At 40.2% G+C, this 144179-nt stretch overlaps 4 protein-coding genes across 4 annotated transcripts; 2 read left to right on the top strand and 2 right to left on the bottom strand.

The window, feature by feature from the left end:
* Positions 1 to 56817: 56817 nt before the first annotated feature.
* On the bottom strand, positions 56818 to 64161 carry LOC140369291 (5'(3')-deoxyribonucleotidase, mitochondrial-like). The gene is made up of 5 exons (XM_072456582.1): positions 63761 to 64161; positions 60494 to 60594; positions 58610 to 58670; positions 58411 to 58525; positions 56818 to 56989 (listed from the first exon to the last, which is right to left on the bottom strand). Exons 1-5 carry the CDS (start codon positions 64040 to 64042, stop codon positions 56850 to 56852), a joined length of 699 nt encoding a protein of 232 aa, XP_072312683.1. The 5' UTR covers positions 64043 to 64161; the 3' UTR covers positions 56818 to 56849.
* Positions 64162 to 66052: 1891 nt separating this feature from the next.
* On the top strand, positions 66053 to 74447 carry cops3 (COP9 signalosome subunit 3). Its single transcript, XM_072456062.1, has 12 exons — positions 66053 to 66269; positions 67699 to 67828; positions 69276 to 69388; positions 69955 to 70004; positions 71185 to 71277; positions 71488 to 71667; positions 71754 to 71894; positions 72850 to 73023; positions 73105 to 73191; positions 73254 to 73367; positions 73471 to 73551; positions 73685 to 74447. The coding sequence occupies exons 1-12, from the start codon at positions 66215 to 66217 to the stop codon at positions 73736 to 73738; spliced, it is 1272 nt and encodes a 423-aa protein (XP_072312163.1). The 5' UTR covers positions 66053 to 66214; the 3' UTR covers positions 73739 to 74447.
* Positions 74448 to 74928: 481 nt separating this feature from the next.
* Positions 74929 to 110793, top strand: usp22 (ubiquitin specific peptidase 22). The gene is made up of 13 exons (XM_072456335.1): positions 74929 to 75380; positions 87069 to 87201; positions 90067 to 90180; positions 90848 to 90949; positions 91905 to 92071; positions 92688 to 92835; positions 93391 to 93493; positions 95816 to 95974; positions 97478 to 97604; positions 100434 to 100525; positions 100603 to 100665; positions 108902 to 109051; positions 109633 to 110793. The coding sequence occupies exons 1-13, from the start codon at positions 75261 to 75263 to the stop codon at positions 109673 to 109675; spliced, it is 1521 nt and encodes a 506-aa protein (XP_072312436.1). The 5' UTR covers positions 74929 to 75260; the 3' UTR covers positions 109676 to 110793.
* Positions 110794 to 111408: 615 nt separating this feature from the next.
* Positions 111409 to 116564, bottom strand: LOC140369436 (uncharacterized). The gene is made up of 4 exons (XM_072456784.1): positions 116420 to 116564; positions 113869 to 113960; positions 112639 to 113008; positions 111409 to 111673 (listed from the first exon to the last, which is right to left on the bottom strand). The coding sequence occupies exons 1-4, from the start codon at positions 116532 to 116534 to the stop codon at positions 111447 to 111449; spliced, it is 804 nt and encodes a 267-aa protein (XP_072312885.1). The 5' UTR covers positions 116535 to 116564; the 3' UTR covers positions 111409 to 111446.
* Between the last annotated feature and the right edge of the window lie 27615 nt (positions 116565 to 144179).

The raw sequence follows: 144179 nt of genomic DNA, 5'->3' as shown, positions 1-144179 counted from the left end.
CTTGGTCCCTGACCTCTGGACCTGACTACAATTTTAGATTCGGTCCTTTGGCAAAAAGATTTGAGAACCCTTGTGTCAACCTTTGGTTGTTAACAAACTACCCGGTAACTGGAATTAAAAAAGAAAACTTAAATTAATATGAGAAAAGAAATTAGATTTAAATTTTTTTTTTTTTAAGATGTTGTGGCCCATAGGCTTTATTAGAAAGTAGAGGACAGGGTGAAATGGGGAATGAGAAAAAGGGGAGGACATGCAGTAAAATGTCAGTTGGGATTTGAACTCACAACGCTTCGGCCGGCTGCACCAGGCAGCACAGAATCATTCTCATCAGTCATTTTAACACACATAAAAATAATAGGACTTACTTAACTTTGGATTGCCCTAATTCCCTTATTTCCCCTGGTTTTAAAAGGTGCATTTGTCTCATCCATTATCTGCATTGACATGACATTAATTGCTGAGCACTACTTTAAAATCCATTATTGACTGTGCAAGGTGACTACTGCATGTTCATCCAGACTCTCGTCTGGATCTGCCTGTAGTAGTTCCTGCGTCAGAACATACAAAACTAGGCTGAAGAAAAAGTAAGATTCTGGCACTATTACAGAAAGTGGGTTCAGTTGAAGCAATTTCATTGATTTATGGTCTGTATGTGAATGGTTCTTCCCATAATCGATGAACAAAGACTACATGCTGTCATCCAAAGTTGATTTCAAATGGCAGTAAATAACAAGGACGGATATGCTAGTGTAGTTGTAACTAGAAACAAAAATTGAACTCCGTGAGTTCTAATTTTGAGTGAAGATTCCATGATTTTTTTTTTAAGTTGGCTCAGCAGCGCCACCTCAAAAATCAATTAACATGGGGCCAGTGGGAGCCCGACGCCAAAAATGTCGTAGTAAAAATATAAAGCTCGCTCCAAAAAATTGTTCATATAAGGACATGTAAAAAATGATTTCTGATCCCGCCCTAAAATATACGGGAAGTCGGCCATGATGGATCAAACATGGCGCTGACAAAAGTGCACCTTGTCGTACTTTTGGCATCTCCTCCTACAGTTTTCATTGAAAACACTTCAAATTTGGCCACAAGACACAAAACCCCTGATATGTGTGACCTGAATGCCTAAATAGGGTAGATGCTGGAAGGGGGCGTGAAAGAGTGTGGTCCTGCTCCTGAACTTAAGATAACAAACTTATCTTCATTTCTTCAAAGCCAATGACGGCATACCTCTAGCTGCAGGCATGTGACCGTAGCAACCTGACAAATTCTGCCATAGACTTACATGCATTTTGGTTTATAGGCTTTTTAAATGGGATGAAAAAATAGACATTGTCATAAACATTTGAAATTTGTCACATTTATTCTACACATCACACTGAACATAAAAGCCGAAGGGGACATAACTATCTCGAACCGTGTGGTCATGAAAATGTCGAACAATGTAATATGAAGTTGGTGTTGTTTGTGAGGGAGGGGTGATGTAGACGGGGGATTAGAGGTTTGCTCTTCGCCGTGGTTTGTACCCTGCAGTTGCAAGGGGGGCGAGGGCCAATATCACCCTGTGCAGATTTTATTATTATTATTTATTGGTTTATTTTTAGATTAAGTTTCTCATCTTGAGAGTTTTTTTGAATTGCTGTCCTCATTAGGCTAATTTCTCGGAGTCGGATTGTAATAAAACATGCAGAATTTTTAAGCTTAAAATGCAGAAATTGCATCTGTGTGAGTTGAGTTACCTGTGTCTACCTTCCAGACGTGGAGTCTGGCTCTCCGCCTGCCTTTGGCAAGTAAGTAAGAGGGAGAGAGGGAGTGAGGATGAGAAATAAAGACTCAAACATTCAGTTCCTTTTTAAACTATTATTAGTCATGTTGACATTTTTTTTAAATGCATAATTGCCTCAGGCATCTTTTCAGACTAAATCAAAACCGTAGTCAAAATTTTTAATGGACGCAGGTTGGGGCGGGCTGAAAAAGTTGATGTTTGCAGGTTTCATTAAATAAAACAAACATTTCACTTACAAACTGTTGCCCTCTGCAGGGTCATTTGGAAGACAACTACGCAGCAGGAAAGTGGTCAGCGATACAAGAGAAGAAAGGTGGCAAATCCTGCCACAAGGTCGTCCAGTGATGTGTATCTTATTGGGCAGCCCAGCTCCAGCATCAGCGGCTGTAAACTTCCTACTAATCGTCAGGTGTTCCAGTATTTCCTGCATTTGAGAAATGAGAATCCCAACAGTGACAATGGATCTTTAGCCATGATATAGTGGAGTGTATGGCAAGGATTAAAACACTAACTAGACAAAATGCAGTCAACCACATCATGATCCTACATGAGAAGTACAGGAAAGTTGTAAAAAACAAGGGAGAACAAGGAGACAACAAACCCCCTAGGGCAGGGAGTTACTGTAGTCTAATTCAGTAACAAATACATAGATACATTTCCAGCATCACTTTTAGGCTAGATTTTTCTGATTTTAGCTGTATTACGCAGATGGACATATTATTATTATTATTATTATTATTATTATTATTATTATTAGAGTCTCATAGATGGGTCTAGTACAATTATCTATTTTTTCAGGGTTAAAAAGCAGCTAATTAAGTGTCCTTTTAAATCCAAGTCTGTCTACTTCAGTCTTATCTGGTTTCATTGATAAATGCAGAAATTATTTTTGGCTCTTGTTGCATGTTGCCCTATGGATTAATCTGATCATGGTTTTCCTTTTCACCAAATTCAATTACATTTTTCAATTAAATGTATTTTCATAACGCCCGAAATCACAACAGTGGTTGCCGGGCGACAATAGGAACAATTTTTTAAAAGTTCATAGGTACGTGGCAATGTCCCATGTATTTTCCAGCCAGAAGCTTGTGTAAAGCTTGTTCTCTTCACACTTGAAGAGGAAATTGTGTAGTTAATGGAGACAAGTATTGTGGCACTGAGTGTTTTATGGTCCCAGTCCTGCTCTATCCAGAATGAGCCGGTTTTATGGATGTCCGTGTCCTGTTAAAGTAGGAACAATTATACAGGTAATAAATAATTCCCTGAAAGGTTTGCACAAAGACAAAGACGCTCCTGTCATCTGCCGACAACCGGTGAAGACCAGTTTAGCAGAAGTTTATCTTTTCTCTGTAACAATTAATTCATGTAACCTTCAGACATTTTCTACGCTTGAAACCTGTGGTGATCAAATCTATACGGTAAAAAGTGTCTAATTTGCAGCACCTAAAGATACAGCTGTCTGTCGGTCTTTCTATACTTAAAAATCTAAACGTGCAAGTTTCAGAGAAATGAGCTCTGAATTAAAACCAAGTAGATTATCAGTCTTTCCAAAAGTTAGAGCCTGAACAATAACTAAAATATGCTGTGCGTTATGTTACACTGTTTGAAAAGCTGGTGGACCCAAAACTGTATATTCACAGCAAAGTAAAATAGTTCAAGATGGATTTTTGTCTCTTGAAGTGTAATACAGAATTGTTGTTTTTGGTACAACAAAACACTTTAAAAGATAAGAAACCATAAAAGCAACAACATTAGCCTACTAATCAAAAGTAAATATATAGTTGTGTTTAAATTAGTCCATTCTTACAGGGTTAACACTCTTCATCCAGACGTGTTCCTCTATGTTTTTGATGCACATTCATTTGAGCAGTCAGATTATTTCAGCGCTTAAGTTCACACCACCCAAAGGCTGACCAAGAGTTAGCAGCTACTATTTAAATTCTAGTGCGCTTAGGTTCATTAGGTCTTCTTGTTTGAATAAATTTAGGATTCTTGTAGTCAGACCTGTATTTTTGTCTCATACCTTCCAGTGGATTAAGGAATGTAGGGGGCCCAAAGCGAGCATAATATCGTGAATGGCACATGTATTTTGGATTAATTTACTGTAAGCAGGCTTGTCTCAGATTGGTAGAATCAGGTCGGAACAAATTGGTCTGATGGAGGCATCTGCTCATAGAGAAAGATAAGTTAAATACCATACTGAGGAACATTCCAGGCAAAGCAATTACCACTCCATGAACACAAGCAGGTGGCAGACCCCTCACCAGAAAGGTTAGAGTGCACCTTTAACACATCAGGATCAGAATTTACATAAAATACACAGAAACAAATACTGTACCCAGGTCTCAGTTGTCAGCAGCATGAAATAGTATAATTAACAGTGTCAGCTTCAAATCCAAACCCCGCCGTCTATGTTCAACCTAGTCCTATAATTACATGGTCCTCTCACGTAATTCTATATCTTATCCACTGGATTAGTTTTTAGGTGAAACTTAAAAAACAATTCCAACAAATAGACAAACATGATAGACTATTGTCAGGAGGTTCTGTCCGATGGAGAGGGTTTACTCTGAGTAGTTATTGTATCCAAGTACTCAGACTAGATCCGCATATTGAGAATGACCCTTAGATGAGAGTCGAAACGGTCTTGTTTCTCTAAAAACCGTGTTGAGATGACTACAACTAAATATTTTTCTACATTATAATTAAAACCTCTTCATTCGTCAATGGAGACCTTGTGGCTTCATCAAAAACACGAAAGACAAGATAAGACTCTTTACTCTATATGCTGCAGAATTGTTGCTGTTGTGTAGAAGTGGGTTGTAGCAGAGTGTTAACAGGTTACTTCAGGTCAGCGTGCCGTTTGCCCAGTGATGTAAGACTTGAATGTATAAACACAGGCTGAAGTGTGTGTTATGGCCCAAACAGACTGACCTCACAGCTGGACCTCAGCCAAATAGACGACGGTCCACAAATTACCGGATCACACCTGTCAGAAGATGTTGTGTACCAAAGTTGTGCAGGTTATGGTCAGCACACATTATAGGATTTTAAACAATATATAAACATGTATGTATTAGATTAGATTAGATTCAACTTCATTGTCATTGCACAGAGTACAGGTATGTATGAGATATTGATTGTTGAGGGTCAAGACTACAGAGAATAGATGGCTCCCTACAAGCTAAAAATTGTAAGCAAAGATAAACAAAGCTAAAGCACCTAGCATCAACTGTTTCCTTGCTATGAGACGATAAAGTGTTCAAAATGATCAGAGCATTGCAATTCTAGTTTGGATGTAGCTGTAGTTAATCTGCAGCAGCTTCACCAATCCCCCCAGTGTGGATTCATGTAAATACTGACACAGGTGAGGATCAACTTTTTCTCAGTTTTTATTTTTTCACACTTCAAACACTTGATTTGTTTGTTTGGGACAGAGTGTCCACACATGACACAGCATGAATATAAACACACATTAACTGAAGGCTAATTTCCAGACGTTGTCCCATGGTGCGGGGTTACAAAGGGGGAACAGAGATATTTCAAATATACAACATTAGGCTGTCTACATCACTGCATCTTCCTCATCATTGCACAAATCACACATTACATGATTCATATTATTGCACAGCCAATATATGTTCTTGTATTTTGAGTGAAGTCACACATTTTTTATTGAGTGTCTGCGTGATGATGTCACGCAGACACTATATGTTCTTGTATTGTGAGTGATGTCACAATTTTTTTTATTATTATTATATTTTCCATTTAGCCAGTTTCAACTCCTTAACGCTTCAACCGATTTCAACAAGTTATACCTCATTATGATTGCTTTCGCAGTAGTACGTGTGCTATTACTTTTGACATTTGAAAAACTTGTGCTTTTTACAGAATTTGCAAAAGTATTAGTACTTTTAGGTATTTTGGAGTGACAGGGCCACTCCTGAAGACCTTCTACGACTCTGTGGTGGCATCAGCCTCTGTACGGTGTGGCCAGCTGGAGCAGCAGCATCACAGAGAGGGAGAGGAAGAGGCTAGACAAAGTCATCAAGAAGTCCAGCTCAGTCCTGGGCTGTGCTCTGGACTCGGTGCAGGAGGTGGGGGACAGAAGGGTCCTGGCTAGATTCACATCTATGCTGGACCATGAGTGTCGCCCCCTGCAGGACACTCTGTCCGCTCTGGAGAGCAGCTTCAGTGAGAGACTGATCCACCCTCGCTGTGTGAAGGAAAGGTTTCACAGGTATTTCCTTCCTGCTGCTGTCAGACTTTATAACAAACACTGTTAGTCCTGAACACTCGCAATACTGACCTAACCATGTGCAATTCTGTCATATGTGTAATTACTGTTGTGATTCATGTGCAATTACTGTGAAATTCATCTGCAATCCATGTGCCGTCGTGAAACATATTCATGTGCAATTACTGTCGTGATCACATGCAATGGTATTTATGTATTTATTTATTTATTTTTATCTTTATTTTTCCCCTCCATCCCTTGTTGGGTTTTGTCTATGGGAGTTTTTGTTTATAGGAGATTTTCTACTGAAAGTGTTTTTTCAGACTTCCTATAAGTGATCTGTTCTTTTCATCTGTATCTACCTCTGTATCTACCTGCGTTGCACCAATGAAATTTCCCCACGTGGGACAATAAAGGAATATCTTATCTTATCTTATCTTATCTTACTTTTTCCCCATTTAAATGAATTTGGGCATTATGAGTGTCTGTGGAATTCTTTAGGCTTTATTCTTTAGACTTTTGTGATGGAGCCAGTCGAGATAGAGAGAGGGGGAGGTAGAGAGAGAGAGAGAGAGAGAGGGGGGAGGGAGAGAGAGAGAGGGGGGAGAGGGAGAAAGAGGGAGGGAGAGAAAGGGAGGGAGAGAGAGAGATAGAGAGAGAGGGAGGGAGAGAGGGAGATAGAGAGAGAGGGAGGGAGAGAGGGAGGGAGAGGGATAGAGAGAGAGGGAGGGAGAGAGGGAGGGAGAGAGGGAGGGGGAAGGCGAGAGAGAGAGGGAGAGAGAGAGAGAGAGAGAGAGAGGGAGGGAGAGAGCGGGAGAGAGGGGAGGGAGAGAGGGAGGGAGTGAGAGGGAGTGAAAGAGAGGGAGGGAGAGGGAGAGAGAGACGCAGACACTCTAGCAATGGCTTCAGCCATTGCTATAGTGTCTGAGTGTCTTTCGTGTCTGAGTAAATGTTCTAGTAATGTAATTATTGTCGTTTAGCTATTTCCCATGTTTGAATCCTGCGCCTCTGTTTGTCCATCATTTCGTCTGCTCCTAATGCTCTGCATCATTTGCTGTTGCATCATGTTGTGGAAATATCTGCAACAATTACCAAAAAAGGATGAAGCAGAAACAGAGTTAGTTAAGGTGGAGGTTTATTCACGTGCACAGTAAATAACCACTGTCCCTGACAAAGGTATCTGTCCCTAACCCCGACATAACAATAACAGAGTATAGGCGGTGACAACATTTGTCATGTATGCACATAACCACATCAAATCAGCTCCAAAAGAGATAACCCAAAACATCACGGATGTGAGGATTCAAGCCATCTTATTCAGAGGTCAATCGGAAATGTTTTCACACATAATCAAGTCCTGACGCACTAAATGGCCTGATACAGAGGCGCCGGACAGTATAATCAGTAACTCATATTCTTATATTCACATGTATCATCTGCACACAGGAAAACAACATAGATAGGTTTGACATGACATGTCATGACCTATTTTTCCACTACAATCAGTTGTGATGTTTTATACACTGAACAAAAATCTAAACACTCCCATTTTACATAAGCTGATCTCAAAATATATGAGTTTCCACGTAAACACTAATTCCTCTCAAATGTCAAAAGTCTTACTGAGCAAATATTAATATTAATATTAATAATCCATCCTTCCTTACAGGTTTGGCATACCAAGATGCTGATGAGACGGCATGAATGTTACACAGATGTGCCTTAGGCTGACCACAATAAAAGGCCACTCTGAAATGTTCGGGTTTGCGTTATGGGGAGGAGGTCAGAAAACCATCAATATCTGGTATGACCATCAAAATGTTGCTGGATATTGGCAGGAACTGGAACACGCTTCATATTATGTCTATGTGACTGTGCTTGCTCTTTTTGTTGTAAGGTCGACAATAGTACACATACACATGTTATGCTTTACCAGAGTATAATAATCAATTACTGGCTATATGCAGTTTTCCTTAAGTGCTGCAGTGGATACCTGTCAGGGCCCATGGGCAGCCGCCCTACAGCACTTCAGGAGCCATCTACAGAGCATTAGGAACACTTGGTCAAGACCATTTTAGCTGGAGATTTTCCCTATTGTGCAGGTTTTTGGGTTGACACCAGATAAAACAGATGACCTTAAACATTCTGATGGATGAATAACACGGACTAATTAAACTGGACTTGGAAAAAATGTCTACTGAAATGTTTCATAGAAGACTGTTGGTAACATGAAATGAATGAATAAATGTAATTGAGCGATATATATGCTCTATGGTGAACTGGATACTGGTCTGGCTACTATATCAGCGTTTCCAAGCACGTATTGTCAAATGTCAATATAACGTAACGACAGTCAGGCGAAATTATGTCTGTCCAACAGAAATGTGTTAAAACATGTCTTTAAACGCATACATTTAGGTTTAATTATCAGACAAATGTGAAATGTCTGTCAAATGTATCACATTTCAGAAATATCACTTTATATGCTAATTTCTATTTTAATTCAGCAGTTTTGTTTTTTGTAATACTGTAAACAATATACTGGATATTCAAATTTAGCATACCTTTAAACATTTTGATATATACTGACCACCTCTATTTATGGACATCATTATTGTATTACAAACAACCAATTGTTGAGAAATAAAGTTTGAAACCAATTTCCCATCATGGCCTTTGTTTTAATCAATTATTATGTAAGACAGCATGTCTTACATAGTAATTGATTAAGACAAACCTTCATATTCCTTGTCCTTGTATTGTACTTGTGATTTATGAGCATTAGCTCCTGTTTCTAAAGCTCTGGCTTCTCGGAACTTGTTTCCAATAATATCTGAGACCTGTTGAGTCCCAGTTTCTCTCCTGCAGATAGGAGCGCTCACATACGTTCATAGCTTTTACGCCACATCACAGTCTGGGTCAAGCTCCAGCCAAATGTAACCACTAGATACTTCAAACGTAGATAAAATATAACCTGATAATGAACAATTCTCCAAGCAAAGATTGTGAGACCAGGTAAAGGCTATAAAATTCCTGTAAACTCAATAAACACATGTTTATGTGGCATTCCAGGCTACTGGTAAATGGGATTTTTCCCATCTCTAACTTGGTAACACTCCTAATCCGACTTGTGAACTGAGAGCTGGTTGACTTTACTTTACATACAAGATCAATTGTGACATATTACAAAACTGATGATAGCCAAAAAATATTAGTTTTGACTGATTAAACACCACATAAAATTAAAATTAAATGGTTAGTTACAAGTCAAAACATTCTGATATTTAACATGTTGTTGAATTATTAAATTGAAATAGATTGAAAATTTGTGTCTGACTCTAGAGTCTACAACCACGGAAAGGCGGTGTGGAGGTCCCTGTACAGGCCTTATTTGCAAATGACAAACAGAGTCATATAGAGAAACTAGAGAAATCCTGGTTAAAATCTGTGCTTAAACATAAAAAAGCGATAAACATATAAAACATATAAACAAGATGTTACAATCTTAAACTGGTTGGTTTATGTCCAAAGTTTCAAGCTTAAGAGATTTAAGGGTTGGATAACAAAAGGCATATTTTTTTACAAGATTATAAAAAGCTTTGATATGGCTATATCAAAGCTTTGGCTAGGAGAAACAATACTTTTGATAGGTATTAACAAATGAGGAGTCATTATAATCAAGAAATCAAGCAAAGCAATAACAATTATAACCCTCTGACTGAAATATGTATTAGGGCATATGAGTCAGAACTTTCAAGAGGAATAATTTCTTAAGTAAAAAAATAATAATAATCTACTACTAAATATATTAAAATGAAATGGGAAGAAGGGGCTAGTTTTGTTTTCTGTTGGAAGACTGTGACCTGTTTTTTGTTTTGACCATGTCAAAGTTCTCATTATTCACAGGGAGGGGCAGAATGTTGGAGAGGCTGTGGTTGCTAGAAGGCCAAGCAGTGTTTTGGGACTACCCTATGGCACAAAAGTACTGGATGGAAATTGACACAGCAATGCAGAGTGTTTTCAATACCACAAAAAAAAAAAAAATCACCTCTGGACTCAACTTGAAAATATACAAAGTTAACAATGGATAAATGGGACAGTTATTTGAGACTCAATATGCTTTAACCATTCTTTTTTGTTGGATGCCACACCTTTATTTTCTCTCTAATCCAGGTTTTTTGTTTTATGTTCTAAAAGATGTAATAATATAAATTGAATTGTTAAATAATTGTTCAATTGAATGGCATAGGATTTAAAAGTAGTAGAATGAAGTAAAATGAAGTAGGAAATAAAAGACTTCCCCGCTGCCTGGAACGCAGCAAGCGTGTACTTTAAACACTTATTTTCTTCAACTGGTTCAGTAAAGTATAAAGCATATGATTTTTCAGGAATCTGTTTTCTTATAACCGAGACATAAGCCATTATCATGCTTTGCCTTAGGCTTATGTTTTATTGTTATTCCGCATTATCCCAGAGTGACTGTCTTCCAACAATAAACTTTCTTTGTAATGACAATGTTATGTGTTAGGGATAGAAGTTCCTGGAAAATAAATTCTAATAAAACAAGATAAACAGCAGGAGCAAGGTAACTCACATTTTTCACTGGCAGACTTTGGGATCATAATCATTGAACTGATTATTTGTCTCCTTAAATATGATGCTTCTGAGTCCATGTGTTGAGGAAATGAATTATCATTCTCTAACAAGCTAGAAAAGCTCTACACAGTCAGAGCAAAAATTGAGAAATTACTTTTAGTTACTATTGTGCTATATATAAAGCAAAACAATAGCTCAACAGAAAGAAATTAGCATAACATATTTTATGAGTTCTGCCACTTTCTGTCATTCAGTCAAAATGTTGATTGGATTTTTTTTTTACCCAGTGCAGCACTGAGGGACATTATTCCAGGAGAACCCAGCTAGAGGATCAGAGTATACATTTTTTAGGTTGATAGTGAAAACTCGAGTACCTTGAGGAAATTCCCCTTGACACGAGTAGAATAGGGAGCACGGTGGCAAAGGCGGATAGCGCTCTTGCCTCCCAAGAAGCAGATCATGGGTTCGATTCCCGGACCAGACCAACATCACATGATCTCTCTGGGTGGAGTCTGCATGTTCTCCCCGTGTTACCGTGGGTTCTCTCCGGGTTCTCCGGCATCCTCCCACCATCCAAAGACATGGATGTGTTAGGTAAAATTGGTGACTCTAAATTGGCCCTAGTGAATGAATGTGAGAGTGAACTGTCTGCGACAAGTTGGCCACTGTCCAGGGTGTACCCCGCCTAAGGTGGGGTACACGAAGTCACTGGGATAGGCTCCAGTCACCCGCGACCCCGAAAGGGAACAAGCGGTAGAAAATGGATGGATGGACGAGTAGAATACACAAACTCCAATGGTACTCCATAATGGAGTACCAAATTTAATTTTGGTCTTCTTTCGCAGCAGTGACACACTGCTGCGAAAGAAGCAGGCTTTTCTCATATCTGCACAACTCGAATACGAGTTAATAGTCTTGCTCACTTATGTTACAATCTATTTCATCCATTGTACAATCAAATGTATTTTTAATTTGTAGAAATGATTTAATAATTTTTTTATATCATCCATCCATCTTCCTCTTATCCAGGGGCAGAGGCCAGTCAGGAAAACTGGATAAGTAGCCTGGTCCAAATTGAACCCAGGAACTACAATTGAGATGTCTTTATGCCAATAAATCATATGGAGAAGTGTGTGTGTAGTGATATTCCTGCTGCAACAGTGCAGTCTAATCACACTATGGGCAGATTAACAGAGGCAATGAACTGCACCAGGTAAGAGTGTTAGACATGTTTGGACGTGCACTCACAGGCTTTAGATCAGCAGAGATGACAACTATGTCCCTCCGCCATGAACAAGCACATGTAATTTTGTTTGATCCGCTGCATTAAAATGAAAGTAAAAACTGTAAAAAAATGTAATGTGTTCATTTGCGCTGCGGAGACTAAATAAACTTGTGAGCAATGCAGTTCCTCATGTTTGAAAATCAAACGCTCAGCATAAATGAGTTGTTGCTTGATCGTATTTGCCAAAAGTGTGGTTACATGTATGATCGCCATTTTTATTAGCAAGTATAGCTACAAAGTTTTAGTGCTAATGCTAAATTACTAGACGCTAAGTGTCTCTCAGCCTTACTGTAAAGGACACATAGAATGCTTAATTTAGCTTTTTGAGTTTAAAACGTGGGGTGCATGGTGGCAAAGGCGGTTAGCGCTCTTGCCTCCCAAGCAGGAAGGGGGTTCGATTCCCGGACCAGACCGACATCACATGATCTCTCTGGGTGGAGTCTGCATGTCCTCCCCGTGTTACCGTGGGTTCTCTCCGGGTTCTCCGGCTCCTCCCACCGTCCAAAGACATGCATGTGTTTGGCAAAATTGGTGACTCTAAATTGGCCCTAGTGAATGAATGAGAGAGTGAATGGTTGTCTGTAATGTCTATGTCTCTGTGTTGGCCCTGCGACGAGTTGGCCACTGTCCAGGGTATACCCCGCCTAAGGCCCGAAGTCACTGGGATAGGCTCCAGTCACCCGCGACCCCGAAAAGGAACAAGCGGTAGAAAATGGATGGAAAAAAAAAATGGATGGATGGAGTTTAAAACGTGTTCTAACATTGTTCCTTCATCAAAATATTCACCTGGAGTTGCATTTAGCATTTTGCTTCATTCAAGCTAGTTCGAGGAATCCTGGGGGGAAAAGTCCTCTCCCCTTTGACCATCAAAAACACTCAATTCTTAATTTCCCCGATGTGTAATGTTTCCTCTCCCTCCCTCTCTCTATCTCCCTCTCTCCCCCTCTCCCTCTCCCTCTCGAGTTGTGGCAGAAAGAATAAAGTCTAAAGAATAATAATTCTAATGCGGCACGAGAGGAAATGTCCCATCAAAATAAAAGCGGAAGAGGAAGTGAAGGCATTCATTGCGCCTCTGCTGGCCAATTGTGAAAATACACAATAGCTGCAATGCACTTTTTTCATGGCGTCTCGAGGAGAATATAAACCATGAGTTTCAAACAAATCAGACAATGTTGAGTTTTTCACACAATGGGTAGGGGGCGCTATAGAGTAAATTTGTTACATGGGTATTTATTTCCAATCAGACATAAAAACGCATTAGTGAGTGAAATATAAGTTCCGCAGATCAATTCCAATCGGCGTGACTTGTCCTTGAAAACACTGAAAACTAAGCCTTTTTTGAGGGCGTGTTACGCAGAGACCGTAAAGAATATCAACATTCTTTTGGATATTTATTAAATTTCAATGTCTTTAGATGCAAAAGGTGTTGTTTTGAGCTCAATCGGACAAAAAACCTAGGACAAGTACGATTTTGAAAAAAAAAAGTCAAGCGTGGCGGTGCCACTTTGATTCGACATGGCTGACTTCCTGTTTATCATAGAGCGATGCTGCCAGGTGCGTTTTACTCGTCAAAGGTAGCTCTATCACTATCCCAAGTTTCATGTGCCTAGGCCAAAGATTCAGCGTTTCATGTTTTTTCTTTTTTGAACTAGTCGCCACTGTTGCGACGGGCGTTCTAGCAACCTCCATTTTATTGGAGTTCGGGCCGAGCCGATCGCGTCTATGTCCCCATGTGTGACGTTCATCAATGTTCAGGGGGTCAAAAATGCCCGAGTTGTGGCAAAATTTTACCATGAAAAACTATAATAAAATGTCTCGTCGCATTTCATGTTCCATGGAAGGCAATGATGCATACATCCTTAATCTGTTTATTGACCCGCTGTAGACTGGGACAGGTAGTTTGACAGGTTTAGGGCAAAGACGAATTGAGTTTGGTGCACATTCCGAGTTCTCTGCGCATGTAAACGTAGTGACTGACCAGGAAGGTAAGTCATCCAGAACAGAAGCCTCCTCTTGATGTGGATGAGCAGCAGCTCCTCTGCAGACATGGTTGAACACGCTGTTTATATACGGCACATAGTTGATCTATTTTTTTTTTACAGATTCCTGTATGGACAAATTGCATATACTGTACTGTTCTGTACTGCAAAATGCTTACATAATATGGTACAAACGGTTTGGGACCTTAAAATATCAAGTCAATGTATAATTTAAAAAACAGCTTCATTTTTTGATGTAATTGGCTTGTTTGTGCTCAAACGAGTCATTTCTATCAAGCAGACTGACTGTCATGATTACTGTGAGGGGAAATGAATGGCTAAGATAATATGTCAGCAATTTAGTTGAGAGAACGGAAAAGTGCAATCGAAAATCACATACACTGTCATGACAATGTTCGTATACGGCAGGTTTTGACAAAAAATGAAAATAAAATCCTGTGAGGTTGCCATGGTTGTATTATGTAATTCCAAACAGGGCACAAAAGATGATGCCCAAGTCTGGTTATTCCCACACATTGCTGATTGCTGTTGCTCATTATCTTTTGTAACAGGCTTTGTCACGACTGCTTTCCCCCTTTTTCTTTATTCAAAGTGCTGCATCTTCAACGGCGTTAGCTTTGTGTCTGGCTTTTCATGCACATTCAAACTATGACGTCTACTCTAGAGGAAAGATAATCTTCAGTTATCATACAATGTCCATGGCACGTATCTATCTACACACTGCAAGCTCATCCAACGTATATCATAAAACAATTTATCTTTGTATATTTTCTTTGGCCCGAAGGCTTTACCAGACTGGACAGCACAGCGTGAAGTAGGGACGAGAGAAGGAAGGACATGCGGCAAACCGTCAGCGCCAGGATCCAAAAACACTAGGCTGCACACTCGACCACCAGGCAGCACTGTCTGTACAATATTTTCACAGATGCATCATTCTACATTTGAATTTACATTTAAATTGTTTGCATCAGAGGTTTTTTAAAGCACATTAAAAAGATGCATTGCTAAGTATATGGCAAGTCAAAATTTGCCTTAAAGTAGCTGCTGTACCTGATGTTTTTCAATACAGATATTAGTACAGTGAAAATCAGTTAGGCTGCAGCACCTTGAGAAATAGATTAATATTAGAAAACTTATCTAAATAAATGTTTGCATTAAACCAACATTGTCCAGGCTTTATCATCATAATACATATTTGGAACAATTCAATATTTCAATTAAAGAAAAGCAACTCCTTTTAATGAATTACTACATTTGTTCCCATGACATAAGATACAAAATGTGAAATTAAAACCGTGGCATTAATATACTTTATGTAATTAGAACTATAGGGTTCTGGCGTTTTGTCAAATTATTTATATAGTCTTGTTCCTGAATACTTTCTGTACATTTATCAAGATTTTGAAGTGTAGGATTTGGTGCATTTTCTGGCAAAGCAGCTGAATGTCATTATCGAACTCTTGAAGATTAGAGGACGACTAGAGTGATTCAGTGCTTCAGTACCCTAAAATTAAAATTTAAACCAAACTACATACTAGAATAAAGTGCTTTTTGTCACAGTTTCATCCATAAAACACGGAATTTGCCAAAACATTTCTTAGAAAGTCAGTAATTACAGTATGTTTTGCCAACATCCTAGACAGTTAGATTGTCAGTGTTTTGTTTTCACTTTGCAGAGAGTGAATTTCAGACCTTGAAATAACAGAGAAACCTGAACAAAATTCAACATAAGTACACTATGTTAGATAATTTCTTGTTAATTTTTGTACTGCCAAATGGCTGGTTTGTTAATTGTAGCGTGTCACTCATTTTGGTGTTGGCTATGTTCATGTGGCCTCTGGAGAGTGTTAAATTGTTTTGAATGAAGGCGCAGAGCTAAGGCTGCTGTGTCAGAGGTGTGATGGGCTTATTGCACGTCAATGATAAATGAAATACAAGAAGAAATCAAAGAAATCAAAAGAAATCAAATAAGAAGTAAAATCAAATTCTCCTTTTGAAGTGATGACTTGAGACCAGTGTTCAAGGAAAACTTTGAACTATTTAAACTTTGTTGTACAACAGAAACTCCATTTGTCATTTTCTTTTATCTTAAATTAAATAAAAACAGCCGAATTATCTTTTAATGGTTTGCTCTTGATCTTAACGGCTGGAGTGAACAATTGACAACAGAATAAGCCTTTCCCCGTGAGTGATAGCCTTGTATTTTGTGGTGCGCAAAACATTTAAGGCTGAGGAGAAAAACATTGGGTCTGTTAGCTGCTGCATGCTGACCTCACAGTCTCAAAAAATCAATTCAAATGATCAGTCAGCGATAAACTTCAGCAGATAAGATGTTGACTCTGTTGTGCTTGGCCAAAGAGGTAAGTAGTCTCACTGACATCACTCTGGACGCATAGACAGAACACTTCTACTATAATTGAATCTAAATGAGTCAAAATAAGCTGCTTTTGATGTTTGTACATCTGTATGTCTTTATTGATGTCCTTGAAACAAGGTGCAACTAGAAGAAGGCTTTGTCCGTCAGAAAAATGTGAGTGTGAATCTCCATCTTCATAAACTTGAGGGACAGTATGTTCTATGGCAGGAGTGTTCAATCCTTTTTTCACCCAGGGCAGCATTTTTTGAAACCTATGAGGAGTGTAGGGCCACAGACAACATGACAATGAAGTGAATTCTCCCGAACAGCACCCCGACCCTGGAACTCCCTCCCCCAACCTGTCCGCCACTCTCCCTCACTCACAACATTCAAATCCCGCCTAAAAACATACCTCTTCACCCAAGCCTATGACCTCCCCTACCCCTAGCCTCCTCTACCCCACTGTCTACACTTCTACCCCCTGTTACAGCCCCATCTTTTTCTCTCTACTTCTTCTGTCTTGTTCATTTTATCTGTATATTAATGTGTATTGTACGTGCTGTCCCCCCCTGTCTGTAAATACCCCCCCTTTTTTATATATGTTCAGCGTCTTTGGGTCACTGAAAAGCGATACATAAATAAAAGTTATTATTATTATTATTATTAATTGTTCAACATTTTGCATTTGATGTAGCGCTATCACAACTTTAATGGCTTGGAACATTATTTTTATTTTGATTATTACAGCAGAATCTTTCCAGTTTTACAGTAAAAAGTACTAATTTTGGTAATTTGGCCCAATTAAACAGGAAGCCTGAGGTTCAACAAAAAAAATCTGAGGACTGTTAATATTTAGGACACCCCGGCGTTATATAAAATAATTCTACACCCAATTTGATCTATTATAATGTAAATAACCCATAGGAACATAAATCATGCCAATGATGTGTTTCCTCCTTCTGTAGATGTGCTGTAAAATGTCAAATAGAATGACAATTTAATTTTTCTTATTACAAATAGTTCAAGTCGCAGATTCACTCTAAACATTATTATTCATGCATAAGACTTTCAATGTTTTATATCAGTCCCCTCCAAATAAATCTAAGGTGGGAAAAGTGTATACAGAGTAAACATGTAAATGAAAAAAAAAAAACACTGTAAAATGTAAATGAATTGTTTTTTGTCTGCACACTGCACTGAGAATATGTAAAGTGGCTTCTTGACAGTGTAGTGAAGTAGTTGCCTGACCCGCCAGCCCTGCACACATTCTGTTCGAATGCGTCTCGGTCTGGATTCGGACCATTGAGGGGCGTCAAAAAAAACTTTCCAGCATTAATTATTATTATTATAATTTGTGTCACGTCACGTGTCTCACAAATGCGGAAAACTTTGTGTCATGTGTCTCTCAAATGCGGAAGACATCTCTCAAATATTTTCGGAACATTCAGAACAAAATATATAACTTAATTTACCTCAGATTTACAGAGTTTAGTGTGTCGCTTGTTGACTCAGCAGAAGTCGGCAACGTTTCTCAGTCTTTGTTATTTTTATTCTTTCTTCGTAATCCACCATGTTTGTTTAGACACAAACGGACAAGGCGTTTGTTTGATTGGTTAATCCGCCTGTCAATCACTCCCTTTGGAAATCGGCGCGACTGGGTTGGATCCCAGACCCTCAGGTTTTGTAAAGTAGTCTGTCAAAACGTGTTGGGAATGGCTGGTCAGGCAAGTGAAGCAGTGCATGGGAGGTATTTTGAAATGACAAACTAGCAGCTTTGGTCTTGTCAACATGATGGTAGCAGATGTTGTGAAGGTAATAATGTATGTGCTGAATGAGTGTGGACGAGTCACAACAGCGCAAAATGCATACATTCTATACAAAGCTTCATTTTGGGCCCTGTCCTGGTAGCTGGGGGGACCCATGTAATAGACAATGTTACTCTGCATGGTTTCTTAAGCTATTTACACTTGAAACATGAAACACTCAAGCATGTGCAAATAACATAATGGTAAAAGTGAAAAATAATTACACACTTTAGAGATAAATTCTCCCCGTTGGCATTCAAATAACAGTGTGTGGGAGTAAATGGAACCAATTTGCTGGTTTGAGTGCACAGCTACATCAGCGAGAGCTACACGAGCACATCACCAGTAGCTGTGGGCTTTCATTAATGTAGCTTTGTATTAGAGCAGCATGAAAAGGTCCTAGAGTCTAAGGCTTGAAAGCAGGCTGTAAAAATGAAAATAATAGCATTACTCGACGCAAATCTTTTCGCGTGGTGTTGGAAAATGTGTAGGAGGAAAATGAGGGCTATATCAGGCTGTTAGATGCAATGCTCCTGAAATAGAAAACAATAGGAAAATAAATACATTTTTAAAAAATCAGGTAACTGATGTAGCATGTCAAATCAGAGTCTTTTGAATAAAATAAAAAATATGAATAAAATAAATAACATGAAATTATAATGACTTCCTTTTGCTGGAGTGTGTTTGACACAAAACAATACCTTACATGTCTAAAATGCAGTGGTGGGCCGTCAGGACCAGCAAGGCCTTCTCTGCTAGCCTAAACATAATCAGAATATGATTTAAAAATATACATATTTTCCATCAAATATTTATTAAATTATTCCACAGAGTAAGCGTTTTACTCTTCATTTCATGGCTTTCCTCTTGTTGCACTGCTTCTAGCCCAGGTTCAGATTTGGAGGGCTGGTCTTATGTTAGATCTTTTATCCAATCATATTCAGCCGTCATGTGTTGCCAGGATCTAAAATCTGCCGAGGCCTTCAGACCTCAACAGAGCTGGTGCTTGTAGCTAAAAGGAATGGAAATGAAAATGATGTGTCAACCAATCAGCTTCAGAGTTGGCTCTCGTACGTCTGCTGCTGTTGCTCAGGAGCCATCTAGCAGGTGCATCACGTGCACGTCTTTTGATTGGATCACCAATATTGAGAAGCAGGTCTTATGGGCGGGGCTATGGAACCTCAGAAACTCTGAACGAGGAAACTGGATTTGACAGACACATGAATCCTGTACTACTAAGCTGTTTTTTCAACCCACAATGGGCGGAAGGAGGACAATATATCGATTTGGTCGAGGATATAATTATAATGCCTTTCTCAAGACGAACTTTTCAAGAAAAGTTAGACATTGTAAGAAGAGGTCGTCCTACGCCGACGCTGCAAAGCTTGTTACAGGCGGCGCGTTGAAAACGCGTTGACAACAAGCGGGCGCAGCACGGATGGCACAGACAACGTGTGGCACGGACCGGACCACGCGCGGAAAACGCGCAGAGAACGAGCGGACAACGGCAGGTGTGTTGAATACACACATCCTTATTTGTTATTCAACTGTTGCACATCTTTCACATTTTAGGTGTGTTTTGAGATTAGAAAATAATATTACCCACCATTGATAAATCATACAGTTTTGTAACTTTCTGCTAAAATTTCCAATGTTGTGTGATGTCATCTGGATGACCTCTATGAATGTTAATGTTGGTATTGACCTTATTCTGCCCTGACCACTTTTTCCTCTTTTTGCCACAGATCAGCACTTCTGTTGTAATGGCACTTACGGGTAAGAGGGAACTTCTTTAATTCAATTGGAGTACAAGGTAAACGTCTGGGAAACAACAGCTTTAAAGTAGATTGATTTGTGTAAAATATCCAATGTTCATGTGATTAACAAGTCAACAATGCACTGATTCCCTGGGCGGCGTGAAAAAAATCAGGCAGAAAAAAGATGTCTCTTGAGGTCTGCAGCCCTATGTTAACTAATACAAGCGGAAGAAGGATTATGGCACCCAGGTGGGCTTTTGTAATAAGGTTTAGTTTAGTCTTTATTTGAAGGGACTGAGGCATTAACTCGTAAAAAAGATGTTACGCACCAGATTGTAGATTAATAGCTCGATTCCATCTGCAGTCCCTGATTAAATTAACAGGAATAAATAATACACACAGCCAAACATCTCATTCAACAAGCATTTACATGAGTTTAGCTTTGTGCTATTAAACAGTCCACAAAATACATCACAGTACATTGGTAAATTTGTCCTGTAAAAATAAATTATTCATTGGAGTGTACAGTTATATATCTACATATTACACCCACATTTGCGCAACATGTGGTGTTGCATTTCATAGAACGGCATACAAAGTGCTACATTAAACTTATTTTAGGGGGCTGTTTGTGCAAATGTAATTTTGTGTTTTGGTATGACACACTGGCCCCTGATGGAAGCCCCTGTGGCTCTGGAAGTGCTTAAGAAGTGCAGGTGCGGAGTTATTAGAAATTCCGTACACCATTTAAATGGCGGCTAGTTTTTGTATATTATATATTTTGTAAGACATGGCAATGGTGACGTGGTCGTGGTGAATATAATGGAAATCCTGCTAAAGATTTCTTTATTATGGACAGCCTTTGTGATAAAAATTGTAACAAATAAAATACAATTCCAAGAAAATCATTACATACATTGAAATACAACCAAAGCAAACTAAGCTTTGTATAATTGCCTGACATCTGAATACTGAAAGTTGTATTTAAAATCCAACATTTGCCAGATATCTGCTACAACACTATTTTAAACATTGTAAAAAAAAAAATCCTCTTAAAATGCGCCATGTTTTGCTAATGCACTGGAAATGGTCTGGACGGGAGACTTGATGACGACACTCCGAACGTCAGTGTGCGGTGGCTAAAAACATCAAAGTACCAGAGGGAGGACGACAGGGAAATCGCATGCCTGCTGCCATATTGAGACCACGCGACAACACACACTTTTATATGAGCAACAACCGAGCCGTCGATTTGGCCCTGAGCACCGAGAGCCTTCCTCAATCTGTTCAGCCCTACGTCAGCCTGTGAAGTTTCCTGGCACGTGGTTTGGAGTCACGCTTGCTTGTCACAACAGAATTTAAATATAGTGTTTGGTTTGGCATGTATTTTGAATCCAAGCCTATTTTTTTCCCTTGTAACTTGCGTCGATGCTTTTAGGCGTTTACAATTCTAGTGATGCTGTCTTTACTGATGTAGTGATGCAAGAAGTGCATTTTGATGAGTTGAGTAATTAAGATGAAGTCTACCTAGATGAGTGAGTTTTCTCGGGTCTTTGGAGTTGATTATAGATTATAACATGCCCTAAAGCTACTGTAATACAATAATTTGACTCTTGCTTATGCTATAGAGAAGACGTTGACCTTTGTGCCATTTTTTGTTTCATTTGGATAAACCCAGTAGTCACAGACAAAACTGCAAGCCTTTTGTGTAGCAACCATCACCTTTCTCTCCATCTCCATCCGCAGCACCAAAATCATCATCTCCTCATCTCCTCCTCTTCACCTCAACAAGTTGAATATGTTATTTGATAAATGCAAGGGTAATGTAAGAAGAAACAGATAAATACAGTATAAATAGATCTGATTTGGCCCACGCACAAAGAAAAGGCAGCGCTATTCTGAGCTCTCCCCAGGTTGGGCCTGGACAACCCAGTGATATCCTCACAGTTCAGATGAAGATGCTCCACTGGCTTCACACTTCCTTGACTCATCGCCTTCCAAAAGAAAAGAGAACATTTTTTATTATTTTTATTCGTTGTATTTTTGGGCATAGCGGTGTCGCGTTTTTATTTTTGTCTTCACACTTTGTAGCAGTGCAATGGGACCAATCCCCCTGACACTTATCATGCTGTTGGATTTGTAAACTAGGACACCAATATAACACCATGTAGAATGAAAGGTGACATAGATAATCAGTAGGGCTGCAATGATTAATCGCAATAAGCGTGACTGTGAAATAATCATTCACTATTTGAATCATTGTTAATCATTATCGGGAGTATAAGCAGATGCTAACACATACCATTTGCAAGGAAATGCAAGCAGCGCTGTTACTAGAAAATCAATTGAAAAAAATAATGCTTTGACTTAGAGGAACCGACTTTTTATATAGATATTTACAATTAAGAAGTTACTATATTGCAATAAATACAAATACATACTTGCCCTTTCATTGAAAAGAGTTAGTTGGCTGCTCTTTTTGCAGTATGTAGTGAACAAAAAGATCTGTGCAGACTTCCAATATCTGCAGGCCAAGCACAACAGACCAAGATGGAATCAAAAGCTGTGGGCATAATAATGTGAACTTGTAAGTAAGTAGCAAGTTCAGAAGGTCAAGACTGTCATCTTACAATAGATGCTATGTGTTTTGGAATGCGTAACTTGCCTGTTAGCTCATAGCCTTTAGCTGCTGTGGTCACATGTTAACAACACAAAGATAAATTGGCACAATGACATTAGAGCTTCTGTCTGTGTGCAGGACACTTCACCCACATTGCCTACTTCACTCAAAGAATGTTGATGTAATAAATCATAAACGCCCACGGACCTCTGCACTGGAAGCAAAATATTTATTTGAATTCCCTGTTCAATAACTACAAGAGCAAACGCCAAATACAGACAAGAAGACATAAAGAAGAATAAAATGGTTGAATGGCCCAAATGTGTTTTGTTGTCCAAGAATGCTAATGGAAGATGCAGGCTAAATGCTACAGCGATGCTAGCGGTGACTTCTGCATTTAAGACTCACTTGTGACTAAATAGAAACCATTTGCACGTAAAGGTCTAACAAGTTGAAAATGTTGTGTTTCCTTTACATTCCTGATTGAATCAATAGAGACTTTTGCCCACGGCAGACCACGCCCCGGAATATGACACGTTGCCAACTACAAAGCATTTATGTTAAAGGTGTAATGGACGATTTTTTTGGCCCAAATCTGAGTCTCATTTCCTCGTGGCGTGGACTGCCGATTAGTCCTTAGTCCTGCCACGTATCAATCATAGAACGCACCTATCGCTCACCTGCAGCCTCGTCGGCTCATCCCCAGGAGAGCAGCATGTTTCCGCATTCCAGGCTAGTCCAGTATTGCTATGCCTCCGCTACAGGGAGTCTTGTACTTCTGAAGTCGTATAGGCCAATCTAACAAGAGCTGAGCTGCTATTTCCCCATCAACTAACAACTATCTTATTTTGTTCGGACTTCACTGGTATTGTATCCCATCTTCATGACAGCAGCCGAGTCATCAGCCCCCTCAGCCTCTACATCTCCTCTTCCCCAGTGTCTAGACCAGCTCCTGGGTAACATTTTATTTTCTTTATAATCGTTTAATTCCAGACTTATGTTTAATGTCCATGCTTTTTTTTTTAAACAATAACACAGTTCCTCTATTAACGTGTACGTATTTTGACTGTCAAATTCAATGTCCTGCTGTACGTTTATCCCACAGAAGAGACGGCTTTATGAGTCAGTCTCTTTAGACTAGGCTTTCTCACGATTCCTGGATCTATACGCACAAAATGTTTGTTGTCGTCATCCTGGCTCAGAGCTGATGCATTCTGATCCTTCTGCCAGCAGTGACCTGAATTATTGATTCGCTCACATTAGATTGGACCTTCTTCTGCATTAAACATATTTATAACTCATAACTCTTTCACATTAACATTGGGCTCACATTTTATGGTTGTGCTGTTTCTGTTTTTTCTGTTTCTGTTTTACTAATTAATACAAAGGGAATGGAACTCTTACAATATTGCGCCAATGTTTTTGTCTCTATTTTCACTTTTCTATTTGTTTAAACTAATTGTTTCAGAGCATTATGCTGATGTGTATTATGTATTATTCTGTTTACATGCCAACTGAGGTTAAGTGTGAAGAGAAACTGTTTAATGCGTGGAAATCTGCAGTACATGCAATTGCATTTGTCCAGCAAATCATTATTTGATCCAATTTAGATGCACTGCGCACACTATCGATATAGTCTCACCTTCTGTTTACAGATGAGAGATGGCTTTTAGAATGTATTCTTTTCTGGTTATTCTTTTCTGATGCACTCCAAAGTAAAAAAAGAGTATTAGTGCATGATTTTCTGCAAGTTTTTTGAGTAGATATAAATGTATAAAGTCTAAAAGTGTTTTTGCAATTACTGGTCAGCTGTATACCTCCTGCAAACAACCAATCACTGCACAGACTGGGGGTCTCTCCTTGAGAAAACCACTTTATCCAGTATTTATGAGCTCATCAGAACGGCCTCTTGTCCCCAAATAAACTACGTTTCCAGTGTTTTCAGTGGAACGTGGATTTAACCATTTGTGTGAAAGAGAGGCCAATCTGATTGCAAAAACTGTGAAAAAAAGGGCCTTAATCAATGCTATTCCAAGAGTGTGTTCCCAGATACAGTTCAATCTAGTCTATGTTCTTTTGTTGCTATGTTCACTTGGTATTGGTTATGGCGCTCCGTGTATTCTGTCCCTGCCAGCACCTTACACCCTGCAGTTATGCGCTGGATTGTCTGTCTATAAGGCTGAGCATGGTGTTTGTTTATAAGGCTCTAGTTGGTATTTTGCCTTTTTATTCATCAAGTCTGTTGCACCTCAGGTCAAGTTGTCACCGTTTAAGGTCTCAGGACATTTTTGTCCCATCGTGTTAACGCAGAGACAGGAAAAAAGGCCTTCAGCAACTCTGCTCCCTCCCTGTGGAACAAAACACAGATACATATATAATTGCATGCCTTTTAATGAGTTTAAAGCGCTGGTCACTTGATTTATATAATTTTACCTCATAGTGTATGCAAGTGTGTTTTTATGTGTTTGTTAATTTTATTGAATGTTTCATTGTTGTTTTATTTATTTGGGTATCCAGTATTTGTTTGTTTGTTTGTTTGTTTGTTTGTTTGTTTAATCTGTATTGTGTTAGGGTACTCACGAAAAAGAAACATTTTCTCATTGGATTTTCCTTGTATAAATAAATAAAATGAATGAAAAATTGTCTCAGGGGTCTCTATTGCTCTGGTGCTCAGGGCCTGCTCCTGTGCAGTCATGATGAGCCTTTGTGCTGTCCTTCAGTCCAGCTCACTTTAGCGATTGGGAGGATCAGCCAATTCAGTTATGTTTCTGTGGTACATCTCACGTAGGGGCTTGTCCTCCCATGATGGTCCATCCTCCCACACCTCTTCTCACAAGGGCAACAAATTTGAAGAAAGACATGACACTATTGTTCAATTAATTACCTATTTAATGTTAGCTAGCTGAAGTAAAAACATTTGACTGTGTGCTCTACTAAACACTGTTTAAAAGAGTGAACTCAGTGATTTTATTATTGGCTACATTCTGAGATTAAATGCAAACAAAGTCAGAAACAAGGACCTGAGGACCACATGAATTGATCTGGTTTCGTTGGAATGATTCTGACTGATGCTTTTATTTAAAAAAATTATAAAAAGGCAACAAGTCTGTTGCATAGTATTGGAAACACATTTTTAGTTATTAGTTACAGTAGCGCTTGGGGGCGGACTGATCCAATTCTACTGAAAACATGTCTAACGTGATTTGATTTTCATACATGAGCAGGTCCTATTATTTCCAAAATTAGCATTGACACATCCTAATTATCTGCACTGTTTGATATCACAGAATAAATATAGCTTCATATCTACTCATCCCATTATTGGATCAAGTGGGCGTATGCTATCTCAAGCCCCAAGCCAATTCTACTATTTAAAAAAGCTCACAAAGAACAAAGGAGGAAGGTTTTGAGTTCCAATTGTACTGTTTTTCTTCATTTATACAAAATTGAAGTTGAAATATCTTGATATAGAGCGCGACGTGAGCAAGAGCCGAGTTAAAATTTTCCAGGCTGGGACTTGTGTCTGGAAATGGAGCGAGCTATTAAGTGGGTTACATGTGCTGTCACCAGTTATATTTGTATCCCGGTAGATGGATGGCAGAGTAATGCTGTTGTTGGTGGTGGAAATTTACCTGCTCATCCGCTCTGCCTACAGCATGCACACAGCTTAATGCGGTAAAAGCACAAACACAAGAGAGAAAAGTGTGCTTTTCTTACTGTATGAGGAAACAAAACCACAGTATTTTTCCCATCCAAAATAAACCTAAGAGTTAAGCATGTATTTCTTACTTTAAAGCAAATAGAGTACATATGGGAAATACTGTATGTTTTGTATGTATGCTATATATATCTATATATCCTTTTAAAGGTGTGATAACAACCTCTTTTTTATAGTACATTTTACATCTCTGCATGCTGTCAACTTTTAATATCAAAAAAATACTGTCTGCATACTATGGGTTTGGCCTGGTTTGGACTCTGATGGGAACCCACTGGGAATACCAGGTGCCAAAGTGAGATGGCAGTGGTTCTACTGCAGACTGTTGTGTCCTTAGGCAAGACACTTACCTACCTACCTACCGACATGACCAAGTCTGAAGGTGGGTGAATGAGTGAGTAATTGGGTAAATGGGATATCTTCCACTGAGCTTCATTAAGATTGGGTCTTTTTATAGAGCTGTCACATTTAGATGTTGTTGTTTCTCTTTTCTCTTTTGTTTTCATGTCTATATCTATAATTATAACAATTACCTATAGCAAGGCTCCAGCCTGACAAAAGCCAGCAACCACAAGATGGAGAAGATTTTTTAGTACCTCAACAATCATCAGGAAACCTGAAGTAGGTTGAACCTCCCTCCCACAAAGCCGTGTAAAAATGTAGTCTAACAAAAGCAAGCAGCTAATTGAAAATGCCAGATGAAAATATTTCATCATCATTTTTAACCGTGCTTGCAGCAAGATGAAAGAAATTACAAATTGAGATTACTTTGTTCCTATCCCACCTTACCAGCCTCTAGGGGAGCACAATCTCCAGTTACTGACAAGCATCTTCAAGATTCAGACCTAAAAGTGAGTTTTTATCTTTTACACAAGAAAAACTGCTTTTTGCCATTTGTTAGGTCTGGTAATGACAGATGCTCAATTTGGAATGAGATTAATTTACCCATGCTGTGAATGTATGTATGTATGTATATATCATCATATATCATGATCATACCATCATATATAACAGCATTTTGATAGTATGTTTTTTTTTTTTTTTTTATAGACTATTAAGGAAAATATTCAGTCCAGTTCATTCTGTCTTTTGAAACCCCAGCTTTTGACTCTTTTGAAAGAAATATTTACTTTTTCTTGGAAACCTTTGCCCGTTCTCTTCCAAGCATGCATGACAGTTTCCCTTTTACACCGAGCAAAGAGACCAAGTGGACTTTAAAGCAGGGACTGGCCATAACATGCTATTATCTTCGTTTTCATGCCGAGAAAAAATGAAAAAGATCTGTGAATATCAGTTTTCAAGGAAGAGGGGAGGCTAGGCTAATAAGGCTAATAACAAAGCACGGGTAGGCGCTTTTATATTATAACTATGTACCCATACTACCAATTTATGACAGTTAACAATTAAACAAGCACTATTTTCACTAAACTTCGAGATCAAACATGAAAAAACACTTCTGGTAAATACACAGTTTTTGTTGCAACAGCGGAAAATGTCCAATGAAATGCATCAGCAACCAACCTGATAAATTGCTCGATCACCACTGGTAAATATAGTTTTACTATTTAGTGTCAAAACACATTTAGCATGACTTAAACCCCATTGGTTTAACATTATGCTAAGTGAAAATCAGTGTGAGACAATCACGATCTATGTTGAGTGAAAAGGCATTTTCATATATATATTTTCATTGTGGTCACATTGCTAATCTCTCACCAGTTTTGCCACATTTTGCAAACTTTGTGAATAAGATACATCCCTTGTTCAGCTTTGCTTTTGTTTCAAAATCCAATGTTGTAGTGTTTTGTAGGCTACATGGTGTTCTTTTTTCTCATTCATAATGACTAAATAATATGAATTGTCATTTACCTTCCTGCCCTGTACAAACTAATGGTGTTCCCGTGAGCCATCACCTTACACCTAATGCCACCTCACCCACTCTAACACAGACGAGCAATCACAAAGCCACAAAGTGCACAAATGTTATCCACAGTGTCAAAAGAAGGCTGTCAAAGTGATTATGTTAATGATACAGTAACATTTTCCCATCGCTTTCCTTTGTTTATGTCTTATAAATGACTTGGTTGGAAATTAGTTATGAAGTGTATAAACAAATTGTAAGTCAAAGATTATAACAAGGCCTGACCATAAACAGCATTACCAACCTCGGTGTGCAGTCTTGTTTACTGAACTACATGAGCGAGTGAACAAGAAGGGTGGAGAGAGAGAGAGAGGGAGAGGGAGAGAGGGAGAGAGGGAGAGGAGGGGCAGCGCAAAGGCCATTGAGTGTGACGATGAATCATTTGACAGAGATGCAAGCCAAAACAGACTGCATAGACCTGAGTCAGAGAATACAAATAAGTGTGCTGTACAAAGAGAGATAGTTTAAGTTAATAATCCAGTGCGCTTAATATATGGATTATTTCCGGTTGTGCTTACTGACCCAGAAGCGATTTTGTGTGTGTGTGTGTGTGTGTGTGTGTATAATATATATACACACACACACACACACACACAGAATCAGAATAAGGTTTATTGCCATTGTCAATGAACAAAATTCACAAACATTGGAACTTGTCCTGGTGATTCGATGCGACACAAACAATAGAACAATGGATACAAAACAATGAACAATGAATAGCTACCAGATATACAAAATATTATGTAAATATTATCCGTAAAAAGGAACATGAGAAACTAGAGAAATACCAAGGCCTGAAGAAGGCCTGGAGCGGGAAAGTATCGGTGGTGCTCGTAGTGATCGGAGCACTTGGGGCAGTGACCCCCAAACTGGAGGAATAGCTTGAGCAGATCCCAGGAAAAACATCAGACATCTCGGTCCAGAAAAGTGCAGTGCTAGGAACAGGAAAGATACTGCACAGAACCCTCAAGCTCCCAGGCCTCTGGTGTAGGACCCGAGCTTGAAGGGGGATAAATAGAGACCACCCGCTGAAGGTCAGAAAGAGTTTAGAAAAAAAAAAAAAAAGGATACTTTGTCTGCTGTCTGCTGCGTGACGCAGCCTGCGTCTCTTTTCAACGTACGTTGTTGGGCTGTTTGAAAATCGTCCATGAGTCGGGTAGAAAAGCAATGGGAATCTTTAGCCAATCACATTCCAAGAAAAATGGACTACGTCACTATGTAAAAGCCATAATAAAACTTCAGCGTAGTGTTTACTATGCTGGTTACGCTGGAGACATGGCGTATGCGGAAGTGCCACACGCCTTGTTTTACGCGTTTACTTTTTAAAACTGCATCTACAGACGTCTGTGTTCAAAGGTACGTCCAAAATGATTCAGAACGAGCTCCTTGACTGTTTGCTGGCTGTGAATAAAAACAATATTCTTGTTTAAGTGAAAGTGGCCAATTTCTTATCAGTCCAAGCCAATGAAGCATCTGATGTGTCCAGTGTAGCACATGTGCTCCATTACCTTGACTACAAACACACCAAAGAGGAGTGTTTTTTTTTAGTTTATTACCTGGATAAGGCCAGGTAAGTTAATAAAATATTAGGTTAGGTTATTAGAAAGAATGCTAGAAGAATGTCTTTAAGAACAACTTTCCATATAGCAATAATGTCTTTTGTCGAAAAAGGTTCAGTTGTAGTCATCTGGACTCAACCGAAAACACGTCCGGAATGCCCTCTCAGCCTGTGGATACCCCGCTTGGGACCAAAAAGCACGTCTTTTCGTCCCTTTTAATAAGATAAGATATCTTATCTTATTAAAAGGGACGAAAGGGAAACAGAACAGAGAAGGAAGGATGTTTCTATCCCTTATGTCTCGGGACTGAGTTCCCGGTCTAAATTCGCAGATTGACAATGACTCTTGGATGAGAGTCGAAACGTTTAGTTTTTTCTAAAACTGAGTCCAGATGACTACAACTGAAGCTTTTTCTACAATGGAACACTCCTGGACGAATGAGGGATTACACTGACAATAATGTCTGTGATGATTAAATATAAAAATGTTACACATGTAGTTCATTGTAAACTAATGCCACTTAGAAGCTGTTTTATGAAACAGGCACCAACAATTGTATGTGTTTTTTTATATTTTTTTCATGTAGTAATTGCTACTATGCACTATAAGGTACAGCATCACTGAGATTTCTGTATTGCTCTTTACAATCGGATATTTTATAAAGTGTAAAATGTAATTTGATGTCAAATAAATTTTCTCACAAATGGTATCTGCCACTAAGTCAGAGTATTACCATTCCCAAAAGTGGAAATAAAGGACATCTGTTCCAGATGCCTCCTGGGCGCCTCCCTGGGGAGGTGTTTCGGGCTTGGCCCACCGGGAAGAGGCCCTGGAGAAGATCCAGGACACGTTGGAGGGAATATGTCTCTCGGCTGGCCTGGGAACGCCTGGAGAGAAGGAAGTCTGGGAGTCCCTGCTTAGACTGCTGCCCCCGCGACCCGGCCCCGGATGAGCGGAAGAAGGTGGATGGAAATAGTGAAGTGTGTTTACTTAATTAATTCAGTTGTAAATGTGTATTTAAAATATGTATTTATACAATCAATGTAAAATATTCAATTTTGGACTATTGTGTTGATCATTTCATTATTGCTTTTTCATTCATATTTAAAGTACATGTAGAAAAGGAGACCAGGACAAAGAGAGAAGGAGGAAGAAGTTATTGCTAAGAGAGGCTTTTCACCTCAAGTGTCCCATCATCATCATCATCATCATCACATCTTGGGAACTCAACTCAGCCCAATATGCAGTACACACGCAACCGACCTGGGACCCCCATCACAGAATAGAGTTTGAAAAAAAAGTAGGAAAACATTTAAAATCAGGGGTTTTTGAATGGTTTAGTGTGCTATTTGAAATAAATTCACAAAAATATGCTGTGATTTATTTAAAATTTGATTAAATAGTGTCATATTATTGTTGATTCATTTCTCCCTGTGGCCCTCAGAGGCAACTGTTGTTGTGATTTTGGGCCTTAAAAAAATAAATTGATTTGATTTGATATTATAAAAATATGTCTTGTCCACTGACCCACAATAGCTTTTTATGTTCTTCTTGTTTATTTATAAGTAAAGTTTCTACCCCGTACCTGTTCTTTTACTTAAGTAACTTCATCCACCACTGCTAAACCGTTACTTCAAAGTAATATTACCCAAGCTAAAAAAAATTAAGATAATTGGACACAAAGACTTTGAACCACTGTAGACAATTTATGAAAGGTCTGTGGTGAAACAAGGCACCGAGATCATGACGTCAGGAAGAAGGCGCCGCATTCCCCACTGCAAATCTAACGGTCTCAAACAGTCAAAACATTAAAGGTTGAATGGAGGATTTTTGCAACCAATCAGAGTCTCATTTCCTCATGGTTTGGACAGGCGAGTAGTTCTCCCAAATGTCAGTCCCTGCATGCTACTGCACACCTGCACCGGCTGGATTCTTTTTTGTTGGCAAGAAGGATGGCTCTTTACGCCCATGTATTGACTATCAAGGACTCAATAACATCACGGTTAAGAACCGTTACCCGCTTCCTCTTATGTCGTCTGCTTTCGAACTCCTTCAAGGGGCCTCTGTCTTTACCAAGCTCGACCTACGCAATGCGCATCATCTCATCCGCATCCGTGAGGGGGATGAATGGAAGACTGGTTTTAATACAACCTCTGGTCACTATGAGTACCTAGTCTTACAGTTTGGTCTTACTAATGCCCCTGCTGTGTTTCAAGCATTAATTAATGATGTGCTCAGGGACATGCTCAGTTTGTTTTTGTATATTTGGATGATAATTTTTTCAAAGTCTCTGATCATGTTTTCCATGTCCGTAGAGTCCTTCAACAACTGCTTGAGAATCAACTTTATGTCAAGGAGAAGTGTGAATTCCATCAGGACACTGTCACTTTTCTGGGCCATGTCATTTCACCCGGCGCCATCCAGATGGACCAACAAAAAGGTCAGAGCTGTCCTCGAATGGCGAACACACTCTAGTCGCAAGGAGCTTCAAAGCTTCCTTGGCTTTGCAAATTTTTACCGCTGTTTTATTCACAATTGCGGCACTTTGGCAGCCCCCCTCACAGCTCTGACCTCACCGGCTGTCAAGTTCAACTGGTCCTCCTCCGCCGAAGAGGCGTTCTGCTCCCTTAAGCAACGGTTCACCTCAGCTCCCATTCTTATCCAACCTGATCCCGACCGGCAGTTCATTGTGGAAGTTGATGCCTCTGACATTGGCATTGGAGCAGTACTCTCCCAGCACTCCGCCAAGGATAACAAGATCCATCCCTGTGCTTTTTTTTCTCACCGCCTCACCCCCACTGAACATAACTATGATGTTGGCAATAGGGAACTGTTAGCGGTCAAGATGGCCTTGGAGGAGTGGAAACACTGGCTGGAGGGCTCTTCTGTGCCATTCCTGGTCTGGACGACCATAAAAATTTGGAATACATTCGCACCAAGACTCAACCCCTGTCAAGCCCGCTGGGGTCTATTCTTCTCTAGGTTCAATTTCACCTTATCTTTCCGCCCTGGCCACAAGACCTTGAAGCCTGATGCACTGTCCCGAATGTTTAGGCCTCATGAAAGAACCCAAGAGTCTGACACCATCCTTCCCCCAAGTTGTGTTGTAGGGGCAGCACAGTTCAACATAGAGTCCATTGTTCTTGCAGCCCAGTCTAATGAAGCAGGGCCCAATAAATGTCCTAGTAATCGACTTTATGTTCCCAGTACTGTTCGCCCACAGGTACTGCAGTGGGGCCATTCCTCCCAGCTGTCGGGCCATCCGGGATCCAAGCGGACTCGAACCTTCATCAGCCGAAGATTTTGGTGGTCCTCCATGAAAGAAGAGGTCCACAATTTTTTTCAAGCCTGCCCTGTCTGTGCCCGAAATAAGACCTCCACCCGACCACCTGCTGACCTACTGCAACCCCTGCCTGTTCCTAGAAGACCCTGGTCCCATATTTCCCTCGACTTCGTCACGGGGCTACCCCCATCAGCGGGTAACACAACGATCCTTACTGTAGTGGATCGTTTTTCAAAGTCTGTCCATTTTATTCCACTTCCTAAACTCCCTTCTGCCAAGGAGACGGCAATGTTAATGGTTCAACATGTTTTTAAGCTCCATGGACTACCTACTGAAGTGGTTTCAGACAGAGGGCCACAATTTACATCCAGTTTTTGGAAGGCGTTTTGTAAATTGATTGGTGCTTCTGTTTGCCTTACTTCTGGGTTCCATCCACAGTCCAATGGTCAGACTGAGAGGGCCAACCAACAACTGGAGACGGTGCTGCGTTGCGTGGCCTCCCAGAACCCTGCTTCATGGAGCCAGCAGTTGCCGTGGGCTGAGTATGCCATAAACTCGCACATTTCTTCTGCCACTGGTCACTCACCCTTTGAATGTTCCCTGGGCTATCAGCCGCCTCTTTTTCCGGATCAGGAGAGTGAAGTGGGGGTTCCGTCTGCTCAGGCATTCATCCGTCGCTGCCGCCGGACATGGAGGCTTACACGCTCTGCTCTTCTCCGCTCCTCCGCCAAAATGAAGGCCCAGGCTGACAAGCATCGCTCCCAACCACCCCCTTATCGTCAAGGACAGCGCGTATGGCTCTCCACCAAGGGTTCCTCTCAAGACGGAATCCCGTAAACTCACCCCCCGCTTCATTGGACCCTTCCCCATCAACAAGGTCATCAGCCCCACTGCAGTCCGCCTCAGCCTCCCTGGTCCCTTGCGTCGTATCCACCCAACCTTCCATATTTCCAAGGTCAAGCCTTTGTTCTGCAGCCCCCTGCATCCTGCCCCCAAGCCTCCCCCCAGCCCCGCGCCTCATTGAGGGTTCTGAGGTGTATTCTGTACGCCGGCTACTGGATGTCCGCCGCCGGGGTCGAGAACTCCAGTACCTAGTGGACTGGGAGGGCTACGGCCCTGAGGAGAGGTGCTGGGTTCCGTCCTGGTACATCATGGACCCATCATGCCCCTTGTGTTTGTCATGTGCTCCCATGGTTGTTTCTGTGTCTCCGCCCCTCACCTGCTGTCTGTTACTTCCTGGATTTCCCAGTCACCTCCCACCACACCTGTCAGTCTTCTCATTACCTTAATTAGTTTCTCCTGCCACTTGTTTGTTTCCCACCAATCACCTGCTTCTCTGTGTGTATTTAAGTTCTGTCTCCCCTTTGTTCTGTGTCTGTTCGTCACTTGATGTCTGTCCTGCTTGTAACTCCTGCCCTGCTCTGCTCTGCTCCTGCCTTTGTGGAATTTTGGATGTTTTCTGGACTTTTGGACATTTTGAGCCTTTGTGCCAGCCTTTGGATTTTGAACTTTTGTTAATAAATCCAAATTTGCCTTGATTTGGACTGCTATTGGGTTTTTTGCCACCGGGCTCTTAACATGCGTTTTGCCAATCAAACAGGTTTTAATCGTGATGTGGCAAAGACCCCCAAGGGACAAAGTTTATTCTTATTCTTATTCCTAAAGCAGTATTTGGGGAAACACTGCACTACTCAAAATCTAATAAGAGTAACTGCCCAGCCGTAACATTTGATTTAGAATTTAGAATCAACCTTACCCAGCCACATTTTGAAAGTTAATGTGTTTTAAACTTGAAACTAATAGTGTGCAAGTAGAAGAGAGAACACAAAGCTTGTTAGTATTATTATTCTTTATTTATTCATTATTTTAGTAAACAAGCCCTACCTCTTATTAAATGGATTGCAAATGAAAGCACTAGTATTCATCATCCGTTTAAGAGATTATTTTTCAGACCAGTGTTCACGACAGACACTCATCTTCAGTGTGGTGACATGTTGCTGGGTGATATTGCATACGTGTCTTCTTAGCTGATTCACACAGATTTTGGCGAAGTCTTTTCACCGGCAGAGGCAGGATGACAACGCCATCAACAGTGCAACTCTTCAGGACAGTCCTCTCCCTGGTGTGAGAGTAAAAAGGCCCTCTCGTCGAGGTTTATTTACAATAGTCCCGTGGGCACCTTTCCATTTTTTCTTTACCGCCTTAATTCAACACCAATGTTTGTTGTCCTCTGTCCCAGTCCAAATGTGGTTGTAATGGTCAGAACATTGAGTTGTTCTTTGCCATCTCACATTTGGCCCTATGTTCCTTTTTTGTGTACTGAGTGGTTGTTCTGCAGTGGTGGTGATGGAGGGTCGGGATTATTGGCTTTTTAGTTGAAATTGCTAGGTTGGTAATGGGTTGAAAGCATGTGATTAGCTGACCGAGATACAAAAACATGTACTAGAAATCATGAGACAGGAAATACAGCTTCCACGGTTGATATTTATGCGTCGTGATGGGACTACCAGTGTGCAAAACTGAATGGGAACAGAAACAATTTACACAACTACACAAATAATCCTTAATCAAAATTAGTGTGTTTTAAGGTATTATTTGTTATAAAATCCTATCAGTTATGTAACTTATAAGGATTTTGGTCCTTGTTTAACTATGTAACAGTTGTGGAATTACCTGTCTATGGCTGTACCATTCCCTACATAGGGCACTATTTTGGGTTCACGCTATTTTTAGGATTGTCTGACTGTCCAGCAGGTGAAAAACTAGTGCACTCAAAATGTTTTCAAAATGAATGAAAAGTACCATCCATTGCTGGTCACTAGACAAGGTCAATATATGGTCAATATAGAACACAATTGCGAGAGTCGGAAAGACAAGTGCGGAAAGTGTTTTGTTCATATTCTGTTGACTTGAGAATATGAACACTTACACCACAAAGTAGCTAGCATTAGCCACTCACCTTACCTTGAGCTCGCCATCACAGTGAAATAGTTTAATATTCCAGTCTGTTTGTTTCGTGAGAGATCCATGACTTGTATGGTGATTATTAGTCCATCAATTTGTGCATGTCAGACAAATTTTACCAATATTTATTTAGGACTTTGAGTGCACTGTATATTCTGCTAAATAGCGCAGGGCTATGTAGTGAATGAGGGGTTAGGGACATTCAGGACATTCAGTTGCAGCTTGTCATATTTGCTGCCCATATCCAACAAGGAAGAACAGTTATAAACTTCACCAAAATTGTCAAACTGGGGAAAAATGAACTAATGTAATTTAATCATGTTTAGTACATTTTATAGAAATGTGTAGGCATTTGACCTGTTGTACTTTCAGTTAAGATTTCATACCGTTTTACATGTTACTGGTGAGTAGACCAAATAAATGGCATAAATATATATAATAATATATGATGTGAAATAAAAACGTTATTTACTTTAATATGGGGATTTTTTTTTGTATACATATACCGGTAAAACATATTTTGAAATTGGGTTTCGTAAGCTCTATCAGAACATGTAATTTTCTTTGCATTTAATACAACTTTCAATTTTGACTTATCCAGATGGGTTTGCAAATTCCTCACTGGTTTGACAAACATATACTTGTACAAGTGGCCAAAACTTTTCCTTTTTAAGATAGTCGAGAAAATATAGTTCTTCATATCTGTAAATCACGATAGAAGTGTGTCTGTGGAAGATTATATTCAAGTATAACAAATGGTGTATATATACTAAATACTATAACAAATAGTACATTTGTCAATCTTTTCATTAATGTTTTGTGTAACAAGAAAGTAGTTAATCTGTGGTTTGGTCTCATGATGGCTTGAGTAAAATGTGAAATCCTTATCAAGTGGCTTTTGACTGCGCCAATAGTTCTGGTTTTGCCTCGTGGCATGGGGCCTTTCTGCGTGGAGTTTGCATGTTCTCCTTGTGTCTGCTAGGTTTTCCCTACCACTAAAAACATGTAGAAATAGGCTCCTTTCCACTGGGACCAGGAACCTGAAAAAGATATTCAAAATCTCTGTGGAACTTTCTTGATTAAATAAAGGTCAATAAAAATGATCTGCTTCCTCTGTGTGTCTTGAGTTCCTTCAGAGAAAATGTGTGTAAACAAATTAAAAAAGACAGCTCTTTTAATAAATGAGTCACATTATGTATGCGTACAATATCCATACTTGTGAAGAGTTTTCCAGATGGCAGCAACATGCGTGAAATATCAAGTTTGATTGCACTGTTAAGTACACTGGAAATGTTTGTCTTTGTTCTGTGTCCAACAGTGGAACTATAGGTAATCTAAATGTATTGTTGCCATCTTTGTACTCTGACAGGAAGAAAGGAAATTGATTGCTCAAGAAGAGGCAACTTTCCTTTTCCAAATAATAAAGCCATAAACAATCAAACAATCGGCAGAAGGCAAACAAAATTAGCTAGGGTCAAAGTATAAAGAGACGATAGGCTGTGGCAGTGGAGGAAGGGTTAGTCCTGGAAAGCAAACAGCAAAATGTTAGGACATGTTCTGCCGGCTGTTGATGTTTTCCGGTCATGTGTCACTGCACTGTGCTATGGAAAATAACTCTCACACCAGACAGAGGGTAGACATGTAATTACCTATAACAGCATTTTGATAGTGTGTTGCTATTGGTGTTATTTTGACCCTGTCAAAAGACATAACAGAATAATGCTAAAAATAGTTTGGTAGTAATGAAATGATAGACCTTTGTTCTCATAATATTATAATACAGTAATCTGATCCGTTCCAGCTTTAGATATTTATTTGTTGAAGATATACATTTGCCAATTTGTTAGGTCTATACAACTTTTTGTCGTCTTTATGTGACAGGATAGTATAGCGTGAAATAGGGAGAGAGGGAAGGATATTTCAGCAGATTCAAACTCATGACACTGCGGGTTGTTCACATGTATTTATAGTGTAAAATTGAGTTAGGTGTACATTACTGCGCACATTGCGTTCAAAAGTAATGGTTAGAAGAAAAATGAAGAAAGTGTTCCTTCGTTTCGTCAACGTTTGTATTTACAGTGTGTTCATGTGTAGTTACTTGGCCTTTGAATTAACTTTATTTGTTTTCTTATTTTTTTACCTGCCCCCCGATTTCAATTAAATATCATAGGCCTATAATTTTGTAATGTTATCATAAATCCAGGAACACACAGAATGATTTAAATGTTTGCTGTTTTCCAGTACATTAGAATGTTTATAGGCCTACCATCCATTTGTTTTCTAATTAACTTTTGTATATTATGGTGTAAAATAGAGAGAGAAAAGTTATTATCATTGTAACTAGGAAAACATTATGTTATACAATATAGGCCTATTTTAAGTCCCAAAGTCACTGGGACAGGCTCTAGTCACCCACGACACCTAACGGCAAAATGCGGTAGAAAATGAATGAATATAGGCCTATTTGCCCTTTCAGTTGACACAAATGTATGTGGAACCCCTTCAGCCAATAGTATAAATCTGCAGACGTGAAGCCTGCTCTCTGATGACCTGCACCGAGATGTACCGCACTCAGACGCCGCTAGGCAATTTACAATAAGAAATGTAGTGAACCGATATCACATTAAACAACAGTATTGAAACTATTTTATTTTGCTCACACAATAACCATGAAGCAAGATATTCCTAGTAAACTTATTTTTAAAATATTGTTAAAAGTTTTAGGACCTGCAACAAATAGCCATATAAGTTACTTATTCAACTTATTACTTACAGCTCAAATCTCATAGAACAAACAACAATTCAAATCTATCCACTATTATAAAGAAACAGTACATACACTAAATATTGAGACCCAAAATATATTGTTTCATTAATCCTTTATTGAATGATAATTCGATATAGTAAATATCGCGACAGCCCTTCTTTTGCTTTGTGGTTAGTGATTCTCATGGCTCAGCCTTCGCCTAATTGAGTGATTACTTGATAGATACAAGCAAATTTAAGCCCAGCGCTACAAAGTGTCTTTCATTCACATATGCAACTCTTTTACAGTAAATCATTTCAGACATTATACTCTTTACAATAATAATCAATCATTTAGAATTGGGTTGTTGTGGGAAAACTGACACATTATAAACAACAATCTGCTGCTGTTTTTACTTTACTTTAAATAGCTATTGCTATGGGCATTTTGGAGGATCTTCACTTTGCATAAAAGTTCTGCATTTTGTTCCAGGGGCGGAGCCTAGCATTCTAACTTTGTATTATTTTTTTAGCAAATGTTTATTTTTGACAATATATTCTTTCACAATTAGGGTCAGGTTAGGGTTAGGACTAGGTTTCGATAAGAGGACTAAGGAAGACGAACCACAGAAAGAAGGGGAGTCCTTGGATGACTGCGAAACATATTCACTCTAAAAACATTTGTCCAGAGGACAGCATTCAATTTTCTTTTTCTTTACAGTCGGTGTTACCCCTCATTCATCAAGGAGTGTTCCATTGTAGAAACAGATTCAGTTGTAGTCAACTGGACTCTGTTTTTCTTTAGTGGTAAACGCCCGGGGCATTCTGATGCTAATCAGGTACTCAGTGAGGAGGGAGCAAACGTCAGTTTACAATAGGATGTAGATCGCCCATTACAGAGCTGTTAGTAAACAAAGACAGTAGTCTCAAGTGAAACCAAAAACTCCCTTTATCAGGAGGTCCTGCCCGGTGGGCATATCTCAGGTTCCAGACTCGATTCACAGATTGAGAATAACTCTGGGATGAGAGTCGAAACGTTTTGTTTTTCTTAAAACAGAGTCCAGATGACTCCAACTGAATCTTTTTCTTTACAGCACTGTTGGATATACATTTCCCCTGTTGGTTTACTTATTTACTTTTCTAGCCCAAAGGCTTTGTTTGACAGGACAGCTGCAGCGTGAAATGGGTAGAGAGGGTAAGGGCATGCGCCGGCAATCAAACCCATGACACTGGGGTGGTACCAACCTCAATGTGTAATGTAAACCTCTACACTACTGGCCAGTACTCCTGTTATTTCCCTGTAGATGTCTTTGTGCCCTTTAATAGATCTGTTTGTTTCTCTATGTTTCATATTTGTCTTCATCCCCCTGTCCTCAGAACATGCTGTGAAGGAGTAAGGAGACAGGCTGTACCAGAGGGATTTCCTCCGACCCATGTGCACAGGGAAACTTTAAGAACAATCTCATAACGTAAAACTGCTTTCCGCGTGTTTAACGGTCAGATGGGATTTACTCATGCGTCTGTGATTCTAACCAAACTGAAAAAAACAGATGTAGGCCAGGCCCAATAGAAATACACAACTAACGGAATTTCCTTGAAAATACTTTTGGTTTCATTTTTACACAGACTTTTTCGCTCGTAGGTTGGAATTTTGCTTTTTACTCATTTCCTGGATTTATAGTATGCTTACTAGATCATTTGATAATACGTTTTAGTAAGAAATTTGTCACAGGATTTTACAATCTTGATCAATCTTGCATACCCTCCATCCATCCATCCATTTTGTTTTAATACGAGTTCTTAGGTTTAGTCACTTGGAGAAATAATCAGATTCAATATTTGTGTTTATCCATTTCATGGAAATCCAATGCAATCAATAGGGAAAAGTGGCTCTTTCCCACCTTGAGGTTATGACATTATCTCATTATAGAACAGGGGTCTCCAGTTATATTTTCCAGGAGGCCAGTATTTTTCAGAGGGCTAACGGAATACAAAATAATTTAGACAAAAGTGCACATGTCCCGGGACAAGACCAAGGTCCACCTTTCATAACCCGACCCATGGGACAATATGCACATCATACACGACCAAAGATGAAGCTCTGAAACCACGCTGTCCTCTGGTGCCACGGTGCGGAATGTTCCTCGTTGTCAAGCAAACAGTTTAGGGTTCCCTCCACATTTAATAAAGCAACTTTTCACCAGTACATATCTGAAATATTTGTCTTTCCATTCAAAACTTTGTTTAATAGTGATTCAGTTTAAAATTAATATTGCAACTCCCCTCCTGTGTTTGCCCCGGTATGATAAATACCGCCCTCAGAGGCAACTGTTCACCCTCAGAGGCAAATGTTGTTGTGATTTTGGGCGTTACAAAAATAAATTGAATTGAAATTGAATTGATAAATAGTACAGCAATTTATTTTTACGATGTTCTATATCACATAAATGTTTTTTTTCCAAGTACCGTACTTTTCAGACTTTAAGCTGCTACTTTTTCCCCGCGCTTTGAACCCTGCGGTCATTACAATGGTGGGTCTAATTTATAGATTTCACTGGCTAACGGCCACCGCGGGGCAATCTAGCAAGAAACGCAAGAGTTTGAAATACTGTAGAAGAAGACGTCAGTGGACAGTGGTCACTTTATTTTAAGCTTCGAAAAGCTGTTTGTTTTATTACAATCAAACTCATATTCATGGAGAAATTAGTTTAATGAGAAAGTGAATCTAGATGCGGCGAAACGTACATGCACACGTGGAGAGAGGACATACGATATATGCGGTCTGCAGTTTAGAACCTGCCGCATTGAAATGAGACATTCTTGGCCAAACCTGACCATCTTTCTGTGTAAATATCATATCACAAATGTTAGAACGTAACACTCACTCGCTAAGCACAAGTTCAGGAGCAGATCGAATCAGATGTGAAGACACAGACACAGGCAAATCAGCTCACACAGAGTAATCAAGCACAGAGGGGATAGTAGGGACAGCTGTGATGTGTTTTCTGTTTGTTAAACTTCAAAATGCTGTGTGTTTATCCAACTCAGATTCACTGAGAAATTAGTCTTATTTGACCCGCACCGAAGTAGCGGATCACGACGTGAGACCCCAGATCAAAAGACAACCGGCATGTGTAAATATCTCGTTACAGCCCATAAGTACAATTTCTTGTTTCTTTGTAAATTTTGTTGGAGTGGCTTTTATACCGGTGCGCTGTATAGCCCGAAAAGTATGGTATAGTTTTCAAATTTCTCGCAAACCCAACCTCCCACATTGAGTGTATGCACAAAAACAGAAGAACAGGGGGTGAACCGATTGGGGAAAATATTGCAACGCTGTTGTTCTTGTTAGATACTTATTAGATTTGCAATTCATGTTTTAAGAGTGAAATGTTGTTTAATGTTTACATTTTTAAGGAAATAAAGTTAGTCTTTGTGATTTACTTGTGACTCTTAAATTTGCAATTTGGATTTGATTGGGATAAAACTTGCTATTGAAGCATTTATTTTTACTGTAAGTGAGCTTGCCTCGCCACATATACGACCTGTAAAGATGACAGATTTTTGTTTAATGCCATACTGCCAAATATTTCAGGCAAAACCATAACCGGATGGCAGAACCTTTACCAGAAAAAAACCCAAAACAACCATCACACAACGGTGGAATGTTTTGGCCCAGAGTACAATGACAACATGCTGTAAATGGTAAGGTAGCTGGAGGCGTAACTATGGCTCTATGAAGTTCCTGGATCTGACTCATTCTGTGGGTGTCTGGCAATGACCCATCACTTCTGGCTTTGGGTACACAAACAACACGTGCATATGACTATACACACGCTAATGCCATTCATTTTAGCTGGAGGTGCTACCAGGCAACCATTTCAAGTATTTTCAGACCATGACACATATTGTACAATAAGCATATTTTAAGTAATATAAATTAATGATGCACAAGATATCAGTTTTCGTAAATTAATTATTTATTTATAACAACAACAAATGAAAAACGCAATGAAAGAAAACAAGACCAGAGAGAGAACAGACATACATTTAAAAAAAATTATGGCACACAAAGCCCAAAGAAAATGTTCCATTTAGTCCAGAGTTTGCCAAATTTATTCATTTTCAAATTAAGTTGAATATAATCTTTTCCATTTCATGAATATCCAATACAAAGTTAGTCCTTTATTGTTGGTGTCATCCATTTTTTGTGAGTGCCTTTTTCACTGCCGCCAGGAGGATGCTCCAGAGATAGCTGCCGGTTGTGTCCATGGCAAGAGTCCTGAGGACCAAATACAGTCCAGTGGGATGGTGAGGTCATAAATTGTCTGTAAGGCTTTATTGATCTCAGTCTAATAGCAACAGGACAATCCCAAAACACGTGATAATGGTTAGCCTCCTGGCTGCCACAGTTTCTCCAACAATCTGCATTTCCTTGTGAGAGATGAGCACTTTGACAATGTGTTCGGAAAAAACTAAATTCTCTCCAAACATGTGATTTTGTGGTTCTCAACTGAGATGTACATATATTTTCCCATTGTTCATCAGCCAGAACAAACTGAACCCTCTCTTTCCCATCTATCCTTAAAAGCGTAATGGATGATTTTTTGCCGATTTGAGAACTCAGGCGCAAGTGCACATGCGCACTCACCCCTGCGCGGAAGCAGAGAAAAGCCTCGCTGCTAGACGTGCGTTTGTTTATTAGCGTGACAGATCGCATTGTATCTCTCGTCTCTGTAGATTTCCGTCTCTTCTGAGCCAGCTCGAACTGTCTTTCTCTGTCTTAATTTTGTCCTGTACACTGAGGGAACTATATTATGATAGATCCATGCGCTTAGACACAGGGAAACATGCTGCTCTCCTGGGGACGAGCCAGAACGAGGCTGCTGGTGAGCAGTAGGTGCGTTCTATGATTGATATGTGGCAGGACTAATCGGCAGTCCACGCCACGAGGAAATGAGACTCAGATTTGGCGCCAAGAAATCGTCCATTCCACCTTTTAATGTAATTAGTAGAGCGGCTCCCTAAATTGTTAATACATTTTTATAATCGAGTGTCTGCGTGATGTCACGCAGGCACTATATGTTCTTGTATTTTGAGTGATGTCACGCATTTTTTATTATTCTTATATTTTCCATGATTTTCCATTTAGCCAGTTTCAACTCCTTAACGCTTCAACCGATTTCAACAAGTTATACCTCATTACGATCGCTTTCACAGTAGTACGTCTTCTATTACTTTTGACATTTGAAACACTTTCACTTTTTGCAGAATTTTCAAAAGTATTAGTGAAATAAATGGGGCATTATGAGTGTCTGCGTAATTCTTTAGGCTTTATTCTTTAGACTTTTGTGACGGAGCCAATTGAGGGAGAGGGAGGGGGAGGAGAGGGAGAGGGGGAGGGGGAGGGGGAGCAAGGGAGAGGGAGGGGGAGGAGAGGGAGAGGGGGAGGGGGAGCGAGGGAGAGGGAGGGGGAGAGAGGCAGACACTCTAGCAATGGCTTCAGCCGTTGCAAATTATCTAATTATTATTATTTATTATTATTATTATTATTATTATTTATTCTTCCCCTTTAAAGTTCTGATTTATAAGCTTTAATAAATAGTAAAAGGGCTATGATGGTCATTACTGTATGTAAGGATTCATGCATAAAATAAGTAAATTTTTGTTTTAAATAAATAATATAAAATTGTTGAAGAATATATTAATTATTATTCATGGTTTTTTAACTGTCTTTATTTTGCACAAGATGTTATAATATGTTGTCTTAAACATTTAGCCTCCAGTTATTTCCTTTGGTTTTGTACCGGTAATATTGCGAGAACTTGAGAGACTATCGGGCACAGGTGGGATTTATACGCCCTCACATGTTCAGGACTTTCAGAGCGAAAGCCGCGCGTAAGGCAGCTTACAAGGGCTAGTTAACCAGCTGCATAAGCATAAGATATTGTGCATGTGAAATAAATGTAATTGTGAATTTGTGTTGTGCTAATTACACTGTATGCTAAACACAGCTATAAAATGCACAAATGTATTTATTCATCATCATCAAGACAATATGGAGTGTCTAATCATACTGTTTCCTTTGTCCTGTAGTTTTCATGGCGTTTACTGGCATTTGAGAAGGCTAATACATGCGCCCGTACTCGAGAATCCGTGTGCAGTGTTGACATTGAGGAAGTACAATTAATTTCTATTTTTTAATTTCTTTAAAGGCTTGCTTCTCCAAGTCAAAAGATTATTTTTAACACATCAAAGCTTTTCAAATGATTCTCCTTAACAATCTGGTAAAAAGAAAAAAAAATGTTATACTTTTTGTTATCCTCCAGATTTGAAATCTTGAGTCTATGGTGTTAGGCATGAATTTTTGATCAAAAGCCAACCAGTTGATTTTAATATCTTTGTTTAGTTTGCATGTTTTGATTAGCTCCTTCCATGTTGTAAGTACAGGTTTTACCCAGGGATTCTCAACATCCTAATGGCTCAACCGTTTAACCCCCAGCAAGACCTGTATAGAAACCCCCGGCACAACATTGATCCAAATGTTTTTTGTCTCATCATTGTGAATTAAATTTGGGGGTATTTGTTCCATTCTTTTGGATATAATTGAGGTGTATAAACGATTGTCCACATTCATAATTGAGCTTGGTCTATATGAGACACAATCAAGTCAATCCTTCCCCACTTGGTCTCCTTCCAACTCAGAGGGATCTGTGCTTTTTTGTAGGGCCCACTTAAATGTTGATAAAAGTAATGGAGTAAGTGTGTCTTTAGAGCTTTACATGGCTATGAGGTGAACCCATCACTCGGATATTTATAATTTTTTTGTCTTTTAATTGCACTTTGAATTTCAGTAGTTGTTATTTCAGCACCTACATTTTTTGTTTTGCTCTTTGGTCATGGCAAGTATATTGAGAGTGTCCAAAAAAGATTGTATTTCTTCTTTGTTGCCTGATATTTTGGTGAAAAGTTTTTTGTAAGAGGATTCAAACTTTGATTGTATTTGGTCTTGTTTTAGGTAGGTAACACAAATTACCCTTGCTGCATCCCAGAGAATGGGTGAAGAAACTTCACCATTGTCATTTTCCTAGTTATTAGATTTCAAGCATACTTACAAATGCATTCATTTGAAATGTTTAATGTTATTAATTAGCCCCAGCTAAAATGTTGTAGTGTGTAACATGAGCTCATGAAACTCACCTGTCCCTAGCAAATAAACCAAAATCAATCAAAAAAATACAATAAACCGGTATAATTCAAAGATGCCAGTGGCTCAGTGTAGAGTTAAGCCACGTTTCCAGGCCCTTGTCCCCCAGACTGGTTCACCTAGGAGCGCTTTGGCGTGTTCTGTTGGCAGAGCGCATTTCCATCCTCTCGGCACGGCATTGCTACATGAGCAGCTGACGTCACTCAAACATCGGTTCAACATATCATTTCGTATCATTGGAAGTACAGCAGTTTATCACAAAATCAAGTCAGTGTTGGATGAGAAATTATTATCTATTCTGTTTGAACTATCTGCTTTTTACATTCTTGTTTTCATCGGAGTCTACGTTTCTCTCTCATCCAATCCTCTCACTCTAGTGTGTAGCCCCTCCTTCGCTAAAGCAGACCGGGTGTCAAAGCAAGCTAACCACTTTGGAAGCTAGTGTAACGCTGAATTAAAATGTTAGTGTTAGGGTTGAGTCAATGCAATGGGTTGCATATGACCAAAAAAAACAGGTTTGTTATAGGAGCTTGCGATGGATGATGGGCAACAAACACAGAAATATGATTAAATGATAATTGTATTAAACAAACAAGTGAACAAACTATACCAAAACAGACTAAATCAATCAATCAATCCATTTCACAGATACCCTTGTTTGGAAAAGTTTGGACGTTTTGTTAGTTCATGTTCCTTTGAGTTCAGGTTTCTGTGAAAGTAAGTGAAAAAAATAATCCAAGTGAAAACTAAATCCAACTAAGCTTTTAGATAGAGACCCGTCTTCCTGTATTTTGGACGGGGTATTTTAAAATGTGGACAGGCATTTTCGAGTGCAGGGACAGCCATTTTATTAATAAATCTTAGAAAAAAAGGGAATTGTGACGTAGGATGGCCGGAGCGGTTGAAGTCAAGGGAGACGAGAAATAATTGTGGTCCACATTTTATTTAATTTTCAATGAAAATAAAGTGCAAAGTGCATGTGCAAAAAGGTAGGGCGGCCGCGAGCTGTGTCTCTTCCAGCAGCAGAACCAGGACTGATGGTTCAGGCGCCTTTTATCTGGTCCACCCCATTGGGTCGAACTATACATAATTACCAGGGATGTTGACATTATCTTTAGATCATAAAAAAATGTATTAAAACCTCCATAAAAAACAATAAACACAAACATTTAACTATACATAAATATATACATAAAACCCTAAAACCAACACCTAATCAATAATAAAAACCCTTAAACCCCTGTGCTAACCCCATGGTGCTCCCCTACACTTCCTCTGTCTTGGTCCAGCCAGGAACCTTTAAAAAGGAGCTTGTTCCTGGAGGGAAACCTTTGACTCCTGGACACAAGAACAGAGAAAGTGAGTAACATACACAATTCACTATACACAATTCACTATACACAATTCACTATACACAATTCACTATACACAATTCACTATACACAATTCACTATACACAATTCACTAAAAACACAAGCCACTAAAAACACAAGCCACTAAAAAAACAAACCACATTAACACACACCAAAACATATTCAACAAATATTGCACCATATATATTGCACATAACGAATTGAACAATTTAATCTGTCTCCCTTTTCCCTCCAGGACAGACGGCTTCCATTAAAGTGCCCCTGTGCAACAGCTCAAACTGGGACAAAAGAGACATTACTTCAATAAATATTTAAAATCAATTTTGTGCAATTGTCTTTTTAAAGTGCTAATAGATGTATAAAGTGCTGTGTGCAATGAAAGTTAAATGTAATTTAAAGTGCAAATAGTGAACGGTGTAAAGTGCTAGTATAACAACTTGCTCTTTGTTACAGGAATATTATCATTAAATCGGGCACGGGAAGGATTTGACAATAGTCCGCCATTTATAGTTTACTGTTTACAAGTGAAAATTTGCATGCTGCGCGCGGATTGGTCGATGAAATTTGTGTGCTTGGCTCCGATTGGCTGCCGAGCCGTGGTTCGGAGAATGCCAATATTATTTGGACGGGGTGTTTTCCAATCCTTTCTAAAAGCCTGAATCCAACTGAGGTTGTCCATATTTGGTATAAAAAGGAAAAAGGACCAACCAGGATTGTAGAATGACAATTTATTTAGTTTTGAGTAATTTGTTGTCTCAAGCCGTGAGTTCCGCTCAGTCCACAGCTGGAGCAGGACATGGAGACAGGAAGTGGCTAGAGGCTCGGAATTTTTTTAGTACAGTGCCACATGTGGATGGGCAAATGACCTGCTAGTGGGGCGGTCATCAGAGACTGAATTTGAGAGATGGGTTACAGGGTCCCCCCCTGACCTCATGTACGTCCCTGTGCATGGGCTGGACTGAAAGCTGTCAGGTGGCTGGTCAGGAGAGTATGAATAACCAACATCATCTGGCCAGGCAAATGAAAAAACTTTTCCGAGTCCATAAAAGTGTATTGAATGGACCAAATGGCTCTCGATTCGTCTGGTGGGCATCTTGCTTTTGTTGAGCTCTTTTTGCTGTTCAACCTCTGCGGTGAATGTATCAGGCTCAGAATCAGACGGTAGGATGCGCACGGAATCTGGTGAGTCACGTTCAGAGGCCGAGTCAGCAGATTAGTCCATTTCAGAGTCTGGAGTAACTGGTTCAGGGTCTGTTGGTTCTTGCGGAATGTCAATGCATAATTCAGCTTGAGCAGGAACTGCTCTGTCACTTCTCAGAGTTGCCTTTGGATCACTTAAACAAGCCGGTATGGTTCACAATAAGAACTTGGAAGAATTTTGGAGCTTTTAACTATATTCAAGCCTTAATTCCTCATCAAAAACATAGCTGGCATTGTATTTAGCTTCATCTACGCTAGTTTGATGAATCCTGTTAAGAAAATCTTCTCCCGTCCGAGTGTCAAAAACACTCCATTCTAAATTTCCCCAATGTGTGACATTTTCTCAATCCCTGATGTGTCTCCTGAGATCTTTGGTTCTGTTTTTAAGTCCATAAATCATTGCCAGGCTCCTTCTGAGCATTGTATCATGATCTACTACCTAAGTTTATTAGCAAGGCAGAAGCAAACCAATATGTTTTTCTCCCTAATATGTCATTCTCTTTGCTGCCAGTAGATGAAGCTCCTCGTGTGGGTAAAGCCAGAAACATGGAACTCCTTTGATTGTGGTGTTGTTATTGTCAGTGTTGGGTAGCGTTACTTTTAAAAGTAACTTGTTACGTTATCGTGTTACTGTCCTGGAAAACAAATTAGTTAAGTTACTGCACTACTGTATTAAAAAAAGCGTTAGAGTACTCTTGCGTTACCAGTTATTAACATTGTAGTATAACCTATATTGTTTGCCAACAATCTCTTTGCGTTGCAGCAACATAATCATTCAAATATCAAATTATATGTTTTGACATTTCCAACAATTACGGTTCAATTTCGTATTTTTTGTTTGTAACATTGCACTTTTTCTATTTTTGTCTGACCATTGTATTTCAACAAAGGTTTAGACTAATTAAAACCGTTCATTGCCATCATTACCACCGTTCCCAGAGACACTATTATATTTTTCAGAATGGGAGTGTTTAAAGCTGACTTTAAAAATACATGTGATGTGCTGAATTAAAATAGTCACAACAACACCTTTTGTTCATGGAAGGCTTGATAATTAGAATGCATGCTATGTTTAATCAATGTTTTTTTATAGTAACTGCAGAAAGGTGAATTGATGGCTGGTTAATTTTCTTTTTTAATTTTCTATATAAAGTGTGCTGCCTTGTCTCGAATTTGATTTTCCAGGGTGAAAAAAACACAGTTTATGAGTTTATGTTTTACCTTAATTAGTTAATTCATTCATTCATTAACTTGCCTTTCGTTACCACCATAAAATGTCCAATATCGAACAACTTTGTGAATGAGACTGACTTAGATTTGTTTCAACCTGTGACAAACTGTGATGAAGCAACAGGTGAAAATGGAGTACCAAAGAATAAATTAAAAGAAAAACTGTTAAATAATTTCTGGCTAAATGATTTAATAAATATTATCATGTGACAATTTAAATTTAACCTCTGTTTACTTGACAACAAACCTGTGTGCCTCATTCCAATTGGTCCTGAGTGGCATTGTTTGTCTACTTATGAGCTAACGAAAATAAATAATACAACCACACGTCCACTCTGCTATTGCATTGCAGACATCGACCCGAAGACAACTATGCTGTGAAATCTTGTTTCAAAATTTGGCAAAGTTAAATGTTTTTGTAACTAAAAAAGCTCTATCGCTAAAGTTACTTTGTTCCGCAGATGAACGTTGTTTTGGTGCACTTTGTTTTGTATGTTTATGGTCATAAATTGTGAAGAGCTCTTAAACATCAGAACAAACACTCCTACAGATCTAGTCCCACTTGTTTTATTATGTGCAGCAGATTTAGCTCTTTTTATGTCCAAAAGAGTGACAAGGAAAGAAGCCGGTGCTCTCGTGCTTCTTCGGAAACGCTCCACTTGTACGCCCTAAATCTTCCTCATTCCACGTTCGCTCGCTCAGGAACAAGATGGATGAATTGGTGCAGCTGATGAGACGAAACAGAAACTTTTCTTCATCTCCTGTTTTGTGCAACTGGAGGGTTTCCAGCTGCTTCGCGCCAATAGATAAAGGATCTCTCTGGGGGGAAATATAAGGCCTTTGATTCTTCATCAACAAAACCTGGTGTTCTGATGTAACTGTGATCTCCAAACACTGCTCTTCTGCTCTGGAATATATCTCTTTATTAACTGCAAACCATTGTACTCTCCAAGTGAGTTCACCTCATTCATTCTGGTCGCTTGTTGTATACAAATTGTGCTGTGAACAAATTGTGCTCTACAAATAAACTTGCCATGCCATCAAATGAGTGTGGAGCGGATGAAGTGTATTAAAACTAGGTCCATGCAAAGTTAGGCCTCATTCTGAGACTGGCTTTTAGGAATATGTGTGTTTCTACCAAAATGTCTATTCCACGGAATGTAAGGGGCCCACATCTGATTAACTACCGAATGGGAGATGTCTCCATTGGCTGCGAGGCCTTGAGATGCCTCGTGTACAGCTGTGTTTTCTCATGATCTCATTTCTGTAAGTTCTCCAGTTTAGAGAGGAGGGCTTTTCGGTCCTCATCCTACCCAAATATGGCTATTCTTTACATCTGATCTCTTATTGGCTAACCGGCCTTTACATGTGTGATATCATACCTGTCAGATATTGTTTATCGGTCTTTGTGCGGTTTCAGTATATAAAGGCGAGATACGCCCAGAGACGAGGTTCGTCTTCCTGATCACCAGCGGACCCAGGGCGCTGTTTTCTGCTGTCCTGTATTTGACACTGCTTTCTCTGTAAATAAACTACCTTGGAAAGTTTGCAGAGCTTTGTCTTCCTGGACTCACTCTTTATTATCCTGGGGGATTTAACAAGGGAAATCTGAGCCATGAACTACCAAAATACATACAACTTATTAAAGTCCCGACCAGAGAGCAGAACACGCTGGATCACTGTTACACAACTCTTAATAACTCTTTTCGTGCCGTGGCTGCTATTCAGATCACGCCATAGTTCACCTGATCCCCTCATACAGACAGAGGCTTAAGCTCTGAAAACCTGTAGTGAGGACTTCTAAGAAGTGGACCAGTGAGTCAGTGGAGGAGCTAAGAATGTGTTTAGACATTACAGACTGGGAGATTTTCAGAGCTGCCACAGTAAGTTTGGATAAGTACACAGACACTGTCATACATTTGATTCTGTGAGGACAGCATTATACCAATATTCACCAAAGTCACCTTCAATAACCTCCATCACCGTGTGGTACGCTGGAGCCACAGCCAGGGACCAACAGAGACTACAGCGCATTGTGCGCTCCGCTGAGAAGGTGATCGGCTGCAGACTTCCATATCTGCAGGACCTCTACGTCTCCAGGGCTCTGGGACGTGCAGGTCGGATCACAGCCACCCTGGACATGGACTATTTGAGCCACTCCCCTCAGGCAGGAGGCTACGGTCCATCCAGACCGGAGTCTCCCGCCACAAGAACAGTTTCTTTCCCTCTGCCGTTGAACTCATGAACACTTAACACCTTCGAATTGAACAATTATTACCAATATTCATTCATTGCATTGCAAATTTTTTGTTGTTGCACTATTCTGACCAACAGTAAATTATTCAGACCAAGTCTATTTTATTTAATTTGTAAATTCAAAATGTTATGCATGCCCATTTTGATATATTTTGCCACTATTATTATTCATTGTTTTATGTTGCGGGTGCGTGTGCGTGTGCGTGTGTGTGTGTGCGCGCGCGCGTGCGTGAGTGAGTGTGGGTACGTGCGTGCGTGCGGGTGGGTGCGTGGTCATTGTAGTACTATTTTCGTTGAATGGTTTTTATTAAATTGGAGTTTCAAAGAGGAAAGAGTATCATCAATGAACTGTATGACAAACATCACTATGACAATTTTGAATCAGTGGTGTTGCTTAGCTCAAATAATGAAAACTATTATTGTAAGTCCCTCCCTTGACTGGCACATAAGGTATATGTTTGTCTGGAGTGTGAAAACTAATATACAATGTGTTGCTATGAAGAATAAAATGGATCATCCAACAGAGTCATAGCAGCTGTTATTGAATTTAGAAATATTCAAAGTGTGAATTGAGCCAAGAAGACTGCATTTCTTGCCTACTTTCTCCTCTCAATCGATCACAACTAACTAACTATTCCTGTAAATGCATTCACTGTCACTACATTTTGCACTGTAACCTGCTTCTGGCCCATCTCCACTACCTATTGAGATCAATTTAAAAAGATTTTTCAAAATGCATGTAAACCCAGAAACTGTAATTGAGGCATCTTGATTCGAAGCTCAAAGGTCTCAATAACATGTGGAGAAGTGCATGTGAAGTGGAGAGGTGCATGTGAAGTGGAGAAGAGCATGTGAAGTGGTGTTCCTGCTGCATGTAACAGTGCAGTTTGTCACACAAGGAGCAGACTATGAAAGGCGTTCAACTGCACCAGGTAAGAAACAGACTGGAAAATATTCACCATGTGTTTGGACGTGTACTCACTCGTTTTAGATCAGCAGACATGACAAACACTACATCCACTGTGGAATATCAGAGGCTTTGGTCTGCAATGTTAAACTAAAAACTACTGGAGCCTCATTGTGTTTATTTGCACTAGGGCTGAATTTTTTTTTTTTTTTAAATACCTTATTTTTCTGACAAGTAATGTGGTAATGATCTTACTAGCAATTTATGTTTTGAATGTAGGATTCTGTTCAAAGTGCACATTTTAAACATGTACACATTTGAGAGAAGACTGAAATTAAACTAATCCAAGAATCCCAAAAACATGTTTTTTTGAGGTTTTTGAGGGTTAGCAGTTTTTGTTTTACATAATAAGACAGATTTGCTGTTTGCTAAATAATGTTAGCTAAATAATTGTAGTCCTTGCAATCTGCTAGTTTCGGCTTTTCAAATTGCAATTTTTCGATTTGATTGTGATATGTCCTAATAAAAGCAAATCATATTGTGAGTAACACAGTTCCGAGCATATCTAAAAATCATAAACATAAATTAGATGCTGGTTATCTATGTTTGCCAAAAGTGTAGTTATATGTATATCAGTTTGTCTTATCAATTATAGTTACACAGTATTTGTGTGCACGCTAAATTACTAGACCTACCTGGACATCTCTCAGCCCGTTAGCACCTTCAGTATTCTTTTTTTTTTTAAACTGCTGTGGAATGTGGCAAGAGTGGTCTGTTTTGGGGCAAAGATGTTTTGAATTTGGTTGCTTAGCGTACCAACCCTGTGACAAGCTGGCCCCTGTCCAGGGTGTATCCCGCCTAAGGCTCTAAGTCACAAGGATAAGCTTCAGTCACCCACGACCCCTAATGGGAACAAGCAGTAGGAAATGAATGAATTATCTGCGCATGTAAACGTGTTGAGTGTTTTGGCAGGAGACATTTTCCCTAAAACAAATCCATAATGTTCTCCTTGATCTGCAGACACAACCTGTTTGCTGACTGACCGTCCGGGCTCCTCTGTCCCACAACAGTCAGCTGAGGAGGGCAAATGCAGACATTGAAACGCTCCGTCAATGAATGAGCTGACCAGTGGGGGCGCAACAGAGGCCAGCAGCCCATACTTTCAGGAGGTGGCACTTCCATGGAAATAGAAAGTTAAAACTATATTTCTGAACATTCTCCATGGAGATCAATATGTTTTATGCCATATTGTGGAGTATAATCAAAGAAAACAAAAAAACAAACAAAAAACATTTTATTTCAGTCTATTTTTTGGTTAAAATGTTACACTTATATAAAAAATATACTTAATTGAAAACAATACAGTGACAATTTAAAGTTATGATCTTAATATTTATGACTATATTATTTAGTATGAATTATAAATGTCAATGTTTCATGGGAAAATGCACACACCACACTGCCCATAGTGTTTCTTTGGTAAATGTTTTATGCAAATGGAATAAAACATTGTTAAAACATTACAGAACTAATTGAACACATTCAACTGGGCCATAGTTCAATCAAAAAGCAAAAACATTTACTAAAACTGACAAGCTTCAAGTAATGCTTTCCATATATATGGGGACTGGGAACAGAGATCAGAATCTGATAGAAAACGGCTCATGATTCTTGTGGCTGACTGATTGTCTCTGTCGAGAGGGCAGAGACAAGAGATGCTGGGATAGGCCTGTATAAATGGGGCTTCTGGGTAATTAGAGGTGTGGTTTAAGAGTTTAGGCGTGGTTGCTGGAGGAGTAGGAGGTTGAGGCCATGGATCTATGGTTGAGGCGTGGTCCATCTCCTGAACCCCAGTTGACGATTACATTTCCAACTACACATATCTTTGGATAGACTGGATCTTTATTAAACCATTACATTGAAATACACCAATTTTAATCATTAAAACTGAGAATATGTCCAAAAAATATGAACACAATAATAAAACTATATAGTATATACATTAAAAGTTTCCATTTTCTAAATCAGCAACAAAATTGTGACAAAATATATATATTTTTAAATATACCAAAAAATACTGAATACATATTGATACAGCAGCCCACACAGCAGATATGTTAGCCCAAATACTATAATCAAGATATCTGTACTTGAAAAAATACAATTGTTTGGATGCTAAAGAAAATAAAAGTAAATAAAAATAAAGTCTTGGGCTTGTAGCGCTTTAATGCATAGGCAACACAAAAAAAATAATGAGGCCACCGTCTGTTGTTTCAAAGGAAAACTGCGCTCAGTTGTGAAAAGCTCATATAAACTCATTGTGATGAATATTTAAGATGATTGGGATGAGGCCAAATAAAATAAATAGTGTGTTTCCGGTAACAAAAATTTCAGGTAGGTAGAGAGGATTTTTTTGGGGGATAATTCATTCATTCATTTTCTACCGCTTTTTCCCTTTCGGGGTCACGGGTGACTGGAGCCTATCCCAGTGACTTTGGGCCTTAGGCGAGGTACACCCTGGACAGTGGCCAACTCAACTCACGACACCATGATGTTAGTTGAAAACATCGAAGAATGTCTTACGGACTTCTACGTCTGTCGTCCACTAGTTTCCTTGCTGTCACTACGTGATGTGAGCACTTTTTGATCGTCACACAAAATTACTTCACTGCTGCTACTGCCTGTCGCCACGTCCATAGCTATGAGCACCTGTGCAGGTTTTGCCATAGGTAAAACAAACCTATCAAAAGTGCAGAAATTTTCATATTTTACAATCTCCACAGATTATTTTTTCCCGCAGCTTTTGGATTCTCTCCCACAATTTGACATTCTCGAAACGTAGAGCCAGTAAATATGCGATAAAATGTTTAAGGTCGGTATTTTTTTATTTGCAAATTTAGGTCGGTCGGGTTACCGGGAACACGCAATTTTTTTTTTTATCGGCCTGAGTTAGGAAAGTGAGGAAAAGGGTTCAGACTGCTCCAAACAGTTAAAATGAACTAGTTCTGTTTTACACATTTATAAAACAGCAAAAAACAGATACATATAAGATTTAATGTTAGGTCATTATCACTGTATCTATATTGTATTGTGTTTTAGGTATAGTAACCGAATCTTTCACAAATTGCAGTAAAAAGTACAAATATTGATCAGTTGGCAAATTCAGCAAGGAGCTTGAGGGCCAACAAAAATAAGTCAAATGGCCGCATTTTCCCCCAGAGCCATAATTTGGACACCCCTGACCTATACATTATATAACTAATTAGACTGGATGAATGGAGCTTGTATCCGGGAGGGCATCCATCTTGTATAAAACTCTTTCATTTAAAAAAAATACAGGAACTAAGCAATATCAATATATTAATATTAAAATTGCAAATTGTGTATTATTTGACACAAAATTGTGTATTTGGTTAAAACAAAAAACGAAACACAAAACATAGCACCTTAAGCACCTGAGTGATGGCATGTAATTAAACTTTAAGAATAAACTCTGAATTCAGAAGATTTAAGAATATAGACAGGTTTGGCATGCTATTTTTCACAATCATTGAATTCTTCCAGCAAGTCCAAAATACATTACTTTCCAAAAATCAGTCACTACTCCATACATCCTAAATTTTCTTTTCAAATGTCCATCTTTCATCTTTTTGCCACAGTGCAACATACACTATTATTATTATCCTATGTTTTTATATTGCACATCGACTTCACAGGATGTGTGTATTATATAGGTAGTGGAGTGAAATCTGGGTTACACAAAAATTATTGAAATTGTTAAAAATGAAGTTACCCCAATATTCTAGGTTTAAACGTTCCTATTTAAAAGCCTTGTCTTTTATAATGGTTTGTTGTCAGGGCGTCAACTTCACACATGGTCTTCTACTTCCCTCTTGTGGTCAAAATGTGTATGACAGCCAATTCCAGCATACTAACTTAGAATAATCCATCTGACATTCTAGGCAATTTTTAGTCTACATTAAAATTGTGGTAAAATTGTGGTTTGATGTTAGAAAAGATGACTACACTTTGGTAATTCTGGGGTCATTTTCGTTTACTTTTCAGGATGGCTCTCCAGTCGTCATCCCAGGACAGGAGACGCCTCTGCGGACAGCTTCCACCAAGGTGCTGGTTGTGACAGGCTGTAAACAAAATGTGCTCCCAGGATGGACTGGGTTCAACACCTGGAAGAAACACAGTTTACAAAAAAAGGGCATTAGTGTTAGGGCTGGGTGTCGCAGGGTCCCTCACAATACGATACATGACACAGCTCACGATAACACATTGCACATGTGATATATCACTATTTTAATTAATCAAAATACATTTTAACCACAGTATATCTTTATTAAACCACTACATGCACAGACATCATATGAAATACACCAATTTTAACTAGAAAATCTGCAATGGCTGAAGCGTGTCTGCGTCTCTCCCTCTCTTATAAGAGAAGATAAGATATTCCTTTATTGTCCAGTGCCTGCGTGACATCACGCAGACACTAAATAATCAAAACTGAGAATTTGAATGAAATATGAATACAATAATAAAACTATATATAGTGTATATATCAAAAGTTTCCTTTTTCTAAACCAGCAACAAAATTGTGACAACATCTATATTTTTTTTAATACACCAAAAAATACTGAATATATATTGATACAGCAGTACCCATAGCAGATATGTTAGTCCAAATTACTATAATCAAGATATTTGTACTTGAAAAAATACAATGGCTTGGAATGCATAGGCAACACAAAAAAATAATGAGACCACCGTCTGTTGTTTCACAGGAAAACTGCGCTCTGGCTTCCGAAAGTTGTGAAAAGCTCATATAAACTCATTGTGATGACTATTTTAAGATGATTGGGATGAGTTAGGAAAGTGAGGAAAATGGTTCAGACTGCTCCAAAAATGAACTAGTTCTGTTTTTCACATTTAAAAAACAACAAAAACCAGATACAGAGCATTTAATGTTAGGTCATTATCACTGTATCTATATTGTATTGTGTTTTAGGTATAGTAACCAAATATTTCACAAATTGCAGTAAAAACTACAAATATTGATCAGTTGGGCCAATTCAGCAAGAAGCTTGAGGGCCAACAAAAATAAGTCAGAGGGCCGCATTTTCCCCCAGAGCCATAATTTGGACACCCCTGACCTATACATTATATAACTGATTAGACTGGATGAAGAGCTTGTATCCAGGAGGGCATCCATCTTGTATAAAAACTCTTTCAAGTGAAGGAAATACAGGAACTAAGCAATATCAATATGTTAGAATTGCAAATTGTGTATTATTTACACAAAATTGTGTATTCTTCAATATGAAAAAATAATCTATAATGAAACACAAATATTAATTAATTTAATATCCTGTGCTGATTATTTTTCTATGTTCTCTCGATTTCATTACATAAAAATGTGAATTGTTATTGAGTTTGAATTATTTACCATTCAAGTATCATCGTAATTATCCTATAATTGTAATTTGAGCATTTTAATGATACCCAACAGCTCTAATGCATGACAATATATTTGTATTTCATTTGACGGTCAGAACGTCCCGTTTGCACCAAACTGCACATTGGGCTGTGTTCTCACCTTGAATGTCTGGTTTGTCGTCAATGAGGATGTCTCCACAGACCAGAGTCTTGTCTCTGGTCAGGATGACCTGATCCAGAAAGTCATGGCCAAAATGTTTCTCCACCCACGCATACTGATGGTGCACAGACGCACAGCACGGATGTGATTAGACAAGGAAGACCAAAGCGTTTTCAGAAAGTTCATTCATGGCAATTACCTTTTCGTACGGGCAGTGATTGTAATATTTGATAGGACTGGTGCAAATAAAGACGTCAGTGCTGCGGAAACATAAAGAGACAGCATGGAAGATTCAAATATTACAGGTTATGAAACACACAAAGAGAAAACAACTATGTTAAACAATAGAAAACATATTTCAATGTTTTTGTGTACAATGCAACTTTGGGCCAAGTCGTGACAATTTGGCATTGAAGGTAGTTCACCAGAGCAGTGTTTTTCAACTTCTTTTGAAGCTGAGGGTTTACGCCCATACATTTTTTGTATAATACTTGTAATTTTTTTGCATTACTGATGCATTGTTAAGTTAAAATATTGTCTATTGTTACCAAAATATTGCAACAAATTATAGTCCTTTAAATTTGGCAATGGTGAAAGCTTTACTTGGTACAGAAGTATGTTCAGAACACTCCGAAATGATAAACTACTACTAACTCTTAGTGCCTTGAAAGGCACTAGAAGGTTTGAAGGTCTTTAAATTAGGTCTTCAAATGAGACTAGTTGGTACTGACAGAGCATAAATATATGGAGTTCATCTGTTACTCCCACTGAAATAGAATCAAATATTAACAGCTGTACAGCTATAACATTTCAGAATTAAGCTGTAGATTGACATCTCAAGGGAATCATCTCAAAACTATGTAACAATTCTACTTTATAACACCATGTCTAAGTGCACAAATAAGACATCATTGTGTCTTTTTGGACAACACTAATCTTGAACTGATATTGGTGAGGCACTGTCTGGTCTAAACGGTTAAAACTATGCAGCAAGGACATAAAACACCAACAATGGAAACAATTGATGGATATCTGAGGAATGTACTTTTGGCTGCCGGAAAAAAGAAACAACAAGGGACAAATGGGACACGAGCCAGGCTTTTTATCGACTACTCTATGTTTGCCTTTACACTCTGTGCTGTTCTAGTTTTCTTCTTTAAGAAAAGGAAGACGATTTTAAAGAAAATGATGGTCCTTGTGGTTGTTAGTTACCCCCAAAGCTACTGAGTCCACAGCAAAGTTTATAATAAAAGGAAATTTACTTTGTGGGCAGTCACTGTTGAGCTCCATTGTGTCAGACCTTTTGTAGACAAATGACTATTCTTCCAAAGTATTTTCTCATCCATGTAGCCTGTATGCAAAGCAGACACACACGAGCTCCACCCCTGCAGTGCAAGGCTGGTGAACGGTGACCTCATTTTGCACCTCGTTTTGATGCCCGTCACTCACGAGAGTGAAAAATTAAAAAACTCTTTGAAAATAATATTTGTAGCTTATTGTGGTGTATTTGTGATAGAATGAATATCCAAAAGTGATATATCAGTACTGACTGAGGAATTGAAAAGTATTGATTCTCATGGAAAAATATCGATATAACAAAAATTGCATAAAAAAAAAATACAAGTCTAGTCTATGATTGAAATATATCCTTTATAGTTTAGTTTATCCGCATTCATCTATTTTCTAGAACACTTAAAGCTGGAGTGAAGCCAAGGTAAATTATTTATAGTAATGGAGTTACAATAAATGGATTCCTTAGTTCCTTAAAAATGTAATTCTCTTCAGTAAACAACAAAATGCAAGCACAGAAAAAATGTTTTGTTCTTTTAAATGTCCTGTAAAAGTGTCCACAAAATAGTAGATGACTGTGATAACCCTAACTTGATGATGATGACCAACAAAACATGGCTATTATTATTCCTATTGCTTCCTGTTTATTTTGTGTCTCTGACTGATGTCGACCTGTTCTTCAGGTTGACTCACACTCATCAGGACGGAACACATGTAATATGTTCACGTCAATGGCTCGGCATTTCTTCCCTCTTTTTAAACATAAAAGTAAGACCACAGCAGAGCTACTTACTTGTCCATCTTGGCCATTTCCTTTACCGCCTCCACTCCACCAGGCAAAGGCTCCAGCTCTAAGAAGAAGTCCTTGGACTCCCAAATACTAATGGCTTTGTTCTGAAGGCAAAATACACAAAAGGATACACACACACACGCACACGCGCACATGCACACACACACAGAAATAATAATTTAGAAACCAAACGAGCAAGCGAACGTGAAAGGGTATTGCAATCAGCTCACTTTGCACAAAGTAGGCAACAATTATTTTGTTTGATGTGACAATAATGGATTTACATATCAAAACATTCTAGAATTCTTATAGTTTAGGCCAGAGACAGGTCAGAATTCTATGGTTGAATTCACTGTTTAACGTCAGATTTCAGATTTTCTGATTGGGTTTATGGTTTGTATCTCTAATTACAGGGCCTAACCACATGAAACAAAAACTGGCACAAACTTCAACATCCTCTCTATCAGCATAAATAAACAAAATTAAATTATGTTTTTATAATTGCTTCAGAATGTTGTGCCATTATTCAATTCTAAAGGTGTGATTATTATTGGTTGAATGGACTTTAAAATCTAAGGTTAATATGGCAAGTTAGTGAAGCCAGTACAAATAAGGATAAAGTTCAACACCTGTGTATTTCTATTTTGGAAAGTTCAAAAAGTGTGTATCTCCCATAGGCCCTTGCCCCCCATTTGAAATCATGACAGCATCTAGAACGCAACCTATTGGTTGTTTTCACGTTCTAGAATATGATGGTTGTTGGCAGCAAACTGAAAAGGTGCCATCTATCCATCTTCTTTCCGCTTTATCCGGGGCCGGGTCGCGGGGGCAGCAGTCTGAGCAGGGACTCCCAGACTTTCTCTCCCCAGACACTTCCTCTAACTCCTCCGGGGGGATCCCGAGGCGTTCCCAGGCCAGCCGAGAGACATAGTCTCTCCAGCGTGTCCTGGGTCTTCCCCGGGGCCTCTTCCCAGTGGGACATGCCTGAAACACCTCCCGAGGGAGGCGCCCAGGAGGCATCCGGAACAGATGCCCGAGCCACCTCAGCTGGCTCCTCTCGACGTGGAGGAGCAGCGGCTCTACTCCGAGCTCCCCCCGTGTGACCGAGCTCCTCACCTTATCTCTAAGGGAGCGCCCAGCCACACGGCGGAGGAAACTCATTTCGACCGCTTGTATCCACAAATCTTGTTCTTTCGGTCATTACCCAAAGCTCATGACCATAGGTGAGGGTAGGAACGTAGACCGACCGGTAAATAGAGAGCTTTGCCTTTCGGCTCAGCTCCCTCTTCACCACAACGGTCCGATGCAGCGACTGCATCACTGCAGCCGCTGCACCGATCCGCCTGGCGATCTCACGCTCCATCCTTCCCACTCGTGAACAAGACCCCGAGATACTTGAACTCCTCCACTTGGGGCAAGGACACCCCACCCACCTGGAGAGGGCAAGCCACCTTTTTCCGGTCGAGAACCATGGCCTCGGATTTGAAGGTGCTGATTCTCATCCCAGTTGCTTCACACTCGGCTGCAAACCGTCCCAGTGCATGTTGCAGGTCCGGGTTTGATGGAGCCATCAGGACAACATCGTCTGCAAACAGCAGAGATGGAATCCTGTGGTCCCCAAACCGGACACCCTCCGACCCCTGACTGCGCCTAGATATTCTGTCCATAAAAATTATGAACAGAACCGGTAACAAAGGGCAGCCCTGGCGGAGTCCAACATGCACTGGGAACAGGTCTGACTTACTGCCGGCGATGCGAACACAGCTCCTGCTCCGGTCATACAGGGACCGGACAGCCCTGAGCAAAGGGCCCCGGACCCCGTACTCCCGGAGCACCCCCCAAAGGACACCCCGAGGGACACGGTCGAAAGCCTTCTCCAGATCCACAAAGCACATGTGGACTGGTTGGGCAAACTCCCATGAACCCTCGAGTACCCGATGGAGGGTATAGAGCTGGTCCAGTGTTCCACGACCGGGACGAAAACCACTCTGCTCCTCCTGAATCCGAGGTTCGACTGAAAAGGTGCCAATTGGTGTTAAATGTAATTGTCTTATAGAATGGTGAGATGTCATCTGAAACCCACCAATAGTAGCCTTCACATAAAGCATAGTAGTTTCCTTATTTTGTAAAACTTGTTATTATCCATTATATTTTGTATGCATAATTAGGCTTAAGACTCTGTTGTTAGTGTGTCTTTGAAACGGCAACATGTAGATTGTCTTATTAATCAATAATCTTAGCTTGGATAGAAGTAATGCATGTTTGACTTTCCCAAAACTTTAATTTAGAGAATGAATAGTAGTAATAGGCAGACCAAGTTATGAATTAGGTTTTACTTATTCATGTTTTATTCCGTATTCATTGAACTATTTAGCCATTGCCAATATTTTTGTTTAGTTTATTAGAATCATTTGGATGTTATGGTGGGAGTCAGCTATCTGCTTGTCTCCAAATAGAACATATTGTATTTAATCAATTACACAAAAACACATTGAAAAACATGTATTCTGACTGTGAACAGGGCTGCCTCTCCACAGATCTGACATAACTTGACTTTGCAAACTTAAGTTTAATAACATAATATGGAATATTTCAGACCTATCAATGATATCTGCATGGAGGCCAGCTGGTGGCAGACTCCATCAGTGAGTGCCCCTTAAACTATATCTTAATAAGCAACTGATACATGAACAACAATTAGCTAACATATCAATTACCGATTAGTTTGCAATTAAAGGGAATATATTATGCTAAATCTACTTCAACAAGCTTTTAAACAGTTTCCCCATGATTAGTTTAATTCAAGTTCAAAAGTGCTAAAAAAAAAGTCCTGTTTTCATCTACCTCCTATCCCCGCCCAAGTTAAAGGACTGATAATTGTAGGACTCTAATATGTCACAGAGCCACTTTTCAAAAATAAAAATATGTAAATTACTATGTGCTGCTTGAGGTGAAATACACCTCAAGCAGCTCTACAGTTTTGAAAAGGAAGTTAATGAACCTCTTTCTATTTAAGTTGCTTTAGATAGATATTATTGAATTATCTATTTAAGTTATAGTCCAATACTAAATACCCGGAAAAAGCATACTATTCACTCCTTTAAAACGTCCCTAAACTAAGATTTTACCACAAAAGAATAAATATAAATAAAAAGTGCTTACTCAAGTAGGTCAATGACTGCATTTCATTTCGTGACTGGCGCAGATATAGCATCACTTTAACCTTTTTTACGCACACATCCATGGCACAGGTGGACGATTCGCACTTACGCATAGGTCACTCCGGAGCTGACCGTACTGCGCCGACACCCAGAAGCCTCTCCGCTCCTCCAGCGTGACGTAGGGCTCGCCCGGGTACCTGGCACGGTACTTTTTCAAGAACCCCCCCTCGAAGTCAGCCAGGACGCCATCCATGTCCACCAGCACCCGCAGTCTGTTCTTTTTCTTGCCGGACACAGTGGAAGTAGACGCCGAAGAGGACATGTTTACGCAAATCCCCTTAAACGGATCACGGAGAAAACTTCTTCCGAGTAGGCGTGGAGAAAGCAACATTGTTCAGATCACCGACGTGAAAGCTTACCGAGCAGCAGCAGCGGGGAAGAAGCTCACGGGTTTGAGGTTGAGGATGTCCGTGTGCATGTATGGATAGATGCTCCGAAAATAAATGTCCAGAATGTTAAACTTTGTCCACAGTAAATGCTTCGGTTACACGAGGAGTTTAGTTTGGTGTATCATTGCAGTGCACTCTCTGCTGCAGTGGAGCTAACGGAGAGGGGCTAACTTTAGCACAGGTCGGTGGCAGGTCAAAAGTGCACCCATGCCCGGGGTGACAATTGGGTGGGGCAGTAGTAATGTGTTCTGTTGCAGCCTGTGACAGTTGTTGTGGGGCTGCACTTCTGTGGCTGTGTCAAAAACAGCAAAAACAACGGGAAAATGCCACTTCAGCAACATCAAAGAAAAGGGAAGCAAAGAGAGAACACTCTGTGCTTTAGTCCCTAACAAAGATCATCTATGGGACAGGACGGTGCCTCTGTACGAGATGCATGAGAACAAACTGACACATTGTGATGTGTAATAATACAGTAAGTACGGTTAGTTAATAAGATCCACGTGGATTTAAAAAAACAAACAAACTAAAAATCAAGAAGAATTAACAAGTACTATAGTTAACTGGCTGCACTCAAGAGTAAAAATGTAGCCTGTTTAATGAACATAAAACTCACAATGGGATCTAAAGCTTAAAAAATAACCTATACAAGTTAAGTGAAAGTATGCAAAACGTACATTGTCAGAAAACTACACTGACAAAAATGTACTGTAAATGTAGCTTACCTCTGCTGAAAGCCAAACTGCCTTTCATTGAAGTGGCAGCTCAGTGGCACCTGTATGAATATGAAAAAGAGTGCATATTAATCACTCATCATATGCATCAAAACAGGACAGGTAATATTTTACAAGCTTGACGCTTCTCAAAGACTTTAATACATTTTTTTACGCCACAACTGGGCGATGATAAGCTCACTGGGCTGGACTGATGGAAGCGAGTCAGTGCCAATCTGCACCAATCACATGCACATCACATTTAGGTGGGTAAAGTGTCTTGCTCATGAAAACAAAAAGCATGTACTGATCAGTTGTAGAGTTGTAGAAGTTAAGATAAGATATTATTTTATTGTCCACACATGGGGAAATTTCATTGTTGTTCTATCATTCAACTCAACAACAAGGAACTGGTGGAGGACCTGAGCCGCTGCGACCGCCACCTCCATCCAGGTGGTCTCAAGTAGTGTACAAGTACTTGGTGATGCATTTGGACTATAAATGGATCAAAATTGGGAAAAAATTATAACAGGCTATGGTCAGCTTGGGCAACAGTGAGGGACATAAACAGACTCAATAAGATCACGGAAACGGCCGGGCATGTTGTCTGGGAGGAGCTGGACTCCATAATCAGGAGTATTCTGGACTTTCCCTCCCACTCGCTCCACAATGTTCTGGACAGCTGCAAGAGCTCGTTCAAAAATAGTCGGTCACTGCCCCACTGCATCAAACTGTCCAATTATCTTTCTAAATGAATTGTATAATATTCATTTCACATACATTATATAAATATGTTGTGAGAGTACTATATTTTTATAGGTTAAGTTCAAATGTAAGTTTATTCTGGTTTTAAGGGAGTTAAGTTGATGAAAATAGTTATTTATTGCATTTTATTTTCTCTGTGATACTGATATTTAATTTCAGTTTATTCTTTTTGATAGCTCTATTCTTCTGTATGTTTGGGGGGGGGGGGGAATCCCTTGGGGATGAATAAACCATGTTTCATCTATTAACGTAATCCTGATTGTGATATGAGGAGAGAAGGTTCTGCTGTTTTAGCTGATCTTGGTTGAAAGCTCACACATCGTCACTTCCTCCCTTCTATTTTCACACCGTAAATTAAAATAGTTAATGTGGCACCCCTATGCTATGTTTAGGTTTATATTCGATGTTTTATGAATTCGTGAATAAAAGTATATTGTTTCAGCAGAAAGTCTCTTTAAAGATCCACATTTGGCCATTATCGTGGAAATCTCGTTGCAGCGTTTCCTCCGTGCATGAACTCTCGCGATACCTGTGCCCTAGTGGCGGCTGTGTGGCCCCCTGTCTCAGTCCGAACGGAGGAGTTTCTGACGTTTGAATGAAAAACAGTGCTCATCTCCTCCACGTTGGACCCTGGAAATAATGGCTTCAGCCTTGGAGCAATTTGTGAACAATGTGCGGCAGCTCTCCGCACAAGGTAAGCACGGAAAACCTGTTCGAAAGGAATGTATTAGCCTCAGAGCTAGCTTATGCTATCCAATGCCTTGCCGATAGCTAAGCAGCCAACTGGCCAGAACCTCTTTTGCTAAATCATGTAAACACGCACCAAAACGACTTTATTATATTTTGAGCGTGGTCTCTTGTGTCGCTAAATGATCATTTATTGACCAATACAGCGTATGATGAGCTCGCAATGTAAAGCTAACGTAACACTACTTAAAAATTGTACTTTTTTATCTGGAAAATAATTTCTGGGTCTGAACGCTGCTAGTCCCGCCTCCGCCTCACACGATTGGCTTGCGGGCTGAATGCGTAAATCCAATTGGTCCAGAGCTGCCTGTCACTCGCGCTGGCCGTTCTACTGTTGCAAGGCCTTGACAGGACACTTGACCGAGCCTTTTATAAAAGAGTCACCACTGCTTTTAACGACTAGCTACTTAATCTTAATATATTATAAACATTAGACGGTAGTTTTTATACCCTGATTAATATAGTCAGACTTATTAAACTGCTTGAATTATAAGAATGTCAAGTGGGCTCAATTATGTCTTTTTATGGGTTTGGGATTAGAATAGTCGGTATTTAAAATTTAAGACATATATTATGCTTTTTGGGGTACCTGGTATTGAATTATAACATGAGTTGATCATTGACTTTTTATTTTTTATATGGCTACTGCGTGACATTTTAGAATATGATACATGCATTGTTCGTAGGCTTAGTTTTTCAAATTATCACGGATGTGTACAAAGATGTGGGCGGAGATAGGTGGTAGTTAAAAGAAGAATTTTCTGAGCACTGGAGCTTCAGTTGTTCTAATTCTAATTGAAATCTCTCATTCACATTTTTATGGGGAGTTCATGCTGGATAAACGATGCTTGTAATTCTTTTTATTTTGCGCATTGGTAATGATCACAACCATCTCTACTGGCACAAAACGGTTGAAAAAAGAACTTAAAGGTGGTATGGCCGATTTTTTTTTTTCAGCAAATTTTTTATCATATTTCCTCGTGGCGTGGATAAATAATTTGTTCTGCCACGTATCAATCATAAAACGCACCTATCGCTCACCTGCAGCCGCGTCAGGCTCGTCCCCACGTTTCCGCGTGCCTAAGCGCATGGATCTATCATAATATAGTTCCCTCAGTGTACGGGGCAAAATGAAGACGGAGAAAGACTGTTCGAGCTGACGCAGAAGTGGACAAAAATCTACTGGAGATGAGCGATGCGATGCGCTCCATTGCGCTAATAAACAAACGCACGTGTGTGTTGTATCAGTCCGCACGGGAGAGTGCACATGCGCACTTCCGCCTGCGTTCTCAAATCGCCGAAAAATCGTCCATACCGCCTTTAAATTGATTGAAGGTAAGAGGTTGATCTTGTTTTCTGAATGTCTTTGTGTTCAGGCCAGATGACTCAGCTGTGTGAGTTGATCAACAAGAGCGGGGAGCTGCTGGCCAAAAACCTATCCCACCTGGACACAGTGCTGGGGGCCTTGGACATCCAGGAGCACTCCTTAGGCGTCCTGGCTGTGCTGTAAGTACTCATGTTCTGCGGATGTATAATAGGGTTGTCAGAAGTATCAAAAATCAGATGGCTAAGATAAGATAAGATATTCCTTTATTGTCCCACATGGGGAAATTTCATTGGTGCAACACAGGTAAATACAGAGGTAGATACAGAAGAAAAGAACAGATCACTTATAGGAAGTCTGAAAAAACACTTTCAGTAGAAGATCTCCTATAAAGAAAAACTCCCATAGACAAAACCCAACAAGGGATGGAGGGGAAAAAATAAAGATAAAAATAAATACATAAACACCATTGCATGTGATCACGACAGTAATTGCACATGAATATGTTTCACGACGGCACATGGATCGCAGATGAATTTCACGGTTTTTGCACATTAATCACGACAGTAATTGCACATACGACGGAATTGCACATGGTTAGGTCAGTATTGCGAACACCATGCTGTTTTGATTTTTATATAGGTTCTTCACGTGTAGAATCATTGATTGTGCAGATAGATAGTAGATGTATATAAAAAAAAATATAAGGTCTAGGGGCTTGGGCGCACAGCGAGGACCCTGTTCATGTAGTTATGGTATGTCAGACGGATCCTGTTCACCCTGACTGCCGTTCAGATTCAGAAAGTTCTTTTGCAGCGCGCTAACACAAAGCAAAGTGGCTACAGACTCCGTTTTGACCATGCTGGCACATTTGTTTCATGTTCGCCAATATGTTCTTCTTAATAGAAATGTGAACTAAGACACAAGATATTTTACATGGGAGGTGCTCGCACAAGCAATGAGGCAGTTTGCGAGTGTTGGTAGAAATAAGGAGGGAATGGAGATTATGAGGGCTTATACAAATAACACTAGTTGCAGACTTGATACAGTAGCCTTTAATTTCCAGTCTACTTTGCTAGTGTTTTTTCTTCAGACTTCACATGCTTTACTGAGTAATAAAATAATAACCATATTTTACAAGTATCATACTTAATTTACCTTCCAAAATGCTCCAGAATGCAGGAAAGGATCTGACCAAAACACTCTTTTTGTCTCATGTCTTACATTAGTTTGAATGTATTTATAATGTATGTTACAGGGACATTTAAAAATGTGTGTTTTTCTAAAGATTCACAATTTAAGGCAAAAATTTTATCACAGAAATCTGCAATTGCAACAAGAGTCCCAGACGTTCGATTAGGTGCCACAGATGGGTGGTTGGTCACCTTTTTCACTGTGCCTGTGTTTGCTGCCCTGTGAGTTGTCCCAGCCCTACATTTTATCAGCTCATCTGTTTAAATCAGTTTTATTCTAGAAAAAATACTTCCAAAACAATATTTTCTCCCACCTCTATCAAAATGATTGTAGAATGTACAAAACCCTCTGGAAAGTATATGCTCCATCTACAAAAAAATGCCATTGTTGCAATTGAACTCAGCGTGTTGAACTATGTGTGTGTTTTTGCTGCAGATTTGTGAAGTTCTCCATGCCAAACATCCCAGACTTCGAGACTCTCTTCTCTCAAGTTCAGCTCTTCATCAGCACCTGCAATGGGGAGCACATCAGATATGCAACAGACACTTGTAAGCAGCTACTTGACTGGTCGCTAATCATCTCAAACATGTCGCGCTAATGAGGCTATTAGCACTCACTGTGTCATTAAATTGCACGCAAATGCATAAATGATCCTCTTCAGGCTGGCAGTGGACATGTTTATAGACTATGAATGAAAGCAGGATACAGTGAACCCTCGTTTATCGCGGGGGTTACGTTCCAAAAAGAACCCGCGGTAGGCGAAATCCGTCAAGTAGAAACCTTTATTTTTTGAACGTTATTATACAACGAAATACTCCATAAAACATTGAAGCTCACACGCGCCGCTCTCACCAGCCTCGCAAACTTCAATTTGGCAGGCGGTTTTACGTACGTGTACATATTAATCCATAACGTTATTGACACACAGGTAGAGAAGACGCGGAGAGACTGTTTAGCCAATCAGAATGCAGAACACAATGCATGATGCAAATCCGTGAAGCAGCAAGACCGTGAAAAGTGAACCGCGTTATAGCGAGGGCTCACTGTATAAGTCTTTAGTAAACTGCACTGGTAAATGAACTTGTCTTGTCTCTTTGTTCTCTCTGTCTCACAGTTGCTGGTCTCTGCCACCAGTTAACAAATGCCCTTGTCGAGCGGAAACAGGTAAGCCACCTCCAAAAGGTACAGTCAACACCGGAGACGCCTCTCACTGTGCCTCACTTACTGTTTCTGGTGTCACTCTGGTGTTCCCAGGCGCTCTTCACTAATAAAGCAGAATTTGTCACCTGTTTTGTGGTACTAATGCTCTCCCTTAGTCCTAACAGGACAAACTGTATGAAGCACTGTGTTCTTTTGAATTAAAGCAACACAACTCTCAACATTATCGTACAAAGCCAAGCCATTTGTTTTCACATGTTTAGGTTTCACGTCAAACCTGTAATGAGGTGCAGATAAGGTTGAATCTGCTGTATTAAATGGTAGACAGGTTTACTATTATAATAAACCCATTTTCCTCTCACAGAAAAATACAATATCAATATTTCCTTTCTTTTTGCCGATAATTGTGATTAATCGTAATATTGAAATATTTCCCCCAACAATAATAGTGACACTAAAATTTGATAGTGACATCCCTAATCATCGCCAGACTCGTTTTGTGAATTGTTCATGCTTAGATCCTAATGTAATTGTGTTTTTTTTTTTTTGCGTGTTCTAAAATATAAGACAAACTTAACACACTCAAGAGCATGTTTTAAAGGCTAATAACAGTACATAAAATGCATAATATTTATCCTTTTAAGATGTTTTCTTACAGATTATGTGTATTTAAGGCACAACTAATTGAAGTTAAGTCTAAATGGAGGTTGTTGACATGGTGTTTACTCAGAAAAAGTATATGGAGGCAGCAGTAGCATTGTGGTAGCATTTAGCCCGAAGCTACCGTTAGCATGCTGGGAAAACTACAAATTAGTCCTATTGGAGCATTTTATCGTTCTCCATTTCTTTGTCTGTATTTGGTACAGTATAAATCCTAAAGTTTGCATTTGGGTTAGGGTTTGTTGTTCAACAGTGTGTGGTGGAGCAGCTCTTCTCTCTGCTTCTGCCACAGAGGTCTGCCGCTTGTAGTTATGTCAAAGTTATACAGTTACATCTGGTTTAACATTAAACGTGGCATTTAGTAACATTTTTCAACTTCTCATGTCTCTTGCGTCAGCTCCTAGTCATAAGGTTTTCTAATTTAATTTCGTACTTGAATTAAGAAAAAATAAATCCTGCTCGTGCATCTGTGCCTCAGGGTGTCTGACGTTGCAGATTCAAAACTTGTACTTTCTCTCTTTGACAGCCTTTGAGGGGTGTTGTAATCCTAAAACAGGCTATAGACAAAATGCAGATGAACACAAACCAGCTTACCTCAGTCCATGCAGACCTGTGTCAGGTATGGTATATGTTCAAAGGTTTCAAGTAGAGGCAACCATAGTATTGTATACACATGCTGTGTCTGTTGCCTCTATTCCTAATTGCACTATACAATATGTGTTGGAGGAATCTCATGTTGTGTAGTTTCATAGTCATGTCATTTAGGATCATTCATTTGTTATTTCCCTTTTGAGAAGTGAAATCGTAAATCTAATGTTTGTCTCTGCAGTTGTGCTTGTTAGCGAAGTGTTTTAAACCTGCTTTGCCCTTCTTGGAGCTGGACATGATGGACATCTGTAAAGAGAACGGAGCTTATGACGCAAAGCACTTTTTATGTTACTACTACTATGGTGGCATGATCTACACGGGCCTCAAAAACTTTGAAAGAGCACTGTATTTTTATGAACAGGTATTGGCATAGTACTTATTTGTAAACCGGAGCTCCTACCTCTATGCTTTTGTTGAGTATCCATTACATTATCTTTGTTGTTCCAGGCAATAACCACTCCAGCCATGGCAGTGAGCCACATCATGTTGGAAGCCTATAAGAAGTACATTCTGGTTTCACTCATTCTTCATGGCAAAGTGCAGCAGCTCCCTAAATACACATCACAAATAGTGGGGAGATTTATTAAGGTAAGGACACACTGCTACGACACAACTTTTATGATTTAGTAATCATTGATTATATAGATGATACTCTGAAAACCAATAGAAGTTGGCCTGCTCGGAATCAGAATACAAATTTCTCTGAATCTTTATGAAGATGTGAGTGTGGTCATCTGGCCATCCATTTTAAAACAACTACGAGGAAAAAGAAAGGAGATTCAAATTCATAATTATCTGTCTTTTGGGTTAAAAATAACCTTGCCATCAAGATGAATTCTCACTATGTTAGTGCTTTTGTTCACAAAGTTCACAAACTCTTGAGAATCCATCATGTTTGGCTCCTACTGATTTGTTTGCAGCCTGCTCCAGTGGTTTAACGAGCCAATCACATGGCATTTAGGGGGGACTTGAAACCGATCACAGAGCAGTATTGTGGTTTGGGCGGAAGTCAAAACAAAAAAGGCCTTTTAGGAGAAATACAGACTATTTAGTATTTCAAAGATTTGCACACATGTTTTGTATGTTTGTGGATGAGAACGAGGACTGTGCTTTTCTGAACTCTGGATTTAACACTATTTAGTTCTGCTGTGGTGACGCTTCGACCAATCAGCGTGAAGTATTCTTTAAAGCTAGTGGCTTTCGGCGAGATCCTTCCCAGATTGATTTATGTAAAGAACTCAATTTGGAGACGCCGCTCTATCTGGGATGAGCCAGATTTAGTGATTTCATATCATTTAAATAATCTTAAAGGTCCAGAAATTAGATTTTGGTTATGAATGTAGCCACAGAAATAAACAAATCTGATGGCACAGTTCTGTCTGAATTTGCTTGAGGCGTGTCTGAGGGAGTGGTTCCCCCCTGTATAAAAAATCTAGACTGATTTAATAAACATGGAAAGCTGAACACTGTTATAGAATACATACGGGTAAAATGGATTCTTGCAACTTTGGAAATGGTTACTATTCTATTCCCGCTCTCTTAGCCCTTGAGCAACGCATATCACGAGTTAGCTCAGGTCTACAGCACCAATAACCCTGCAGAATTGAGGAACCTGGTCAACAAACACAATGAGGCGTTTACACGAGACAACAACACAGGCCTGGTGAAACAGTGCCTTTCCTCTCTGTACAAGAAGAATATACAGAGATTAACCAAGGTGAGATCGGACTACGGACGAGAAACATCGCTCTGGACTCAATATTTTTATAATCACTATTATTACTGCTATTTTTTTCAGACCTTCCTGACGTTGTCTTTGCAAGATATGGCTAGTCGGGTGCAGTTGTCCGGTCCTCAAGAGGCAGAGAAATATGTCTTACACATGGTGGGTTGTACATTTGTCACTTTATGAAGTTTGCTCATTTTAAATCTGTACATATTTTGTAGATTGACGATGGCGAAATATATGCTAGCATAAACCAAAAGGACGGCATGGTGTGTTTCCATGATAATCCTGAAAAATACAACAACCCTGCAATGCTCCACAAAATTGACCAAGAGGTACTTTATGTTTTTAGTTACATTGATATTCTTTCTTTTTTTTTATCTTAAAATTAGACTTGAAACCATGTCAAAATATATGACTGCGCCTTCTTTATTTCAGATGTTGAAATGTATAGAACTGGACGAGAAGTTAAAATCTATGGATCAAGAAATTACTGTAAATCCACAATTTGTGCAAAAGGTGAGCCTTTTGTATATTTATGACAATTTATAACAGAACTTTCACTTATGATGCAACATGTTTTACTTATATTCTCAGAAAAAAAATACATATATGCCTTTCTTCTAACATTACCTTCAAAATTCTTGCACAGAGTATGGGATCGCAGGAGGATGATGTCGGTAGCAAAACGTCGAGTTACTCCTGAGGGGCCTTGGACTGGGACAGAACGCCACAGCCACCAAACACGTTCTTCCCTGTGATGAGTTGGAATGTTTTTCAAAGAGGAAAAAACAAACATTCTATTGCATAAAGGACATTGGACAAGAAAAATCTTAAGTGTGTGGAATGATGATGAGTTTGGTTATTCTTTCTTCACAGCGTCTTGAGGAAAACAAGACGGGAAAAGCCCCTTCTCTGTGTTTTATTCACCAGTATCTTGTTCAGATAGGAGTGCCACAGCTACATTTACACAACACACCCTTCAATAAAAACTGAACTTCTTTGTTTCGAACATACGTGTGAATATTCTCACTGTTTGTTTTGGGGTCTGCTGCATGATGGCCGTTAGGAGGGCATTACATGTGAGGTGTAATTCATCTTCAAGCCGAAAGTGACAATTATGTCTGCAAAGATATTTTTCCCGACTTTTAGTTAATATCAGACTTGTACACATGCAAATACTTTAGATTTACTTGGCACAATAGAAGAGTTTACAATCAGGTGCACTGTAATGTTTTTGGTTTTTCCCCTTTTTTCCTTGTTATTTTTGTTTTTAGGCCGGATCCACTAGAGGTCGCTTGAGTATTGTACAGAGAACCGTTTTGACAGGCTTGTGAAACTAGACTTATCATGTCGTCTGGGAGCTCGAGCTTTACGAGTGTGGATCTGTTATATAATAAATTGTTTAAGAATAATCTAGTTTTGGACTTTGTAAAGAACTGAAAATGTACTCTTTATTTAATATACCTTTTGAAAATGTTATGTCATCAGAAATGTCAAAATTCCAGAATGGCTGTGAGTGAACACATTTTGAATTATTTTCAATGATTAACTGACATCAGATCTACATTACCATTGTTATAAGTGTATAGCAAATGTAATGTTGGATTTCTAGAATAGAAATATTAATTTGCTTTTCTGTTACAATGTACTACTATTATGTTTAACTTACAATCTTTTAAAGGATCTTTTTGTATGTTACAGTATTAATTAACTGCTTGACTGATGTGTCGAAGCCAATTTATCCTTTAGCCAATGAGCATCTTTTGAGAGGCGGATGTGGTACGCGGGAAACGAACGCAGAGCACACGACACGATGGGGCGGGACTCAAAGTGATGCACCAACTGTCAATCAAACTCAGCTTATGCTCGCCATTGGCCCAATTCACAGGGGGAGGCGGGTCTAGGTGACACCGTGGTACGCTATGGTTGAAATTCCAATGCTAACCAACTTTAGCCAGTGTGCTAACATGTAATACTACGATTGCGGGGGATCTGCGCTTGCTTGACGTATTCGGACTCACTTTAGTGCAATTTTCTGACTTGGAAATGACCGGTGAACGCGTTATTCTTGGACATCGCGTATGAGGAACGCCACCGCAGTAGCTCCGGACATGACCAGTTTGTTAGCTGTCGGCGGATAAACCCAAGCTGGCGTGTCCCGTGCCGAGGGATTGGAGCAGGTTTCGCCGCCTTGAGGGGGACCGAAGCCGGATGCTGTGATTACCATGAGTCCCGCGGGCTGCCCCCATGTCAACAGTTTTAAAGTGGACAACTGGAAGCAGAACCTGAGGGTTATTTATCAGTGTTTCGTGTGGAGCGGGTCAGCTGAGAGCAGAAAACGCAAGGTAAACGACAAATAACAATTGCTCGGAGATGAGACGGTTGTGTGGTTGAGACTGAGGGAAGCTGCGTGCTCGTGTGGGCACATCTCCCCGCCCTTCCAAAACGACACAGCATCCTACGATACTACGACCCTCGTTTAATACGCTGCTTTAGGTCATTTAAACTCATAAATCATATCATTCACACACGAATAGTTAGTACGGCAAATGGGGAAAGGCAGCAAAACAAAGATTGCCCTCGACATGTCTTCGTTGTTTTTGTTTTTTATGGTTTATGGCACTGCGCCTTAACATCATACAAACGTTACCAGATGAATAGGAAAACTGAATATTCAATATTTTGCCCCAAAATGACATCCAGCATTTTAACGACAATCCCCAAATGGCAATGTATGAGGATGAATAACAAGAATCAAGTTTCAAGGGGACATCTTATGCTAAATCGATTGTAATGAGCTTTTAACCTTGTTATACCGTTTTTTTCCCCCTCATCCTTAGTTTACTATAAGTTATATATTTTATGGTTTCTTGCATGTTTGAGGAATCCTGTACGTCCTGCAGCTGTGGCTAGATTGCTCCTAAAATCCCTGTCTTCACCTTCTCTCTTTTGATTGATGTTGAATGTGCTTCCTTCTCTCGCCTCCAATTCATGCTACACTGTCCTGTCCAATAAAACCTATGGGCCAAATAAATAAAATAGAAAAAATACGAGGTGCACATGTTGTGTCCTAAAATGTCACATTTGCCACTTTAAAAAAATAAAAACATGTAAATGAAAATCTGCTGCTTGTTACTATGAAGAGTTTTATCAGTTCTGCAGTTTTGAACAGGAAGTATATACACACACACACACACACACACACACACACACACACACACACACACACACACACACACACACACACACACACACACACACACACACACACACACACACACACACACACACACACACACACACACACACACACACACACACACACACACACACACACACACACCATACAAATATCCAACCAGGAAGTATGATACATTTTACAAAAAATGTCAAACTGGGGACAAATGGGCCAACTGTTTAGTAAAATTATAAATATTAGAATAATCACTTCAGTTTAGTGAAATGTGTAACTGTCATAGAGACGTCAAGCAAAAATAATGGTATTTTAATCATCATCTGGATTATACAGATGCTAAGACACACATAAGACCTTTTTATAACAATTACAGTGGTATGATTTAAATAACATACAATACACACTTTATTTGTAAATATTCTCAGACTAGAGGCCTTCAGTCACCATATTTCAACCTTTTAATTGATTGATAATGTATTTAAAAAGTCTCAATTTACATCGACTAACCCATAGTTGACTAATGAAGAAATAATAATTGACTATTCGACTACTAAAATCCTGATAAGTTGCAACCCCAATTTTAATTATCTGCCCATGCTCTACCTACTCATTGATATTAATGCATTAAATGGGTTGAAATAATATGTTCGTTACATATTCACGCATCACTTGTTCCCTCATATTGCTTGTTTATGCATAAGCATTGCAGGGCAGATTCAACAAATAGCAATAGCCAGCGTACGTGTGTGGGAGGCATAACATCATGCTCTCGTTCAGAGAGAAGTGAAACAGTGACTCATTTTCATTCTATACATTAAGTTGACGTTCAGGCAAAAAATAATTTAATTCTCCTGAGTGCGGGCTCGGCTTCTGTTCTAGGCGCGTTGTTGTCTTGCATGGATGTAGGTAGGATGAACAACATTTGCAGGGTGTGTAAAAGTCTTTTTGGCTGCATCCACCAATGCCCCCACCTCCACCCCACCCAAAGGAGCCGGGGCTCCTGGCAGGAAAGCTCCCATCCGTGCGCTTGTTGCCTCCCACTGGCACTGTATTCCTCTATTGATTCTGGCTCGGTTTGCTATTCAGATCGAAGCTTGTGTCTCGCAGGGCTTACACCGTTGCACAATGCAGCAGGTTTTGGAGCTTTTGAACAGTGAGGTTAAAAATAGGTTTGTTTGAGAGAGTTGACTGCCGACTTGCCATTTGAAATTCCTCCTATGGTCATATGTCTAAAGATGTCAGACATCACATACATGAAAGCAGGCTTTTAGATAGAGGGCCGTCTTCCTGTATTTTGAACGGGGTATTTTAAAATGTGGACAGGCATTTTCGAGTGCAGGGACGGCCATTTCACTAATAAATCTTAGAAAAAAGGGAATATTACAGTGTTCTCGCTGAGGGGTTTTGGCCGGCGGGCCCCCGCCATGCTGAAAAGATACCCCCAGGTATTAAGATAACCGTGCGGCGTGCTACCCAAAAGATAGCGCCAGGCTGAAAAAAACATCTGCTATGTTGAAAAACAAAGATCTGTGTTTCAGCGACCATAAAGTGAAAGTTTACCACTGAGTCCAACTATCAAAACAACAATTTGTAAAAACATAAATTATAAGTCCGTGCTGGATGTTGTTCATGTTCCCTTTCCTGTTTGGTGCTGTTCTGAAGCATTAAGCTTGATTTGTCTGGCGCATCTGGACAGACAGAGTGGCAGAGCCGTGGCACTGACTTGCACAGCGCATGGCTGCGTTAGTACTGCATATTGCGTAGTGCAGCGGAGTAGAGCGGGAGCTGCATGATGTGGAATCGGCCCATAACCCTGCTTTAAACCTGTCCACCTTTATCCCTGACTTGTCTGGTGTGTTCTTTTGGTAATCCCATTTTTTACTTGAACTGTATTCCCCTTAAATGATCTGGTCCACAGAAAATACACTTTTCAGGTTCACTTTGTAGACTAGAGCTGAGTGAGTGAAGGAGGCAGGCGATGTCGGCATCAGTTCCCAGAGCGATAATGTCCCCACTTACGCTTCTAGGGTTTTGCCGGATCATTACCCCGTCCTGCTCCTCTCATAACATCCTGTCGGCAGATGGCTGTCACTTTACACAGCACAAGGAAACCTCATAGACCTTCAAAACGTTTAGACTTGCTCATTACATTACGACTTTTACTGTCGCCCTTCGAGGCAACTGCTGTTGTGATTTTGAGCTTTACAAAAATAAGTTGAATTTAATTTAATTACAGTTAGCCTCAGACACGCAACAGGAAATGCAATGTATTGGATCTGAGGTCAAATACCAACCTAAAATTGATTTTTTTTTTCAATAGCACCTTCAAAAGCATTTCAATCAGTTTGTTCTTGGCTGTCAGGCTAAGCTTTCTGACTAGCAAAACAAGATGGCAACAGGATGCAAGCCCTATTCAGTCTTTGTGCAGTTGAAGATGAAACACTCTTGGGAAGATTGGATTTTACTTGAAGTGCCTGCTGGCTGGGCACATTCTACACAAGTGAACTCCGCAATTGGAGATGTCCCAACACGAGAGCCGACAAGAGATTCTTCCAAGGATACAAGCCCTCATGGACCAAAGAGACTCCCTCTGCACTTAAAGCACTGACAGTACTGACAGCTGGAAGAAGGATAGGGATAAGATAGGAGGAAGGTAGGTATAAGACGCTGCATATTGATGGCCTTTCATAATTCATTTGCTGCCTTAGCACTTATGCATGGGAAGAGAAGTGTGACTGGAATAACTAGTAATCTTTTTCACAGTTTTGTGTTGCATGTCTGGGCTGGCATGTAACAATATTTTCATGTTCATTTAGATCATCATTTAGTGTTTGAGCAGAAACATTACAAGTTTACATCCATTTAAAAATAAAAAAGATAGTTGACATATCCTTTTATTAATTTGCAGTGATTTTCAGATCTGTCACAATAGCACATGTTTAAAGTGCGATTTAATATAGCACTGGTAAACCTATCTTTCATCCCAAGGGACAAATAATGCATTGTGCAACGCATATGCGTCTTAATTTTTGGTCCTCCATTTGCTTCTGTATTACACAGACCATGCATGAGGGAACCTATTGTCTTTTACTTGTTGATATGGCCCTGTCAGTGCCACTGCCCTGGCCGCTCATATCGTTCTATGTGATGGTGTGGCTTCATTTAAAGGTGCCATAACATGCTTTTTTTCACGTTTCGTAGTCTATCCTAAGTGTATAATTGATAATAATAGGAGAGGGGGAGGGGGAGGGGGAGGGGGGATGGTGACGCACCCACCCCCCGTCAGTTTGGAGATTCGAGGAAAGGAGATAGTCTGTAATATAGCTAAAATAAAAAAAAAATCAAATAGCAATGTAAGAAGGTTAAAAGCTCTGAAAAGTCGATTTTGCATGTTATGGGACCTTTTTAAATTTGACTTGCGCAATGCATTCTGGGAGGGAAACACGCCCAGCAGCGTCATCACAACAAACATGGCGGCGCCCGTGTCCCTCGCATGTTCCCCCGCTCGCTTTCGCTACCAAAATAAAGGATAACGCCGTACAAAAGGTCGATTGAAATATCTTAAAATGGGGAGCTTTAGTCCCCCGAACGGGTTGATCGAGACGTTTTCCATCATTGACTGTTGAACCCTGACCCCTGGCGGTCACTCCGAGTCAAAAAAAGGCAACATTTTGATATTTTTTTTATTTACCTACCGACTGACCCACTTGAAAAATTTTGGTTCGGGTGACAACAAACAGACAATTTATTTCGGGTAGCTTAAACGATGGAATTGAAATTACTATATATACCACTGACTCATAAACCCAACATTCGGATAATATTCTAGACCAGGGGTGGGCAAACTTTTTTACTATAAATTACTCGCAAGATTTGACCTGTAACTTGTAACAAAGCAACAAATGCAAGGCTCAATGTACAAATTGTCCACTTTAGAACAAATCACAGCTGTCTCTAGTGTCCCCTCTGTCCTTGATGACTCTGTGTGATTTACCTGTGTCTTCACATCTGGATCATCTGCTCCTGAGCGCGTACTCATCGAGTGAGTGTTACCATATTTTCCGCACTATAAAGCGCATGTAAAAGTCTTTAACGTCCTCAAAAGCCGTCCGTGCACTTAATAGTCCAGTGTGCTTAATATATGGTTTATATCTGATTGTGCTTACTGACCGCGAAGATATTTTGTGCGGTCCTTGGTGTATAAAGAAGATTTGGGACACGAGACGCCGATGCGCGACTATATTTACAGTACTCCGGAACCGGAGTACCAACAACATATTTGCAAAGCATTCTGGGAATAGTAGTCTACCTGCACGCGGCACACGCAACACTTTGTCAAAACGTAAACAACATTTTCAGTCAGGCACAACGCAGACACCTACCGGTTATGGCCCAAGATGGCTGCTGCCTAGAGACCATTGGAACTGTTATATTATGCGCTTACGGGCTAAACTATCAGTCAACTGTGGGAATCAAAAGGCCGGAATCATCACTGAACTGCCACGTGGGTCCGAGATGCGGGATCAAAGACCAAAGAGATTTTAGCACGGAGCACTATCGGCGCTTTGGCTGCTTTTACCATTATGCGCCCCAGCAGACATTAAACCGGGACACGGGACGTAAACAATCGGAGCTGTCCCAGGTAAATCGGGACGTCTGGTCATAGCTATGCGGGATGTACTTCAGCTGCATTTGAAGGATTTGATGACAAGGAATGAACTGAAAAAGTGAGTGTATTGTGATGTATTTTACGTGTTGCAACTGAACGAGGCTGGTAGTTGTTGTGAATACGCTAACGTGTCTTTTAGCGGTAGCAGAGTGTGTTCTGTGTTTGTATTTTATGTGTTTACAAGTGATCTTGACTGAGAATTGATTTGGATATGCTAACGTGTCTGTTAGCGATAGCAGAGTGTGTTTTGATGTTGAACAATGTTGATCTGAATGAGTTGAACGCGTTTCATAAAGCTCAACTGACTGACTTATCCGTCTGTTTTGTTTATCTTATGCGCTTTATCGTCCGGTGCGCTTTATTTATGGACCAGTACACATGGTACACAGATAGCTGATGGTGCGCTTAATAATCCGGTGCGCTTTTTCGTGCGCAAAATACACAGAAATATGGTCCAGATAATGATGCACATGTGTCTTTTGACTCGTGAGTCAGGTCTGGCCAAGAAAGTCTCATTTACACAATAGTGACACGCCAGTCTTCTGAATGCGCCCACGGTCCGCTGCGCTGCGGGACTAATAAGACTAATTTCTCAGTGAATATGATTCTGATTGTAATAAAACACACAGCGTTTTGAAACTAAAAATATAGAGAACACGACGTGTCCCCTGGACAGTGCTTCTAAGCTTGGCGGGCCGGATTGAAAGGCCCAACGGGCCGGATGTGGCCTGCGGGCCGTAGTTTCCCCCCCCCCTGTTCTAGACCATCTAAATGGGCAATAGTCTTAATTAGCAGTAGCTTGCTTTAAAACTTGCTATCTATAATAAGTCATAGATTTTCATTATTCCACCTAGATTATTTTTTATTATCCTTCAAAATTTGTTTTTTGTTGGCTCAAACTTATTTTTTAAATATTTTCCTTGATATGAAAAGTAAAATTCATGTAAAATTCGGTGCAGAAACATGTCAAGAATACGTAATCGCCAGTGATGCAGTGGTTAAGGGCGTTGCAACAGCGTCGTGGGGTTGCTTCCATGCCTCCACAATTTGCAAAGTGTCTAATCAAAGGGCGTAATCTTGACGCTCAAGCTGGTTCGCGGGAAAGAAGAATTATTTGCTTTTGTACAGCCTACTAATAGTTTTATGCGTAAACCATAGCACAAATCTGAAAGACCATATTTATGCATCAGCAGTAGGAACGGGAACATGCGCGTATGATTTGATTCTGATATGAAATGCTGATACCACAGACTTGTTGGTGGTTGCTGCAAAACTCAAAATTAGCTCACTTTTTTATAGTTTAAGCTTATCTTATCTCACAGCAGCTTCACTCTGTCATGTTAAAACTTATCACACTCCAGTGTTCTCGCTGGGCTGAGGTTTGAGGATGGCGGTGAAAAAAAAATAAAAAATCCTCGATATGGAAAGCCAATATGATCACACTCCGCCACTTAGAAGCGGCGTATCGCGCTGGTGGTGTTGTTCACTCGCGCCGCCTGCTGTGAACAACACCATGGCGCCCACGGCACCCGAGCGACCGCAGCAGCACCCATGGTTATCTTAATACCTGCCGGTATCTTTTCGGCATGGTGCTGGCGGCCGCATGGCAGCATCTTTTGGGCATGGCGGGTGCCAGCGGCAGCATGGCGGGCCGCCATGCCAAAAGCCCTCAGCGAGAACACTGCACTCTGACCTGTGTTTTTTGCTTGTTGCTTCTGATCTGTCATATTTGCACTGATTTGGATGTTTTCCTCAGAGAATCATCACAGAAGTTTTTTTTGTTGTTGTTGTTAGTTTCACATTAGCACCACTTTTGCACAGCTCTGGCATCCACAAAATCCACTCCTTTCTTTCTTCCACATTTTTCCCCCAAACCACCTCTTTTCGCGTACAGACCTTTGCTCCTGTCTAGTTTAGTGCACAACGCGTGTCGGCACTTCTCAGTCTTCGGCACATGTGCCAGCAGCACACACAGCAGCACGGGGGAGGGGCAGCTGCTGCAATGGATTGTGGGATTGTAGTTCTTGCGATCAAACTGCTATTGTAAATCAATGAATATGAATTAAAAATGTTTTGCGAGCAGAATTAAACGTCTGGGGAATGCTGCATGTTTGACACCGCTGGTCTACTCTATGCAACTGATACAACACATTCTGTTTATTATAAAGTGTGCTGTCTTTTTTCCTCAGGATTGTTTAGCTTTTGCACCTCTGGATCATACAAATCTTATTAAGACTCTTTATGTCTGTGGTCTGCATTTTATGTCTCACGTATAGGAATTGTTAAAACTCTAAACTCCTGTACTGTGCTGCATGTCTACGGAGGACACAGTGTTCTATCTCTTGCTGCTACAGCGTACTTATCGTGTACTGCCCCCTAACATGATAAGTCAAAATGGCTCGCCATCCGATTTGTCATGGGGGGAGAATAAACCATCCCTAAAACCCAACTTAAATGACTACTTCAAATAAACAAATCTTGAGCGTTGGACGCGCCGCGTTGGGGGTGTTCGAGCATCAGATAGCATCGGGTAGCATTGGACGTGCGGCCAGCGGAACTTTTTTGCGGCAGACACGCCGCAGACACGCCGCAGCAACCAATCAGATTACGCTCTAGTGAAGTGTCTACACATTACCCGGAAGAAAGCCCAAAACAAACCCTGCAAAGATAAAAAAGAAAGAAATCCTCAATCAAATAAAGATATTCACTAAACTCCGCTCACCTCTGACGTATCTGCAGGAACTGTGATGATCTTGACTATGAGGCTGCCTGTGTCCAATTGAAGAAAAGGCCAAGAAGAGTTGATGTGTCTAAATTATTTCAGCATTATAATACTGCCTTCACCCATTAGCTAACTGTACCAATTTTCATTGCATACCAAAATTGTGAATAAAATTGTCTATTATGAGACAGTGCTCTCTGGTAATACATTTAAATGACTGCCTTTGTGTTTATTTATTATTTCCATGATTCCATTAAGTTTTGGGTAGCCAATATTCATTCAGCCAATTTTTGTTTTATGGTGGATAGGCCTATACACCATGTAATTGTATGTTTGGGCCTATACAACATGTAATAGTATGTTTGGGCCTATACACCATGCAATAGTATGTTTAGGGTGCATGCAACTTTGGAAATAATGAAGGTACATTAAACCATCCTTGGAGGAAAATGCAACCCCACATGAGGCATATTTACCATCCCTTTAAAAGATTCTGGGGAGAGCACTGGTACTAGGGTACTAAAAATTAACCTGGTCTGTGGAGGTAGCACCAAATTGAAATGCACTAAAGCAGGGCTGAGTTGCAACAATCGGGTACAAATGGAAAAAGCCTAATTGTTTTTTTTTTTTTTCAGACACTAGAATGTGATTAGGTCTTACTCCCAAGGGGGGGATGGGGGGCAAGAGCCACAATTCCCTATTACTTACATTGTACTTTTCCGGGAAATATCTAAAAGTTTAATTCACAAATGTTAAATGTGATGATTTCTATTAGTTACTAGACTCATTATGTTCTTGGATTATAACGGATTATAATATATATATTATATAAGTTATTTACCAACATACATTTTAGCTGCCCCCATCTGTCTAAAATACTAACCAAAGAATGTTGTGATTTCATCTGAAAGCCACTAATATTGTTGCTGAACCTGACCAACTGCAGCAACCCAAGATCTAGGTGGCGTGTATCATGATGTTCTTGCCAGTAACTACTACCGTTTAAACACTGAAATTATATTTTTAACCTTCCCATGTTTTCTTCTGTAAACACTCTCCTATTTGCCCCTCCCCCTTCTGAGTATTTCTACTACTCATTGACATGCCAGCCTCTTATCTACATTCTTTTGAACTTGCTTTCTCTCCATCCCGAGCCCTGCCCCTTCACACATCAGCATTATCAAACAGAATGTACATATAAGAGCATTAATAATTCATGTTATATGTTGCAATCTAGGTTTCCACTTAGACTGTGTATATGTTACATTATCGCCATGAGCTCCTTCACCGTATTGTAAGAAAAAATGAAAGATGTGAAAAGAAACAATGCCTAAAGCTGGGACACGCTACACGACTGGACTGAGTGTGATTGTAGAGACTGAGGTCCACAATTGTAGAACCAATATTATGCATTATTTGTATACTTATTAGCCTTTAAACATGCTGTTCTGGTGCCATCTACTGGCTGCAGAGGGAATTACACGGGTTGATAATATACAACTGGAAAGTGCTAGTAGCTGTGCTAGTAGTCATGCAGTTGTACTGATCGTGAAAAAAAACATTCAGTTATAGTCGTCTGGATACTGTTTATAAATGTGTTATGACTCTCAATCTATGCATTTAGTCTGAGAACTCAAGTATTTATCCTATTTATCCCCACCGGGCAGAACCTCCTGATGAATAGCCTGAACTTTGCAGATGCTTCAAACTCAAACTAAGTCTTAAACTACGTACAGACCGCCGCGGCCTAATCGCGCCCGACGCATAATTTGAGCGCGTGTACATTTGAAAGGTTTACGCACTGGCCGCGCGCTCTCGACGCCCCGGGCACGATACACAGGCGCGCGTACGGCGCGCTCGAGCTATCTGCGCACATGCGGAGTTGTTGTCGGTGTGGCCTTTCATTGTGTAAAATTGCAGATATCGAGAGTGTTGTTTTCGCGTTTTTGGTTTGTTTCTGTCTCTGTATTCCACCGTGAATACATCGTACAGCTCCTTTCTCCCACACGCGGCCACAATCAGTCTTTCGTCTGCCATTGTTGACGAGCAAGGAAAAAGTGGCTCTTCTTGGGGAATTCCACGGGGAATACCGAAAATGCGAGGTGAAATACGTACGTACGTCACTGGAGCGTCAGCTCTGATTGGCTGCTGCAGCGGCTGCGGCGCATCTGCTGCAGAGACCTGAACAAATCTGAGCACGTCGCGCGTTTACTATAGACTTTGAATGTAAACTGGACGCTTTGGCCGCGGCGGTGTGGAAGCCCCTTAAGAGTGTAGGGGCAGGGGCACCTGTGAAGACGATTCGAGACCTACCAAATGTGTCTATTTTATAATAGTATATCAGTTTTATTATCATGCCACCAGCTGTACAACTACAACATTCTGTTACACTGAGTGAATCAACTAAAGTGAATTATTCAATAAAATACTAAATAAGTCACCACAGTTCCAATAAAAGGCCATTTTTAATCCAAAAAAGTTGTAGGAGTCAGAATAAGAGGTATCGCATCGCAAAATGCGACGCAATTTTTCTCAAATGCGATGCATTCGTTTTTGATTAGCAGCTTTTGTGATACAAAAAAACGTGTTCAATTGTATAACCATAGTGCCTAAAAAAAACAGTAATCACTTGTCAGTCTATTGTCAACAACGGCATGACACAATGTAGGATGCTGTGCTTACTTGACGAGGTCCCACTGCTGTCACAGTATGCGCATGTGAGTATGTGAGATTAGTGAGACGCGGCAGTCGTCAAAGCCCCTCGTCACCCTCCGCGTACTCTCCCGGTGGCTCCTCCCGCTCTCCCGTTTTCAGACTAGAACAAGTTTTGAGAACCCAGAGGATGTCGAATTCAAAGGGGTCAAACTAAGACGTGTTCTGGGTGGAAAAATCCAGACCCGTAGAGAACCATCCTGATACAAACAGCTCATCGTCATCTGATGACGAGTTTGGTGGTGATATGTAACTTGTGAGTGTAAAGACAATTAATATGTAACTGAGACTCATGCAAATAGTCATCTGAGTGATGATGATATGGAAGAAAATTGTAAATAAGGCCATCTGACTTGGTGTTAATTAATTCGTTGAACAACTAATTTTATTTGCAAGTTTTCAGTTTTATTTTGAAATATTTAAAGTGTTTAAAAGTTAATTTGATTATTTACAAATATATTTGAAATAAATAATCTTGTTACATCAATGGAAAATATTGATTGTTGGTCATTTTCGTTTTTTTGCTATGCAACTTATCAAATTGCTTTACAAATTTGAAAAAATTAACAGATTGTAGAAGAGAAAATCCTTAATCTGTGCCCTGCCTTCAGATTTAACAATTACCTATACATGTGCAGGGAAATGGAGGAAGACTCCTTCCTGCATGTTATGTGGTTGAAAGCTCAAATAAGTCAACTTTGCATATTTGAAATCCTTTCCTTTTGTCTTTTCAGGCCAAATCATGTCTCTGCCATATGTGTGGTGCCCACCTCAACAGACTCCACTCTTGTCTGTACTGCGTCTTCTTTGCCTGCTTTGCCAAAAAACACATCCACGAACATGCTAAGAGCAGAAGGCATAATCTGGGTATGTACAGCTATCATTTAATTCTTGTTTGGGTTCTATTTGCTGCAATCATAATATTACCTACTACAGTCAACACATAAACACTGCCTGCCACTAATGATATGGCGAAATATTAATCTAAATGGTTCTTGGAGTTTACAAACGGCAGCGCCGTTAAAATAAAGGAAACGATGGAGTGACGAAGAACACTCTTATGCAAGAGAGTGCAAGATAATTGCAACATGTTCCAGCCTGAATACCACCTGTACTGTATGTCTGTCCTCATGGAACCAAGAAAAGAACATGATTATGCTGTATACTATGTAGGCTGAGATTCACAAGATGCCTCAATACAATGCGCACACAAGACAATAACAGTATTTCTTTGTTAATCCACCACTTGCAGAGACTTCACATGAAATGCACCCATTTTAAACACCAAACCAGTTAATATGTCTATCCTGTAAATAAATAACGTATAAATAATAAACCAGAAAAAAAATATTTCTCTAAACAAGAAACAAAAATTGTAGCAATTATTTTTGTAAAATATTAAAAAACTGCTTATTTAGTATCGCAATGTTTCAATTGTTGATTTTTAGCACATACCTAATAATTACAAGAATGATTAGGGAGTAATCATGGTAGAACAACCCCATCAAATAAGCACTTTTTGTAGGTTGCATACATATATATTCATGAGTTTTAGCTTCTTGTTTAAAGGAAATATTTTGAGGACTTTTCACCATTCAAATTATATATAGTTTTGCTTTCAATGATTAAGTAGAATAGGGCTATTAATCATGATGTGAAGTTGAGTATTAAAATAATTATAATCGGACTTTGATTATCGTAATCATTAACTGAACTGTACAGACTCTAAACATGCCAAAACATCTTTTACAATAAAGACCGAATTATTAAATCAAAATGTCAAGAAAAAGAAACGATTTATGATTTTTATCAAAAGTAGACTATATTTTATTTTTAAATGTTTTCAATTTAGAAGACTTCAGTCACCATATTTCAATCATTGCAGCGCTAGATTACAGTAACTTTTTAATATCTTTACATGTACAATGCAAGACAAATTGCTATACTAGTTTGTGGTGATTGATGTAATCACTACAACTACATACAATTTTCTTTTCAGATTTTTGTCAAATGTTTTTACTGCATATTTCTTTAGCATTGTTCTAAAAGTGATGATGATTAAGGAATGCTTCACAGAAAAAAAAATCCATGTAATATTATATAATTCTCACGCGCCGGAATCCCCAGAGTGTGCGTGTGTGCACGTGCTGTGTGTTCACGTGCTGTGTGTGCACGTGCTGTGTGTGCACGTGCTGTGTGTGCACGTGCTGTGTGTGCACGTGCTGTGTGTGCACGTGCTGTGTGTGCCGTGCGTGTGCCGTGCGTGTGTGTGTGCGCCGTGCGTAGGAGGGACATTGTATATTGGGCACAGAAACAAACATTTGCATCAAACGTGCACAATGTGCAGAATTCAGAAAGTGGTTGGTGTTTGCCAAGCATTAAGAACAGTTGGCTGTAACCCATCAGTGCTACTCCCACAGGGACACACACGGCCTGCAGTTAGCAAAATGTGGTTAAAAAAAATCATGCTAGGGAAGTTGGTAAAAATAAGTACACTTGAGCTAAAAGGGAACAGAATTATGTATGGAAGGTAGCGGTGCACTGATATAGACATTTTAGGCCAATGCCGATGTGGAATGCTTAGGCCGACAACTGATATTAGGCAGATATTTTTATACATGTTTTGAACATTTATAAAACATGTATTGTATTTAAAATAAATAAATACATAAAGCTATAAACCAATTTATTTTTTAATTCTAAAATAAGGATCAAATCTATTTTACAATGTGTAGAATTGATAGTGCTATCATTTATTTAACACTATGTTACTATGTTTAGGTAAGCTATAATATGATTATTATTTATCACACTGTTTTATTTAGATTATTTTTCAGATTTTAGCATCTCTCTGTACCTCTCCTGTCCATGTGTTGTCATCATATTGCTCCGCCTCGTCCTGTAACAGCAGCACCGTCAGTTTTTCCACCTCAGACCTGTGTCTAATCACCCACATTAGCTCACTTCTCTTATTCTTAAAACCAGTTATTTGGAGAAACATGTCTAAATTATTAACCCTGTGATAAGTTGGCTCATCTCCAGGGGCCCAAAGTCACTGGGATAGGCCCCAGTCACCCGCGACCCGAACAGGAACAAGCGGTAGAAAATGAATGAAAACTGATTGCGAAGCTAACTTGTTTTTAGCCACATAGCTAACGTTAGCAGTGACTTAGCGGACTTTGATTGACATAGTATTCTAGCCAATAAGAATAGCTTTAGAATGCGGGTGGGACTTAGGGGTCCCATACACAGAATCCTCTGTATTCACGTACGTAACGGCTGTAAAGAGACAGATTTTTGGGCAGGAGGTGACTAGATTTTACGCATAACGTTTTCTGATTTTATTAGCCTTTTGGACGCGCATTTTGTTATGTATGTTATGTATTATTATACCAATACAAAAATAAAATACAAATATTATATATATATATATATATATATATATATATATATATATATATATATATATATATATTTATATATATATATATATATATATAATTTATATATATATATATATATATATATATATATATATATATATATATATATATATATATATATATATATATATATATATATATATATATATATATATATATATATATATATATATATATATATATATATATATATATATATATATATATATATATATATATATATATATGAGAGAGTGGAGTTTAGCTATACTGATGTTTTTATGTTTGTTTGTTTGTTTTTTGTCTACAGCTATTGACCTGCTGTATGGTGGCATTTACTGCTTTATGTGCCAAGACTACATCTACGACAAGGACATGGAACAAATTGCCAGAGAAGAACAGAGGAAGGCCTGGAAAATGCAAGGTATAAAAATAATGGCCGTGGCTGCAGCGCCGCGGCGCGGTCAAATGGCCCAGCAGTTTCAGGAACCGCGGCACTGCCATATAGCCTCATGGCTAACCCTAACCCGAACCTTAACCTTAACCCTGACCCTAACCCTAACCTTAACCCTAACCTTAACCTGGCGCGGTCAAATAGCGCGGCACAAAATAACATGGCAGTTTCGGCCGCGCGCCGCGGCTCTGTAGACATTCCCAAAAATAATATCATGGTGCTCGTGTCCAGGTGGATATCACAGCGTCGTGGGTTTGAGTCTAACACTTGACAGTTTACTACATGTCCTTCCCCAATCTCATCCCCATTTCACACTGCACTCCTGTCAATTAAAGCCTAAGGGCCAAAAAATCTTTATTAATTGTTTTTTTTTGGTTCTAGGGCAAACGATCCTCCACTGATAAATGTTTTCCGGCATTTATCAGTGACTAATTCTGACTACAGTGGCTAGAAAATATTTTTGCAAACAACAAGGAAAACTGTGTTCAACGTGTTGTTTTTCTTCTTACTCAAATAAGAAGTTATTGAATTTTGCATGGCCTTGGTATATTGTATTCTCTTTGAAATTGCCAACCTTGTACTTTTGCAAAGAACAGTCCGTGGGTGCGTTTTCATTAAATTCTTGCTTTTGTTTCAGGAATAGGAGAGAAATTCTCCTCCTGGGAGCCCACAAAGAGAGAGCTGGAGCTGCTCCGACATAACCCCAAGAGGAGGAGAATCACCTCCAACTGTACAATTGGTCAGATGCCCCTTCACTTATGTGTTGAACCAAAATATGAAAGGTTTTGCAAATCAGCGACAATGCTTCTCATACCTTGACTTTTATGTTGAGTCATGCTATCCTTGATTAATCTGTGTGCCGTGGAACACAGTGTGCCTTGAGGAATTGCCAGATTTGCCCTGAAGTAATATTACATTTGAGTTAATTAGACTTAATGCATAGATTCAGTTGAATAATTGACCTTTCTGGGGTGTCATGAGCAAACTTATCCACAAAAGAATGCAAAACTATTACCTTTACCAAATTTAGGGTGTGTTCACATTTGTCGTTATTTTGTCCCATATTAAGGCCCGATGTGGAGTTCGTTTGGTCCTGTTTAGTCCTTGTTTGGTCCTGTTGTAGTCTTGGTTTAGTTTAAGGTTTTGTCCTGGTCTATTCCCATCCTTAAACTACAAGTCACAATATTTTCAACTTAAAAAGTGTGTCTTGACTGAATAAAGGTGGAAAAAATGTGTTCAAATAATGAAGTCTTAATTGGCATTGCTAATCCCAAATACGATGAAACTAAGCCGTTGATATAAGATGTTATAGTGCAAATTTGTTTGGTAAAAATATTATGACTGGCAGCGCGTGGGTGAGCATACGTTTAGCACCTTGGGTGAGCATACGTTTAGCAACTTGTAGGCGCCTGCAGGGATCTGTTCTTCCACTAATAACATCCCTGGCACCGTCCCATTAGAAGAGAATTACCAGCCTTAGCGTGCACCACCTGATTCCATCCACGTCTACTCTGTTTCTCTGTTTGCTGCGCTGCATTCTGACAATTGTCCAGAGTCGCCCGGGACCAGCAGGGAATTACTTTAGGATTGCAGCTTTGCCTCCACATTGGGGCATCCGAGACAAAAGCTCGAGCCAGTCGATTCCACTGTTGCACTTATTGTTGTATTGTCGTTTTTGTGATGTGTTCCTCCAGGCCTCCGCGGGCTGATAAACCTGGGGAACACATGCTTCATGAACTGCATTGTCCAGGCCCTGACCCACACACCGCTGCTTCGCGACTTCTTCCTATCCGACCGGCACAAGTGTGAAATGCAGAGCAACTCGTGTCTGGTGTGTGAGATGTCGCAACTGTTTCAAGAGGTAAAAGGAGTGTTCCAGAACCATACCAATTTTTATCGTACTGCATCCTCCCGTTTAATAGATACAGTCAGCATTCCACGGGAATGCTCACTAATGGACCTCTGTGGGCTAAGCAATCCATTCATTTCAATGCAAAAGAGCTGCTTCATCCCCCACTGTTCAACAACATGTTCAACAGCAATTGTGGACTTTAGTACCAAATACAGTGATGAAGATATGGAGAAGAATAAAGTGCTCCGACGGCCCAAATTTGTATAGACATTCGAGAATTTTAATGACTGCTTTGGGCTAAACCTTCCACCATGCCATCGACACCTGTTGATTTTTTTACAGCCACAGAACAATTAGTTTACTTTTCTGAAGTAACACAAGTACAGGTAACATCTTTAAAGAGTGTAAAAATAGACATTGCTGATTGTAGTATCAAACTGTGCTTATAAATAATGGAAATAAAATCCATCTTCACCACACAGATTATCAGTGAGTCCCACCAACCTGACTAAATTCAGTTTTTCATTCAGTGCTAAAGAGTCCAAGTGGAAACATCAGCTCAATGCTAAAGTAGCATCACTACGAGATCCTGACACTGTGAGGTTTGATGCACGTGTTGTGTCAGTTCTACTCAGGCCACCGCTCACCTCACATCCCGTTCCGACTGCTGCACCTTGTGTGGACCCACGCCCGTCACCTGGCCGGCTACGAGCAGCAGGACGCCCACGAGTTTCTCATTGCTGCGCTGGACGTCCTGCACCGCCACTGCAAAGGTCCAGTAACACTCTCAAATGCCAACAATATGGTCCTGACAACATGAAGAGTGAGAGGCTTCTTTGAATCCGAGTCAAATATTTCTTATTTCCAGGTTATGCGAATGTTTGATTCTTTTAAGAACTCAAAATAACAAATAGCTCTGCACAGTCGAAGCAACAATGGAGTTTTCGGTTTCCATTTTAGCGTGCGTAACAATAGCTCCATTTTGTCAGTTGTGCTGCCCATAGTTCTGCCACCAAGTACATAAACTCTATGTGAAAAATTCAGCTGGCACACTGGACTGTAGCATTAGCTAAAAACATTCTCTGTTTTTTGCTACCAACTCTTTCACAACCTTGTTTCTCAACCTACATAGAAGTGTAGTCAGTTTGTAAACCAAATATATTTTTCAAAATGCTAAAATTTTTTGGTTTGACTATTGAAAACTGTGTTAAAAACTGCTTTTGAGACTGCTGCTTTTCTGTGACTGACGGATAAAAGCTGTGTTTCTGTGTGCACCTCTGAATGGAGAAAGCTAACGCGCCGTGACGGGTCTGTTTTTTTCTGTACAGATGACAATGGCAAGAAGGCCAACAACCCCAACCACTGTAACTGCATCATCGACCAAATCTTCACCGGAGGCCTGCAGTCTGACGTCACCTGCCAAGTGTGCCAGTAAGAGCCTTTACGTCCGGCCAGCAAAGGATTGAATAAGGCTAAAATGATGATGGTGCAATAAGAACACTACATTTATATTGTATGAGCACCAATTCAACTTCAGTTTTCATTTTGACGCAGATTCGGCTGAGAGCATTTCTATTTGATATAAATGTTGGAGCTGCCTCTTTTCAATATTTAAACGGTTCCCTTTTGAATACTGTTGTTTCTTTTTGCATTTTTAAAATAATGCAAGACAAAAAAATAAGACCCAGGAAAATGTATTTTTCTTCAGTGGATGCTTTGTTACCTAAATAACCTTTATAATCTGCCTTTGGAACTATTCAATTACCGTATTATTTTTGATTCAATCTAGTCCACGCAGTTCTCACCTATCGCAAGAAACCATCTCACAATACTGCAGTGTCTTATGTTTGCTAGCTTACTCGGCTTGTACAAAAGAATCAAGTTTGTTGTACCGCTCACGGGTCGATCAGAAAGTTGGCCTGAGGTGAACTCCAGCGCAGGCCCACAGAACCCACAGAGCTCGCAGGCTGCACCATCAATCACAGCCACATTTGCTTCACTGCAGCAACAAAAAGCCATGGACGGGCTCAAAGAGAACTCTGGTTCCACCTGCTGGATACACAAGATACATGAATTAGTTTAAAACAAGATGAAAACTGAATGATGATTTACCTGGAATGCTTATGCTAATATATGCAGGTGGCATTGACTTTGGCTGATGTATGGTATTACAGATATTACGAAGTAAAGTGAGGAAAGGGAGGGACACTCTCATCCAAAAGATCCAAGTGGAGCCAAAAATGCAACGCAAAAATGGTGAAGGAAAAAATAATGATAACTTTTATGCGTGGTGTACAGAAAATTAAGAATGTTTTCAGCATATAAATTATGCGTACAAAATGTTACTATATTTCAGGATTGGTTACCTGCATAATTATTTCATCCCTTTGAATTAGTGGTGTGTGGTCAGGGCAATCAAAGCAAGCAGTGATTGACCAATACATTCTAAAATTTCCGTGTGTCACTACTAGGGCTGCAGCTATCGATTATTTGAATAATCAATAGAGTAATATCGATTCATATCTTCGATTAATTGAGTTATTGGTAAATTTTTTGTACATTCCGTAAACCATTTAAAAGATGTTATAGTTCATAGTAATAAACAAGGAGTTTCTGCTTAAAATAACAAATTTTATTCTGTTATTATGTCCCCAAAACGGCAACATATCACTTCACCAGTACTCCAAACTGTTTGGTTAGAGTCTAATATGACTATAGTTAAACTATATATAAAGGACTAATTTGTCATCAGGCTGTTTATAAGTAGTTACAGTAGCAATGAAGCTATGAGTGATCCGTGGTGTTTTGAGCTGTAACTCTGCTGTCATTTAGCAGCATTAGCTCCGTGTGCTGTTCACTTTAGCCTCTTTGTCTTTGCCCCATCATCGCAGACTTTCTGTTTCATACTTGCGGTCCTCTGTGTTGTTTCCATGGATGCATTAGCTGTTTCAAAGCACAACAGAGGAGAGAGTAGCGCATTTTAAATGTATGAGTGTGACTGGGAAGCAGAGTTTTTTTGTGAGAAACGGCACAGAGGACCGCGAGTATGAAACAGAAAGTCTGTGATAACGGGGCAAAGACACAGGCTAAAGTGAACGGCACACAGAACTAATGCTGCAAAATGACTGTAGAGTTACAGCCGTTAATACAATACATCCATGGTTACAGCTCAAAACGCTGTGCTCTTTTACACAGCAAAAGTCTGCTTCCCAGTCACACTCGTATGTTTCAAATACGCCACTCCTCTGTTGGGCTTTAGTTGCTGCAGGTCCACGTGGAATAAGCTCTGTGAAACGAAAGTGCCACAAGTCATTCCGTGCGCTCTGCGCACCACAGATTTACATGTGTTAATTAAATATCCAAATTATAAAGCAACAGGAGCACCAAGTTTCAACAAACGGACTTAAAAACTAATTTAGAGACAAGTCTTTGTTTGTAGCTAAGGCTCTGTTCATGTTTCCAATGATTAGCTGTTAATTAGAAATACAGACTGTCATTTACAGATATAGAATGCTAATTTGTGTATTAATTTGTTTGTTGAAGTTATTTTATTAAACCCATTTTGTGTAAACCAGACATAAAGCAGTTGTTTTTATGTGGGTATTTATCTGATTATGGAGACAATCAATTTAAGGTTATGCAGGTAACTATGGTTAAGGTTAGGATTAGTCTTCAGGAAATGAATCCAAGTCAATATAATGTCCCCATAAAGCCTAGACGCCCAACATAGGTTTTTGTGTGCGTGTGCTACAGCGGCGTGTCCACCACCATAGACCCGTTCTGGGACATCAGCCTGGACCTGCCCGGCTCGTCTACGCCCTTCTGGCCCCTGAGTCCCGGAGGAGATGGAGCAGCTCTGAACGGGGAGAGCCACACCAGCGGAGCCACCACACTGACAGACTGTCTGCGCAGGTACACCAAAGAGGGTTATTTTATTAGACAAAGCATATTCTGTCGTGAGTAAATGAGAGGGAGTTAATTATCTTGAAGGAACTACATGATTATCTTGAGGGTACAACGTGATTATCACATGCATACCATTTACAAACTCATCCGTCTGTTGCTGGCCAGTTTGGGACATAAACATGGTTCCGCAGTGCGTTATTGGCAACATTTGTGCGCGGGCGCCAAGTGGGCTTCATCGGAAGAGTTCCCCCAGCACCGGCTCACCACCACACCTGATGGGCACGGGGCTCAAACTTAATGAGCTTTTCACTGCACAGTTTGACGCGCAACACATCGGCTCCCTTCTCTTTTCTTATGAAATGAGCTTAATTAAATACAATACATAACATGCAGTCTAGACTACTTTAGGCTTCTGAGCAGTTAGCCAGGTGTTGGGCATCACCGGTCTCTCAAATGCGGAAGACTTCCGCTGAATATTCTCATGACATTGTGTAACCAAATGTGTAACTTACTTTACCTCAGATTTACAGAGTTTAGTGCCTTGCTTGTAGACTCTCTTGACTTTGTCTGATTGGTTAATCCACCTGTCAATCAAGCTCATTTGAATTGAGGAAAGAGATGATTCCAGACCAAAACGTCTTTGTAAAGCATTTCCAAACCATGTGGTCTTGGTTGGTCAGGCAATCCCATCATCGGGTTATCCACATGCAGCAGTTACTATCCAACGGAAAATTCTCTATATACTTTAGTATTGTACAGAATTTCATTAGTAAGGTAATCCGACTAATCCAAGTTTGCAAATGGCAAGGTAACGTACAAGATAATATCTTCCCTCAATTTTCCCTAAAAGCTAATTTCAAATGTTTGTATGCATTTTATTTTTATTTTTTTAAGTGCAAAGCACGTCAAAGTCAATTGGTAATGAATACATTATTGATCTGAAATCTATTTTAGTGTTAACACTAAATAGCCATCCAACCATCTTCTTCCGCTTATCCGGGGCTGGGTCGCGGGGGCGAGACACTTCATCCAACTCCTCCGGGGGGATCCCGAGGCGTTCCCAGGCCAGCCGAGAGGCATAGTCCCTTCAACGTGTCCTGGGCACTAAATAGCATATTAGATTAAGTGTGTCTGTGTATGTGTTGCTGTTTGTCCTGTGTCTGGTTAAGATTAGGCAGTGTTTGGTTTTTGATTTATATTGTATAGTTAAGTTGTAGATGACAGCGGTTGGGGAAATCCCAGACTTTCACCTGGCCACAGTTTGTTTACTGTTGGGGAACTGTGGATGGTGCCGTGTCACTCGAGGGGCCTCCTTGTGGAGCCAATGGGGTAGGTTCATCTGGGTGGGGGTCAGCAGCCAAATGCCTCTCGGATATATTGTTCTCTGCAGAGGAAATTGTGTTATCTTAACGTCCACCATTCAATCTAGGATTTTGAACTGATAAAAAAAAAAACTTGATTAGAGTCAGATTTTTTTTATTGACCCAGAATGTTGTTGCTTGTGTTCAGGTTCACCCGACCAGAGCACCTCGGCAGCAGTGCAAAGATCAAATGCAGTGGTTGCCATAGTTACCAGGAGTCCACCAAGCAGCTGACCATGAAGAAGCTGCCCATCGTGGCCTGTTTTCATCTCAAAGTACACCTCCTTCACACAATCAGTCTGTAGCACTGGGATTACAGACCTGGCCTGTGCTACACAGCAGTCCCACTTTAGAGTAGGGGATATTTTAGATAAAAGATAATATGACAATAGTTAAAAATGGCTGATGTTTAAGATTTCATTGATATTACTAGATAATTTGCAATGGCTGAAGCCATGTTGTTCAAATGTCAAAAGTAATAGCACACGTAATACTGTGAAAGCGATCATAATGAGGTATAACATGTTGAAATCGGTTGAAGCGTTGAGTTGAAACTGTCTAAATGGAAAATCATGGAAAATATAATAATAATAATAATAAAACATTTGTGACATCACTCAAAATACAAGAACATATAGTGCCTGTGTGACATCACGCAGACACTCAATTAGTATGTATATAATCACTATGGATAGAGGAATAAAGTCTGGCGGTAATGCAACAATTGGATGCCAACTGCCATAAAACAACAACAACAACAACAACATAATTATAATATTATGAATAAGTTATATGTTCAAACAACTATTGTAGAATTGTAATTTGACATACTATAAGCGAAAACCAGTGATTCTCAACACTAAGCACTGGGGCACCCCATACATATTTTTTCTAAGACCCCTTTAATGTTAAATTTCACTTATAGGCTTCCCCCTTTGAGTTTTACCTTGTGTGATAAAATACACATTATAAAGTTGCACATTTTAAATACATAAAAATCTTTTGTAAGTTTTAAATCACAGAATTCAATTGAGGCAATTGCTGTTTTGTCTTATTTTTAATCTACCAGTTTAGAAGAAATGTTTGCAATGATTTGAAAATATATTGGCAATACCAAATGAAATTGAAGCTTTAAGGGGCTTCCACACCGCCGCGGCCGAAGCGTCCAGTTCAATTCAAAGTCTATAGTAAACGCGCGTCGAGCACGTAGTGCGTTATCCGCGGCGCGATTTCTTCGTTTTTGCTGCGCGATTGGTGCGTTTTCTTACGCTCTCGACGCTTTGAGCGCGCGTATGAGGCGACCGAGGCGGCCAATGCGGCTAGCGCGACGTGCTCAGATATGTCCAGGTCGCCGCAGCCGCCGCAGCAGCCAATCAGAGCTGACGCTACAGTGACGTACGTACGTACGTACGTACGTACGTACGTACGTACGTATTTCCCCTCGCATTTTCGGTATTCCCCGTGGAATTCCCCAAGAAGAGCCACTTTTTCCTTGCATGTCAACAATGGCAGACGAAAGACTGATTGTGGCCGTGTGTGGGAGAAAGGAGCTGTACGATGTATTCACGGTGGAAGACAGAGACAGAAACAAACCAAAAACGCGAAAACAACACTCTCGATATCTGCAATTTTACACAATGAAAGGCCACACCGACAACAACCCCACTGCTCATGCGACAACACCTCTACTGCGCATGTGCGCAGAGCTCGAGCGCGCCGTACGCGCGCCTGTGTATAGTGCCCGGGGCGTCGAGAGCGCGCGTCCGGTGCGTAAACCTTTCAAATGTACACGCGCTCAAATTCTGCGTCGGGCGTGATTAGGCAGCGGCGGTCTGTACTTAGCTTAAACCTAAAAGCAGTATCTGTATTGCTAAATGTGGATTAAACTGTAAAGCAGAAAGACTGGTCTGATCTGCTCCTAAAAGGATTCTGTGTCTGTCCTCCCTGGTCCTCTCGTCTCCTCTTTTCAGTCACAATAACAGTTATGGGAAGCAAGTTATGTGCCTTCTTCCGTTCAATATTTCAAGGCAAAATCATTGATGCAAGTTAATAAAAACACATGCGTTGCCGCTGATCGATTGCGATTATCCACACAGCGCATATGTAATAATTAAGACTCACTCCGATTAAGAATATAGTGGGTTGTATTTATGTTGTTCCTAGGTTGTTTTACATAAAATAAAGTGTCAAATACGTTTCTCCTCTAATATGAGCTTTTGCTCCACGTTTCCCCTCACTCATGGCTCATCACAACAAAGGCTATTGTTGTTAATTTGTCTTCAATCTAAAAATTCCACCAAACTCTGCAGTTGGAGAAAGTGCCGCAGCAAACCTGCACCCCCTTTGAGAAAACTTGCTTTGGATAACTTGCGTTTTTTTGCACAATGACGATTATCTTTGTTATCACAATGTATATATATTTTTTTTACCCCAATCAATTATTGTCTATCTTTGTTACGTGACTAGTATATTTTGATAATAGTAATTGTCGTCTGGACTAAACAGAATCTAAAACACAAAATGAAAATCTGAAATTATTTGTAAATATTCTTGATCTAGAAGTCTTCAGTCACCTTATTTGAACCTTTTTATTTGGTTGATAATTATTCAGAATGTGTCATCACACATTCCGAAACAACAATAAAGGACTGGACTGACATTATTATTGACTTTAAAAAAATTTGGAAAATTGCATTCTGCCTAAATTTGGACAAATTTAACAGACTTTGGACCAAATGGACTGTATGCTGGATTTTATAATTAGGGCTATTTACTGTATGTGTTTACATCTTTCTGCTCTTTGTCTTGTTTCTGCTCTGGTCTGTTTGTGTTTTGCTTTTATTGAATTAAAAAACTGAAAAATTGATCAAATTGATTACTATGTTACATCTGTGGAGCCAATCCCGGAAAAAGAGAATGTTCAATTATGAATATTTCTTTCAAAAACAGTGAAACTTCCATAGAGTTACATAGGGCCTTGCCCACCATTAGATATTATGACTATTATTATCAAATTCTAGAATGTGAACACATATTTTTCGTCAAGGGATTTTCTGTGACAAATTTTACAATAAGCCTCAGTGTTTTTGTATTTGTGTGTGCAGAGGTTCGAGCATTCGGCCAAACTGAGGCGGAAGATCACAACGTTCGTGTCATTCCCATTAGAGCTGGACATGACCCCCTTCATGGCCTCCAGGTGAGGGCAGCACAAAACACTTTACATGTGTTTTTTTTCTATTAGTTTGAAATAAATGTCTTGTATTTGTGTCGCAGTAAAGAAAGCAGGATGAACGGGCAGTATCAGCAGACTGTGGACCCATTCAACAATGACAACAAGTGTGTACAATTATCAAACTAATACCATTCTAAAATGAAAACGTGGAATGCACATACACATTCTGTCTTGTGCACTGAAACAACATGGCATGTTTATGTTTGACCTGAAGTGTTGGAAAAAAGGATTTTGATGTTATTTCGATTTATTTGTTATGTTTTTTTTATTCCAAATGGTGGTTTAGTAATTGGTGAAAATTGAATATTAAAAAAGAATATTAAAAAAATAATTATCATTAACTATTTGTACATACCGGGGAAACCTAATGAGATGCACTCCTTTTTCGTGTGTATCTTGTGAAGTATTAAAATACAAAGAAAACAAACACATATAGAATAACCAGATAAAATGCCATTAAAACATTCAATAAAACTATTAATAAAATTAACAAATACATAAAAAGACTTATGGAATAAGATCATACAAAGCAATGACATTATGGGCAATTTTTAACTAGTGCATATATATATCACCATAATCCAGCACTGAAAAAAATGTAGCCTGGATTAACTGTTTTCTACAATTAAGAGGAATTCACTTTTATTTCTAAAGAAGAATGACAATTATGACATCATTAGAGTCACAACCGGCACAACAAATTAGTCCCATCTTGTCCAAAGTCTGTAAAAATAAAATGAAAATAATAACATTTGGACTTAATTTGAAAATTTACCTTTTTGATTTGGGAGTGTCTGCAGAGCCGCCGCGCGCGGCCGAAACTGCCATGTTATTTTTGTGCCGGCTGCGGCTCCTGAAAATGCGCCGCTATTTGACCGCGTTTTATCGCCGTTTTAGACCGCGCCAGGTTAGGGTTAAGGTTAGGGTTAGGGTTAGCCATGAGTAGGGATGCATACCTAAACACATGAACAAGGACGACTATCAAACACAAGGCTTAACTGCAGAGTGAAATAAACTCAATTTATCTGGTTTATTCACTGTTTATTAACAGAAGTTACAACTTACAAATCACAAGCTGCTAGCTAACACACATTCATGTGTTTTACTAGAGGAACAACTTCCGAACAAGAGCAAGTTGAGTATTGGTATTGGGGCAGCTGTTTCAGCTGATACTATGTTTGTAAGTGTATTACTGGTTTGACTGGGCTGTTCCCCACACCTGAAGTTTAATGCCTTTAGATACATTTCCACTCTTTAATTTTGCAGATCCATTGGCATAAAAAACCTTCAAAAACTAGCATAACAGTCAACTAGAACCACTATAAATCAATCAACTTAGCAGTATCAAAAATAGAATATGAAAATATTTTACACTACACACAATACATCATATTAACAGCATTAAACACAAGACCATATTTAACAACTGTAGAATACAAATACAAGCTCCAATTAATGAATACAGCAATTAAACAATATTACTTTGACTTAGTATTTACTTAGATGTATAAATATGTATATTGCACATTAACCCACCTAAATAAATGCTACATCACACCACAACATAATACAGTTATTTCATTCATATTGTAGCGTCTCTAGTCTAGTGCGTGTGTGCGCGTGTGGGGCGGAGCTAAGAGCGGGCTCAGGAGACCAGGTGATTTCTGATGTTCCTGTTCCATCACCATGGTTACGGCCAACAGTAACCAACTCTGTTCAAGAAATAAAGTGACAACTTCGGTCTCTCGCGTCTTTAAACTCATTGCGCCGGCTTCAACTTCTGCCGCGGGGAAGACGCGTGCGTCGCTGATGGCTCCGGGCCATTGACAGCGATGTCAGTGTCTACGTCTTTTCTAACGTGAATTTCGCGATCTATGGAAGGTTTAAGATGGTTTAGATTCTAGAACGTAAAGGATATAGAATGTGAGTGGTAGATTTTTAATGAGTCCAGAACCGAATCACCGGAGTTTCGGTTTTTTTGGACCTGAACCGAAACGTTTTTACAAGTCCGGATCCGGTCCGTCGTAGCGTTACGCATCCCTAGCCATGAGGCTATAAGGGAAATGCCGCGGTCCCTGAAACTGTGTGGCTATTTGACCGGCTTTTGATTTTTTTTCATTTTTTTGAATTTCAGTTATTTGTGTACAGCCCTTGATTTGTCGGTGCAGTTTGAGTCATCCATTTTTTGTAATGGCCTTTTTTGCAGCGTATTCTCCAAGGGTATCATTACTATCATCATGGCTGGGGGTTTTGAGGCCCAAATACATAGTTCTGAAATCAAGTGGGAACGGTGGGGTCAGAGACAGTCTGTGTAGGACAGTGTAGGATTGTCCCATAAAATGTTGTAGTGGTGGGCCTCCTGGAACCCAGTTTCTCCAGCATTTGGAAATTCCTAGTGAATAGTGAGCAGTTTGACATGGTGTTATGAAGAAACCCCTTTTTCAACAAATGTCCCTCGTTATTTGTAAATACCTATAAAAGTCATGTTTCTTCAAGTCAGAGGATTCTTTCAACATATTAAAGCTTTTCATGTGACTGTCTTTATTTCACTTTAGAAATCCTTTATACCCTTTGTTATCCAGATGTTAAATCTCAGATCTGTGCTGTTAACATCCTTGTTTAGGTTGTATGTCTTGATTAGTTCTTTCCAGACTGTAAGCACGAATTCTTAACTTCCTCCAAATGACTTAACCGTTTGTCATCTGCCAGGAAAGCCTTTACAGCAACCCCTGGCACATTATTCTCAATATTTTCCATTAAGCTTCATATTCTGGGTCACACCAGGACAGCAATGCTCTGATTTGATCTTAAAAAAGTGATTTTTCAGACAAGGTAAACCACAACCCCCTTTTTCTTTTGATACTGGCAAAGTTTTGATGAAAAGTTTTCTGCCTCACCTTACAAATCTTGATTGTTTTATTCCACTCATCAAACAGCCACTTGGTGATGGAAATGGGCAGAATCTAGAACAGAGAGATCCCGGCAAAAGGTTAATTTTAATAGTTGAAATCCTTGACTTAAAGTATAGGATAAGAGTACATTTTTCAAGATTTTTTAAATAGTACTAAAAAGAGAAGTATAATTTTTCTCCAAAAAAGCATATGAAGGTTCTGGAATGGCCTAGCCAGTCTCCAGCCCTAAATCCAAAAGCAAATCTTTGGAGGGAGCTGAAACTCTGGTGCTCGGCAAGCCCTGGAACCTGACTTAGAGAAGATCTTTGTGGTGGAGTGGGCCAAAATACCTGCTGCAATGTGTGCAAGCCTGGTTAAGGACTACAGGAAACGTTTGACTTCTGTAATTCGAATCAAAGGCTTCTGTACCAAATATTTTTTAGACTATGTCTCTCACGGTGGAAATGCACCTATGATGAACATTTCAAACCCTTCCATAATTTCTAAGTGGGAGAACTTGCAAAATTGCAGGGTGTAAAAATACTTATTGTTTTCACTGTATCTGCCTCTGTGATTTGTACCTGTCTTTATTGAAAATAAAGAAATAATCTATTCTGGAGTAGATTGTATGTGGATTCGAAAAGTGGGGGTGGGTGGCTTCATTAATTTACGGAAGTTCTTATTTATCCAGTGCCCTTCAAGTTTGCCACATCAAATGTAGGCTGAATGTAAAAATTCCTATCATTGCCACAGATTAGAGTTCCCTCAGAGCGTTTTACCATCAGGAACGCAGTGTATGGGACACTGCATTCTAAATTCATGTAGATAATATATTTCTCTAATTTTGCCATAAAGTCAATATAAATGTCAGTCATCATAATTTTCAAGCTATCAACCTTTAGAGCTTGAATTGAACAAACCTCCCAATCATAGCAGTAATTTATTTAAAAATAAAAAACTTAAAATGCACTGCTCCAAATTATCATGCACAACAGAGTTTCAAACCATGTTATTGTTATAAAGAACTGAAAATGGTCATGAAACATATCATATTCATATTTACTGAAATCAAAAGCTATTTCAATCAAAACGTCTTAACAGGTCAAGTTACATTTTAACATAGGACAATTTCTTTCACAGAAGCTTCACAATTCTTGCATCAATTGAACCTGTTAGTTTGTGGAGAGTTTCTGCTTGAATTTATTTGCAGTATTTGGATGTGTACCCAGCCTTGTCCACCACTGCATCCATCTGGACTATCCAGAGTTGCACGGCATTCATCAGTGATCAAGACTGTATGAAAGGTTGTCTTCATGTATTTCTGGGCCCACTGGAGCCATTTCTGCTTGAGCATTGGTTAAGGGTAGCTGAAAAGATGATTTATGCAGAACTAGAAACTTCTGGTGGATCCTACACCTTGATGTTTGTGGGACTCCAGAGGCACCAGCAGCTTCCTATACCCGTTTGCTGCTTTGTAATGGCATTTTAGGAGTTGCTCTCTTAATGTAAAGCTTTGTAATGGCATTTTAGGAGTTGCTCTCTTAATCCGATATACTGTATGGCAGAAACCTTCCTCATTGTGCCTTTATCTGCACGAATCCCTGTGAATGGTGAATCAGGGTCAATCTCTTAATAGTACAATAATCACGCTTAAGTTTTAGTGAAATATCTAAGGTTTTCATACCTTTCAGTCCAAGGTATTCAACCATTTCTTTCTTTTTTAGATTTTGTTTCCCTTAGGCTTTATTAGACAGGAGAGGATAGTGTGAAATGGGGGATGAGAGGGAAGGGAGGACATGCAGTAAATTGTCAAGAGTTGTCAGGATTCGAACTCACATCACATCGGCCGGCTGCACTTGGACCCTGGCATAAGTGTGCTGTGCCTTAACCACTTGACCTATTTCACGCTTTTCGACACTAGAGATCCTTTTTCCCACATTGCTTGAAAATGGTGGTCTGCTTAATAATGTGTTATGTCCTTCTTAAGTAGTTTTTCCTTTAATTTGACCTACCTGGCAAACTAATTGGCACAGGTGTATGAGATTGATTTCACTGACCCAAAGAACCCTGAGACACAATACCCTCAATGAGTTTCACTGGAAAACAAACAAAAATGACCTTTATAATACTTAAACATGCTTTACATAATCATTTGGAACACAGTGTAATATTAGTATAGAACAGGGGTGGGCAATTATTTTCCTCCGAGGGCCATATTCGAATCCAGGCAAGTAGCGGAGGGCCGGCCTGCGATCATTGGTGTGAAAAAAATATTTGATATTTAATGTGAATTAAATATCAAATAAAATATCACTTTTCTGTCAAATATAGGCTATTGAATCTATCATTTAATTCATTTCACGTAATATTTATTAAGAATACAAGCGCAGACAGGTGCCTGAGGGCAAAAAATAAAAAAGAAAAAAACATTTTTAATATTACTTGGACAAGCTTGGCGGGCCGGATTGAAAGGCTCTGCGGGCCGGATGTGGCCCGCGGGCCGTAGTTTGCCCACCCCTGGTATAGAAGGTGATATCACTCCTTGGTGGAGCATACACATTCAACAGGGTAACAACCCTTCCATTAATAGTTCCCATAATCAGTATATATCTGCCATCTTTGTCTTTGTTCAAAGAATATTCGGTTCGAAATCAATATTGCAACTCCTCCTCTGTATGATGAATAGTAAGATTTTTCATACCAAATTGTTGTTACTTTTTGATGTTCTGTTGCTGAAATGTGTTTCTTATAAATATGTCATTTTTTTCTTTTCTCATTTTTGTTAGTATTTCTGATAATTTTATTGGCCTCAGTATGTCATTAATGTTAAAGAATGCTACTCGTAACACTTCCAATGCCATTGAACATTTATTATATTGATTTTGCCATCTTTAATTTTCTAATGTTATTAAACTCTCAAGTCGAACACAACATGAACACATGAACTACAGAAACTAATACATCTCGCCATAATCATCATTCTCTTCAAATCAACAGACTTCAAAAGTCACCAGAAGAATCATTGAGGAACGAAACCCATGCCTCGATTTTTTTTTTCCTCTTGTATTCCTCACAGATGTGGCAAACTGGTGTTGTGGCGCTGGGCCTTTTAGCCATGTTAGCCTAGTTGGCTTGTGAGGCAGTCTGTTTTCCACTGGACTGTGGACTGTCAGCTTTGATTGTTTAGTTTGCGTAGCGCGAGACGCACACCAACATCACAATCTAGCTGGATAAATTTGACTCACAGCCCTTTTGTGTTTCTAAATTGATCATCTGCGAACTCTGCTGCTTTAAGCACCGTGCTAGGTATTTGTTTGGTCACATAAGTTGTAACACGTTGCAGAATACACTCTTTGTATTGTTTAAGTACCAAGAACAATTCTTCAAGTACCAACAACACATTGAGTGCAGAACACCACCAATTAAAATGGTAACATAAATCCCGCACAAACTGCACATTTGTTTGGTGTTCGCTTTTCTCCCAGTTTCTGATGTTCTGGCGATAGGCCTCAAGGAAAACCTCATAGGATTTCAAGCTAATTAGAATAATCAAAAAATTCCGTGGCACTTCATGCAGAATAAACCTCCTGAGCACGGCCAGTTTACACAAACTCAGGTCAACAGGTGCCATTAATACGGGTAACAAGTGCAGCTAAAACTTCCTCTTGAAGAGGAAGTTACATGTCTGTGAGAGCCAGAAATCTTGCTCTTTTTTTTAGGTGACCAAATTGACCAATTATTAATGTTATACCGCTTGTTCCCGTTAGGGGTGAAACATGCTGATCTCCTGGGAACGAGGTGACTATCCCAGTGATTTTGGATATACCTCGGGGTACACCCTGGACAGGGGCCAGTTTGTCCCAGGGTTAACACAGAGACATAGAGTTGCCAATTTTGCCTAACAGATGTATGTCTTTGGACGGTGGGAGGAAGCTGGAGAACCCGGAGAGAACCCACAGTAACATGGGAAGGACATGTAGACTCCACCCAGAGAGATCATGAGATGTTGGTCTGGCCCAGAAATTGAACCCATGATCTCCTTCTTGGGAGGCGAGAGCGCTAACCGCTCAGCCACCATGCCCCCCCTGTTGAAAATCATGTGATTTCCTGGATTCTTTCTCCCCATTCTGTCTCTCATAGTTGAAGTGTACCTATGATGAAAATTACAGGCCTCTCATATTTTTAAGTGGGAGAACTTGCACTAAATATATATGCTAGCAGTGCATTAGTCTGAAGTCAGACTTAACAATTGAACGCATCATTATCAGACTCGGGGTCTTGTTCACGAGTGAGGGAAGGATGGAGCGTGAGATCGACAGGCGGATCGGTGCAGCGGCTGCAGTGATGCAGTCGCTGCATCGGACTGTTGTGGTGAAGAGGGAGCTGAGCCGAAAGGCAAAGCTCTCAATTTACCGTCCGGTCTACGTTCCTACCCTCACCTATGGTCATGAGCTTAGGGTAATGACCGAAAGGACAAGATCGCGGATACAAGCGGTTGAAATGAGTTTCCTCCGCCGGGTGGCTGGGCGCTCCCTTAGAGATGGGGTGAGGAGCTCGGCCACATGGGGGGAGCTCGGAGTAGAGCTGCTGAGGTGGCTCGGGCATCTGTTCCGGATGCCTCCTGGGCGCCTCCCTGGGCAGGTGTTTCAGGCATGTCCCACCAGGAAGAGGCCCCAGGGAAGACCCAGGAAACGCTGGAGAGACTATGTCTCTCGGCTGGCCTGGGAACGCCTCGGGATCCCCCCGGAGGAGTTGGAGGAAGTGTTTGGGGAGAAGGAAGTCTGGGAGTCCCTGGTTAGACTGCTGCCCCCGCGACCCGGCCCCGGATAAAGCGGAAGAAAATGGATGAATGGATGGATGATCAGATGTCATAAAAGAAACAAAATGGGGTCAGAAATAATCCCAAAGGACCACCAGTGTAATTGTTTGCTCTCAAAATAAACTTTTGATTTTGACAAATCTCACTTGGTAATTCACTAAATTGTGTTGTTTCAGCAGGGTTAGGAAATTAATTATTTTTATTTTTTAAATGAATTTTATGTATTTTAAACATGAGTTATTAGACAATCCACCAGTGTTAACTCTAATTTAAGGGGGAATACAATATTGAGTAAATTGTATTTCATTTTATCTACAGATGTATTACATACTTGCCACAAATTATTTGAGAAGCTCAGGTACAATTTTGAGGAAGGAAAATTACATATTTTTCATCCTTTCTATAATAGAAAACAGCAAATTGATGTTTATACACTATAAATTCAAAATGATTGCTTTTTTTTTAATTTTTTTTATTCAACCTTCATTCCGGACTATTGATTGCAATAATCAAGTAATTTAGCATCTAGTCTTTCCTTAAGTCAGAGAAAAACAATTGATATTAAATTATTATCAGATTTCGAAGTTGACAAGTTAACAATAACTATAATATGTTGTTGTCATTGATTAGGTACAGCCTGTTTGCAGTAGTAAACCACCAGGGGACACTAGAGAGCGGTCACTACACCACCTTCATCAGACAGCACAAGGACCAGTGGTTCAAATGTGACGACGCCATCATCACTAAGGCCAGCATCAAGGATGTGCTGGACAGTGAGGGGTGAGCACCACTTCAGAGAGAGTGCACTCCACATTCACTGATTTCTGGATGAGATGATTGAAACGTCATATAAACTGGTACATTTCATAGTTCAATTGTGCAGATTTTGACGAGGACAATTATTCTTAAAAAGGACTAACTAATGTGGCAAAGACAAAAATGAAAAAGAAAATGTTAAAGTATAGTCATTTTAAAATGCATTGTACATTCTCTTCCTAATACAACAGTTACTCTAAAAATCTAAAGTACAAATATACTATAAACTACAGTTCCAAGAATCCCGAAAGAGGCAGTGCTTGCCTCTTGATTCCCTTTGCATACGCAAATGGATTATGATTAGAGTACTCTTGCAAAACATCTGTCTAATTATTAGATTGTCTGTCTGATTATTTGTCCCTATGCAACACATAAAAACAATGACTGGTTACGCGTAACCTAGATATTCAAGAATTGTATTGTTTGTGGAATGAATATTTTGAACTATATTTTCTCTAGTTTTCTGTTTTTTCACTGGCCATGTTAATGTACCATGTGTATTTGTGGCTGGGCCTCTGACATTCTCTGACATTCTCTGTTTTCAGGTATCTGCTGTTTTACCACAAACAGTTCCTGGAGTACGAGTAACAGCCCGAGTGAGCCTGACAAGAGCATATTGTGCATATGATGCAAAGAAAGCTGGCTGTACAAGAACAGAAGGAGACATGTCCTGACTGTGTGTCTGGCACTACAGCGCAGACACATCTGCAACATTCAACTGTGAATCTGATCTTGTCCTGGAGGACTTGTGTGACCCTATCAGAGCTGCTGTGCTTTCACCTGTCCACTGCTCTGCACCTGTCATCAAGCACACTCCAACTTAACATGTTTGCGCAACGCACCATGACCAAATATGTGAAAGTCAAATAATGTTATTCTGATCTGAATGCAAAGCGCTATATCCCTCCTTCATGGACAATGTGCCAGCGTTTCATTACTGATGTGTGGAGTCATAAATGTAGATAATTCAATGTCCCTCATTCAGTCCTGAAGGATTAATGATAGCAGTAAATCTATTTTTATACATACTGTACCTACTAGTTTTTCCATTCTCATCAACCTAGTGTTGGTTGTTTGTGCTGTCATTATTTTTCTACACAAAAGCAAAAAAGATAATACAGATAATGTGTTAAAGGCTTCAGCTGCAGCTTGTTGCTGTTCTTTTGTCCACCACGTTTGTGATCTCCACGTTTCAGAGCTGTGTACATGGTCTCCATGTTTCAGAGCTGTGTACATGGTCACCATGTTTCAGAGATGTGTATATGGTCTCCATGTTTCAGAGATGTTTACATGCTCTTCATGTTTCAGTGATGTGTACATGGTGGTGGTCTCCATGTTTCAGAGATGTTGGCTAACTCTTTCAAGTAAACTAAAGGGTGTTGTCAGTGAGTGTAAGCTGCTCCTGCCGCATGTTGCTCTATCTACTGTGTGTGTGCCGAGTACAAATGTGTGTGTCGTGAGTATGCACGTGAGTGTGCACGTGCGTATGTCCTATGTGGTGTACTGAATCAGTACTTGCATTAAGCATGCCGTTTGAGCTGGTATCACAGTTTGATGGACTGTTCACATGTGTGCAATATGTACATTTGTATGTTAGAGACTATGGCGAAACCTCAAAGTTCTGTTTTATCTGGTCATTCCTCACATGTAACTGCTGCAAGAACTGGATAGTGTGAATAACACTCAAATAAAACATGTGAAGTTTCTGCTTTCCTTTTAATGTTTACGTTTCATCTTTTTAATTCCACCTGACCTGCTTCTCCTCAGGCTGCTTTTATCTCCAAAAAATGTTTATTACAGTACAAATGATCCATTAATGATCAAGTAGTTGTCTTGTTTTCCTAATATATATGGATTCATTTATTTTTTATTTTTTTGTTTTATACAGGGAAAACCCAATGAGAAAAGTTATCTTTTTCATTGGTACCTTGTTCAAACTCAATACAGAATAAACAACATAAAAACACAAATAAAACATGCAATAAAAGTAACCAATACATAAACACACTTTTACACATACACTATGAGATAAAATTATATAAAACATGTGCTTTAAAATCATTGAAAGGCATATAATGATTTAATTTTAAAAGACTGTTTTATCCACAGAAAGAGAGCAGAATGTCTGAAAGCCTTTTTTCCTGCCTCTTTATTAACACGATGGGTCTGTAAGACAAAAATGTCCTGAAACCTCAAGTGTTGACAACTTGACCTGAGGTGTAACAAATATGATAATCAGGCTAAATGCCAACTAGAACCTTATAAACAAAAGGAAGTGCTGTTCTCTTCTTCCATCCAATGATTGAGAAATGTAGCCAGTATTTGACCTCCATCATGATGTATTGGATATAATTTCAGATTACACAGGTCCCTCATTGGCAGCATTTGACTCAGAACTATAGATCGCCCGGTGAGTCCAACCAGCTTCTCCATACTGGACTCTCTGTTGCTCCACCTCTTGGTTTGACCAAGACTCTCTGATTGGATTGTCTGAAGCAAGGCTGCTCGGATCAGGAAAACAGTGCACACACACGCAGTTCTCAGTGGGAGTGGAGCTGTCACCAGGGCCACATCCAAACTGCACTTCTGAAAAACAACAGAGGGCGGCAGTGTTGACCTGTTCAACACTATGTAAACGCGGACATTTTGTGGTTAATTCTGTAATAGAATAACTCACTACAGAATATTTATTTGTACTTTAGTAATGCTTACATTTACATAATTATGAGGCATATATTATTAATCCTATTCAAAATTATCCACTAATCAGTGAAGAAACCTCAAAAAAGGCCCGTCTTAAGGCGTTAGTAGGCCCTGGGGCTGAGAGATCATGGAGGCCTCCCTCACACTATTATTATGAGAATGAAATGTAGTAGTATTTTAATCTATTATTTGTTTGTTCATGTATTTCTTGTTCATCAAAAATAAGTTGATTGATTATTGTTTAGGCTTTTGAAATACTGAATATTCTGAATTAGTACTGACCACAGACCTCTTTTATTGCATTCAAAGGCGCAGTGAATCACACTGTGTGTGCATAGGAAGTGCCTACCTCGTGCTGTGTTCCTCTCTATACTCTCTGAGGCTCTGACCTGGCAGAGTATAAACAACTTGACGTATGGAGTTTGCAAATGGACTTGCACATATTTGTAGACACTGACAGTGGTTATAAATCTACCTGTACAGTCCTTTATTTGTATTGGGGTCTGACAACTCACTGTTTCGTTTACTTCTGTATCCAGGACTCCATGTGCTCATTGTGTCAGATAGCAGCTCATCCACTTACAGCTTCTATTGGCCCTATCGATCCCCCCGAATAGCACTTCTGATTAGCTGCTGGGGCCCGCTGCTGTGAGCCAATCAGGTGTCAGTGTTGACACAGGAGGGGAGGGGTAATGAGGATCAGCGCCAACAGCAGCACGTGCTACCGCTGCGTGTAGCGGCGACCGAGAGTCAGTTGCTCAGCAACAAGCCCTTGGGCTCTAGCCCGTTGGATAAAACGGCCCAGTGCTTATTATATTACAAAAAAGACAGTTTTGAGGAATGCCAACCTTCTAGCGGAAGACCAAGATCCTTGTTCAAAATGCCTTGAGAACATTTCAGGCCAGTTTTGGCTGATCCGGACCTTGCCTCCCTCAGAAAGACCCTAAATGCCAGACTCAGGCTAGAGAAGACGAGCACTACAGAGAGAGCCCAGAGAGAGTAGACCAGGATGCTTGAGTCCAGGCTGCGTGCCGAGGGGCCAGCAGGGGGCAGTGTCTGCACAGGTGTAGTTACTCTTCCAGTGGCAGCAACCGCAGGAGTTGTTTCTATGGAAGGATCAACATAATATGAATCATTTGTAGAAAAACATTGAATGTTTGTTATTTGTTTTGTATTAGTTAAATTAAAATGGTTGATGTTTGGTGAAAGAAAGGGTGGCTATGGCTTCATTGTTTCCAGTCATTTGTAAAGATGTTAAGTTGGAAAAGAAAGCTAACAATTTGCACATTCATTCAACAGAAAACCATATACCCCTAAACTAGACCACATTTGACTTGCCGTTACTATATTTATTGTTGCAACCTACAGCTGAGCTAATGCGATGTCTACTCATGGGCGTCAGAATGATAGAAATTAAGATTGTTGCCACAGCAATTGGTAATATATCTTTTTAATGGGGAAAAGGTCCTCAAAATATACACTTACTTGAGTAAAAAGGACCATTCCTCTTCCCTCTGTTACTAAATCTACAAGTGACAAAAGCTTGTTGTTGAGAAGTATTACATTATTTTAACTTTTTGTTTTTGTACTGCTTCTACACTATTTTGCTGTAATAGTTTTTAACAATGGCTGACCCAAGGGAGGAGAGAAATGTGGATAGAACCCTTAGCGTTATTGTACATTTAAGGTGAATTCACATGTCACTAAATTGGTCCTGGTTTTAGCCCAGTTTAAATCTTGTGTATACTTGGTTTGGTCCCATTTTAGCCCTGTTTTAGCCCTGCATTGTCCCTATTTAGTTTTTGGTTTAGTCCTAGTTTAGGCCCAATTATAATGTGGTGTTTGTGCAAGTGTGAATGCACCCTTAGTTGCATTCATCAAGCAATCACTCAATCAATCAAATTAGCCCAACTTGATTTCAGACTCAAGGGGGAGCATATCAATTAATTATAAAAATAAAGCAATCAAATAATGTTGTCATAATGATTTCTGAACACGACTGGACATTTTGCTAGGCAGTAAGAGATCACATAGTATACTATATGAATATTGCAACTGTACAGTAGAATTGTACTCACTGAGACATTGTCGAGGGCATGCAGTGTTTTGACCTCGACAAACTTCAGCACAGTGTGCACATTTCTGCAAAAGCCCATCGTAGAAGTGCTCGCTTTGTTCATGACATTGGGATATCACTGAAAAGACAAATTATACATAAAAGTGAACTATGTAACTTTTCTTTTGAGGTATCCACCATCTACTTGTCTCTACATTGTCCGCACATTGTGCATCTTAAAGTTTTATTGCCTTTAAAGTGTCCGGCAAATAGACTTCATGCAGAATCTTTTTACAAACCCGCACGGCTTCTGTTCCCACACCCGGAGTGCTCTGAGGTCAGAGTAAAAGGGCATTGATTGTAAGATCGATTGTTTTCTTTTTTCTCCAAAAAGAATAAACACAGAACACAACACGACCAGAGAGTAAATTTAAAATAAAAGTACAAAGAGACTTAATTAAATAAACACAAAAAGAAACACAATTTAATTTAAATTAAAATAAGAGACTTAATTAAATAAACATAAAAAGAAACACAATTTAATTTAAAATAAAATAAAAGTCCCACTATCAAATTTGTCCATTTCCAAATTAAGTGAATGTCCTTTTTTCATTTGTCTAATGTCTGCTACTATGTCAGTCATGTCCTTGATCATCAGGGTTTTTTTTATGTCCAATTACCGTGTTCTAAAATTGAGTGGGATGGCAATGTCAATTGTTTTTTGCATTGCCTTGTTAATTTTTGTCCAATACTTATTTTGAGCACCGGACAATCCCAAAACGTGCGGTAGTGGTTTGCCTCCTGGCTGCCACAGACTCTCCAGCATATAGCTTTTTCTTGTGAATAATGGGTACTTTGACACGGTGTTATGAAAAAAAACATGACATATAGTTAGGTCCGAGCCCCACAAGCTGGCGAGAGGCCTATTAGTCCCGTAAGGCCGTGCAAAGCACGGCTGCGAAAGTGCGCACATAGTGCGCACGAAATCGAGCGCAAAGCGCTCGTCCACTTCCAAACACTCAGTAACGCACTCCTCCACTCATGCACGCCCCGTGCATACTAATTAGTAGTAGGAAAATGGAACATTACCGTTGTAAACGGGCGAAGCCCGTGCAAAAGTGCGCACTAAACGAGCACTTTACCCATATAAAGCACTCATTTGCCCTAAGTAGCTCACGAATACGTCCCCCATATCTTGCATGTTCTGTGCATTTAAGCATGTAATGCAAAAATTTAACATTATTACTGTATAGAGGGCCAAAAACACAAAGTGGGCGGAGCCCACTTAAAATTAACGAAAGTACCCGTCAGTGACCAGGGACCCACACCGAAAATGTATAATTTATGATATTTGAAAAATGGGAAACATTGTTTTCGCATCGGAATATTCTTCTTCTTTCTTCTTTCTTCTTCCCGGGACCAACCCCCCTATTTTTCACCCAGTGAACATTGACGAAAAGTCATAAAAATTTGCACACCTCTAAAAATCATGCCTCTCTACATTCTGGCTATTTCCCTTTTCTAAAATTAAAAAAATTGGCACGTCAGCGCCCCCAAATGTACCAAAAATGCATTGAGAGATGGGAAATGACCCAAAAAAAATCTGATCGTAGAATCATGAAATTTGGCGCAGAGGTAGATGGTGACAAGAGAAGTAAAAAATAATACTATGGCAACGCCCAACCAAATGTCGGCCATATTGCTTCAAAAATGGCTAAGCAGGACTTTTTCCAAACGTCGTACTTTTACGAACTCCTCCCAGGGCGTTGGCTCTAAAAAGCTGAAATTTGGTGAAAATGCTACTGAGGAGTGGGACATCAAAAGTTATTCAAATTACATTGATACCTGTCACGGTCTCTGTAGTTAGAATTTCAGAAATTTCCCAAATTTAACATTTCTGCCGTTAGCGCAGATAAAGTCCGAATTGTGTCAAATTAGAATCAGTTGTTAAACTCTGCCCTAAATGGGGAAATCGCCAGAACATGTTTACACTTTAGACTTTCATGAACTCCTCCCAGGGCGTTAGCCCTATTAACCTGAAATTTGGTGAGACTCATCTTCAGGGGTGGACCATCAAAAGTTATCCATATTTTTATTCAAAGCCGCACATTTTGCCAAGAATTAAAAATAAAATTGCTTTTTGATGGTAAAACAAAGGGGAGAAGATGTGACAGCGTCACAGATTCAACAGTAGGCGTAATAAAAGGACAATTGGGGCACGTTAGCGTGGCGGCGGCGGCAGCGTGGCAGCGGCGTGGCGAGGGCCGATCATTGCCGCTTGCAGCTATATTTCTATATTTTTAAGCACTTTCTAAGTGGGTTTCTTGCCGAACCCACACTGGAGTCTGTGTACACCAAGGGAAACTGTGTACAATTTGGGCTCTACAAATTTACTTGCCTCATCTTGCAACAAACTTATCTCAAATGCAAAAAAAATATTTGTGGATACGAAAAATGATTTAATGGTTAGATAGATGTTTGTTTCTGAACATGAGTATCTCATGGTTGTTTTGTTTTAGTGAAAATAGAACACCCTGTTTTAGGAGTACGGGTAAATTAGATGAAATCCTTACCGCAGAACTTGTTGCATCTGCCAATGCTAGGATGCCGTTTGCAGGTAAGGTGACAGGGCTGGCACAATTGAACCAGAGACTCCCAGTATTGGGTGCGAGAACAGCCCTTAGCCATGAACCCTGTTGAAACCTACAAATGCACAAACAAAACAGTAAAATTATACTGCATTCAATTTATGGAACACCTTTTTAGCTATACTCAAAGCACTTTATATTGCATTATTCCTTTGAGTCCAACTTGGTGATGATTCAACACCAAACCTGCCATAGGGCTCACTGGCAGAAATGTGGCCAAACCCTTCCAACTACTAAATAAACACTAACATCATAACATTACCTATATTTTCAGGCATTTATTCCACTATCTAACGATATACCTGCTGCCTGTGGTATACCTTGTATTGATGTGCAGACACAGGACTTAACGCTCTGTTGATCGTTGAGTCAGTGAACCATGATAGACGACACAAGTTCCTCCGCCCACCAATGCTTTCTCAGCTCTTACAATAAACCAAGGCTAAATAAGGATTCCAATTTAAACCACAATTACAAAGCAACTATTAATCATTGTAATCATTGTAATCATTGTTTTGCAGTAATTTTAATGTGTATGAGTCATTGCTTTAAAGGTATGTGAATCTGGCTAACATCAACACCACAATGCAACAAAAAGTCATATTTCCTCAAATTATACCTATTTGCTGTTATATACAGGGATAAAATTTGAGGCCCAAGACTGAAGATTGTGCCCAAAAAACAACAACAACATTAACATGGAGTTATAAATTTGATTAGGCTATATGATTGTACAGTTGTGAACATCTTGTCCCATTCCAACTAACATTTATAACATCTTCCAATTATTTATAAATATTAGAAAATAAAAGACAAGGAAAATAAATACATTATTCTTGTTTTTAAAAATGTTGGCATCTTCTCAAAAAATTTAAAAGACCCATCCATGCATTGTGTGCGTGCAGGCATGCATATACATAGGACATACTGTTCCAAAAATGCACCTTTCATCAGGAGAGAAGGGTTGACTCTTTATTGAGTTTAAAGGAAGTATTCTGATTACATTATTGTATGTTAAGTAAGAGGAACCAAATACATCATAAACCAAGACATTTAATTCGTAATCACATTTGCCATCATTAATTTGCTAATTAATTAGTCTAGTTCATTCCCGGTGTTAGGGGTCATGACAGAGAAATGAGGGTCACTCACCTGTGCAGTGCAGATGTGAAGTGAGGGCAGATTGTGTTGTGCCGTTTCAACATGGGCACTTTCTTGTCTAAGTGCAAGTCTCTGTGTGCTCTGGGACTTCCCCTCGCTCAAGTATCACATCCCCATACAGTCACAGAAATGACAATTGGACTTAACATACATGTATCATCAACGTTTCTTTTTCCTTTCTACAATTTGCTTTTACTATAGTAATAATTTTAAGTTTATTAAGCAAAACATCTAAGCCAGGCATGTCCACACTATGGCTCGGAGCCTAATAAAGCCCTTAGACCATTTTTTCTTCCTGATTAATTGACCCAAATTATTATAAGCACTTTATGGTCCAACATCAAACATTTAGTGTGTTCTATAGAGCTCCTGCAGTTGTTGTCACACAATCCTGGCATGAGCAGAGCACACTGGCAGGTGAAGTGGCGGAAACAATTCATCAACTATCCAATTAACATACCTCGTTCGAATTTCAGAGCTTGTGGATTAGTTTTGCACTCCAGGATGTAGAAATGATTGTGGACAGAAGAAAGACAGCGCCTTTAACCAGATTGTCGAAAGAAGTGAATTTCTGCAACTTAAGGATTTGACTATTGTCTCATAACGATTCAAAAAGTGTATTAAGGTTGTAGAGAGCAAGAGCAGTTTGAAGAGAAACAATCCAAATGCTTTCAAAAACACTTTGCATAAATGTACTGCTTGGAAATGTTGAGAAAATAAAATAAAATCCAGTTAAATCAATGATTTTTGAGTGTTTATTTCATTGACATCAGCAAATTTAGCCTCTGTCATGTACAACAACTTTAGGGCATGGCATGTTTTCACCTTTTTAAGATAAGATAAGATATTCCTTTATTGTCCACACATGGGGAAATTTCATTGTTGCAACGCAGATAGATACAGAGGAAAAGGACAGATAACTTACAGGAAGTTTAAAAAACTTCTTAATAGAAGAACTCTTATAAACAAAACTCCTATAGACAGAACCTCTCATTTCTTAATAAGGAATGGAGGGGAAAAATAAAGATAAAATAAAATAAAAACAGCTAGCTAATAATAATGGTAAAATAATAATAATAATGGTAAAATAAACACTCTAAATAAACTATTTTTATCAAGATCACATAAGTGTAAATGTCAGTATCAGTGAATGTTATAGGCATTTATAAGAAGTATTAAGTACAACGTATCAACCACCAGTCTATGACACTACAAAAAAGGTCTTGCTAATTGAGTAATTATTATTATGAACCTATTTTAACTGCTTTGCTCCAGTACATACATTTAAAATATACTGTAAAACATTACGTCTAATCTGAGAATGTGTATTTTTTTATATTTTCGTAATAAGATTTTAAAATGTTCTTTTACGATTCATTCTACTGGTTGTGAGTACCAGTGAGCCCCAGAACCAGTCAGGAGGGTCCAGGGGCCACAGAATCAGGAGATAAGGGCCAGCTAAAAAGCTCACAGGCAGATGAGCTGGCCCTGGTTGTTCCAACCTCAGAATGTTTGGATTAAATATTGATTGAATTAAATTAAATAAATGGTAAATGGTCACATTTATATTGCGCTTTTCTAGCGTCAAGGCACTCATCAAGGAACCAGTCACCCATTCACACCAGATATCATCTTTTAATGTTAATGACATATTGGGTCCAATTAAGCAAAGTCAAAGATATTGACAAAGATGAGAAAACTGATATTATATACCTACAATAAACAACTTAGAACAGAAAAAAATTACTAAATTTGGCTATAACAGACTTTCCTCATACAGGAGCAAACGTTGTGGAACCCATGTCTGTGACGGCGACTGCAACTTGTATGTTCAGCCAACATTGGATTTCTCAAGCTCACAAAGTACTTGTAAATCTATAAATAATACATTTCGTAAATTAATAGATTATATAGCGTTGATCGATATTTGGAGAGAGGTGAATACTAATGTCCACCAATATACACACCACATAAGATCTATACTATTTTCAACAAAGATAGGTCCAAAGTTACAGAGGCAGACATAGGTACAATAGACCTAATTGATCATGCTCCTATTTACATAACTGTAGATCTAGAACAGAAACAAAAAATCACAATTTGTAAAAATTATGACAAAGGACATTAAGACATAGTTAAAGTTTCTCCACCCATTCTTTAGGATGTAGCAAAGGCAGTTTTGGGGAGCAGGGTAATTGCTGCCGCCTCGGCCAAAAAAAGACAAAGGAAAGAAAATAAAAAATGTAAAAGATTTGCAAAACAATCTAAATCTGCTGGGGGGCAAAAATGCCAAAAACAAGGATCCTCAAATGCTACACAAAATTTAAAAAAGAAGGGTGAGATTAATGACCTGGCTTGAGAGGAAGAAAATAAAGAAGCCGCTTTTACTTCACATTTTCGTATTCTCAGCCAGCAAACAGTCGAGCTCATTCTAAATAATTTTGGACATACTTTTTGTACACAGGTGTCTGTAGATGCAGTTTTAAAAAGTAAACACCAAAAACAAGGCGTGTGGCATTTTCGCGTATGGCGCACACACATGTCTGTGTCTCCAGCGTAAACAGTGTAGCTCTGTGGCACTTCGCTGGAATGGGCAATGAAGAAATCGCCCATTTCAGCAAGTTTTACTATGGCTTTTCCCATAGTGACGTAGTCACTTTTTCTCGAAATGTGAATCATTTATATATATATATATATATATATATATATATATATATATATATATTTCTCTCTATTATGTATTTTTTGGCTGGTGCGGCTTATACTCTGGAGCGATTTATAATCCGGAAAATACGGTATTCAAGTAATGTCTTGCTCCTATATCGGTACTTTTACTTTACTACTTATCAAAAGGAGTACTTCTTCCACCACTGCTCATCTATTTTACTTTTTTATGTTGTGCATTGTGGTTATCCATCTACTGAGCAAACATTTACATGGCCATGTCTTAAATAAATCCTGGTATCAGTTTGTATTCTCTGACGTATTGAAACCCCCATTAACGGAAACCGCTGTCAGCTGCAAGGTGCACCTTTACCGATACACTTACAAAGAGATAAACTTCTTATGATTTGTTTTTACTAACAATTATTGTTTGCACATTAACATTATAATTTTAATTAAGATGGTATTACATTTCACTTTACATGTACGTTGTGTTTTGATCACAAATAAACATTTTGATCTTTTGTTTGCTCATAAAGCACCTTTAGTCAAATTTAAGACTCCACCATGTGCAGTAAAGTTTAAAATACAGTTATAATAGGTTTTTACTTTGGTCTGGCTTACTGTGGGAAGTCTTGAAATGTGAGTAAGGCCTTTTCATAACGTCAGAATGAAAGTGCTGGGCAAACCCACAGCCTGTTTTCTGCTTCACTGGGTACACATCTGATTTGGGTATAGACTGATATGTTGCTCACACTTATTTATGAGGTTAGTAATATTTTTGAAATTTTTTTATCTATATTTTCTAAATGTTCAAACGATAAACATTTTCACATTTTCCAATATCCTCAGTTACAGGACAAACATCACTGTAGTTTTACTCTGTTGTGGCGGTTTTTAAATATTCAGATTTAATTGTGCACAATACTAAAATTTACTAAAAACTTGATTTCAATACTAAGAAATATAGTCAATTCTCAACACCAATTTCCATATCAGAATGATTTTTAAAATTATCTATTGTCAAGGTTTTAAACAATAGACTAACATTTTCAATACAAAATTATAGTAATTTATTAAACATTGGTGCCTCTCCTTGAACCGACACCTTAACGTGGTGGAGGGGTTTGAGTGCCCGAATGATCCCGGGAGCTATGTTGTCGGGGGCTTCATGCCCCTGGTAGGGTCTCCCAAGGCAAACAGGTCCTAGGTGACGGGTCAGACAAATATCGGTTCAGAAGCCCCCTATGATGACAACACAAACAAGGCAGTTTACGTCGCCCGGATCGGCGTCACCAGGGCCCCATCCTGGAGCCAAGCCTGGGATGGGTGCTCCATGGCGAGCGCCTGGTGGCCGGGTCTTACCCCACGGGGCCCGGCCGGGCACAGCCCGAAAGAGCGACGTGGGGCCGCCCTCCCCTTATGGATCCTCCCACCACCCGCAGGAGGATCCATAAGGGGCCGGTGCAGAGAGATCTGGGCGGCAGTCGACGGCAGGGGCCTCGGCGACCAGATCTCCAGACACAGAGACTAACTCTGGGGACATGGAATGTCACCTCGCTGGGGGGGAAAGAGCCTGAGCTTGTGCGGGAGGTTGAGCGATACCGACTAGATATAGTCGGCCTCACCTCCACGCACAGTTTGGGCTCTGGAACCCATCTCCTCGAGAGGGGCTGGACGCTCCACTTCTCTGGTGTTGCCCGCGGGGAGAGGCGGCGGGCTGGTGTGGGCTTGCTGATAGCCCCTCAGCTCAGCCGCCACGTGTTGGAGTTTACCCCGGTGAACGAGAGGGTCGCGTCCCTCCGCCTTCGGGTGGGGGACAGGTCTCTCACTGTTGTGGCGGCCTACGGGCCGAACAGCAGTGCAGAGTACCCGGCCTTCTTGGAGTCCTTGGAAGGGGTACTGGACAGTGCACCGACCGGGGACTCCGTTGTTCTACTGGGGGACTTCAACGCCCACGTGGGCAATGACAGTGACACCTAGAGAGGGGTGATCGGGAAGAACGGCTTCCCCGATCTGAACCCGAGCGGTGTTCAGTTATTGGACTTCTGTGCTAGCCACGGATTGTCCATAACGAACACCATGTTCAAGCACAAGGGTGTCCATCAGTGCACATGGCACCAGGACACCCTAGGCCGGAGGTCAATGATCGACTTTGTTGTCGTGTCATCAGACCTCCGGCCGCGTGTCTTGGACACTCGGGTGAAGAGAGGGGCAGAGTTGTCAACCGATCACCACCTGGTGGTGAGTTGGATCCGCTGGAGGAGGAGGAAGCCAGACAGACTTGGCAGACCCAAGCGCATTGTGAGGGTCTGTTGGGAACGTCTAGTGGAGCCCTCTGTCAGTAGGGTATTCAACTCGCACCTCCGGGAGAGCTTCTCCCATGTCCCGGGGGAGGCTGGGGACATTGAGTCCGAGTGGACCATATTCTCCGCCTCCATAGTTGATGCGGCTGCTCGGAGCTGTGGTCGCAAGGTCTCCCGTGCCTGTCGTGGCGGCAACCCCCGAACCCGGTGGTGGACACCGGAAGTAAGGGATGCCGTCAGACTGAAGAAGGAGGCCTATCAGGCCACTCTGGCTTGTAGGTCTCCGGAGGTCATCGACGGGTATCGGCAGGCCAAGCGAGCCGCGGCTCGTGCTGTCGCAGAGGCAAAAACCCGGGCCTGGGAGGAGTTCGGGGAGGCCATGGAGGAGGACTATCGGTCGGCACCAAAGAAATTCTGGCAAACCGTCCGGCGCCTCAGGAGGGGGAAGCAGTGTCTCACCAACACCCTTTACGGTGCGGGTGGAGGCCTGCTGACCTCGACTGGGGATGTTGTCGGACGGTGGAAGGAATACTTTGAGGATCTACTTAATCCCTCAGTCACGTCTTCCGAAGAGGAAGTAGAGACCGGGGACTCGGAGGCTGGCTCATCCATAACCCAAGCTGAAGTCACTGAGGTTGTTCGCAAACTCCTCGGTGGCAGGGCTCCGGGGGTGGATGAGATCCGCCCTGAGTACCTAAAGTATCTGAATGTTGTGGGACTGTCTTGGTTGACACGTCTCTGCAACATCGCGTGGCGTTCGGGGACCGTGCCTCTGGACTGGCAGACCGGGGTGGTGGTCCCTCTGTTCAAGAAGGGGAACCGGAGGGTGTGTTCCAACTACAGAGGGATCACACTCCTCAGCCTCCCGGGTAAGGTCTATTCCAAGGTACTGGAGAGGAGAATCCGACCGATAGTCGAACCTCGGATTCAGGAGGAGCAGAGTGGTTTTCGTCCCGGTCGTGGAACACAGGACCAGCTCTATACCCTCCATCGGGTGCTCGAGGGTTCATGGGAGTTTGCCCAACCAGTCCACATGTGCTTTGTGGATCTGGAGAAGGCTTTCGACCGTGTCTCTCGGGGTGTCCTTTGGGGGGTGCTCCGGGAGTACGGGGTCCGGGGCCCTTTGCTCAGAGCTGTCCAGTCCCTGTATGAGCGGAGCAGGAGCTGTGTTCGCATTGCCGGCAGTAAGTCAGACCTGTTCCCAGTGCATGTTGGACTCCGCCAGGGCTGCCCTTTGTCACCGGTTCTGTTCATAATTTTTATGGACAGAATTTCTAGGCGCAGTCAGGGGTCGGAGGGTGTCCGGTTTGGGGACCACAGGAGCTCATCTCTGCTGTTTGCAGACGATGTTGTCCTGATGGCTCCATCAAACCCGGACCTGCAACATGCACTGGGACGGTTTGCAGCCGAGTGTGAAGCGGCTGGGATGAGAATCAGCGCCTCCAAATCCAAGGCCATGGTTCTCGACCGGAAAAAGGTGGCTTGCCCTCTCCAGGTGGGTGGGGTGTCCTTGCCCCAAGTGGAGGAGTTCAAGTATCTCGGGGTCTTGTTCACGAGTGAGGGAAGGATGGAGCGTGAGATCGACAGGCGGATCGGTGCAGCGGCTGCAGTGATGCAGTCGCTGCATCGGACCGTTGTGGTGAAGAGGGAGCTGAGCCGAAAGGCAAAGCTCTCTGTTTACCGGTCGGTCTACGTTCCTACCCTCACCTATGGTCATGAGCTTTGGGTAGTGACCGAAAGAACAAGATCACGGATACAAGCGGTCGAAATGAGTTTCCTCCGCCGTGTGGCTGGGCGCTCCCTTAGAGATAAGGTGAGGAGCTCGGCCACACGGGGGGAGCTCGGAGTAGAGCCGCTGCTCCTCCACGTCGAGAGGAGCCAGCTGAGGTGGCTCGGGCATCTGTTCCGGATGCCTCCTGGGCGCCTCCCTCGGGAGGTTTTTCAGGCATGTCCCACCGGAAAGAGGCCCCGGGGAAGACCCAGGACACGCTGGAGAGACTATGTCTCTCGGCTGGCCTGGGAACGCCTCGGGATCCCCCCGGAGGAGTTAGAGGAAGTGTCTGGGGAGAAGGAGGTCTGGGAGTCCCTGCTCAGACTGCTGCCCCCGCGACCCGGCCCCGGATAAAGCGGGGGCAGCAGCGGGTGTCTTATACTAGTTCTGAAAACTATTAAGGAAAGGTCACATTTCATTTTGTTTAGTATCAATACATGCACAAATGTATATCTAGTTTCTATACTAGTTTTTGTATTGGGTAGTATTTGATTTTCGATACCCTAGCTGCTAGGGTATCGAAAATCAAATACTAAAAGTGAAATTGTGCTAGGGCCTAGCACAATTTCACTTTTCTGGTAAAGGGTCTACCACCAGATTTTCTCATGGAGAGGACAGACATCTTGAGAAAAACTGAACATTTACTTGACCCTATGCAGTTTGCATATAGATCTCAGGGAGGTGTGTAAGATGTCACAGTCACTTTGCTGCACATGGTTTTCAAACATTTGGAAATCTTTGGGTCTCACATCCATGTACTCTTTGTGGACTTCTCATCAGCCTTTAACATCATGTAACCTTCTATCTTTTAGATAAGTTCAACCTTGATTCTGGGTTAGTTGGTTGGATTTGTAATTTTTTGATAAAACGTAAGCAAAAGGTAAGGGTTAATGGACTATCTGGTAGTCTGTGTACTTCCATAGGTTCACCACAAGAATGCACCCTCTGTCCCCTTATTTTTATTTTGTATACTAATGAGTGTCAAAGTAACTTTAGGAACATTGTCAAGTGTGCAGATGTTATAGTTAGTCTTCTCCAAAGTAAATAAAATGATCATTGATCAGTGATCGGAGATACCCAGCTGTATCCTGAGTCTGTGACCCAACGCTTGCCCACGGCCATTGTAAATGATGGGTCACACACCCTTTGGTCAATGATTACACCTGGGCAAAGGTTCTTGGTGCCGAGATATAAAACAAAGTGCTTCAAAAACAGCTTCATCCCAGCAGCTGTTTGTTTGCACCTTAATTGTTCATCTGTGTGATACTTTTTTTGCTGACTGTAAATGTTTGTGTGTGGGCTCTTTTTATGGTTTTGTATAAGATCAACACTGAGGTGCTTTCTCTGTTTTTAATCTATGATCTTATGTATGTTTTATATTTTATTTGTGTGAAGCTTAATCTAACTGCAAACAATTCTAGCTATGAGTGTAAATAAAGCTACCTGAACCTGAACCTGGAGATGTTATTGCTTAGCGTGCAATGTTCCATTTTTCTTGCATTCATTAAATCACAGGTGTTTTTATCGCAAAAAAAAAAACTTAATTCTTACAGGGAACGGGGTCGTCTCTCCAGAAATCTGAATTGTAACATAGTTTGATGGCATCACCTGCTTATTTCTTTGGAGATAGTTGAGTTTATTGCCCTACTGTACAACAGTCTAGGCAATGCAATAATATCAAAATGGGGACAAGCATTATTAGGCAGGGCAGTATAGCTGTCCCACTTTGGGTCTGGGGAACCCACAGGTGTCTACAGTAGAACACCTTCCCCAGACACACTTTGAGGGTGGAACACCTAAGTTTTTCAAAATTAATAAGGAAAAGGGGTAGGTGAAAACAGGAATTTTCTAAGAACTCGAGGAAAATAATCAATTTAGATACAACATTGAGTAAACTAATGATGAATAAACATCATTGTACTCTATCTTTACAAATAACAAATGTAAATCATTTTAAGCAAAAAAACAATACATTTTGACACATTCTCATATGAGAGACATCCTATTGTACCTTCTTTGCATTCATCCACTGTTGTAACTTATATATTAAGTTGCCGCAAATCGAAGCAAGATGGCGCCGCGGATGGCAGCCTCGCCGTTTCTGTTCACTTTGCTTTGTCTGTTTTTGCTAGTTATTTGTGTGTCTGCGCGCTCTTGCACCCGGGAAGAGCTCCTATCCATCCGGACCACAACTCCTGTGGACACTGTTCCAGCTTTTTTAACATCAGCTGCAGCAATAACCACTATTTTGGCTAAAGCCGCGAGACGCCGCAGAAGAGGAAGACGGGCTGGCGCACTCGTGCGGCTGAGGAAGCAAGGCACACGTACGCCCTTACCTGGGATCTTCCTGTCCAATGTGAACTCTCTACCAAACAAACTGGACGAACTGGCGCTGCTGTCAAGACGGAACAGAGACTTTCCTCTTCCCCCGTGCTGTGCTTTACAGAGACGTGGCTGAGCAAATTTGTCTCAGATTGCACCGTGGAGTTACAGGGCTTTCAGCTGCACCGGGCGGACCGGCAAAGGCTCCTCTCGGGCGGAAAACGCCTGGGCTTCAGATGTGACAGTGATCTCCAAATTCTGCTCTCCCGACCTGGAATACCTCTTCATCAACTGCAAACCATTCTACAGTCCACGTGAGTTTTCCTCGTTTATCCTCGCTGCTGTTTACATCCGAGCGCGTGCTCGCAGGAGGCGGAGCGCGCGCTCGCGGAGCAGGTACGGAGCGTGGAAAACTCCTTCCCGGACTCTTTGTGTATCATCCTGGGCGATTTTAACAAGGGGAATCTCACCAATGAACTACCAAAGTACAGACAGTGTATTAAAGTCCCGACCAGAGTAGAACACACTGGATCACTGCCACACAACCATCAATAGCGCCTTCCGTGCTGTGACCCGAGCCGCGGTGGGCGCATCAGACCACGTCATGATCCATCTGATCTCCAGTACAGACAGAGGCTAAAACTTTGTAAACCTGTAGTGAGGACTTCCAAGAGGTGGACCAATGAGGCAGTGGAGGAGCTACGTGCGTGTTTGGATATTACAGACTGGGAGGTGTTCAGAGCTGCCACAGATGGTTTGGACGAGTACACGGACACTGTGACATCATACATTCAATTCTGTGACAGTTGAGGCAGCAGAAGGAGGCAGCGCACAGGACCGGCGACAGAGAACGCTGCAAAGAGGCAAAGTACGGGTTTAGCAGGGAGGTATCGAAAGCTAGAGCCCGCTCTGACAACAACCCCGCCTCTGTGTGGAGTGGGCTCCGGCTTCTCACCAACTACAAGCCCAGCGCCCCTCCTGCTGTGGACGATATTAAACTGGCACAACAAGTAGAAAACTTAACACTTTGTACTGCAGATTTGACTCCCCCTCCCCCACTGTGGCCACTTCTGCCATCCCAACCCCGGTCCCCCCCACCTCCCCCACCCCTCTTACAGTTTAGGAACAGGACGTGTGCAGACTATACCGCAAATCCAACCCGCGAAAAGCTGCTGGACCAGACGGTGTCACCCCGGCCACCTTAAGACACTGCGCAGGCGAGCTGGCCCCTGTCTTCACTGGCATATTTAACACCTCCCTGGAGTCATGCCATGTCCCAGCCTGCTTCAAGTCGTCCATCATTGTCCCTGTCCCCAAGAAGCCCCGCATCACTGGACTTAATGACTACAGACCTGTGTCGCTGACGTCTGTAGTCATGAAGTCATTTGTGCGCCTGGTCCTCCCCCACCTCAAGTCCTTCACCTCCTCCCTGCTAGACCCCCTGCAATTCGCCTACCGAGCCAACAGGTCTGTGAACGACACCATCAACCTTGCACTCCACTTCACCCTGCAGCATCTGGACTCCCCGGGAACCTATGCCAGGATCCTGTTTGTTGACTTCAGCTCTGCTTTCAACACCATCCTCCTTGCTCTGCTCCAGGACAAGCTTTCCCAGCTCAACGTACCCGACTCCACCTCCTGACGGATAACCAACTTCCTGACGGATTGGACGCAGTGTGTGCGGCTGGGGAAGAATGTCTCGGACACACGGACCATCAGCACAGGAGCACCACAGGGCTCTTCTCCCTATACACAAACTGCTGCACCTCCAGCCACGCCTCCGTCAAACTAATTAAGTTTGCGGATGACACCACCCTCATCGGGCTCATCTCGGACGGGGATGAGTCTGCCTACAGGAGGGAGGTGGACCGGCTGGTGTCCTGCTGCAGCGGTAACAACCTGGAGCTCAACGCCCAGAAAACTGTGGAGATGGTCGTGGACTTCAGGAAAGGTAAAGCCCCCCAGCTCCCCCTCACCATCTCGGGCTCCCCCATCTCCACTGTGGACTCCCTCCGCTTTCTCGGTATCATCATCGCAGAGGATGTACTTCCTGCGGCAGCTGAAGAAAGCAAAGCTGCCAGCGGAGATGATGGTGCAGTTCTACACGGCCATCATTGAGTCCATCCTCACCTCCTCCATCACCGTGTGGTACGCTGGAGCCACAGCCAGAGATAAGCAGAGACTACAGCGCATTGTGCGCTCCGCTGAGAAGGTGATCGGCCGCAACCTTCCATCTCTGCAGGACCTGTAGGTCTCCAGGACTCTAGGACGTGCAGGTCGAATCACAGCCGACCCTTCTCACCCGGAACACGGACTATTTGAGCCACTCCCCTCAGGCAGGAGGCTACGGTCCATCCGGACGAGAACCTCCCGTCATAAGAACAGTTTCTTTCCCTCTGCCGTTGTACTCATGAACACTTCTTAAGCACTTTGCACTCACTGCACTGTCCACTTTTATTGCACCACATATTTTATTTTGTGTACATATCATGTCTATTTTTAACTCTACCTAACCATTTTAATACCTGGTAGTTATTAGTTATTTGTTATTTATTGTCCATTGGTTTTGTATTTATTGTTCAGTGTTATGTTTGTGTTGCACCGAACCACCAGGACAAGTTCCTATGTCCGTGAATTCTGTTCATTGATAAATGGCAATAAACTTATTCTGATTCTGAAGTTCTATCCTTGAATGTGTATTTCCATTTGAATCCACTCACCAGGCGCAGCAGCAGCACTTGACGGGATAAAAGTGGTGGTATTGACAAAAGTGCCAGAATGTTCAAAGCTACCTCACGCTGTTCTTGCTTCTCTCTCCCATCCCAATACCGCTATTCTGCTCTCCATAACATCCAATAGATTCAAATCACAAGACATCTACATCTGGATTAAACGGCTTTCCCGCTTGGACGTCAGCAGTCAACTTTAAAATACACCACTACCACCCGCAAGTTCCACATAACAAAGACGAGATAAGACCACAGAGAAGGGAAGAAAATGGTGTTGGAAAAATACTAATTGGAAGAAGTTTAGGATCTTTGGATTTGCACATGCTGAGAGATGAGAACATTTGTTTAGAGAGCACTGCACTGGAGTGTGACTAAAACAAGTTGGTGTAACGCCTCTCTTGTCAGGGAGTCTTGTGGATTTTTTCTCCAACTAAACAAACAAACTCAATTTGCCTTTGCCCAAAAATCTGTCAGACCACTCTCAATCGATTAGTTGCAAATGAGGGCTAAAAAACATTTGCAACTAATTGCTAATGCTAAATTCCATCTAGTAATTTCAGCATTAGCGCCAATGCTAATAAAAATGGCAATCATACATACAAACCACACTGGCAAACATTGGCAAACATAGATAAACGACATCTCATTTATGTCTGTGGGTTTCAAGTTAGATAGAGTAGGTGGATCACGGGATGCAGTTAGATAAAACCTGTCAAGGGCTTGTTCCCAACAGGACTCGGTCTTCAGTGTGCAAGTCCAACACCCACCAATTACACCTCAGTTAGCAGCAGATCAACGAGTGACTTGCGCACACCTGCTGCTTTCTTTTTATATATCTTCTCACAAGCAATAATTGTCAGTTGAGAAGAACACGGCATGCTATGTGAAAATGTATCAATAAATTATAGTTATTTAAAGCTTTAAATATATTTTTATAAAGTTTAAAGAGTAAGAGTTAAGACATAGACAGTAAATAAAAGTCTGAGTAAGAGGCATGTTGAGAGATTAGTCAAGAATAAACATTTTCAGTTTATTACGTTACATTTAAATATATACATTTGAAACTTCTCCTGTAGTTTTCTCACATAAACGTAAGAAAAGTTTTTCATCATATGTTTTCATAATACATACATATTAAGGAATTTTATGTGTAAAAATGTTTGGGATATTTAAATCTTAAGAATTGACAGAACAAGGTCTAAGTTTCTTAGTTCATTTTGTTGACATATTAGTTACAAAATACGTACAGAAGCAATTGTGGTTATCATATTTTCTTTTTGAAACTAGATCTGACTGAAAATGTTTAGACTCAAAACTTAGTAAAATCAGCTTAACAATAAAAAGATCTTAAGGAGCACATAGGACAATCTTGAGAGTGCAAACTGTCAAGCCTTGTGTGGCTCCAGAGGAGACCCAAGCCACGCTACCCGTCGTCTCTTCTCTTAGTGATTATTTTAGTTCCTGTGGTGATTTCCTTTAAATAATGACTAAACCTTTATTCTTTAGTATATTTATTGATGTTCAGGAGTCAAGAGCACTGCACGTCTTCCTTCTGTCCTCACATTACCTATTCTAAAGTCCTTTGTCCTAAGGGCAGGTCCACTCCATGGATCAGTTTTCTATGTGTCATATGTTTCTATGTGTGTTTCTAACCCTCTTATCTGATTTTTTTACTGTGTGTGTGTGTGTGCATGCGTGTCCGCGCCCGTGATGTGCAGTGAAAATTCCCTACGCAGCATGGTAGTATAAAAACGCTGGTTCAAATGTTATGTTTCCGTAGTAACAGTGCAATAATCTTAACAAGGCCCCCTGTTGAGCTGGCCATAAACATCAGCTCACAAACATATGGTCCTTCACATAATTAAGCAGCAAGTTTCACATCTTCCACCTTCACACCATCTAAACTGGTTCATGTCATGTCTGCTATTTTTTCTATATGTTCTTGCAGGTGTGTTCCGGGCTCCCCCCAAACCCAATCTCCATTACAAACATTGTGTATTAGTGATTAGATCTATGTGTATAATAAAAAAATAAAAATAGTTCTCAACCTTCCCCCTGTTTGCGAGCCATTTTTTTTACCTGACAAGTTTAGAGAGGTACATAACATTGTAAGGTGTGTATATCATGGACCTGGTCTAATTTTTTATACTTTTGAGTCTTCTTCCTCCTCTTCGTTGAAGTCTTCATTCTCCATGAATGGCTTTCTGTCAATTGGATCTATGGCTTTCTCAATTGTCTTTTCAAGTGTAATATTTATGCAAGATAGAGATATACAAATTATTTGAGTTAGACCCATTACAGCTAAATGATTGCTCTTTTAGCTCAATTGAGAACCAGATATTTACATTACTTTTCATTTGAAGTGTTGAAGACTTGAAAAAGGTCAATCAAAATGTATTAGCTGTAGACTTCCATCTGTGACCTGAACCTTACTAGGACTCAGGGACGAGCAGACCATTCTCGCCCTGGACTATCTCAGCCACTCCCCTCGGGCAGGAGGTTACGGTCCATTCGGCCCACAAGAACAGTTTATTTCCCTCTATTACTTTTTTTCTTCCCAACTTCAGATTCACAAAATGTACTGCTTCTTTTATTTATTCTTCAGAAATTCAAGCTGTTTCTCAGTTGTCTGTAATGTGTGTTGTACATTTTTCTCTGATTGGTTATTCTGCCTTTCAGTCACGTCCATCTGTAATCATGGAGACGCTATTTGGTTCCAGACACGAATGCATTTTTTAAGTATTATAAATAGGTGTGGTTTTGTCTGGCTAGACAAACATGGAAATACTGTACACAGTATATGCACTGGAATGACCTTCTAATTGGTTGGCACACTTTTTGAAAAACTTTATTTGTCAATGATTATAATCAAAGCTTCTTGAACTTGAAATTTAACTTCTTGTTTTGAAATTAGTAGGTATTTGAATAGTATGTAAAAGTAAACATATGAGAAGATGATTGTAAATTAGACAAGATTCATAACTTTGTACTATCAACAACTTTTATTTTGAAAGGGCATTGTGTAATAGTGTCTCTAAATTGTAAGTTACAATTCCAGCTAGTTGAAGCAGCATGCACCTTGTGTGCTGTGAAAGTTTGGTAAAAACTAAAGTTAGAATCAGAATCAGAAAAAAGGTTTATAGACAGTTATTGTCAGTGTATAAAATTCACAAACATAGGAACTTGTTTCGGCGTTAAGGTGTAACATACAATATACAACAATGAATAATAATAATAATTGCAAAGTATCAAATAAGGCGAGTGTCTGAGACGTTCTTCCCCTGCCGCACAAATTGCCTCCAGTTGGGTGGGCAGAGGTGGCCACAGTGGGGTAGATAGCTTCAGCCTCTGTCTGAACTTGAGAATCAGGTGAATCATGGTGTGATCTGAAAAGCCGACAGCAAGGTGTTACTGAGAGTTGTGTAACAAGCATGTTCTGTTCTCTAGTCGGGACTTTAATAAACTGTTTGTACTTTGGGAGTTCATGACTGAGACTTCCCTTGTTAAAATCACCCAGAATAATAAACAAGGAGTCCGGGAAGGTTTGCTCCACTCTCGAAACCTGGGGCCTCATTTAAAAGCCCAGTGTGCACAAAACGAAGCCCAAAATGTGCGTATTCATTTTTTCACGCAAGGAATGTGATCTATAAAAAAGATATTTGTGCAGTCCGGAAATTTTGGGTATATGTGGGCAGAGGTGAAATAGCGACACACATGACAGGATGGTCAAATGGGACGATTAACAAAACAGTTAATTCAGTAAAACCAACAGTAAAATGTGCATTACGATCTTTGTGAGGGTACACACAATCAAATGGGCGACAGACACTTCACGTGCAGACGCATGCACGTACAACATCGCGCAGGAACGTGCATGTATTTGCACGTTTTCCTTCATTGCACCTCTATTCAGATGCCCTCCCTCAGTGTCACAGATCCTTAGTGCTCTCCCTTCTGTGACCCTCCCCCCGATCTCTCTCCCACTCACTTACCTGACACACGGGGCTCTCGGCCATTTCTCGTACATCTGTAGCACCGCGGCTCGCCCTTATGAATATGATAAAGATGTTAATTTGGTGATTTGCATAGCCATATGTGATATATCATGGCGGGCTCAGGGTGGAAACTCATGAGGAATTGCTGCGCCAATTTGGAAGAGTGAAGTAAGTACAGGTGTTTTTATAAATCGGCTTCTTTTTTGCGGTCGTTACATTTTTGCTTTCAGGTACGCATTCTTGCAAAGCAAAATTTGACGCACTCTTTTATAAATGAGGCCCCTGGTCTTGTGCCTCCTGCACGTTCGATTGTGCTCGGTGGAATGTAAACAGCAGCCAGAATGAATTAGGCATACTCACATGGAGAGTAAAATAGTTTGCTCTCCGAGAAAATCTCTTGATTAATGCAATGTTCACATTCAAGACATTCAATAAAAGTTGTTTAAGGGATCATAATTTCAACCGGGGGTGCTACAATAATTGAATTGAATGTGAAAGTAGTATTAGATTTGGTATATCATGGACTTTATACAGACCACACCTCAGAGGAAATGGTCACAAATGGCAAAGGTCACACAGGCTCTGCACCTACCTTCACTCATAAAGAGGCGCATGTACTCCTGTGTTCTGCAGATATTCATGCATACACACATAAACAGGCATATTCATGTGTGTGTGTATTATTATTTATTTTATATATATAAATATGTATATATATATATGCAGGGAAAGCGTACATGCGTAAGCCCATTTCTATTTTCATCCGATAGTGAATTGAAATTGTTTTTCTTTAATGCATGCCCTCTCTGATTTTATATATATTGTTTTAATATTGCTCATTGTTGTACGTTGCACCGAATCACCAAAGCAAGTTCTTATGTTTGTGAATTTTGTTCACCGGCAATGGCAATAAACATTTTCTGATTCTGATTCTGACATGGAGCGCTATAAACAAGTGGCTGGCATAGTGTGCAGGAACATCTGTGCATAGTATAGACTTAAAATCTCAAGGTCAAAAGGGGAAACACCCCTAAAGGTGGTACAGAACGGCCAAGCCAAGATCCTGTGGGACTTCCAGATACAGACTTCCAGAATGGTAATGGCAAACCAACCAGACATTGTGGTGGTGGATAAACAGCAGATGTGGCAATACCAAGTGATGGCAACATCAAAAAAAAAAAAAAAAGGAACATGAGAAACTGGAGAAATACCAAGGGCTCAGAGAGGAGCTGGGGAGAGCGTGGAAGGTGATGGCAAAAGTGGTGCCCGTGGTAATCGGAGCACTCTGGGCAGTGACCCCCAAACTAGAGGGGGCTCACTGCCCAGAGGTCATTAAAACAGATCTCTGGGAAAACATCAGACATCTCAGTCCATAAACGTGCAGTGCAGGAACAGCAAAGATACTGCACAGAACCCTCAAGCTCCCTGGCCTCTGGTAGAGGACCTGAGCTTAGAAAAAAGGGACGAGACCACACGCATATTGTGAGAAGGGATTTAAAAAAATTAAATGAAATCATAAATGTGAAAGGGTGTTGACTCTCATAAGCTTCTTCTTTTACCTACTCGTTTTTAGCCTTGCTGTGTAACTAACAGAGACAGCATCAGGCCAAGTTACAGGTCAAATCTGTGGAGAAGTCGCGCCGCTCACAATAAGAAGTTGTAGCGTGAAGTGGGTAGAAAGAGAGGCTACAGACACTAGACAAATGGATGGCCTTGAACCCACAGCAACCACACCAAAATGGCTACAAAGCATTTACTTCCTCTGACATTCTTTCTTCTTTAAATTATCTGCAGACTGAAAAACCCTCTACAAAAAAGCACTTGCATCTCTTGAGCTTCCCCTCACTTGCCTGTGCCTCTGCCACGCCGCCCCCACCACACATATTAGAGGAGACGTTCAGTTGTTTGCTCAGGCAGCGACATGAGTGCAGCGGGCAGATTGGCGCACCACTAAGAGCCGTGAGTCATACGGAGGGAGTTAAATGAGAAGTGATGATGTGAGGGCATGCTGGAGAGGCACCAGGCATACGTGGACAGTTGTTACATAAAACATAGACATAAGGGAGGAGATTTGCACAAACATTTTAACAAAGGAACTTGTGGTTTGAGATTTTGTTACAGCCCACTGTTTGCGGAATTGCCTGCCTATGATGATAATACAACATTATTTCATTGTTCAAAATGCAATAAAACAGTCTTGATTGTGTGTTATTTTCTGGTTTTGTTTGTTAACAGGTCTTTCCTTCCTGCTGCTGTCAGACTTTATAACAAACAGTGCTAGCCCTGAACACTTGCAATACTGACTTAACCATGTGCAATACCGTCATATTCATGTGCAATTACTGTCGTACTCACATGCAATAATGTCACATTCATGTGCATATAACTGATGAAAATAGAGTGTTTATTTTACCATTATTATTAGTATGAGCTTGTCTTACGCTAGCTGTTTTTATTTTATCTTTATTTTTCCCCTCCATTCCTTTTTAGGAAATGAGAGGTTTTGTCTATAGGAGTTTTTGTTTATAAGAGTTTTGTTTATAAGAGTTATTCTATTAAGAGTGTTTTTTACACTTCCTATAAGTTATCTGTCCTTTTCCTCTGTATCTACTGCGTTGTAACAATGAAATTTCCCATGTGTGGACAATAAAGGAATATCTTAACTAGTAGGCCTGAGAGATAAAAGTGTAGCAGTGTGGATGTGTGTGTCTGTCTGTTCTGCCCCGCAAGCGCCAGACCTAAACTATAAAAAGACTCTCTTTGTTGTTGTTCAACCTCTGGCCGTCTGTGCTTCCGGGTGCTGGTCGCTCGGTGTGTGTGTTGTTCATGCTCCATGTAGCAGGTATGAATAGTACAATAATGCATTAAATGTTAACGCGTAACTAGGCCCTTATCAGACGCTCTTTTGTAGTGCCGTTGTCCGTTCAGGGAGAGCCTCATCACGCAGCTGGGTGTGTCTTCACTGTAGACCAGGTGTGTGTGTTCTCGGTGGTCCTCTGAAGCTATGGGTCATTCCAAGCCTAGTTTAAAGCCCATGTACAGCGTGCCCTCAAAGGGGTATGTTTCTTGTGATGGGCTGTAGCGAGCATTACGTTGATAGTCTGTGTTTTTGAAATAATATATTTGTTTATAGGTAAAGGTGCCAGATTCCACCAGGTGTCCAGCTGCCTTTTTGATTTCACCTGTTTTATCGTGTAAACAAGTACTGCTCCCTGCTACCAGGTGGGATCCGGACAGTTTCTTGTTGAAAGATGTTAATGATTCAATGCACTTCATCATTGTATTTCTTTTGATATGAACTCTGTAAAGGAACCAAGAACATTTTAAATCATCCAATCTACAAAACTAGCTAAATGTATAAACAAATTACACTTAAAATTGAACAACTTGTCCTCTTATTGATATACGAACCTGTGTCCTTGTATACTGAGGTTAATAGCATTATACGAGTAGAGGCCTTACCCTCGCATGCTACAAATGTAATGGTGAATAGATTTTCTGCATTTCTGCATTGAGACATTTGAGAATGCTATATTGACAAGGGAGAGATAGGTGTGATGAATGGCAACGAGCGTGAATGTTTGCTTTGTGAATTTATCTTTGTCATTAAATGAAGCTGTAAATAACAATACTTTAAAAAAAATTGTGTGTTATTTTCTGGGTTTGTTTGTTAACTAGTAGGCCTGAGAGATATAAGTGTAGCAGTGTGGATGTGTGCGTCTGGATGTGTTCGTAAAGAGGGTTTAGATCACGTAGACTGTTCCCTTAATCTGTAATATCTGGACAGCTGATTTACTTTCCACTCTTTAATATGTTTTAAAGTGTCTCCGGAGTTGTTTGTAAGAAATATACTCGAATTGAACTGACTACTACTACTATGGCCTTGCTTATACATACTACAATTAATCAAAAATAAAACTTTATATTCTCAATTATGGGTGCACATGAAGGTGCACTAGACTACAATCTGCACCTGCTTCTTTAGAGTCAGCCATGGGACAACCTTGTGTTAAATTGAGCCAAGGTCTTTTTAACAAATGTACCATGTGCTCCTGTGGGGCCATGAAGGATGGATGGTGACATTAGGTTTTGTTTGCTGTAAAATGTGGTGCATCTAAAATAAGTGGACGGCAGAGAGGGAGCAACATTGGATTTATCATTTATCATTTGTTCTAACAAGCCGTTTTATCAAAGCAAGCATGTAAATGAATGTGTTCTTCTTGCTTTGTAATTTATCAAAGCTGAGTTTCATTAGTCTCATTGAAAAGGCATTTGCAAACTCTCAGTCCAAAACCAGCTTAGGTTAGTTTGTATCTATTTGAGACAGGGACAGTGTACAAAAATAAACCTTGACAGGAGAGATGCTTTGTTCCAGGTAATCCCTGGGCAGGCTGATGATATCATGTCCCACAGAGAGGTAGCATCTCTATTTCAGTGGAAGAACCTATTGTACATGTTTGTAGTGGTAGGGGAAACCGGAGTACAGGAAGAACATGCAAAGTCCACAGAAAAGCCCCGCGCCACCCAGACCTAATTGCTGTGAAGCAAGAGCTCTAATTACTGCTCTACCGTGCCAAATCCTTATTGGTTTAAAACAAACAAACTACAATCACAATAAACTGTGTGTTCAGAACCTTACCTGCAAATAGAGACACATCGAAGTGTTTGTCCTTCTCAGTTTGTGGACAGGCCATGGCTCATATTCAGCTCCTTCTAGAATTACAGGCCCACTGAGCTGCAGAGGCCAAACTAGCACTGATTTATTATTCACTGGCATTAGTGTAGTGACTATTTAGATCAACAAAGTTATGTACCAATACACACTTCAATTAAGTGTGCATTTTGTGAAAGTGCATGAAAAGCATGAGTGTACAAGTCTGGTAAACTAGAGATTTGGGACACATTCAGCAGTGTCATTTTATTGACCTTTATTTAACCAAGAAAGTCCCACTGAGATATACCATATCTTTCTGGTCTTGGTCCTAAAGGGGAGGAGCCTATTGTACATGTTTTTAGTGGTAGGTGAAACCGGAGCACCTTGAGGAAACCTATGCAGGGGAGAACATACAAACTCCACACAGAAAGGCCCCTCACCACCCAGAATATTTACTTTTGTCAAATGTATTGTTATTTACAGCTTCATGACAAAGATAAATTCCAAAAGCAAAATGTTTGGCCCGTTTCTTCCCTCCCCTAATGGCAGCCTCAACAAAAATAGTTACATGGTTGCAAGAGCTAAGGATGCAATAACCCCAGCATACTAAATTTGTCAAGGCAAAATAAACATACAGAAAACACATCTGAGATAGAGCTTGTAGCTATTAGCCAGAAAAATGGACTAGGCAACACGATGACAGCTTTCAACTTGGAGATCAAGATGTCACCCAGTAGGTAATGTGCTAACATTGAGTCCCTATTAGAAACAATCTTAAAATGGCTGTATAGGCCAATATAAGTTTTGGTGAAAATTGTCGAAGACTGATGAAATTCGCCATTCACCATATCTCTATTTCATATCGCGTTATCGTGGCAACCACTGTTCCCTCTAAGCTGGGCGCTTGCGCAATTGTGCACTGCTCCAAAGGTCTCTGCGCACATAAAATCTTCACTGCACACAAAATAAAAATCCAACCTGAATCGGAAATAAACATATACAAATGTATGTGATTCAGTGAGTGACTTGAGACCTGTGGCAGGTAGGATTTCCCACGGGTCAAATGTTGCAGAATCAGGTTGATTTTCATGGCCTCATGTGAAAGCGCCCCTGTCCCAGAAAGCAGCGGGTTGTGAAGTGACGAGCATAAAAAAACAACAACATGGCAGAAGTGTATCACAGTAGGTTTTTGAAAGAAAAATTTACCTCAAAACTGCATAAACTGTCCAGATAAACTGTCCCTGGCAGAGTCTTGCCGGAAGAATATTTTGTAATTGATCTAGAGTAAAAAGCAAAAAGTTACAAATGTAATTAAATGCAATTACACTCACCTCCATGAGGTTTCTGACAGCTCGCAAGTCTTCAAACCTAAATGCAAGCCATTCTAGTCGATCTTCTGTGGCTCCATCAGCAAATGCCCACTGAATATTCCTGAAGTTTGCCTCAGTCAGCCAGTCACCACCTACTAAAACTGATGACACTCCTTTGGGTCCCTTTGAAACATACCTGAACAAATGTATGTATTGTCAGGAGGTGATTTAGATTCTTCCCCTTATATGACTTAGCAAATGTATACTGTATACTGTATAGGTCTGAGGCTACGTGAAGAGTGCCAAACCGCCTCCTTCAAATATCACACCTGAAGAGAGGCAGGCACTCTCAGCATTACAAAAAGATCACAGCATTAACATCCCCCCAGCGGATGTTTAGGTGTTTGTGTATTAATGTGGTTTATAGTGTTTTTAGTAAATTGTTAACTGTTTACTCACTTCCTCTGTTCTTGTGTCCAGGAGTCAAAGGGTTCCCTCTTCTTCTTCTTCTTCTTCTTCTTCTTCTAATGGAGTTTTATGGCGGTTGGCAAACTTTAAAAAGTGCATTACTGCCACCTGCTGTTGCAAATATGCTATTTTTAAGTGCTCATACTAACAATGTGAAAAAGGAAAAGCAAAACAAAACAAAACAAAACCATGTATCTAATTCTTTAAATTCTCTGATCAGTTCTGGTCGCAAAAGCTCTCCTTAAGCGTGTTGTTAGATCTTCCCCAGTAATATCATCCACCTTTAGGAATCTTTTGGCAGCATCAAGGACCATGTCAATTCTGTCCGACTTCTTTTTTAGACCAACTGAACAATTAAGGATCATTGTAATAAACGCCAAGAAACACTTTTTCTCCAGCTTGATACAGTTCTCCTTTCTTCTTTCCCCGTTCATAGTCTTCTCACACAATGTCTCCTCACACAATGTCTCCTCACACAATGTCTCCTCACACGATGTCTTGACTCTCTTCACAGCTTCTGAATACAAGATTTTGTTTTCTTTCCTCAGATTATCAACCTGATCTTCCATTTTTCTTTTCTTCTTCTTGGACAAACAGATGATCCGACTGTGTGATTCCCTTTACAATGGCAGCACGTTGGTTCTACCTCACGGAATATTCTACACGCTTCAAAATTACATTCATACTTTCCACAATTTGCACATCTCTTTTTCCCTCTACACACCGTCACAACATGGCCATACTCTTGGCAAGCAACACATCTTAAAGGGGGCTATTCAAAAGGTCTTATTTGATAGCAGATATAATCCAAAAGAATCTTTTCCGGGAGTTCACCTCGAAATGTCAGGCAAATTGATGTGCTGTCCTGCTTAAGTTCCATCCACAAAACGCTTCATAGGTCAAACTCCACAAACACCATCAACATTGAGGAACTCATTTTCATTAAACGAGAGTGGAACTCTGCTGACGACACCCTTCTCTCCTCGTAACTCCAGTTCAAAGCATCTGATTGAAAATTTTCCCAAGCCAGTGCTTTTTCCTGCTTATCCTGATGAAATGTATGTCTCCAATCTCCTCACCCACAATCTTGCCATCCTCGTGTGGGTCATTAAATACTCCCTCAATCATAGCAGTTGCCACCATACCGACCGTAAATTCTTCTTCTTCTCTACTTGCATCACTCAAACTGTATTTCTTTTTGCTTCTTTTCTTTTAAGTTTCTGATCCTTTTTGAAGTTCGCTCTCGTCCCTATCCGACTCCATTTCCACCTCCAAAATGTCTGTGCGCCAAATCGCGCCAAAAAAGGATTCCCTCTTGAAAAAAGCTCAATTATAAGGGTTCCTGGCTCGACCAAGGCAGAGGAGGTGTAGGGGAGCACGATAGGGTTGGCACAGGATTTAAGGGTTTCTATCATCAGTTGTTGATTTTAAGGTTTTAAGGTTTTATGCATATATTTATGTATAGTTAAATATGTATCGGTTTATTTGTTTTTATGGAGGTTTTAGTACATTTTTGAGCTAAAGATGATGTTAACATCCCTGTCAATTATTTGTAGTTTCACCCAATTGTGTGAACAAGATAAAAGGCGCCTTGTTCTGCGGCTGGAGAAGAGACAGCTCTTTGACTACATATTTTTGTACATGCACTGGCAATGGCTATAAACCTTTTCTGATACTGATTCTGATGTGTAGAGATTGTCTTATGTTGTCCTGTGATTGTCTTTTGTTAAATAAATCCTGACTGATCATTCTGAATTAGATTTGGGAATTTTAGCCCCTTCTTTCCTTTGTTCGGTTCCAGGTCATCTTTTTCCACCTGGTGTCTGTTTTCTAGACCTGTGAATGTGGATGAAGTATTTTTCTGTTTTTCTGGAGACTATTTTCTGTTCAGCGAGCCTTTGTTTATATTTCTACTGAAAATTCATCAGAGCAGTGATATGATGGCTTCCTTCCAACTAGGAGGGATCTGCTATTATTCTTGCAAATCTGCTCACACACTCAATAAACTAGTGGACACAATTAAACAAATAAACTGCCAAAAAAAAGAGCTACTGCCAAAAAAATTGGATAAGAAAGTCATAATACTTTGTTTATAATTAAAGTTATGGAACTTCTGTATAATAGGTCTTGGATGCAGGCTCGGAGCCGGCTTTGGAGCCAGGGAGTGATGTGCATGATCAAGCGGAATTGTTCCAGCTTTTGTTGAAAGTTTTAGCTATTCGGGGATCCATGCCTCCATAAAATTTACCACATCTTCTTACATTCCATTCCCTTCTGTGTCTGGAGGACCCACAAGCCACAGATTGCTTCTGCGACCATTAAGGATGTCCCGATCTGATCACGTGATCGTAAATCGGACCTGATCACGTGGTTTCAGACTCGATCAAAATCGGATGTTGCATCCCGATCAGTGATCGGATATAAATTTTACTCTTATTAGTTTGATCAGCGCTATACATTTCAAGCTTATTATTTGTCTCTCATCTCCGTATAATGCATGAATGGATCGCGACATTAAACTCAAGTCTTGTTTTACGCCGTGCGCCCTGAATGCCCAGGGAATTTCGCGGATCCCACACAGCAGAGCGCATCAAACAGATTAAGGAAAAAATGCTCAACATCTGGAGCATCGACAAGCAACGGGTTGGTTAATTTTGCGCAACAACACTGCTAATTTGAAGAAAGCTCTGGGTGAGACGGGGGTGCGGTGCGGAGTGTGTCGCGGATTCTTGCCAACTTTGCGTACACGCAGCATGACAGACACCGTGGCTACCGCGAGGAAGAACACTCGCCCCTGGCTTACTCTCCACTTGAAGACATTCAGATGGATTTCATCAAAAAAAACATTTTATTTACATTTTATTATAATTCAGAAGAGAATTAAGAGTGCAGTTCTGAAAAGCACATTACTGGCCTTACTTTATGACACTGTTGCACTTTCATTTAATACGTACTTTGCTTATTTGTTTACATGCCTGCTGGGTATTTTAAGTTGAGCTGCTATTTTTATTTAATTTAAATTTAGCACTATCATTTCTTATTCAAGCTACCTCAAAGAAAGGTGCACTGTTAAAGGGTTAATTAAAAAAAAAAAAAAAAAACTGTGGACCACCTGTTTATGTAGCATTTGTGCTTTTTTTTAATGTGTTACAAAAGTTTTGGATCGGGACTCGGTATCGGTAGATACTCAAAATCAGATGATTGTGACATCCCTAGTGACTATGATTTTTTAAGTCGGCCACATGAGCCATCAGGCCGCGAACCAGGCTCGTTAGCGCCGCCATGTTAGATCGTAGAGTAGAAATCGGGTCTTTCTAGTCCATGATTTCTCTTTCGGCTGCTGTGGCTTGATTAGTCTTGGAAGTTAGATTGTGCGTCAACTGTCTTTGTAACGTTATCAGTTATCTCCTTACTGAGCTGCCAAAATCACTGGGTCTATTTCACTCTTAGTCTCCTCTAGAGAGGCACCTGGATCAGAGCTGGAGTTGGAGCTCTGTTTGTGGCCAGATGAGGAAGCAGAGCTGGAGCCGCAGCAGGACACCTTAGCTTAGCTCAAGCATCACTAGCCTGGCTCTTGGTGACATGTTCTTTATTAGTTTATTTTTTTTAAGTGTCCAAGCTCATTATGTATCTGCTTCCACGGAGAAATGTCAAATCTCCCCAGGTGAACTCATAATATAGACAGATAGATCCAACAGATTAAACCGCTGTTTTTCAAGGAGCAATAAAATAAGTAATACATAGTTGCTGTATATTAATTTTAATTACATACTCTGGAACATTCCAGGCAAATAAATGGGTGGACCTCCTTCCAAGTAAAGCCACTGTTAATGCTTTCAAACGTTGTATAGTAGTATAAACTAATAATAGTTTGTATTGCTTTGGTTTGAACATGGCCAAAGCTTGAGGCCTTTGCTAGCTGAACTACCGAGCCATTTACCGCCATTACGTAATTCCTTTAAAAACCCAGTGCACATTAATCTCTTTTCAACTCTTGAAACTCTTCAAGTGAAATAACCATTATTATTAATTATAATATTAATGGATAGATGCCCTAAAGACTAAAGCCAAAAAATAATGCCTCCTTTATCTTTTAGATGTCTTATACCAAAGTATTAATGGGATTGCTGTGTTCACTTCTCTATTTGAACTTGTGAAAATGTTTTTAAGAGTTAGCTGACATCAATGTTCCATCACATCCATTAAATCTGCCCAGCCGTGTATTAAGTGCCAGACACCGTGGCTCAGTTATCTCGTCTCAGTTATCTCGTCTGAGTCTTGTAGATAATATTGACCGAAAAGACA

Source organism: Eucyclogobius newberryi, unplaced genomic scaffold (assembly GCF_026437365.1).
Source record: "Eucyclogobius newberryi isolate DKJ021-1_F unplaced genomic scaffold, fEucNew1.0.hap1 SCAF_20, whole genome shotgun sequence".
Classification (NCBI taxonomy): Eukaryota; Metazoa; Chordata; class Actinopteri; order Gobiiformes; family Gobiidae; genus Eucyclogobius; species Eucyclogobius newberryi.
Note: the sequence above shows the minus strand (reverse complement) of the source record. Positions and strands in the feature narration are given on the sequence as shown.

What these genes read in the sequence shown, in the direction of transcription:
- LOC140369291 (XM_072456582.1), bottom strand. Translation starts at nt 64,042, where the DNA reads ATGTTGCTTTCTCCACGCCTACTCGGAAGAAGTTTTCTCCGTGATCCG. An exon ending in AGCTCCGGAGTGACCTATGC is followed by an intron (nt 60,595 to 63,760) that starts GTAAGTGCGAAT and finishes TTTTGCCTTCAG; the next exon opens with AACAAAGCCATTAGTATTTG. An exon ending in ATCACTGCCCGTACGAAAAG is followed by an intron (nt 58,526 to 58,609) that starts GTAATTGCCATG and finishes GTGCACCATCAG; the next exon opens with TATGCGTGGGTGGAGAAACA.
- cops3 (XM_072456062.1), top strand. Translation starts at nt 66,215, where the DNA reads ATGGCTTCAGCCTTGGAGCAATTTGTGAACAATGTGCGGCAGCTCTCC. An exon ending in CACTGTATTTTTATGAACAG is followed by an intron (nt 71,668 to 71,753) that starts GTATTGGCATAG and finishes TTGTTGTTCCAG; the next exon opens with GCAATAACCACTCCAGCCAT. An exon ending in ATATACAGAGATTAACCAAG is followed by an intron (nt 73,024 to 73,104) that starts GTGAGATCGGAC and finishes TATTTTTTTCAG; the next exon opens with ACCTTCCTGACGTTGTCTTT.
- usp22 (XM_072456335.1), top strand. Translation starts at nt 75,261, where the DNA reads ATGAGTCCCGCGGGCTGCCCCCATGTCAACAGTTTTAAAGTGGACAAC. An exon ending in GAAGGCCTGGAAAATGCAAG is followed by an intron (nt 90,181 to 90,847) that starts GTATAAAAATAA and finishes CTTTTGTTTCAG; the next exon opens with GAATAGGAGAGAAATTCTCC. An exon ending in TGGCCTGTTTTCATCTCAAA is followed by an intron (nt 97,605 to 100,433) that starts GTACACCTCCTT and finishes TTGTGTGTGCAG; the next exon opens with AGGTTCGAGCATTCGGCCAA.
- LOC140369436 (XM_072456784.1), bottom strand. Translation starts at nt 116,534, where the DNA reads ATGGCTAAGGGCTGTTCTCGCACCCAATACTGGGAGTCTCTGGTTCAA. An exon ending in CAGATGCAACAAGTTCTGCG is followed by an intron (nt 113,961 to 116,419) that starts GTAAGGATTTCA and finishes TCATGAACAAAG; the next exon opens with CGAGCACTTCTACGATGGGC. An exon ending in ATGCCCTCGACAATGTCTCA is followed by an intron (nt 113,009 to 113,868) that starts GTGAGTACAATT and finishes ATGAAGCCATAG; the next exon opens with CCACCCTTTCTTTCACCAAA.